At 43.6% G+C, this 144,179-nt stretch overlaps 1 protein-coding gene across 3 annotated transcripts; it reads right to left on the bottom strand.

Annotated features, from left to right (window-relative positions):
- Positions 1-30,098: 30,098 nt before the first annotated feature.
- PAPSS1 (3'-phosphoadenosine 5'-phosphosulfate synthase 1) lies at positions 30,099-112,004 on the bottom strand. 3 transcript variants are annotated; one of them, XM_060246954.1, is made up of 16 exons: positions 111,652-111,866; positions 111,491-111,562; positions 111,302-111,394; positions 110,483-110,653; positions 108,435-108,641; positions 98,688-98,802; positions 96,167-96,402; positions 92,809-92,947; positions 86,963-87,081; positions 78,155-78,268; positions 76,201-76,312; positions 73,944-74,149; positions 72,954-73,089; positions 62,529-62,797; positions 47,153-47,382; positions 30,099-30,778 (listed from the first exon to the last, which is right to left on the bottom strand). In XM_060246954.1, exons 5-16 carry the CDS (start codon positions 108,492-108,494, stop codon positions 30,640-30,642), a joined length of 1,875 nt encoding a protein of 624 aa, XP_060102937.1. In that variant the 5' UTR covers positions 108,495-108,641; positions 110,483-110,653; positions 111,302-111,394; positions 111,491-111,562; positions 111,652-111,866; the 3' UTR covers positions 30,099-30,639. The 3 variants fall into 3 exon arrangements, with proteins under 3 accessions (XP_060102937.1, XP_060102938.1, XP_060102936.1); XM_060246955.1 differs by lacking the exon at positions 111,491-111,562 and having other exon boundaries at positions 111,865-112,004; XM_060246953.1 differs by lacking the exon at positions 111,491-111,562 and having other exon boundaries at positions 111,630-111,866.
- Positions 112,005-144,179: the final 32,175 nt, after the last annotated feature.

The raw sequence follows: 144,179 nt of genomic DNA, 5'->3' as shown, positions 1-144,179 counted from the left end.
CCATTCCTTAAAAAAAGGAAACACTTCTGGAACATGGTAGAAAAAGAATGTGAAAGATCCTGTTATGGAAGTCTCCAATTGGCTGGAGTCTATGTATGTTATCATGAGATCATTTCCCTTGCTTTCTATAAAAACTTTTACAGTTCTTAATGTTTGCAGGACTTGTACTTTCATGATGCCAAGAATGAATAGGTAAATGGATGAATGTACATGCAATGCTGTAAAAGTAAAAAGAAATGGCAGATAAACTTCCTGCAATGTGATCCTGGCTGATTGGCTTGTTTGACTGGCTGGCAGGTCTGTCCTCCATCTTAAAAACCCAAAGGAGGTGGGGTTTCTGGACTCAGACCATGGGTGAAAAAACCCTCAGTGATTTCTCTTTTTATATTATACGTGTCTTATAGATCATCACATGATCCTACTCAATGAAGCCTACAGAAATTTTCACACTGCAAATCTATTAATAGTTCATTAAGAGTGTATGTCTTTGCATTTAAACTTCAGCTATAAAGAAATCCAAAAGAGCTCAAATTAGGTTTTACACTGGATTTTGGCACGGGGTTGCCATCTCTGGGTTGTGAAATACTTGGAGATTTGGGAGGTGGAGCCTGGGGAGGGTGGGGTTTAAGGAGGGACCTTAGCAGGGTATAATGCTATAAAATTAAAAGTCCACCTTCCGAAACATCCATTTGTTCTCCAGAGGAACTGATCTCTGTCATCTGGAGGCCAGTTGTAATTACGAGAACTCTCCACCACCGCCACTTGAGGTTGGCAGCCCATTTTGGCAAGACGTCAAATGTTATCCACATAACTGCAGGGCTACCTCTCCTGCTATGCTTTGTCAGGGGCAAGACTTTCTAAAGCTGCCTCTCTACAAACAGGTAACATTGAAAACTGCCTATACATGCACATTCTATTTGGTGGCTCATGAAATGGCCTGCCTGGAGATCAGGAAGCCTCCCACATACCTATAGTTCCACAGAATGTACAAAACAGAAATGTTCAGGATGACCCTTTTTCTAAAAGGGCTAGAGCTGCAAAGTATTGCAACAGGCTAGGAGGGTGGTTTTATGAGGGGATAGGTTTGTATGCAACTGTTGATTGTATGTATAACCTTGTTTTATTGCACTATCTTCTTATATGCACTTATATGCACTATTTTAATCCACTTTCTATATTATTTGTGGGAGGTCATGCCTAGGATTTTTGTTTGTTTGCATTGCTTTCTAATCCTGTAATACCATGCCATTGTTTATTTTGGATGGTTTATGCTGTATGATTCGATTCCTGTTTACATTTTGTAGTCTGCCTTGAATCTCAAGGTGAAGGGCGGATAACAAATGAAGTAAATAAATTAAATATTTAGGGATTGAACTGTGGAAGGTGTCCGAGAACAGCTGGTATTAAACTATTATGAACAAACTGGGTTTTTTAGAATTGTTTTTCTTTGCTGAGTATGGAATGGTTGGGCAATGTTGTTTCAACCCATATTTCAGCCTTGGTGTCTAGCAAACGGAACTAGTTAATCCTCAAATCTTTTTTCGAATTGAAAAATGCTGGCTTTGGCCCTGACAAAAGGGCCATGGAATGGAGTCCAGCTGGTTTTGCATACTGCTCCGCTGATCTACAATGCCAACAGAAGTAAACACTTGGGTTTTGACAAAAAGAAAACAGATGAGATTCAGAGACCCCATGAGAAGATGCCGCCTTCACATCATTTCTGGTTAAGCCCTCTGTTGTACTTTGAATTGCAAAATGAGAAACGACAAACTATCTGCTTGTCTCCTCACTGTTTTATTATGATTCAACCTCCTATCATCTCATGTCGTATGTGGTCCCAAAGCTACTTTTTAACACTTCTACCAGCAGCCTGGTGGGTAGATGAGGCTGATTCTCCTAGGAAGCAATAAACTTGTCCATGGCATTCCCAGAAGAGCAGTCGGTTTATGGCAGGCTCTGGAAACTGGGAGATTTTGGCATTCAACACAGAGACCTCAAAAGCAGGCAGAGACCCAGATATGGATCTCTCTCCCCTTCCATAGCTTTTGTGTCTTTCCTGGGTTTATGTTGAATTTTGGTCTTTGAAACTTTGATTCATTGTCATTTTCTTGTTGTGCTATTGTAATTTGAACATGTTGTTTAGTATCATCTGCTCTGAACAAATTTGGAAAGGTTTGATATATATGCATTTTTTAAAGAAACAAAACATGTGGTTGCCTGATCTCATGCAGGATAGCTTTTCACAATCAGCAACCTTCCTGATTTCTCCACCACTTTTCTACAAGCCAAGTAATGTTTACAATCTCCTTTATCTTCCTCCCCTACAACAGATACTCTGTGAGGTAGGTGGGGCCTAGAGGGCTCTCACAGCAGCTGCCCTTTCAAGGACAAGCTCTGCAAGACCCAAGGTTGACCCAAGGCTATTCCAGCAGCTGCAAGTGGAGGAGTCGGGAATCAAACCTGGTCCACACACTTAACCACTACACCAGACTGGCTCTCCAAGAAGAATATAAGCTGATTAATGCTATTTGCTTTATCATGATACCAAGAATATCACTTAATGTTAGTAAAAGAAATGGCACCTGTTCAAAACAATGCAATAGCACTAATTTAAAAAAAAAATTAATGAGCGAGAAATAGGGTTGCCAAGTCCAATTCAAGAAATATCTGGGGACTTTGGGGGTGGAGCCAGGAGACTTTGGGGGTGGAGCCAGGAGACATTAGGGGTGGAGCCAAGATCAAGGCTGTGACAAGCATAATTGAACTCCAAAGGGAGTTCTGGCCCTCACATTTAAAGGGACGGCACATCTTTTCAATTCCTTCCTTCCATAGGAAATAATGAAGGATAGGGGCACCTTCTTTTGGGGCTCATAGAATTGGACTCCCTGGTCCAATCTTTTTGAAACTTGGGGAGTATTTTGGGGAGAGGCACTAGATGCTATGCTGAAAATTGGGTGCCTCTATCCCCAAAAACAGCCCCCCCAGAGCCCCAGATACCCGCAGATCAATTCTCCATGATTTTCTATGGGAATAATAGAGTTTCCAGCAGACATTTCCCTCCCCTCCCCCCGCTTTCTGACGACCCTGAAGCGGGGGGAGGGTCTCCAAACCGGGGGATCCCCTGCCCCCACCTGGGGATTGGCAACCCTAGTGAGAAACAATAAGAGCAACTGGCAACTGCAACCATGTTTTTCAACATGCACCCAAATCCATGCAGTTATGGTGAAATAGTACAGGAAACCCCTTCCATCCATCCAGACGTTGGAGGTGGGGGGGTCCCCTATTGCCAGCCCCCACTGTCCTGCCACTGATGAGCTGGCTGGCAGGACGACTTATCCAGAAAAAGGAGGCCCAGTCAATGAGGCCCTGGCTCCTATGCTATCAGAATGAGCTGTCAGAAAAGACCAGGGCCCTGCGAGACTTGCTTCAGTTCCACAGGGCCTGTAAACCGAGCTCTTCCGGGATGGCTTTTAGCTGATAGCTCTGTGCCTCTGACAAGAGTGATTGGGCTCCCTGAAGATGCTGTGCCAATAAGAATTTATTGAGACTGACGTGCTACAAGGCCACTGTTATTATCAACTGTAGTTTGTTGAATACAATGCTTGTTTTTATAGTATGATTTTAAATGACATGTTATTGTTTTATTGTATTTATTGCTGTGATTTTAATTGTTGGAAGCCACTCTGAGCCGTTTTCGGGAGGAGCAGGATATAAATGTGCAGAAATAAAATTAATAAAAATAAATAAACATTGCAGCAATGCATCTGCATTACTTCCGATGTGACTTGGAAGTGATGCCATCATGTTGGCAATGTCAGGGTGATGCTCTGGTATTTGGGCAAAAACTACATAGAACTACATAGAAGCCAAATTTACCATAGAATTTTTGCCCAAATACCAGGAGGTCTTGCATGATGAAATAATTTCCAAGTCATGTCAGGAGTGATGGAGACACGTCGCTGCAACGTTGGCTGTGACTCCCTCCCTATCCCAGTAAGTCCTCCCATTCCCCACCAGTTTATTTATTTATTATTTATTTTATTTATTACTTTGCATTTATATCCCGCCCTCTCCGCAAGCGGACTCAGGGCGGCGTACAGTATCATAAAAACAATCATTCCATAAAACATATAAAACCATAATACATTTATCAGTTTAAAACTATTACGCTATCTCGATCCAGTCTGGCGGTATTGGGTTCTGACTATGACCATCAGCTTCTGTAGGATGTCCGGTGGCAGCTCATTTTCAGTCAACCAGAAATGCCTGTCTAAACAGTTCGGTCTTACAGGCCCTGCGGAACGCCGACAGATCCCGCAGGGCCCTTATAGCTTCTGGGAGGGTGTTCCAGAGTTCTGGTGCTGCCACCGAGAAGGCCCTAGATCTTGTTGCGCATAGCCTGGCTTCTTTTGGGCCAGGGGCAGACAGCAGATTTTTTGTCCCTGATCGCAGTGCTCTCTGGGGGATATATGGGGAAAGGCGGTCCCGTAGATAGGCAGGTCCCTGACCATAAAGGGCTTTAAAGGTTAATACCAACACCTTGAAGCGAACTCGGAACACAACAGGCAACCAGTGCAGCTCTCTCAGCACTGGCTGAATGTGCCCTGCAACTCTACACCCATCATAGAGATTGTGTGCCTGTTCTAAACCTTCCATTTCCTTTATTAGCTTCCATGACCAAAGGTCCTAAGCTCAACCAGGATATATCAGTTATCAAAGCTTATTTGGATATACAACATTACTCACAATATTCACCGAATTCAAAAATTACCGTCAAAATATTCAAATCTAAAGTGAATAAAATATTAAAACAGGAATTTCTAATAAAACCTATCTTTCAGTTAAGTAAACTTAAAATCATCATGTTAGCCAAATGTATACCAGATTCTGTTACAATCAGATCAATCCAGATTTTTGTCATTTTACAGATAAAATTATCGTTAGAAATTTTGTAACAAAATAGGTGGTTTCATAATTAATATCTGCCAACAAATAGGGGACTATCCAAAATTCAGTTGGCAATTGGTCTTTCGTAACATTTGTGATGGGCAGATGCCAAGGTCCACCTCTGCTGTGAAATAACTGTGGTGGGTTTTTTCCCTCTCACATTGCACACTTCACACCCCAGTAAAGTGGGGAATGACAGCTTTATTACTTTAGGGTGGCAGAGGCAAAGCTCTCAAAAGGGTGTCAAGGGAATCTGCCTACTCTAAGGATACACACTCCCCTCTGTTAGCAGCAAGTCAGTGGACAGCATGTCACAGATTCAGTAGAAAAAAGTGTTACAAGCATTGTGTTGGGCAGGCTGGCAGAAAAGTATGGACTGTTGGTGACTAATATTGTGACCAATACTGTGATAATAGTGCCCCAGGAATGTATGCCATTGCAGGATTGCCAGGTCCCTCTTGACTACTGGCAGGGATGGGAGGACTTACCAAGAGAAAGAGAAAGGACCAGACCATGTCACTGGTGTCTCATAGGAAGTGACATTCTCACACCCACACATGCCTGGGTAGCACTCTGGTATTTGGGCAGAAACTCTATGGCTAAAATGGCTTCTACCATAGAGTTTTGGCCCAAACACAAAAACATTGCTGGTGTGGTGATGTCACTGCCTGTGAAATGACCACAATGTGGCCTGGGCCTTTCTCCTTGTAAGTTGCCTGCCAGCCAGCTGATCAGCAGCTTTGGGAGGGGGCAGGGCCTGGCAGTGGGGGATCCACTTCCACCAGTGGGGGATGTCTGACAACCCTAAGGCATTGTTTGGAAAAAATATCCCTTTGTACCTTGTTCTTCCCACAACTGGAATCTTAGGTACATACATGCTGTAGGCAGTTCTGCCTAGGCATTTTTTTTTTTTGGGGGGGGGGGGGTAATATTACATCACATTTATTCATTTGTTTTCAGGAGCAACAAAACTCTGGGAAATGACCAGACATTATGATATATTTATTGTACATATGAATGTATGTAATGAATTGTTCTAAATAAAAAAAACACACACACCCCAAAAAATCAGCTCCTCGGGTAAAGAAAATCAGGATTGTAATAAGGAAAGAATCAGAGGACAGCAGCTTTGAATCACAAAGAAACACAGAATATAAATATTGAAACAAACTGGTGACAGCAACACTAGGAACCCCCACTGTACCCATGTGTTCAAATGACAGTGACCGTGCTGTGTGGAACCACCCACAGCAAAAGCCTGTTTGTTTGTTTCATTTCACTTTTCAAACAGAAAATGACCAAAAATTCCACCAAGACACTAATTTGAAATGGGGATTTGAACTGTTTAATTTGCAACATGCTTACTCTAAATAGAGACCCATGGAGTTCAATGGAATTCACCTTATAGCAACTTATTTAAGACTAGGAATAAGGCCTGTTGTGAAGGGAAATACAATGAGCTCTAGAAAGAGGCTCTGGGCGAGTGCCCTCCCCTTGCTATCTTCCCACCCACTCACCCAAGTGGAGGCATTCACTCTCCCCAGCATTGGTGTCTTCCGACCCACCCAAGGCAGCCATTTGCTATAGGAAAATTGATCTGACTTCAGCTTTCCATCTCCTCCCCCCTTTTTTCTTGGAAAAAGTCCAGAAAAGGGCAAATAGAATGATTAAAGGGTTGGAACACTTTCCTTATGAAGAAAGGTTAAAATGCTTGGGGCTCTTTAGCTTGGAGAAATGTCGACTGCGGGGTGACATGATAGAGGTTTACAAGATAATGCATGGGATGGAGAAAGTAGAGAAAGAAGTACTTTTCTCCCTTTCTCACAATACAAGAACTCATGGGCATTCGATGAAATTGCTGAGCAGTCAAGTTAAAACGGATAAAAGGAAGTACTTCTTCACCCAAAGGGTGATTAACATATGGAATTCACTGCCACAGGAGGTGGTGGCGGCTACAAGCACAGACAGCTTCAAGAGGAGTTAGATAAAAATATGGAGCAGAGATCCATCATAAGAACATAAGAGAGGCCATGTTGGATCAGGCCAATGGCCCATCCAGTCCAACACTGTGTCACACAGTGGCTAAAAAATTTGTGTGTGTGTGTGTGTGATTTTTTTGGCCACTGTGTGACACAGTGTTGGACTGGATGGGCCATTAGCCTGATCCAACATGGCTTCTCTTATGTTCTTATGTTCATCCTCTACCTAGGAAAAGTACATTCTTTCTCCACCAAAACAACTTACATCATTCTTCTCTTCCCCTTTAGATCTGTCCAACAACCCAGTGAGGTAGGTAAGGCTGAAAGTCTGTGACTGGTCCAAAATCACAGTGTGGACCAAAGCAGAAGGGAAGCGACCTCAGCAGGGTATAATGACAGAGTCCCGCCTGCAAAGCAGCCGTTTTCTCCAGGGGAGCTGATTCCTGCCATCTGGAGAGCAGTTGTAATTCCGAATGATCTCCAGCCCTAAGCAACAATGGTTCCCTAGGAGGAAATGACTAGTTTGGAGGGTGGAGACTATGGCATTTTACCATCTGAAGTCCAATCCCTCCTCAAACCCCACCCTCTCCGGGCTCCACCCTTCAAATCTACAGAAATTTCCCAATCTGGAGTGGGCAACCCTATCTCCTTCGCAGCAGCAGTAGCAAGAAGCCAGGCATAATGTAGGCAACCTCTAGGTGGAGCCTGAAGATCTCCTGGTATCACAACTGAATTCCAGACAACAGATCTGTCTCCCCCTGGAGAAAAAAAACTGCTTTGGAGGGTAGGATCTATGGCATTATATTCAGCTGAGGCCTTTCACCTCCCCCAAACTCTGGCTTCCTTAGACTCCACCATAAAATCTCCAGGAATTTATCACCAACTTGGAACTGACAGCCCTAGTCAGGACTATGCGCAATGAATTCTCCCTAAAAGGCCAAAAGAGGACTGGGAAGGGCCTCTCCTCACTGACTTTTACTGAGAGAACCAAGCTTGGTTGCCTTTTACTGACAGAAGCAAGATTGGTTGCTTAGCAACAGCTACTGCCTAGTAGCCTCCCCAGTGGCCAAGTCCTCTTGTCCTAGGTCCATCAGTGGGCAGGGAAAAAGAGCATAGATAGCAAACGGCACGGGAGAGCAACTGATGGGCAGTTCATGGGCCATTCAACTAATAGAGTGCACACCACAGCCAATGGGAAACCCAGACTGGGTAAATTCCATTAGGGAATTATTATTATCGATGATGACGATGGCAATGATGATGATTATAGCAAGAGAGTTGTATTTGAAAATGAGTTCATCTTTCGCATCTCCTCAAAAACTTTGAAACACATATCCTCATCCCTGTCTTCAGTGGAAACAGTCAGAAAACACAAACTGCCCTTTTATCTTGATGAAAGCAAAGCCACACAAATTTCTGGTTAGCTTACCACTCAAAATGTCTGTGGAGATGTTTAATACTCATGAGATGTAAAACTGAATTCCCCCCAACCTCTCTACCAAAAGAACAAAAAAAAAGAAACCCTCTCTTTTGCATATGACCCACACACACATCCCAAATTTTTCAAGACTGAAAAAAAGTGTTTTCTCCAAATAACCAACCCAGATGTTTTAGACAGCCTTTAAGAGGGAAAGCGGGTAAGAATAGGAAGCACACATTTCCCAGTCTGGGCCTGAGGGAAAATCTGGCAAACAGGTTAGCAGGCAGGCAGGGAAAATAGGGCTTGCCTTTACACTCACAGTTAGGTAAGAGAACAAACATGACAAAGAAGACTTTCAGCAGGTCAGAAGAAAGCCATAGTGAGCAAAGAGGAAGGGCTGAGCTCAGCACAGCAACTCATTACACAGGAAAGCACAGCACTGACCTAAAGTTTCCTTTGTCATTCTGGACATAAGTTAAAACCAAAACATGAGAAAAATGTCTAAAGTCCCAAGAAGTCATCTAGAAGCCATTAGTAATGCTAAATTTTCATGAAGCTTGATTTTTAACCCAGAAGTTGCCAAGAGAGGGAGGAAGTGAGGTGGGTGGGGTAAAGATCTTTGCATTTATTTTTGGTTCTGATTTGCAGTAATTGTTTTCCCCATATGCTACTGCTTTGATGCAAGGGTTGCCAACTCCAGGTTGGGAAATTCCTCAAGATTCTACCCAGCTTTTCTGCCAGTGAAAGAGGTGGGACTGCCCCCTTTTGACAACCTGGGGAGGATGGGAAATGTCACAGAATCCATCCTCCAAATAAGTCACTTTCTTCAGGTGAACTGATCAGGATCGGTCCTGCCACTAGGCAAACTAGGCAACTGCCTAGGGCACCAGCCTTTGGGGGGCGCTGAACATCCCATGTGACTTGCCTAGGGGGGCAGACAGCCTAGGGCTGGCCCTGGAACTGATCTGTGGCATCTGGTGATCAGTTGTAATTCTGGGAGAACTCCAAGACCCACTTGGAGGTTGGCAGCCCTATTTTGAAGGCCCTGTGTATTAGGAAAAATCTTCTTCAGAGCAGAATACCAGCCAGTCAGTGACCATGCAGGGAATATGATGACATCACAATATTGTGTAGGCAGCCAACCAGACAAGACTACATTATGATGTGATGTCTTTGAAGCTTTCCCCTGTCCTCCATCTGAATATGAGGAGATAAGAGAGAATAAATCACCATTGCAGGCAACTGGTCTGGAAGGTACAAGAAGCCACTCCCCACCACAATGTGCTAATAACTATGCTTTCCCATTCCCACACTGTAATTTGAAAAATAAGACACATTAGCCTTGTACACATGTTATAATCAGGGCTTTTTTGTAGAAAAAGCCCAGCAGGAACCTATTTGCATATTAGGTCACACCCCCTGATGACACCATTGTTTCACACAAGGCTTTTTTGTAGAAAAAGCCCAGCGGGGACTTATTTGCATATCAGGCCTCACCCTCTGATGCCAAGCTAGCTGGACCTGCGTTGCTGTATGTTTTTGCTCAAAAAAAGCCCTGTGTACATATACACCTGCTTGTAAAAAAAAAAAAATCATATTCAGTTTAAAAATAAAACTTGAGGCTAGTACAGAGAGGACACAAATGTGGGGCACAAATCATGTGTTGAGCCATATAAACATTGAGTGTAAGGTAAAAACTACTCAGTGTACAAAGAAAAATCATGTGTACATTGGTTCATTGTGATGTTGGAAGTGTTATTAGTAATATACAAGTACAAAACATAACACCCTAGGCTGGATTCTACCCAGCTTTTCTGCCAGTGAAAGAGGTGGGACTATCTCCTTTTGACAACCAGAAAGGCTATGCTAAGCTTTGTGGAAACCACATGGAGAAAAGCCACATGGAACAGAGGTGATGAGGAGGCGGCAAACTGGGCATGATTGCACATCTCACAGAGGTCTGGGAGAAGCAGAGCAGAGCAGCTCTGATAGCTGAGACAGCTGGAGAAATTGCTGAGAATTTCTGAGTTTTGAAGGACTACATTCTAAGGTTTGTGGGGCTGCCTAAAATTCTAAGGTGTGATAGCTGGGGAACTGCTCTTTGTTTGGTTGACTGCTCTTTGTTTGGTTGACTGCCTTAAGGGTGAAAGAGATTGAGAGTGATTGCTGCTGATTGAGAGTGATTGCTGAGGAGTGCCCTGCTCCACCTCTTTGCATTTTAAGCTGCGCCTTGCCAAAGGCGCGAGCCTTTGGCGCGAGCCGAAGGGCGGGAGCTAAAGGGCTCTTGGCCTGTGGCTCTTCGCCTAGGGGCTCTCTAAGGAGCAGGAACCCAGATCCCTGGCTTCCTTGTTCTCCAAATAAGGTAAGTTCCCAATAAGGTAAGTTTAGGTAAGTTGACCCGCCAGAAGGGGAGCCACTTAAACAGCATTTAAAGAGGACTGTATATTTTAATATATATATATATATATATACAATGAAGATAGAATGCCAGCAGGGGGTTGGGGGCTTTCCAGTGTTTTGCACTGAGTGTCACATGTATGACTATCTGCCCAAAGGACAGAAGTCTTGGGTGTGTGCTCGATGCAAGGAGCTCCTGGTCCTCAGGGAACAAGTTCGTACCCTTGAGGCCGAGGTGACTGCCCTGGAGAAGCAGAGACGGTCAGTTAGGCACTTGGGGAAGACTCTCGGGGGCGTATTAGATGAGCCCCGCTCTGAACGTAGCAGCCCCGTTGCTGCCAGAGAGCGTGAGGGTCGAGAGGGAACAGGGCACCGTGCTGAGGATAAGGGGAATGCGCCCTCAGAAGGGACCTCTTCTTCGGTTGGTGAGCGGGAATCCTTTCGCGCCAAGGAACCATCCCTGAGCAGGGGGAGAGGGGGGGTATTGGTAGTTGGTGATTCGATCATTAGGCAAGTAGACAGCCGGGTGGCGAAACCGCGTATTGACCGTATGGTGACTTGCCTGCCTGGTGCGAAGGTAGCGGACATTACGCGTGTAGTAGATAGACTGATAGACAGTGCTGGGGAGGAGCCTGTGGTCGTGGTGCATGTTGGCACCAACGATGTGGGGAAATGCAGTCGTGAGGTCCTGGAGGAAAAATTTAGGCTGCTAGGCAGGAGACTTAAGGCCAGGACCTCCAAGGTAGCCTTCTCGGAAGTGCTACCTGTTCCACGTGCAGGGCAGGAGAGACAGGCACAAATTAGAAGTCTCAATGTGTGGATGAGACGATGGTGTAAGGAGGAAGGGTTTAAGTTTGTTAGGCACTGGGATGCTTTCTGGAACAAGCGGGAGCTGTACAAAAGAGACGGTCTCCACTTGTCCCCGGATGGAACCAGGCTGCTGGCGCTTAAAATCAAAAAGGTGGCAGAGCAGTTTTTAAACTAAATCTTGGGGGAAAGCCGACAGGAGATGAAATGTCTCTGGTTCGGGAGGACTCGTCTCAAAGAGATGAAGGGCTAGCTGCTATTTTTCTACCGGGTAACGGACCGGAGTTGTCCACTGTGAAGGTGACAAACAATATGGACTGTCTGCCAGTGTCTCGAGGCGGCAGGAGGAAGGTGGCGGGCCTAGCTCGCCTGGGAAATTATAGATGTTTGTATGCAAATGCTAGAAGTGTTCAAAGTAAAATTGGTGAATTGGAATGTTTAGTGCTGGGAGAAAACATAGACATTGTGGGAATTTCAGAAACTTGGTGGAATGAGGAGAATCAGTGGGACACGGTGATTCCTGGATATAAGCTATATCGGAAGGATAGGGAGGGAAGGGTTGGAGGTGGGGTGGCTCTGTATGTCAGAGAGGATATACGGTCCAGTAAGGCTGAGATCAGAGAATTAGATTCACTTTTAGAAATGCTTTGGGTTGAAATAGAGGGCCCAAAAGGAAATTTAACTATGGGAGTTTGTTATCGCCCACCAAATCAAAAGAGAGAGGACGATTATAATATGATGGAAGGCTTAAAGATAGCGGCTAAACGTAAAAACTGTGTTGTAATAGGTGATTTTAACTACCCACAGATTGATTGGGTCAATATGTGTTCTGGTCGAGAGAAAGAGATTGAGTTTCTTGATGCTCTCAATGACTGTGCTATGGAGCAGATGGTCTCAGAACCTACCAGGGGTGGGGCGATCCTGGATTTGGTCCTAAGTAATGCCCAAGACTTGGTGAGAGATGTAAAAGTGATTGCGCCGCTTGGGAGCAGTGACCATAATGTTATTGATTTCACCGTTTGTATAAATAGGGAGTTGTCCAAAAAGACCACCACAACCACGTTTAACTTTAAAAGGGGTAAATACACTGAGATGAGGAGGCATGTGAGGAAGAAACTGAAAGGAAAGGTACATACGGTCAAAACCCTTGAGAAAGCTTGGACGCTATTTAAAACTATAATCCTAGAAGCTCAGATAAAATACATACCACAAGTTAGGAAAGGCACAAACAGGCATAAGAAAAGGCCTGCGTGGTTAACAAACAAAGTAATGGAAGCTGTAAAAGGTAAGAAGGACTCCTTTAAGCGATGGAAAACCAGTCCAAGTGAGATTAGTAAAAGGGAACACAGGCTGTGGCAAATCAAATGCAAGACTGTGATCAGGCAGGCAAAAAGGGACTATGAGGAGCATATTGCAAAAAACATAAAGACCAACAATAAAACTTTCTTCAAATATATTAGAAGTAGGAAACCAGCCAGGGAGGCAGTGGGGCCCTTGGATGACCATGGGGTAAAAGGATTACTGAAGGAGGATAGGGAAATGGCTGAAAAGCTAAATGAATTTTTTGCCTCCGTCTTCACTGTAGAAGACGAGAACTTTTTGCCCGCCCCAGAACCACTAATTTTGGAAGGGGTGTTGAAAGACCTGAGTCAGATTGAGGTGACAAATGAGGAGGTCCTACAACTGATAGACAAATTAAAAACTAATAAGTCACCGGGTCCGGATGGCATACATCCGAGAGTTCTGAAGGAACTCAAAGTTGAACTTGTGGATCTTCTAACAAAAATCTGTAATCTTTCATTGAAATCTGCCTCCATTCCTGAGGACTGGAAGGTAGCAAATGTCACCCCCATCTTTAAAAAAGGTTCCAGAGGAGATCCGGGAAACTACAGGCCAGTCAGTCTGACTTCAATACCGGGAAAGTTGGTAGAAACCATTATCAAGGACAGAATGAGTAGGCACATTGATGAACACGGGTTATTGAGGAAGACTCAGCATGGGTTCTGCAAGGGAAGATCTTGCCTCACTAACCTGTTGCATTTCTTTGAGGGGGTGAACAAACATGTGGACAAAGGAGACCCGATAGATGTTGTTTACCTTGACTTCCAGAAAGCTTTTGATAAAGTTCCTCATCAAAGGCTCCTTAGAAAGCTTGAGAATCATGGAGTAAAAGGACAGGTCCTCTTGTGGATCAAAAACTGGCTGAGTAATAGGAAGCAGAGAGTGAGTATAAATGGGCAGTCTTCGCAGTGGAGGACGGTAAGCAGTGGGGTGCCGCAGGGCTCGGTACTGGGTCCCATGCTTTTTAACTTGTTCATAAATGATTTAGAGTTCGGAGTGAGCAGTGAAGTGGCCAAGTTTGCGGATGACACTAAATTGTTCAGGGTGGTGAGAACCAGAGAGGATTGTGAGGAACTCCAAAGGGATCTGTTGAGGCTGGGTGAGTGGGCGTCAACGTGGCAGATGCGGTTCAATGTGGCCAAGTGCAAAGTAATGCACATTGGGGCTAAGAATCCCAGCTACAAATACAAGTTGATGGGGTGTGAACTGGCAGAGACTGATCAAGAGAGAGATCTTGGGGTCATGATAGATAACTCACTGAAAGTGTCAAGACAGTGTGCGTTTGCAATAAAAAAGGCCAATGCCATGCTGGGAATTATTAGGAAGGGAATTGAAAACAAATCAGCCAGTATCATAATGCCCCTGTATAAATCGATGGTGCGGTCTCATTTGGAGTACTGTGTGCAGTTCTGGTCGCCGCACCTCAAAAAGGATATTATAGCTTTAGAGAAGGTGCAGAGAAGGGCAACTAGAATGATTAAAGGGCTGGAGCACTTTCCCTATGAAGAAAGGTTGAAACGCTTGGGACTCTTTAGCTTGGAGAAACGTCGACTGCGGGGTGACATGATAGAGGTTTACAAGATAATGCATGGAATGGAGAAAGTAGAGAAAGAAGTACTTTTCTCCCTTTCTCACAATACAAGAACTCGTGGGCATTCGATGAAATTGCTGAGCAGACAGGTTAAGACGGATAAAAGGAAGTACTTCTTCACCCAAAGGGTGATTAACATGTGGAATTCACTGCCACAGGAGGTGGTGGCGGCCACAAGTATAGCCACCTTCAAGAGGGGTTTAGATAAAAATATGGAGCACAGGTCCATCAGTGGCTATTAGCCACAGTGTATGGAGCACAGGTCCATCAGTGGCTATTAGCCACAGTGTATGTGTGTATATAACATTTTTTGCCACTGTGTGACACAGAGTGTTGGACTTGATGGGCCGTTGGCCTGATCCAACATGGCTTCTCTTATGTTCTTATGTTCTTATTGAGCAAGAAAACTGGTAGGACCCAACCTGCTGTAAAAAGCAAATACATAAACTACATGTTGAACATCAGACAGGCTGATGTTCCTTGCCTTATCCCATTGTTCAGGAAATTTCATATTCTAGTAATGCTCTGAGGTAAAACTTTCACCCCAATGTGCTGAAAACGGAATATGGATTAAGATAGTCCTTTCACATCTAGTCAACTACATATAGATGACAGAAAGAAATATCAACCGTATTTCCTCTTCCTCCAATACATGCCCCTTTGCACTGGGGGGGGGGGGGGGGCAGGGTGCAACAATTGCCTTTCAGAGTGTATATTTCATGAACACAAACACACTCCATTTGAGCTCTATACTAGTGATCAAGCATGGTAGACCTGCTCTTCTGAATGATGATATGAAATAGTTATTGTTGGCCTTTTGAGAGCCTATTACTTATTTACCCAATCTTAGAAATAGCATCATTATTTTAAATGCTACAAATGGGAGCGTTCTAATAGCTGTATGCAGCTTTTTTTGTTCCCACAGAACAATTAGCAGTAGCAGCTGGTTATCTTTTCCAAAGCAAACAAGAGGATTGTAAAATAAAAAGAATGCACATTAACAAATGTTCTATAGCGCTGAGAAGGCAATCTAGAGCTGCCTTCTTAAAAGAAATCTCTAATCACCCCATAATCAATGCTCTTCAGCCCCTGCGTTGATTTGGGCAAGAGATCAGAGTGAAAGGAACGAAGTGTGTTGCGTATGAATAGCAGGTCTGGTTGGAGTTTGATTATGGGGGGGGGGGGAGAGAAGTATTACAATCCTGCTTGTTCAGCACAAATCCGTATAGAAGCGGGGGGGGGGCTAGTTTTTCATGTCATAGCATTTATTAGGAATTTTATAGCTCCAACACAGACACAAATCAAAAGCAGTATAAAAAAAAGAATCACCAAACCAAAAGATATTTTCTTAAGACATTTGGGCAACATTCCAGTCACCTAATCAAAAAAGAGTTTAAATCTGAAATAGACTGGGTGGGGGGAGGTTGTGTGCATTTCAACATGTCCAGTGATTAGCATCTAAATAGGTGGGTGTCCTTTAAAAATATTAAAATAGAATATGTGAGTAATGGGGGAGAAACACTAGTAGTATTGTTTCATTTTAAGGATCCCTGCTCCCCACACACACACACAATCTACAGCCAGTATCACAAGGGAGAGGTTTTCTCCGCAGTAGACTATTTATGTTTGGTGTAAATGGCAATATAATTGGAGTGATATATGAATTTGTGGACAACTTACCATTCCCTCCATGAGGAAGGTTGACTGAAATGTCCTGACCAGCTAGCAAGTGACGTTGGAGGCGGTTTTGGGTTGTCCATTATTCGGAATTTATAAACAGACAACACAGCACAAGCACTTTATTGGATTGGACAGGACATTTTTCAATATAGGAATTTATTATATTTTGAGAAATTGATATTTTGGAATTACTATATTATATGAAAGAATATTGTTCAATATAATTGTGAAGACTTGTTGGTTAATTGATCTCAGCTGTTTTTTGGATACTAAATATCACAAAGGGACAAGATTCAGGCATGGGGAGGAACACAGAAATGCTACAAAGTAAAAAAAGCCATGGCTAATCCTGTGTGGTTTAGTGGTTGCCATGTTGGACTAGCATCTCTTGTGGTGGCACAGAACCTCACTGGACGACCTTTGATCAGTTACACTCTCCCAGACTAACCTACCTTCCAGGATTGTTATGAGGATAAAATGGAGAGAACCAGGGCTTTTTTTGAGCAGGAATGCACAGGAATGCCGTTCTGGCTGGCTTGGCATCAGGGGGTATGGTCTAATATGCAAATGAGTGACTGCTGGGGTTTTTTTCAACAAAAAGCCCTATGTGAAACAATGGTGACATCAGGGGATCTGGCCTAATATGCAAATGAGTTCCTGCTGGGCTCTTCCTACAAAAAACGCCCTGGAGAGAACAATGTAAGCTACTTTGGATCCACACTGGGGAGAAAGGCAAGGTTTTGATTAATTAAATACATGCTTTACACTCTTATACTAAGAGCCCTGTAAGCTCTTGGAGGATTGGCTACATCAGGGGTGTGTGTCCTAACATGCAAAGGAGTTCCTGCTACAAAAAAAATCCTGATTAAATAAACTGTCCAATGGGTGTTTTTTATTTTAAAAAATAGCTCACACTTACCATATCAGACAGAACAGATGGACATAATGTAAACATACATAGATTTCTTACCCTTAAAGAAGAGCAAATGCAATGCTTGCCTCACTGACTTCGTAAAAAAAAAAAACCCAGCTATCTGTTGGTATCACCATATTGGGGACATAGACAAAAAAAGATAAATGGATAGACCATCTCTTCTATATGCTTATTCTAGCACCAAACCTTTAAACAGGTGTTACATCGATTCATACATTGAATAGTATTTTGTGTGTCTTGTGCTGAGACCATTTTTATTCTGGTGCTATAGCTTTTATTCTTTGCTGCAGTATTGTTTGAGTGATTTTATTGTATTCTTTACATGACCGGGACACTACATTCATTTTTGATAGTTCTGACGGATTTATTTATTACGTTTTATTTATAGGCTGCCCTTCTTTGCAAGCAGGGCTCAGGGCAGCTAACAATATAGTAAAATACAATATTTTAAGTTAAATGATAAAAAATATTCATTATATTGCAGATGGTGAGCATAATTTCTTCAGTGACTCCGGGGTTGGCTTATGGAAAATGGGGGGGGGGGGCGGGGGAGGATGAGGGTGCCAGACTGCTCAATGCACTGTTACTGCCTTAACCAAATGCCTAGCAGAACATCTCTACCTTACATGCCTGTGAAAAGGAAGTAAATCCTGCAGGACACACTTTTCATCCAGCAGTTCCACCAGGTAGGGGCCAAGGCCAAAAAGGCCCTGGTCTGGCTGAGGACAGCTATATCTCTCTTGGGCTGGGAACTTATTTTTAGAGCAAAGAGCTCTTCTTGGGGCGTATGTTAAAATATACCCAAACATATTAAGCAGAATTGGTAAGATTTAAAATCACAAAAACATTTTCTGAGACCTTTATAACAGGATATACTTGCAAATGAAAATTAGCAATATAATTCATCATAATTCACAAAATGTGAAACAATTATTCTTGCTATTCTTTTGAGTGTAATAAACGTGATTGATTGATTGATTGAACCAATTATTGGTGTTAAAATTGCAGGCAAAACATGCATATTATTTACAGTTTTGTTTTGGCACTTGTGTGTATGTCATGTGCAGAAATGAAAGCAGCTATTTTTGTTGTATAACTTTTAAAAAGAGAAAAATTACATGTTTTCCAGTTTCACATGCTTTCTTTGCCACAGCCCTCACCCTTCTCATAATTGGAAAATGATGTCTGCTGGGGAGGGGGAACCCTGAATTCTATGAAATAATAACTTAAAGTCTTAGAAAAACAACGTTATGACATTGGTGGTGGTGGTGGGAAACAAAGAGCGCCAGCCAAGGGTTCATATATGTATGAAGTTGTCCTTGAATGCTATCATATTAATCAAGAACCAGAATTAACATTCATTTAGCAATTTTCATTTTATTATTAATTTTCACTTAAAATAGTTTCAAATAGCTTTTAAGAAGTTGCTGCCAAAAATGTAGTATTTATATAGCCCCATCAGTGTGCTTTGCAGAACAACAAAAAAAGGTCCAGCCTTGCCAAGACCTTCGGGAGGAAGACCGCGTATCACCAGAGAGGGTGATGTGACTTGGTGACAGACAGAATATGGGAAGCAAAGGAGGAGGAGGAAGCTGACAAAGGCAAGATGGTGGTGATATCATCAGTTAGATTTGCCAACTTCCGCTCCTAGAATTACAACTGCTCTCCAGACCATGGAGATCAATCCCCCTGGAAAAAATGGCTACTTCAGAAGGTGTGACATTATACCCGGCAGAGGTCCCTCTCCCCCACCCCCCAAGACTTCATCCCTAAGTCTTCAAGGATTTCCCAACCCAGAATTGGCAACTCTCCTGTCAATAGATATAGATACTCTGTGAGATGGCTTAGAAGGAAGTTTGTTTTGACATGTTGAGATGGTAATGAAATATTGGACAGGCAGTGGAAGATGTGGAATTGGATGGAAGAGAACATTGGATGGAAGAGGATCGGTGTGGTGTACTGGTTAGAGTGTTGGAAGAGGATTTGGGAGACCCAGGTTTGAATCTCTAATCAGCCATGGAATCTTTCTGGTTGACCTCAGGACAGTTACATACTTTTAGGCTAAACTTTATTACAGGATTGTTGTGAGGGTAACATGGAAGAGCTGAACAAATTTTGAGTCCAGTGGCACCTTAAGACCAACGAAGTTTTATTCAAGGTGCGAGCTTTCATGTACATACAGACTTCCTCAGATACTTCCTTGTCTGCGGAAGTGTGTGTGCACATGAAAGCATATACCCAGAATTAGTTGGTCTTAAAGGTACCACTGGACTCAAAATTTGTTCCATTGCTTTAGACCAACACAGCTGCCCACCTGGATCTGTCGTCATGGAAGAGTTGAGAATGATGTAAGCCATTATGGGAACCCATTAGGAAAAAAGTTTCAGGTGGGTTGTCATTATAGTCTGTAGTAGCAAAACAAAATCTGACTCCAATTTTGAGATACCACCCTCCGGGTGGGATCTGGGGATTCCCCAGAATTACAGGTCATCTCCAGACTACAGAGATCAGTTACCCTGGCGAAAACTGATGCTTTGGAGGGTGGACTCCATGGCAGTGTACCCCACACTGAGGCCCCTATTTTCCCCAAGCTCCATCCTCAAACCTCCAGGAGTTTCCCAACCTGGATCTGGCCACCCTACCCGCCCTCCCCACCCCCCCATCCTCTGCCATTGACCAGAGAAGACCAGGCAACCCTCTCTCCTGTTGATGTTGAAATCCAGTCACACTGTAACTTTCACCAGCTCTTTGAGAAAGATACACATATGAGTCACAACCAAATATCTGCAAATATGGACTTTTGTCTAGGGAAAATAGAGCAACAAATCCTCAGAGACATTCCTGTTTTATCACATAATAGCATAAGTTAATGAGCTTCTTTCAGCAAGCCAAGATGACCCTATTTTCCTGGAAATTGGTGGGGAATACAAATTACAACAGGGAAACTCTGTCGGTTATGGGCTCCCCCACGCTGTAAAAAAGGGATATTGTGAGACACTAGCTAACAGATTGTAGTGCAAACTTCTGTGAGCTAGAGTCTACTTTACCAGCACCATACTGACTGAAGATACCCTTCACAGGAAAGTTTATGCCACAATAAATTTGTCAATCACAAGATTCCATGCTTTCCTCTGTTCTCATCCACTGGAGGCAGCTCTCTTCAACCAGAGATATGTGAGAATGATGGCTGGTTTTCATATTTTCAAATGGATTGTCTTTTTTTCTTTTTTCCAACCTGACCCCAGAACCATTTTAAGCCTACACTTAAACTTGTTCTGGATTTTACATATGATACTTACAAGGCCTTAAGACCAAGCCTAAGGCATCCTTCATTCTCCATACTCTCATAGTTTAGAAAGCCAGTTCGGTGTAGTGGTTAAGAGCACAGACTCTAATCTGGGAGACCCAGGTTTGATTCCCCACTCCTCCACATGCACCTGCTGGTGTAACCTTGAGTCAGTCACTAGGTCTCTTAGAGCTGTTCTGCTCAAGAACTGTTTCTGTCAGAGCTCTCTCAGCCACACCAACTTCACTTGGTGTCTGTTGTAAGGAGGGAAAGGGAAAGGAGATTGTAAACTGCTCTGAGAGTTCAAGTGAAGAGTAAATCCAATCTCCTCCTCCTCTTCTAATATTTGAGGGAAGCAAAGGACAGTGTTGGATAGTAATTATTACATATTTGTTGAAAATTAGCATAGGATGCATCTTTCTAAAAAAGCAAATCAACAAGCTGCCCATAAAACCAGATCTAGAAAGAAGCATACTGCTCTATAAAACAGATGCCAGATTCATATTCACTATTTTGACACTTGGAAGCTTCATAAGGACACATTACCTACCTTTTTCAAATAACATTGTTTTTACAGCGACTCCACTAGTAATTTAAGTGCTCACTTCTATAGTCTGAAATATAAATTTGGTAGAAAAATTAAGCTCTGAGTTAAGACCTTAATCTGCACCTTTGAACTGGTTGATGTCCCTAGCCCTAAGGAGATCCAATCTATTAGCACTAATTTATATTTTATGTTGGTAAACTGAAATTAGGCTCACTCAGAACTTTTATGCTAGTAGCAATTTTGGCTCACAAAGTAGAATTTCTACTTACAACATTCTACAGTTAAGAATATTGCTCTAGCATCCAGATAACTGGAAGGCACAGAGTGCTCTCCTAAGACTCACATGTGAATAAATAGGATGATGATATGGTCTGTGCAGAGTAAGGCAGGAATAATTTTATCAGCAAGCTTTGGAGAGTGGAAGCTTGGACTTCTTAGGTGTTGCACCAAAGAGTTGATACAGTAGTCAAAAAGTAGAGAGGTCAGGATACAGTCTTGCTTAACTCTTCTATCAAGCAGAATCTTATTGAAGAGATTGCCCTGAGGACTGCATCTTACTTTTAGGAAGTGTCTTCTATGAAATGAGCAAATAAGTAAATAGAACCATTGGTCTAGTCAAGAGTTCTGAAGCTTTACCCAGAGCCTATTCCTGGGGATGCTTGGGGGGGGGGGGGCTGTGAGGGAATAATTAGGTAAAATAACATATTGAGGAACTGTAAAAATGGGGGAAATAGTTGATTAGTCAAAACAATATTTGCATCAGCTTGGGGAGACTGCCCCCCATTAGACCAGCATTCCAAAGTACACTTCATGTGACATGGCCTGAAGAGCACAATCTGGCTAGAAGAGTTCCCTCTTCTAGGTTCAAGGGATAGTAGTTTCTTTGACCTTTTAGATCCCATGATCTTGATTCAAACTGAACCTTGCATGCTTGATAAATTGAAGTTCACTATGACAGGGATGTCATGGCATTGCAGGGATGTTTTGTGTATGAGGGTATACATGCCATTAGAAATCACAAGCTGATATATACTGAAAGTTGCTCCTCATTTACCCAGCCAGATCCACCCTTCAGACTCACATCAAAAGATACACTCCCATTTTGCCAGCAACGCATCAGCTCCAGTGTTATATTTGCTATTATATTTGCCTTTTTTAACCAGCAGGATTGACCTTAAGGCTTTGCAAGCCATCTCTTATGACAATCTAGGAACATAAAACTGGAACCCACAAAAAGTCATCTACTGTGGTTTCTCAGTACTGATTTTTATTGGCGGTACTTTGGGATGACTCCAAGCTTATGCTTTAATAGCTAAATGCAACAGTTTCACGTCTGCTAGTATTTATTGAGTGAGCTGAGGTTTAAGTTCTCTCAGTGAGTATCCCAGATCCAAGCCAGCATCCTTAATCTTCATTAGAAGGGCAGCTTCTCCATCCAAGTTCAGTACCTCAGATTTCGAACATGAATTTATATCGCCTTATAAACTACTTGGAGCCTCCATTCTGCAAAGAGGCATATACCTAGCCTATGCTCCCTTTTTTGACCCAAGAATGATTGATGTCACTTAAAGTAGGTTAGAGAAGAAAGCATCATCTGGAATAGATCTCCCATTGATGAACTGTAATGGCTTTATAGCACTTATTCAACTCCTCACCCCAAGATCTACTAAACTGCATCCACCTCATTAACTCTAGTTTTGGAAGGGGGGGCATTATCTCCCTTTTGCTGCTGCTTTGTTTTAAAAATCAGCAGGATGTTCTTTTATTACTCCCTTTTCTCTATGAAAAAAGTAACGTTCCATTTGTCAGAATGATTTCTGTTAGGGACAAATAAATGTTCCAAGGTTTCAGTCAGTTTAGAACAAGCATATGGTTCTCCTAAGAGGCCTTTTCCCTGAGTTGGTAAAAGGCATAGTTTGGGGGGGGTGGGGGGTGGAGAGAGATGTTGTAAGGGAGAAGAGAGCTAAAAGTGCAATGCTATGCAGAGTTTTTCCTAGTCTAAATCTGCCTGGAGCTGTACTTGGTGTTGTAAAGTGCTGTCAAGTTGCAACTGATTTATGGTGACCCCAATTCGGGAGACATTGAGGTAGTTTGCCATTGACTGCCTCCACATAGCAACCCTGGTTTTCCTTGGTGGTCTTCCATTCAAATACTAACCAGGGCTGGCTGTACTTAACTTCCAAGATTGGGCAAACCTGGGCCATCCAGATCAGGGCAACTGTAAGCCTCCACTTTGTTTAGAGACTGGCTAGGGGTTTCGAGAGACAAGGCTTAACTTGGGATGCCAGCTTGGCCACCTACACTGGACTACGAAGGGAAGTCCCTCTCTGCTCTCCTCTGCCTCCCATGCTGCATGGAAATCCTGTACAGGAGGAACAGAGAAGTGGCCAAGCATCCCTGAGTATTCTGGACTTCACCAACTTGCCTACAGCCCAGTGACACTGCTGTTCCATCCTTTCACGGAGGTCACAATGAGATCCTGTTGCTGGTTGGTCTCAAGGGAAACAGCCACTTTCCTTACTCTTTCTCCATGAAGTGACCTACAGCAGTGAAGGGAATTGCTTTCTGTATGCTTAGCAGTGTTCTTTTTATTACTATTTCCAAAGATTGAGAACTGAACCTTGCCAATTTAGGGTGCAACACAGCAAAGTAGTCATCAAAAAGGACCTAGTATTCCCTTGTATGTTTCCTCTCCACTTTCACCCAGTTCAGAACATCACTAAATGGAATTCCCTGACTATTCACACAGTAAATATCAGCAGGACAAGCCTTACTCAGCCTTGAACTCTGCTAGGGTTGCCAATCTCCAGGCATGCCCTGGAGATCTCCTGGCACTACCCTGATCTCCAGACTATAGAGATAAGTATGCCTGGAGAAAATGGCATCTTCAGAGATCAGACTCTATGGTATACCAAAGATTCTAGGTAGAATCCTTTCTCAAATCCCCGCCTCCACAGGCATCACCCCCAAATCTCAAGGCATTTCTCAGGCAAGAGTTAGTAACCCTATCTCTGGGCAGCCATTCTCAACTTAATCTACATTACAGGGATATTATGAGGCCACCATGCAGGAGGGGAGAATCCTTGGGGGAAGGTGCAGGATATAAGTAGTGCTGAGTGAATGAATGAATGAATGGACTTGGATGTTGCTTCGATGTTCTACGTCAGCCTTCTCTGACACTTGTTCTCCAATTTACAACAGTATATTCTGGAAGGCAAAGTGATAAGCAATAGCTAGTAGCAGACTTGCTTCCATTTGGTCTTGTCAACCTTTTCCCAAGAACTTTGTGGAAACTATCGGGGGAAAGGTACTATGTGATGTTCAGACAAATACTATTTTCACTCTGACCTGAATAGCCCAAGCAAAGCCCGATCTCATCAAATCTCAGAAGCTAAGCAGGGCCAACCCTGGCTAGTACTTGGAAGGGAGACCTCCAAGGAATACCAGGGCTGGAATGCAGAGGAAGGCAATACAAGACACTTCTCTGAAAACGGAAGATTTGTGTCACTTACCGTGAAGCTTCCTTCTCGGTGGACTGGCAGTGGGTCGGTCCGACTACTGGGTATAGGCTCCTCCTCCTCTTCACAGGGTCGGCCTATACCTCCCAGCTCCCGCCAGGTGTATCCAAGCCGCATCCCCTTAGGAATAAAAAATTTCCACAAACCTCCCCATTCACATACAGAGACAGATAAAAGAGGATAATAGTTTATTACGCTTCAATACACCACACAAAATGGGATATCGAAACAGAACATTGCCAATAAAGAAAAAGGCAACATTTTTAAGAGAGGAACAGAAGAGGCTCCAGGATCCATCTCCAAAACCCAGGAAGCCGCTCAACCGCCAACGGGCGGGCCGGACCAACCCACTGCCAGTCCACCGAGAAGGAAGCTTCACGGTAAGTGACACAAATCTTCCGTTCTCCGGTGGTCTGGACAGTGGGTCGGTCCGACTACTGGGACATAACAAAGCTGAACATCCCCGGGCGGGACCGGCTTCCCTGTTTAGAGTGCATGCTGCAGCACACGCCTCCCAAAGGCCGCCTCCGCTGAAGCCCATTTATCCACCTTATAGTGCCTGGTAAAGGTATGTACCGATTTCCAAGTTGCTGCCTTACACACAGCTTCTAATGATGGGAAGGACCGATACACAGCTGATGTTGCAGCACCCCTCAGAGAATGAGCCGTGATCCCATCTGGAGGGGTCTGACCTTGGGCCTTGTAGGCCAGAACAATACATTCCCATAGCCACCTGCTAAGAGAAGAAGTGGAAACCTGTCATCCCTGTGACTTCTTGCTGAACGAAACAAACAGGGAATCAGACTTTCTCCAATCTTTTGTAGGTTCAATATAAAAACGAAGTGCCCTCTTAACGTCTAGGCAGTGCAACTCCCTTTCCTTAGAAGACTGAGGATTGGGACAAAAATTCGGAAGAACCAACTCTTGGGACCTATGAAAGACAGAATTAACTTTAGGAATAAAAGATGGGTCTGGCCTCAGCACCACCTTTTCGTTATGAAAAACGCAAAGTTCCTTGTCAACCGATAGGGCCCTCAACTCAGACACTCTCCATGCCGTGGTGATGCCTACTAGAAAAAGCGTTTTAAGAGTTAATTCCTTGATCCCACAGGAAGCCAGAGGTTCGAAGGGACGCCCGCACAAGGCATGTAGGACTACATTCAATTTCCACGAGGGAAACCTGTGCATCTGTGGAGGTTTAAGAAGAGCAGCACCCCTCAAGAACCTTTTAATATGCGGATGCGCTGACAAGGCCTTACGCCCCCGCACCTCTTGTATGGACGATATGGAAGCCACCTGCCGCCGCAGTATGCTAGTGGAAAGCCCCTTATCTGCCCCTTCCTGTAGAAAACAAAGAATACCTTTAACCTTAACCGACATCGGGTCCCACCCCCGCTGGTTCGACCATGAGGAGAAGACCTTCCAGGTGGTATTATACACCCTATTAGTGGAACATTTACGTGATGCCAACATAGTGTCCACCACCCTCTTGTTATAACCTAGCTCCTCGAGCTGCAACCACTCAACCTCCAAACTGTCAACTGTAACAGGTCTGGTTGAGGATGAGACATGTTGCCCTGAGTCAGAAGGTCGTCCCTCCTCGGCAGCCGCCAAGGAGGCTGAATTGACAACCTCAGAAGCTCCTGGAACCACGACCGTCTTGGCCAGAAAGGAGCCACTAGCACCATCTCCGCTCTTAGCTCCACCACCCTCTGAACCACCCTGGGTAAAAGAGGAAGGGGCGGGAAGGCATACAGAAGTCCCACTGGCCACTCGGCGCTGAGAGCATCGGTGCCTTCTGCTCTTATGTCTCTGTTTTTGGCAAAGAACCTGTCCACCTGACAATTTTCCGCCGTGGCAAACAAGTCCACCGTCACCGGACCGTACCTGTCCACTATTAGACTGAAGGTGACTCTGTGCAACATCCATTCCGTCTGGTCCAGCCAGCGTCTGCTGAGCCAGTCCGCTAATAGATTGTCCTTTCCTGGAACATGCACCGCTTTGATCGATAGGAGGTTGGTTTCCGCCCACTCGAAGAGAACCTTCACCTCGGCATGGAGAGATCTCACCTTGGTTCCTCCCTGTCAATTCACATACACTTTGGCTGTCGAGTTGTCCGTTTTCACCAGGACATGACGACCCCTCAGGACCGCCTGCAAACCCTGCAATCCTAGTCGAATCGCTCTGAGCTCCAGGAAGTTGATACTCCGTTTCGTCTCGTGGGGCTCCCATTGACCCTGGATCATTTGATCCTGTGAGTGAGCCCCCCAACCCCATAGACTGGCATCTGTGGTCATGCAAACCCTCTGGGGCTCGTGTAGGGGATGACCTGGAAGGAAACGATTCGGGTCCAGCCACCACTGCAACTGGGTTTTTACTTCTGGTGGAAATGTCACCAGTTTGGGGATTTTGTTCCCTATAACCTCCTGGAACGGGCGGAGGAAGAACTGCAGGGGGTGAGTGTGGAACCTGGCCCAGGAGAGTAAATCCTGAAAGGAGACCATCATCCCTAACAACTGCGCTAACATCATAACCGACACCCTGCGTCGTTGTAGGATCCCTTGTAACAGGAGACAGAACTTCTCCCGTCTCTCCAGGGTTAAGAAGACTCTGTCCCTGGTTGTATCTATCTCCACTCCCAGGTGCACTAGCCTCTGAGAGGGAAGAAGATTGCTCTTCTCCAGATTCACTACGAAGCCGTGACCACACAACATGGTCACAGTCCAATGAATGCCCTCCTGGCATTGTTGGTATGACCCCGCCTTCACCAAAATGTCGTCCAGGTAAGGAAACAGGGCCACGCCCTGTAGTCTCAGCTCCGCCACCAGGGTTACCAGAACTTTTGTAAGCACCCGGGGCGAAGACTTCAGGCCGAACGGTAAGGCCCGATACTGGAAATGTTTCCCCCCGTAGGAGAAACGTAGAAACTTTCTGTGGGATTCCCGAATGGGAACATGTAAGTAGGCCTCTGATAGATCCAAGGAAGCCAGAAAATCCTGAGGCTGAATGGCTAACAGCACTGACCGAAGGGTCTCCATTTTGAAATGCTTTGTCACAACGAACTTGTTGAGCCATTTCAGATCCAGGATGGTTCTGAACTCCCCGTTCTTTTTTGGAACTAAAAATATTATTGAATAAACTCCTAAACCCTGTTGGGGTATTGGGACGGGCTCCACTGCCCCTATATCCACCAGGTGTTGAATGGCCATCAGCATTGCTTTGTGAGCAATCAAATCTCCTTTTTGCGGAACCCAACGAAAGTGGTTGGGAGGGGGGGGAGTGGAATTCTATGGCATAGCCCTGTTCCACTACCTCTAGAACCCATTTGTCCTGAATCGACTGGTTCCAGGTGCCTGCGAACAAGGAAAGGCGACCCCCTATTTTTCCTGCCATCTGGTGAGGAGCATAGTCATTGGGATCCCCCTTTTTTGGAACAGGGTTTGGAACTCCGATCTGACTTCCCAGAGTAATAGGGTTTGGAATCACGTCCTTTCTGTTGCCACTTTCCTCTGAAGGAACGAAAGGGACCTGATCTGGATGGCTTTTTGGAGTCTCGAAAGGAAGAAAAAGGCTTCCTCTGTTTTGTGTCTTTACCCTTGGAGGGTAGGACTTTCTTCTTATCCTTGTTTTCAATGAGAAACCTATCTAGGCCCTCCCCGAACAACAAGGATCCTTTAAATGGTACTGCTGTAACCCTGGCCTGGGCTGTAGTATCGACCTCCCAATTACGCAGCCAAATGTTGCGTCTAGCCGCAACGCCACATGCCATGGCTCTGACCGCTAGTTGCATGGCGTCCAATGAACTATCTGCCACAAAGGCTGCAGATAGGGCAATCTTTTTGAGTTCATCCTTGAACTCCTTGGGAGCTCCACTATCTGCTGCTGCTAAATTATTGGACCACGTGCACATTGCTCTGGCGAACAATGAGGAAGTTGTGGCTGCTTTGATAGCCCATGCTGTCGCTTCAAATTCCTTGCGTAAAGCCTGCTCAATCCTCCTATCACATGGATCCCTGGGTAAACCATCTGCATCCATGGGTAGGACCGAATTGGAGATCAGGCTAGTCACAGGGTCATCCACCGTTGGCAATTTTAGCCTCTCAGTGGCCTGTGGAATCAGGGAATAGAGTTTGGGGATGACCTGTTGGTTGGCCTTAGGTTTAGCCGGCCGTTCCCATTCCGCTTTAACCAGAGCAAAAAAGGCCGCCGGTAAGGGAACCCCCGTCTGAGCACTGCTCAGCTTTGGCATCATTTCCCCTGAGCCTGTGGGAAGGTCAGGATCCAACTCCTCATTTTCCTTAGGTGTGGCCACAAAATTAAGGGTCCTCAAAACCTTAGGAAGCAACTTAGAGTAGTATTCAAGGGGGAAAAGCCTAGACTGCACAGTGTCAGGTTTTTCCTCCTCCTCATCTGAAAGCTCGCCTTCCTCCTTATCAGACTGTAGATCAGAGTCCTCCGACTCTTCAGCCGAACTCAGGAGAGGGGAATCCAAGCCTAGGTGAGCCTTGCCCTTAGATCGTCCCAGGGCGTCACTAGGGCTGGGGTCTCTACACCTTTTCCTTCCCTCTTGTCTTTTTTGCTTCGTCAAGGGAGAAGGGGAATCTAGACTCTGACTGAGGTCCTGCCCCAACTCTTTTAACATTTCTCTTTTAAGCCATTGCAGCAAGTTTGTCTTGGCATTCTCCCCTGTCAGGTCGAGATTCTGAGCCTCTTGTTGAGGGGTCAGGGCTCCTGATAGCAGAGGCAAGTCGAATTTGCTTGGGAGTTGCTTTGGGAACTAGCCGCCATTTTGATGTACTCCAGATCCCTTAAGGAAAGTGAGAAAAAAGGCACTAGCAAAAAAGGGCGGGAAAAGCTCAAAATGGAGGGCAGCAATTTTTAAACTTCGCCCTCTGGCTGGTCTAACAGCACCTTATAGGCAAAAAACCTTTTAAAGTTGCCCTTATCCAAGGTCTCCCTCTCTGCCAAGCATGTAATGCTCGGCAGTTCAGGGTCCAGGCATGCGGTCAGCTTACAGTAGAAAGGAACCCCTTCCCAGGTTTTAGATCGCCCGCGCAGGCCCTTCCCGCCGCGGGACGACTTACCGCGCTGCCGCTTGAATCGCCGCCTGTTTTCTCCGCTCCGTTCCACTCGCGTCTGCGGGGAAACAGAGCTTCAAAGGGCCTCGTTGTGAGAGCTCGCCTTCAGACGCTCTCCGCCGCCGCAGGGTCTACTCCTGAGTAGCCCTGAACGTTCTGTGCCCTTCTGCTGGGTTTGTTGGGGCCAACCTCTACGCTCCCAGAATTTAAACAAAATTTTCTTTCTGCTGGATCTTCTGCGCTTCTTCAGGAGCGCTAAGGAAGAAACCGTCCTGCTCATGCAGGCCGGGAAGAAAAACTGGCGGGAGCTGGGAGGTATAGGCCACTCCCCCTCCGGATCGTTTGGAAGACCCGACCCTGTGAAGAGGAGGAGGAGCCTATACCCAGTAGTCGGACCGACCCACTGTCCAGACCACCGGAGAAAGTCCTAGCTCGAGTAGGGGTTGCCAGAAGTTATCATGATTTCCAGGCATGCAAACACACACACAAATACTTTTTTAAAAAGACAAATACTACTTTCCACCGCTCTTGTTACACTTGATTGCAAAGAGAATATATATAAGCACAACACAATTTCAATACAGAAAGTTTAATTTGCAATACAGTGAAGCCCATTCTGAGATTCTATGCAAGATTTTCAGAAGACCACTGACAGAAAAGTTTGATTTCATTATATATATATATATTTTAAAAAATCTTTTGATTGAATTTAGCACCTCTAATTTTTTTTAATTCAAGTGCTATATTCATCCTGTAAACTATAAAAAGCAAAACTGTAAACTACATTAAATAATGTGAAAGGACTAAAAGAAAGATGCAGCAGCAGTTAGAAATGCTGGACAGTGAAGGGCCTAAAAATATAAAAAAGATTTAAAAATTTTCCTGCAATAATATTAACTGTAATAAAAAGAGAAGATATTAAAACCAGCAATTTGTTAGGTGCCAATATGTAATAGAATCCATAAGACGAGCAAAAAAATGATGTTAAGAAGATTTGTTTTTAGGAAAGAACTTCCTGACCAACACTACAAAGTAGTGCAAATGGTAACTGTGTGGTCCCCCCTTCTTGCTAATAAATCAACTGTCAAAGGTTGATCTGCAAGTAATAAGCAGCCTAAGCCTTTTCCAAGGATTTGTAATACTCTGTCAGTACAGTCCATGCTTTAGGAGCCATGAAACCTTCTGGAGGATTTTGCCCTTCCCGAGCCAGTTTGCGCATGCGAGTTCCAGAAATAAATTCAAAATCTTCATGGCTGAAAAGAGAGAAAAAAAGGCTATATTAGAAAGAGGATTTAACAATCAACTTTATTCGTGGCTTTGTTCTAGAAGTGCTCCTGGCATGAAGTCACAAATCAGAACACAGAAATTTGGACAAGGGGATCATCCCCGTTCTCCCATGTAGTGTGGAGCCCCTTCTCCACTTATACACAGTGAAATATGTTCTCTACCACCACCACCTCTACTGATAACACACGAAGGCGCCTTATACTGAATCAGTCCATCAGGGTCAGTACTTTTCCATGTACACCAGCAAAAGTTCTTCAGAGTCTTGGGTAGAAGTCTTTTACATCACCTACCACACTTATAGGTTGTATCCATAAAAGCAGCCACAAAAGAAGAGTAGTGGAGAGTAGCCAATGAAGCACTGATTAGAATTTAGGAAGATCAAGGACTTTACAGGCCAATAATCCCAGTGTCTGCCCCAGGAAAACTGTTTGAAAGCATTATTAAAAAGTAGAATTATTACAGAACATGCCTCGCTGAGAAGTAATCAGCACACTTTCTGTAAAGTTAAGTTCTGCCTTGCCAATACATTCCAATTAAGAATATCAAACATGTACATAGGTTGACAGTAACATATGCTTTACATTTAGACTTTCAGAAACTTTGATTTTATAGTGTCAGGTGGGTAACTGTGTTGGTCTGAAGCAGCAGAGCAAAGTTTGAATCTAGTGGAATCTTTAAGACCAACAAAAATGTATTCAAGGTATAGGCTTTTGTGTGCAAACACACTTCTTCAGATATAGTTATTTTTTTTAAAAAAATGTATTCAGAAAGGAATAGGAAAGGTGGTTCATGAGAGTAGATCAGCATTGTGCCCATAGACAACATGGTGCCCGCCAAATGTTTTTATACAGTGTGTAGGGCCAGCAGAACTTTTAACTGGCTAGCTGTGCAGGTTTCAAAAAATCTTCAGCAGCAGCTGCTACCACAGCATTAGGCTCTTTATTATGCAACTGAAGGTAAGCTGTCTGCATGTAAGAAAAATATTTATAAGCTATGTGTTCATTTTAAAAGGCATTCTGTTAATGCTTCTGCCTCTTATCTTCAGGAGTTCCTATCAGAGTTATTAATGACCTTACTCCCTGGCTTTTTGTGGTTGGCTTTGCCTCCTACAGCAGCCATTTTGTAGTTGTGCCGCATCCATCTTCCCTCTATGCTGAGTTAGTGTGAGCTAGCTCACAAATTTTTAGTCTATGGCTTACATACTTTTGTCTTAGCTAAGGAAAAATGACCCCAGAGCAAACTAATTTATGCAATGGCTCACAACTTTAATACCACTAGCTCTCAAAGTAGAATTTTTGCTCACAAGACTCCACTGCTTTAAAGGGAGTATTGGTCCCATCCCCTGTGACAGAAGTTGAAAGATGCCTGCAGCCTCAAAACAGTGACACCCATGGACCAAACAAATATTACCACTGAAAAATTTGTCTGACTGAAGAATAGCTCATGAGGTAAATGTTTTATTGGTTATCTGATTTATTTTATATGATGTCATTGATCTAGTGTAATTTTGTATAAAAGTATACAAGGTATAAATATTAATTTTATTGTTATGAAAAATGACAATAAAAAGTTACCGAAATCCTCATGCAGACTTCTAGGTAAACTGAGCAGTTATAGGATAAAATCAAACGAGGAGTCTTCTTACATATCTGTAACTGGTTATGAAAGAGTAAGCACTTAGTGGAAACAAATGGGCTAGGAAGGAATGTAAGCAGCAAAGTCTCCCAAATACACATTTTTGGGACCAGCAGTATTTAACTTTCTCATAAGTGATCTGGAGTCAGTTGTGAACGGTTGTGTCCCAAACCTTCTGCTGCTCTGTAGAACCAAACCAGTTCAGAACATTAAGGATGCAGTCAAACAATCCCCAAAGAGAAGTGGGTTAGTGTGTGTGTGTGTGTGTGGGAGGGGGTTTCTAATGGAGAACTGGACAGTTCAGTCGTCACCCCAGTTAAACTGGTCTGGAACAATTTCCCCAAGGCAAGGTGGTCTAGAACAACTCCCCCATGTCAGGGTGGGTGGAGGAGGAAAGCAGGCAAGCGAACGAAGATAGATCACCCCCAAAGAGAAGCAGATCAGAGTGTGTGTGTGTGGGGGGGGGGGTTCTAATGGAGTTAGATAGTTCAGTGGTCATCCCAGTTACACTGGTCTGGAACAATTACCCCAAGGCAGAGTAAGTGGAGGAGGAAAGGAGGTGGACTAACAAAGACAAATCACCCCAAAGAGAAGTGTGTGTGTGTGTGTAGGGGGGTTTGTAATGGAGACCCAAGCAGACCCCAAATACAATTATCTGGAACAATTCTACCAAGGCAGGGTGGATGCAAGAGAAAAGGAGTCAGGCTGATAATCACCCCTAAGAAGAAATGGATCAGTGGGATGGGGTTTCTATTGGAGAGCTGGGCACTACAGTAGTCATCCCAGTTACACTCGAACAAGTCCCCTAAGGCAGAATGGGTACAAGGAGGCAGGCTGGCAGACACCCCCCAAGGAAAGGCAGGTCAGTACAGGAGGTTCAAATGGAGGGCTGGGAATAAAGGGAAGTCATTCCAGTAACTCTGGAATAAATCCCCCAAGGCAGAGTGGGCGCAGGGAGACAGGCTGAAAAACACAGATGGCCCCCCAAGAAGAACATCAGTGGAGGGGTTCAAATGGAGAACAGTGGGCAGTAAAGACAAGTCAGTGGGCAGTAAAGATGAACACCCATCACTCCAAAATGAAAAGCAGTCCACAGTGTGTGTGGGGAATAAAATGACAGAAAATTAATCGAAACCCACGCCTCAAAAAGCAATCCTTCATTTTACTAAAACCCAAAGGGGGGGAGGGGTTGAAATAAAATGAAAAGAAAAGAAGAGGAAGGGAAGGGAAGGGAAGGGAAGGGAAGGGAAACTACCAAGGAAGCAGACAACAGAAAAATCATGCTAAACAAATATACTATGTAAAAGAGGAATTCAATCCTGATTTTTCTACCCTTTGCAGCAAACAAATAAAAACTGAATTGCGACACAGAGTAAGCTAGCTAAGCAATCCTCCCACCATGTCCAGCATCAAAGCTCTTTATCCCATTGCAAGTACACCCTCTCTGTCCAAAACCACAACTCCAGCTAAGGGAACATGCATTCGTCATAACACTTATATAGATTTGAGTCCCATTGCAATGAATGTTGTTGGCAGGTAACTGTGCCTGCCAAGCTCTGGAGGGTCCTTACTTGAGTTTCCAGGGTTGGAAAACACCACCCCCACCAGTGCCTAACATTTTCACATAAGAATTTCTAAGTGGGTTTCATTTTCTGAGCTGCGACCAAAAGCTTGGAGATTTTTTAGGAAACCATGTGTGCGCTTAATGTCGCCTCCTGAGCACTGATCTGGACAGAATCCAGCATGAGTTTTGGCTCATCACACGATTCGTGCTTATCCTTACGCACAAGCACTAGGGTTTGTCCACGTTCCATATACCACATTTAGCCCATCTAACATAATTAACTTGCAGCACAACACCAACAACTAATCCTATATTTCTATATGTAGAGTGGAATATTTTCCACAGGAAAATATATCAGAAAATTTTTTGCCCTTAGGGCTGGAAACCAAAACTACTGTAAAAACACAGGAAAAAAAATGTTACTTCTATATGCAGCTAAAAATGTAATAGCAACTAACTGGAAAGCAGAAAACAGTCTTACTATTAACCTCTGGCGTAAGAACAACTGGAAAATATATATCATGGCTAAACTAAATGATATGATGAAACCAATAATTAATCTAGATTTCCAATCAGCCTTTGCAGCAATATAGTTCCCAATATTAGAACATTTACAATCTGAGACACTGGAAGTAATATATTACATTTATGGTAATAGTTTAAAGTAATATCTTTAATGGATTTCCTTAATTCTTTTATATTTTATAACACTATACATAACCTGTAAAATTATAACGTAACTTTCCAAATTGTAGTTTTAAATTATAGAAACACTAATAACATTTAAAAGAAAAAATTGCCCCATATCACTGCTACCTATGCTTGGGGCATGTAAGTCACCTTTAGCAACAGTAGTGAACTAGACACAATTTTGGGGTTCGATGGTTTTAAAAGCAATGCTTCAAGCCAAACTAAACATGACAGCAGCCATGAACCCATCCAGGTGGGCAGCCATGTTGGTCTGAAGCAGTAGAACAAAGCAGGAGTCAAGTTCTTTAAGACCAACTAAGTTTTATTCAGAATGTAAGCTTTGTTCAGATGAGGAATGATGTACAAGTAAGCAGAGCTACATATAGCTTGTGGGGTTTAGAATGCAAAGTGGTACAAAGTTAAAATCTTATCTTTTGTCTATTGAAAAACCAAATAAAATTGTTTTAAAAAACTGCTGTGAGACCCCAATCCAGATCAGGCATGTGGTATGCCAGCCCTGGGAGCTCTCACTCCCCCACCGTGCCTTTTCAAATGCTGAAACAGACAGGGGTGCTGGTTTTGTACTTGGAAAAAGTCAAGGGGGGGGGGAGGCAAACAAGAGCTCCTGGGGCCACCATGCACCCAATCCAGATTCGGGCTTCATGGAAATTTTTTTTTAAAGAACTGCAATTGCTTTGAAAACAACATCAGCAGCCATGGGATAAGTCTACGAGTGCAACCATGTTTAGTTTGGCTCTTAGTTTTACACATATTAAGGGCAGTTTTTACCAACAAGGAAAACTTCTTCATGCACTTATCAAAGCACCCAAGTGGTGAGAAAGAAGGGACAGAACCAAAAATCTAACAACCCACTGACAGGTAACTATGAGATAGAGCAATGTACTTAGCTTGAATTTTAATAAACTTAAGCATGGTATTTTTTCCTCCAAAGGGTATTAGCAGTGCAACAACATAAAGACACGATTAACTAAAAATTCTGATGCAACAAGTGATTTGTTTTATTAAATACAGCATTTTCACTTAATTTAATCAATTTGCAACATTTATTTGTTACTCATTGCCTGCTGGTTTGTTTGAAACATAAGCCAAAGGCTGACTTCAGCTGGATACAACTCAGGGGAGAAGGGGGGGGGGGGGAGAATGGAAGCCAAATGTAGGCAAAGCATATTTCCTTTTTTTTTTGCTTTACTGTTCTGCTCTTAGCAAATAAATAACTTTACTCTTTGTACATTATGTGCAATAGGTTAGCAGTGTAACACTGTGGTATAGTGGTTAAGAGCAGTGTACTCTAATCTGGATAACTGGGGGGTTGATACTCTGCACCTCCACATGAAGCTGGCTGGATGACCTTAGGCCAATCAAAGGTCTCTTGGAACTCTTTCAGCCCCACCTACCTCACAAGGTGTCTGTTGGAAGGGAAGGAGATTATAAACCACTTTGAGATTCCACAAGTTGAGAAAAGCAGGGCACAAAAAGCAACTCCTCTTCTACTTGGGTACATCATTTCAATGCTGAGTATCATTACCTTACATACAATCTAATTTGGATTATTCCTTTTTTGGGGGGGGACGGAATATGTTGGCTTTCCTAATCTTGTTTTAGCTTCCTTAATTTTTCTGCTTGTTTTAGTTTTTCAGCCATAAATTTAACTATGTTGCTTCTATATTGCTTTAACTATGCTTCTATATTGCTTTAACTAAGTTTAACTATGTTGCTTCTATATTGCTTTTTATTGGTTATCATAACCCTTCAGTCCCCAGATTTATTTTAAATGCATCCATTCCATGGTTCCATCATCTCTTTCTCCCCCTTCCCTCCTCCTCTTCCTGAGGTCTTTTTTTCTAGATCTCCATCTCATTCTCTTCATGAGCGGCCAGCCCTCCTAGTTATATCAAGGGAGGGCTGGCCCTTTAGCTTACTGGGAAAGCGCCCAAAATGCCCTCTGACCTAGCGGGCCTCTGAAGGCCAGTTAGCAGCTAACACAAGTGGCAGTTATGGTGCTGAGAGTTCTTCAGGGCCCACTCATATCAGATTATAGCAATGATGACAGTGATGGACAATAGGCTTCCCAATCCTCCCGCCCTGACGGGGGACACCAGAATTTCCACCCTCTTCCCCCGCTCCCCAAAAAAATGGAAGCGGGGGGAGGGGGGAAACGGGGAGCATGGCGAGCCGCCCGATCCTGGAGCAGGCGAGGCCGCCGCTGCCGCCCCCTCCCCGCCCACCGCAGCTGCTCCTCCGAGATGGGCCCAGGCTGAGCCCATCTTGGAGGAGCAACCAAGAGGCGGCAGCAGCGCAGGGGAGGGCGAGGCAGGCCAGGAGCATGGCGAGCCGCAAATCCGGGCCCTTCTAGGACCCGGACTTGCAGCTCACCACGCCCCCGGCCCACCTCCAGCCCCCTCCACTTCCACCCCAGAGGCGGAGCAGGTGAGGCCGCCGCGCCGCTGCCGCCTCTTCTCTGCTCGCCATGGCTGCTCCTCCGAGATGGGCTCAGCCTGAGCCCATCTCGGAGAAGCAGCCACGGCGAGCGGAGAAGAGGCGGCAGCTGTGGGGTGGCTCACCACGCTCCCCGGCGCCGTTTCCCCCCTAGCTCCACCCCAGTGTCTCCTGGCTCCACCCCCAAAGTCCCCAGATATTTCTGGGAGTGGACTTGGCAACCCTAATGGACAAGCTTATACTTGTCACTGCTGTGCTGAGCCGAGCAGCTCTTGCCACACAGAAAACAGCACAGGGGCCACCGGACTCAATTTGTTCCCAGTCCTTAGTTTTCCTCTAGGAATTTTCCAAGAAAGGCAGAGGGGCTACTCTGCTACTGCTGTCTATTGACATCCAGTCAATTCAATTTCTTACAACCATTATCAGACATCATAAAAAGCATTCGTTTCAGTTAGCATACAGGCAATTTTGCATTCAGTCTCCCTCTGCTGCTTTTATGTAGTATTATTTACTAGACTGTATAAGCTCTTGGGCAGGGCTGTCACGTCTAACATTGTTCTGTACAACAGCAAGTTGTTACAATGGTGGTGGAAAGTGCCATCAAGTCACAGCGGACTTATGGCAACCCTTTGAAGTTTTCAAGGTCAGAGATGTTAAGAGGTGGTCTGTCATTGCCTGCTTCAGCATAGTGACCTTGCTGGTCTCCCGTCCAACAGCTTAACAGGAGTGACCCTGCTTAGCTTCCAAGCTCAGGCAAGGGCCATCCAGGTCACAGCTGGTAAGCTGTTAGAGGTGATTTATATTAATAAGTTTACAACTGTGTCAGTATTAAAACCTGTCGGGAAAATCAACAAAGGATGCATTTCTTTTTGACAGCACAAGCACTACTTAAACAGAAGCACTACTTAATTATTTTTAATAAAAATTAGGCCAATCTGAATAAAAGTTGTTTTATTCAGTGAGTGTAGAAAAACAGCTTACACATGAATTTTTCATCTGCTGAATGACAGAATCACACATTGCCTGTTTCAGTCAATTAAGACACAGAATTCTCCAAAATGGCCCTGGGAAGAATAAACATTACTATGTCTTTTCAGAAACATCCAAAAGAATCTAATAATTTGTAGTAATAAGAGAATTTGCTTGTCACTCGCTTCTCGGCCTTTTGGCTAAGATCAAGTGAGAATTTGCTTGTCACTTACTCTGTGATTTATAATGTATTTATTTTTTTTAGCAGAGACTATATTAAGCAAATGACAAAAGGACATTGTCCATTCAGTCTGAACTAAGATTAAGCAGCATTTAAAAACAAATGCACGCACCAGAACTTAATCAAGCAGCACAAACTACTGCTGAACTACTGCTTTTCTCAAATGTTTCAAAAGAGTAGTAGTTCCCATTAGCACCAGTAGTTGGATCAGTAACTTGTTTTACAGCACAAACTATTTTCAGCTATCCCAAGCTACAATTGAATACAGGTAGCCATACTGTAAATTCACAAGTCACAAACAAGCTGGGGTAAGTTAGGACAACTTGCTATGGTGGGTATCTCTGGTGTCGGATCCCACTAGCTTTCTGTTGGCAAAAGAGGGCAGGGGGTCCTAACTACCTGAAAAGGCAATGCCAAGGACTGTAAGAGCCATATGGACAAAAAGTCAAGCAGAACAGGATGCAATGTGATCTGGAATTGGGAAGGCCATTTGCCTTCCCTTATGCAAGTGGACAAAGCAGTAGGATCTAACCTGCTGTTACTTCACAACAGAAATAAAAGTACAGGGCAACCCCTTATTTTCAGCTTTATGCAGGATGGTTTATTTAAAAGGCAGTTCAGATATCAACATGTCAAAGAAAGGCTACATAAGATGAGGGGAATCTGTACCATCATGACCAAGATATGCAACTTGTCCTATTTTGTTGAGTTTCTGGGCCCATGTAGAGACTATTCTTCTCAGTGGGCATTTGAAGAGGCTTGATGATGGGAACCCACTGGCTATCTAGAGGCTGCTTTGGGTTTTGATCTTGGTTTTAAAAGCTGGATATTAGATACATAAGTTTTTCTTGGTGCTGCTCCTGAAGTTTGTAGAGTTAGGGAGGGGATTAAAACACGTTTGTTATAAATGGTTGGCTTGCAATGAAATCCTTAAAATATTTTGACAGGATCCCTGAAAGGCAGAGTTTTTTTAAAAAATAGAAATGGAACTGTAACTTTTTGAATCACAAATCAAATTGATTAACCGAAGACTTGATTCTAAAGTGATTTCAACAATCTATAACCTTGTGCTGGTCAATGATATTGTGTGCTAAGTGTTTTTGTGATTAATTCACTAAAATATTTGTATTTGTAACTGGCTTGGCATCTTTCTCCTGAGAAAGTAGTTTTTCATCCTACTAGATGAAGAGTTCTATGGAACTCAAGAACCCTGAGTTCTAATTGGACTGGAGTCAATAAAAAACAATTTCTTGCAGATGACACACGAGTTCATCACTTGCTATCTCACCGCTGAGCTTTTGAAATGCTTCATCAAACTGTACTGTGAGGTGATATAAAAATTCTGTCCATGTCACATAATCATAACATAATACATAATCATACATAATAATAGCTGACTCACACATGCAAGTCATTACTTTTCAATGTAGCCATCATGTAAGAAGAATGCACATGCTAACCAGCTTTATTATCTGGTACCAACAAGACAACAATTGTCTATACTCCAGATGAACATACGGCAGACAAATACTTGCTACTAGTAGACAGACATTGTGTGGTATGAAAATACATCAGATTCTGTCAAGATGCAGAATTATTAGCTTTCACAAAAACTTTTCTAGTCTTTTACAAGACATATTTCCTTTCTTAACAATGTTCATTCTCAGAAACACCCTGTGGCTAAGTGTTACAGTAGCCTTCAAATAAAGACTTAAGAATGTGTACAATTCCAAAGCAATATGGCAGTACAACATGCCAAGTCCTGCCTTGCAAGCACTGTACACCCCCCACATGGTTAGATACACATTTTTCCCTTCTCTCCACCCCCCCCACACACACATTAAAGGCCAAATGAAACAGATGGTATTTTATTATGGATGAGTGGCCAAGCTTCATGCATGTGCTGGCAGATTTTCATTACAATTAACATTTCAAGACTTCTATACCCATCCCACTGTATTTTTTTTTTAAAGTTCAATTGTCTGGAATATTAGGCTAGAGTACTTTCTACAAAAAAAAAGAGAGAGAGAAAAGGAAAAAAAGAATAATTCATATAAAATCTAAGAAGAGCTGGCCAACGCATTGAACGGCATCCCACGACTGGTACAGAAGGCTTTTTTTTTTTTAAGTCTTCATGTAATTCATAAAAATATGTTGCTATTCATAAAAATACAGCAGGTGGATCCTTTTAAGAATTGAAACCTTGATAGGGAGTGTAAGAGTTTGAAACACTGGATCGGCTGGAAGTGTACTGACATGTATTTAAGCTTGGATAAAGCCCTTTTGGGCGAAAACAAGGTCTAAAAGTCCCTGGAGGCCTGCTTAGCTTGCACAGCCTGTACGGAGAATATTGGAAATTATTGCACACTGAAGAACCTTCTTTCGGACTGCAGCATATTTTTCTGCATCCTGAAGTTCATCTTAATATCTACATAAAGTGGGAGAAGTAAACAGTCAACCTGGAAAGAAAAGGAACTGGACTTACCTGTTGAATTGTGAACTGTATGAGAATTGACTGTTGCTTTCCCTTTAAAATGTACTGTTCTGTTGATATTTTTGTATGAATGCATACTGTGATTTAATAACAGGTATTGAAAATTTTTCTATTTCTATTGTCTGTACTTGATTAAGAAATTTTTATTAGTAGTATCTAGACAGTATACACGGAAGCTTCTCTCCTTGCCCATTCATAAAAATACAGCAGGTGGATTCACTGAAGACTCTCAGGACAGGAAAAATCCCATCTCTTCCATCAGCCCACACTTCCCTGCTCCCTTGTTCACTCCAACCTTCCCACAGCTACTTTCATTTCCTTCTGCTTTCTCATTCTTCTCCTCTATTCTCTCATCACATTGCACTCATCTGTCCCACTCCACCACAGCCTTTTTGTTCACTTCCACCCTGCAGCTACTCTTTGCATTTTCCTTAGCTATTTCTGACCATGATCTTGCAAACTGTGATGTGTCTGCAGATACAAACTTCACTTTTGCTTCCCCAGGCTTGTAGAAATATCCCTCCTTCCTACACCAGCCCCCATTCTATGGATCTTTTAATATTTATACCATTGCCAACTTCATAATTAGACTTCTGATGAAGTGGACATATAACATAAGAACACAAGAGAAGACATGCTGGATCAGGCCAATGACCCATCCAGTCCAACACTCTGTCACACAGTGGCCAAAAACAAAACAAAAAAAGAACCCAAGTGCCATCCAGAGGTTCACAAGTGGGGCTAGAAGCCCTTCCACTTTGCCCCCCCCCCCTCCTGATCCTGGAACACATGATAAAGCATGTAAAAAGCCAATGTGGAAACAGGAGGAGTATGAGCTGGCCCCCTGGCTTTACTGAGAGTCAGGAGGGATGAAGGGGACTGTAGCTGCAGCTGATGTAGTCTTGCCTGGAGCTGGCCCATTCAGAGGCACTAGGAGCTGTGCAGAGGGCCAAGGCTCTCCGGTGCAGCTGCCACTGCCACTCTGTGTCCCTTTAAGAGTGACTGGGGAATCGCAAAAATAGACAACCCTGCCTGTGGAGAGAGGAACTACAATCCCAGAAATGAAGACTGCCCCACCCCGGACTACTAGAGAATATCAGGTCACCATGTGAAATTCGTGGTTTGGAGAGGATTTGAACTAAATTGCCCAGACCTAGTCCTATATTTTGTCACTAAAGCACCCTGGTTCATTTAGACTAAGGGTGCTGTATAAATCAACAACAATGTAATTCGCTGTTCCTTTGGCTGTCAGTAGTTCAACTAATCTGCATTCAGATTTAGAAACTGAGTATTAGAACGTGTACAAGTTTTTTTTTAATAGCTTGGGGAGATGGCTCTTGTCTTCTCATGCAATAGAAGTAAACTTTGCCAGACATCAGTACACACACAGAGTCCATCTTCTAATGCTCCTTCAGGCCCATAAGTAATGTTGACACCTGCCAAGGTTTTAATTTTTTCTTTCGATTTAGTTACAATGCGGGGATCCATAAAACTTTCCTCTTCTTGCCTTCAGTTACCCCCCACCCGTTGTTCTGGGCTTCAATGCTCCTTCCCTGTTATCCTACTCTCCAGTTCCCCCTCTTTGCCCAACTACTTATTCCTTCCTTCATCTCCACTTGCTGGCTCTCCTTCCCCAGTTTCACAATCCTCTGTCAACATCCTCTTTCCATTACTGCTTTCCCTCCAAATTTGCCAGCTCTTGTTTTTTGCCACTGCCTGTCAAGGACCATTTTGTGTTGCTCTGGAAGCCCAACATACCACCCAAATTCTATTTTTTTTTTCATGTAACATTTACAAGCTGGTGTGGTGAGATCAGGCTTCCATTTGTGGGAGGACCTTTTCATATCATTCTATACATCTGAGATTTCTTCCCTGGGTTTGCAGCCACCTATATCCTATCAGTGATGGCCCCGTTGTGTACATTTTTTAATTTGCAAGGTGGGGCATTCATGGATGTTAGATATACATATGTTAGATATACATATGGTATTTTTAGAAGGAATGGTAACCATATCACAGGATGGTTGCAAGGAAGAGACAATTCATCTAACGTATTCTAGGACATTCTTTATCCTGTCTTTCTTCCAAGGATCTCCCTTCCCCATTTTATTCTCAGAACAACCCCTGTAAACAAGCTGAAAATGGGTGACTGGTCCTTGATCATCCAGCACACTTCACGGTTGAGTGGGGATTTGAACCTTGGTCTCCCAGGTCCCAGGTACTCGATCATAAAGTCTCTACATGCAATACATTGCTCAAATTGTGCTTTATCAAACATTCCCTGTGTGACTAAGTTCAAATTTTCTATAGAAATATGGACATAACCAGCTTTTTGTAGAGACACATGGAATAATGAACAAATTTATGCTGTTCTGACATTTAACTAAGTGGGGCGAAAGGACAGACCAATTAAAATCTCATATCCTCACAAAGTGCTAAGTTGAGCGAAGCTCAGACGAGCTGGTGTGCAGTCCCTTTGAAGGGAGGATTTAAAGCGCGGTTCCTTAAGCACCTTTTTTTCCCCTGAGAATGTTTCTCCCAACATCTGTGCTGCATGCTGCAGATGCCACACCAAATGGGAGTTCTGCTTTTACATGCAGCCAACCATCTTCCTTCCACCCCAGCAACAGTAAACACGTCTCTACAGCATAATTAATAATTGCCTGTTTTCCCACCGCTGTCTCAGCAACAAATTCCAGAGTGTAAGCAAAATAATATTACTCTGCTGAACTGACAAATCAGGCTAGATAGACTTATAAAGTTACACACCAGAGTAGGGCTTCCAGGTCCCCTCTGGCCATCAGTGGGGGGTACGGTTTCCAGATGCAGGTTGGGAAAGTCTTGGAGATCTGGGAATGGAGCCTGGAGAGGACAGGGATCACACTGGGGTGCAAAGCCACAGTGGGGTAAAATGCTATAGAGTCCAAATCATCCATTTTCTCTGGGGGAACTGATTACAGTCTTCAGTCTAGGGATAAACTGTAATTCCAAGGGATATCCAGGTCACACCCAGAGACTGGCACCCCTACTAGAGGGGCATTCCACTGGTCCCAGCAGGTTTTGAACCTGAATCAATAATAAAAGCTTGCCAGAGTACAAAAGCTCCTGAGCATGACTCAAAGGCTTTTTGACATGCAGATCTTCACAGGTGACCAGTCCCTTTCATCAGGTGCACAAGCTATAGTCACATCTCATACATTCAGGGTGCTGATCTGTGTTCCAAATACTATAAGCTAGCTGTTGAGCAAGAGTAGCACAGCTGCACAATACCTGAATCCCAGAAGTTACTTTCTGCTATGGTTTCTGACAGGATGGCTACCAGAAGTAGGCAGGGTTCAACTCCCCAAAAGGAATGTGAAATATACTGGCCTAGTCTATACCTGCTCTGACCTGGATGGCCCAAGCTACCCTGATTTCATCCATACTCAGAAGTTAAGCAGAGTTGGCCCTGATTAGTACTTGGAATGCAAAATCACCAGGGTGTCCAGGACTGCTATGCAGAACCAAACCATGGAACCTCTGAACATCTCTTGCCTTGAAAACTCTGCTTGGCTGCTATACGACAGGTGTGACTAGACAGCACTTTCCACCACCAGTCCTTTGCTACTTGCTGCTGGAGAACAAAAGAATAGTTGAGGTCCAAAAGTGTTCAAAAGAAATCCATGCCTTCAGGGTGCACTCCTTCAGTCTCACTGTGCGCTCACCTAGGAAGAGAACCGTGTGCATTGTGTACTCCCCCCCCCTCTCATTTTCTTATGCAGCATATATTACATTTTTAGTATAGCTGTTGCAACCATGAAAACTAGATTAAGCTGTTCATTTGAAAGGGAAAGAACAGATTCTCAAAAAAGATGAATTATATGCCAATACAGTGTTCTATGATGTTTTTGAACATTCACAGAAACCTGGCATATAAATAACTTGATTGTAGCTTTAATGCAGTGGACTGCAGAATTCTGTTAACCTGCAGGCAACTGAAGCAGTTGCCAACTCTTTCATCACTCCCTCCATCCTTACTAGAATAGTCAATCTAAAGCAGTTTTGCTTTGTGCTCTTTCCCTGGAAGCTAGGAATTTTTTCCCTCTTTTACCATAGCCTTCTGATTGTAACACTGTCCCCACATTTTCCTGAACTAGGCACCTTGGCACTGCCTGTCCTTGTTATCTGGCTTCCCCACTAAATGTCATAAGACCTTCCTTCTTTAAGCATAATTGCAGCAGAATGGTATTTTCAGTAAGGGTTTCAGAACATCTACCTATCAGAGACCACCTATCAGAGCTGCTTGTCATTTAGAAAGGCCTTAGGCTCAGTTCTGAATCAGAAATGGAACAAAAATACCAGGCTGCCAATAGGCTCCAGTAATCCTCCCCCCACATCTCTCACGTTTCCAAGGTGACTGACTAGGCAAGAAAAATCCAGGTGGATAGCCGTTTTGGTCTGAAGCAACAGAACAAAGTAGGAGTCCAGTAGCACCTTTAAGACCAACAAGATTTTATTCAGAATGTAAGCTTTCATATGCATGGTGATAGCATAACCTTCAAACTAACCACTCAGCTGAAATCTTGTGGTGGCCTGAATTATAGCAATCACACTAAAGAGCAATCTTCTGACTCCTGTTTCGCTGTCTCAACTACCACCTCAAATGAAATGCAGTCTTGTGGGATGCCTGAAACCACACTAGTATATAATTGTAACATGCCAAGGAGTCAAGGAAGGTGGGTAAGGACTTGTGCAGACTACAAGAAGCAGATATATGTGCACTAAGTAAAATAAATAAAAGTTACTATGTATTGATAATCCATGTTACATCTGGCCTCTGTTAGCTGCGGGAGGCCCCCGTACTTGGTGCAACTGCAACTCTCTTTGTCATCATTTCCCTCTTTCATGGCAAACAGAAAGCAAAGTGTGCTCCAAACACACATCACTCAAACATACTCAGCATCAGACTCTCAGACAATGGAACAGCTCCCCTTTTCAGATCCCATCCTACATGTGCTTCAATCAATCTGGGTGCCAGCTCTTTGGCTCAAGCCCACCAGCCCTGCCCCTTCCAATGAAGCAGTCAAAGAGTTAGCGTGTTTCCCTGTACGCTGGGAGAGGATGCTTTCTATCAAGCTGCAAAAAGAACTTTCTTCCCAGCTACAGACACACCAGGGTCCCTTTCCATCACCATAACTGCTACAATGTCTCTTGTCCCCTCGCCTCTCAGTCCATCAGTGTCAAGTCATGCAATGTTATTTAATATTCCAGAAGCCTAGCAGCCTTGAACTGCTAGTCAAACTAACCTTCCTTTACAACCTACATAAAAACAAGTGTATAAGACCACTCATATGAATGGCCAACGGTCTGTTTTGCAGATTTTGAAACTGTGTTGTATCATGTAGACCTTGGGTGGGTCAGATGAACAACATCCTCACTCCCAAGATCCATGAAAGCTGTGCTCCACTTATAAACCCCAAAGGAGGAGGACAAGGAGGACAAGAAGAAGAGTTGGTTTTTTACCCTGCCCTTCACTATCCAAAGGAGTCTTGGAGCAGCTTACAGTCACCTTCCCTTCCTCTCCCCACAACAAGACACCCTCTGTGGGAGGTGGGGTGGTGAGAATTCTGAGAAAGCTGTGACTGACCCAAGGCCACCCTACTGGCTTTAAGTGGATGAGTGGGGAATCAAGCTGCTTCTCCAGATTAGAGTCTGCCACTATTAACTACTACGCCAGGCTGGCTCCCTGCATGAGAAGATCAGTTATACCAGGTTATAATGTAAGATATTTTTATGGAAGGCCTACAGAAAGGTATGTGTTTGTTACAGATGGAAAAATTTCTATAATCAAAGCACACTTAGCATTCAGAAACTTGTCAGACCACATGATGGTATCAAATGTAGCCTGTCAAATTAAATCTTCATATGAAGAAGCTGAAAACAAAAATTCCAAAATGATCTACATTAACATGGCAAGCAATGCCGTAATAATTTTGTGCTAGATGCAGGAACAGTCTTTGGTGACATTCCAAGGCCACCCAAGTTGGCAAAGTAACTCAAGAGATGTAGTGATCCAAGTTTGGGATTTTTATTTAAGTTGTAAAGGCACACTTTTAAAAAAAATACCTTACTAAATGGTAAATCAGGCACTGCAGGTTCCCAGATTAGAATTTACCATGGGCCTGAGGAGTAGGAACATACTTGAAAGTGAAATAATAAAAGCAGAGACATACTGGCATAGAAATCCAAACCCCATACCCAAAATATTATGTCAGACGTTCATCAGTTTTTAAAACTGAAAAACAACTTACTGTTCCGAGTCATAGTAATCCATGCATTTCTTTTTCTTGTTATAAGCTGCCACTCTGAAGGGTACAATTTCCAACGTTATCAGGCCTGGCGCCATAGTCAGTACTTTGGCACCATGGGTTGGATCATAGAGATCTTTTCCAGTCTCGGGATGAGGCATGCCGGCAGGATCTCGGCCCACAATGTAGAAGTTTGCTCCAGCTACCATTCGTGATCTACAATGCCACTGAACCTAGAATGAGATTCAAGAAGTGATGTTACCAGAAGAGAGTAAGGAGCAGTTGGGGGTGGGGAGTCATAATTCCGTTGTTACTGCTAAACAAATGACAAATTTTCTACAACCCAGGGTCATATAACCATCAGAAGCAGAGCTACCATGATCATCAACTTGTTTAACAATAAATCCATGACCCAAACACATGTGGCTTGAACCTGCAGTTTCATGAAGATAATTCTGCAAAGCACCTGGAAGAGTAAGCTCACCAAAACATCAGGATGCCACTTAACATTCAGATAGTTCTTGCCAGCAGTCTGAAGGCTCTCAGAACCATGATCCCCAATATAGTGCCCATGGAGCCCACTTGCTTCTTTCTCAAAGGATATCATCCAGTTCACTAGAGTGGTAGGAAGTGCTTCAGAAACCCCATCATAATGACTGAATTCAGCCATTCAAAGTGGCAGCCATTTTGCTGTGATGCCCATTACATGTTCTCAAAATTTCAAAAGTTGAACAATGCTGAGGACCCCTCCCTTAGTAGAAACTCTTAGCTCGCATTAAAGAAACCACCCTGTAAACATGAAGACATTACCCCAGACAAGATGAGGACTCAAGATACAAGCAGCCCAAATAAAAACACTGGTGCTTTCACTCGGTTTAGCTTCAATGTCAAGCTACCTGATAAAGGGGAAAACAGAACTCAAAGTGAAATAGATATAAAAAGAGCAAAGGAGCAGGAGATAAGAAATGTGTGAACTGACTTAAATTATCATTAGGCTGAAATCTCTTGGCCAGGAATCCAGCAGGCAACTTTTCCTGGGCAGGGGTTTTGGAAAACATTCCTTCCTTCTGTGGTAATAGGAAAGTCTTGGCAATTAGAACCATATAAAAGATCTTGATTTTATTCAATCCCATGTCCCCTGAGCACATTTTTAAAAAAATAGTATAGAATTTGTGTTTTAGAGATAATTTGTAATCAGAATATCTATTAGATCTACGCAAAACCAACAGCTCTCCTCTCTCTATTGGCTTGCAAACAGCATTCAAAGACCACAGAAATTTCAGTAAGTGACAGCACAAAACAAAAATAAAAGCACTAACCAATAAACCTTGAAGAGATGGCCTATTTATTAAGTACTGAATACCCACAATTAGGGTCACATCATATTTTTCCTGCCCAGAATTTCTGTGGCTTCATCTGGCATATAACACTGTCTATCCAAATGGCAAACATCCTGCATGGCTGGATTTTGTCTAAACGAGGAAAGCTAAAAGCAGTGTTCTAGAACACTAAAAAGGTGAACACCGAATCCTGTGCAACACTTCTCAGCTGTGCAGCCCTCCATTCTGACACTTGGGCTAGAATAGAGGTCATCACAGTTCTTGTTGGGTACCAATATACAAAATTAGCGTGTTTAAGATTCAAGCATCCTTTAAAAGCATCTTAAGTGTGAACTCTACTTTCCCCTTATAGCGACCAGATAATACATTTTCACCCAGGCAAAAGGGTGAAATACATTTTCACCTGGGCTCTTATTTTCACGAGAGCCAGTCTGGTATAGTGGTTAAGTGTATGGACTCTTATCTGGGAGAACCGGATTTGATTCCCCACTCCTCCACTTGTACCTGCTGGAATGGGCCTTGGGTTAGCCATAGCTCTGGCAGAGGTTGTCCTTGAAAGGGCAGCTGCTGTGAGAGCCCTCTCAGCCCCACCCACCTCACAGAGTGTCTGTTGTCAGGGAGAAGACATGGAAAATTGTAAGCCGCTCTGAGTCTCTCATTCAGAGAGAAGGGCGGGGTATAAATCTGCAATTCTTCTTCAAAATGCTGCTATCCTCTATGGAATCCTTGGTCAGAGACAACTATTAAGATCTGCATTGTGCACAACCCTTTACAAAAACATAATGACCATTTTACTTTCAAGACTTTTCCTTGTAATCCCTCATACAGAATATTCTTTTGGCACCATTGCTACACATCTAATCAACATTTCCATCAAAAAATCTAACACAACCCCCAGATACCTCTTATGATCACTTACTCAATTTAGATTACCCCCCATCAGTGTGCAGTTAAAACAAGGATTTTTTCCCTCAAAGGCAATGCACATTACTTACACTGAATCGCCACATTTATAGCCCACCTTTCTTGCTAAAACTCAAGACAGATTCCAAAAAGAAGCTGTGATCACACACAATAAATAATGCGCTTTCAATGCACTTTCCAACTAGATTCTAATGTGCAAACTAGCAAAATCCAGTTGGAAAGCGCATTGAAAGTGTATTATTTAGTTTGCGTGATCACAACCATAGAAAACAATTCAGACGGCTCAAGAAACCCAGTAACAAGAGCCGGTTTGGTGTAGTGGTTAAGTATGCGGACTCTTATCTGGGAGAACCGGGTTTGATTCCCCACTCCTCCACTTGCACCTGCTGCAATGGCCTTGGGTCAGCCATAGCTCTGGCAGAGGTTGTCCTTGAAAGGGCAGCTGCTGTGAGAGCCCTCTCCAGCCCCACCCACCTCACAGGGTGACTGTTGTGGGGGAGGAAGGTAAAGGAGATTGTGAGCCGCTCTGAGACTCTTCGGCGTGGAGGGCGGGATATAAATCCAATATCTTCTTCTTCTTCTTCACAATGAAAAAGGATTAAGATTGAGAATTTAAAACATGAAAACAGAAAATTGTCTAAAGCACGATGAACCATAACCAGCACAAGATTACAAAGGTAAGATTTAGTGCAGTAAAAGCAAGATGAAACTTACACGTTGCAATAGACTACAATTCTATTCTTATAAGAATACCATTCTGGACCTGCTCAATTATAGTGCAATTCTGATCCCTTAATAAAAATGCCCTCCTGAACATTTCTGTTTCCCAGCATTCTGACGAAGTGCAGTGGCCTTCTGGAGTTCCACAGGCAGGCAATTCTACAAGGTGGTAGCCAGGACAGGAAATGCATGAGGATAGGCAGCTGGACCAGGGCTATCAAGGACTTTGTAGGTGATCACTGTGATGACCTAATAAGACTCCAAAAGTTTATAAGCTTCACCAGGTTGTTGGTCGGGTCCCCAGAAAACAAACAGAAAGCGGGGGGGGGGGCATTTCTTTAAACAACTGCAAATCATATATTTATGCCATGCAGTCCCTCATTAAAGGACTGTAGCCAAGATGAGGCTCTAACAGTCACTCTCCCTACTAAAATAAGACCAGATTTCCATGTTCCTTCACACGAGGCAATATTTCATAAGCTTAGTGCTGGAGAATGTTTTGATTGACCTGGCAGCTTCCTCTTGATGCTGGAATGTCATGGGTGCTGGGGACCCTTCAGAGGAAGTTGAGTCTGATGAGGAAACTGTGCCCCTGCCACCTGCACCAGTGCCCCTGCCTCCTGCTGGAGAAGATCCCAGCCCCCCTGCCTCGCCCTCTCGGGTGGCTCGTGTGCGTGACCGCCTCCGGCAGGACCTCAGGGATCGGAGGAGGGCGGCACGCTCACAAGCAAGACGCTCCCTGAGCCCTGAGTTCTGAGAGGATACTGGCCCTTCTAAGAGCAAGGATGCTTGAGTGGTAACAGGATCCTGGCTGCCTCCCTGAGCCAGCAATTAGCCCAAACGGGCAACAGCCAGCAGAGGGCTATATAGCTGTGGGCTTTGGGAGGAAGCTTTGTGGAAGCAACTAGTCATCTCCCTGACATTCTAGCATCCACTCCGGCTTGACTTTGGTTCCTGACTCCCTGACTTTGGCTTTGGACTTCTGGACTCCCTGACCTCGGCTTCTGGACCTCAGACCTGCGATACTTCTACAGTGATTCGGATTTGGCGCCTCGGACCCTCCTGCTTACTGGCTACAGACCTCGGACTGCCTCTGGACTTTGCCTGACCCGGCCCCAGCCGTGACAGATTGCTTCCACCGACAAACACCCACTCCACAGGATGGATGCTGAAGCAAGTGAAACCACAGAACTACTGGCTGCGCTCCAAGACCAGGTACAGCAGCTAACACAGGCAGTAGTGCACTTGCAGCAACAACCTGCGGCCAGTGCTCCAGCCAAGTGCCCAGTTCCCCCACCTGACAGATTTGGGGGTGCCGTGGAAGAATTTCCTGCCTTCCTAGCACAGTGTCGGCTGTACTTTGAACTGAGAGCACGGGACTTCCTCAATGACAAAACCAAGGTGTGTTTCGTCATCAGTCTGTTAAAGGGGCAGGCGGCCAAATGGGCCACACCCTTGCTGGTCGCGTCCTCTCCCCTACTGACTGATTACCAGGGGTTTGAGGCCCACCTGTCTGCTGCTTTCTCAAACCCAGTCCAAGCAGCCACAGCCAACCGGAAGATCAGGGCACTGAAACAAGGCAACTCCTCGGTGGCTCAATATGCCACTGAATTCAAGCTCCTGACCCAGGACTTGGCGTGGAATGAGGCTGCCCAGATGGACCAGTTTACTGAGGGGTTGGCAGAGGAGGTCCTGGACGAACTGGCCAGGGTGGAGCAGCCACCCACGCTCCAAGAACTTATCACCCTCTGCCTCCGCATCGATGGCCGCCTGGAAAGTCGCCGCCAAGCCAAGACCAGAGGGCGCCAGCTCCCTGCGCCGTGCTACCTGGCTCCTCGCCCGTCCCCAGCTAGTACCAGCACCAAGGATGAGCCTATGCAGCTTGGAGCTGCTCGACCCCGCCTGACCCCAGAGGAAAAGACCAGACGCCGCACGCAGAATCTGTGCCTCTGCTGCGGCACGGCAGGCCACTATGCCTCTGGCTGCCCTGCTAAGCATCGGATACCTGGACCTTCGCTGCCACCGCCGCCAAAAGGGCAGCCCCAGGCGTAAGTGGACCCCCCAGCCTGGGGCGACTAGCTGGGTCCTCCGAACAGCGGGCTGATACCCCAGGGCCATTCCTGCTACCAGTCAAACTCCGTCTGCCTGACGAACGCTGGCTGTTCGTGTATGCCATGCTGGACTCGGGAGCGGCCCACTGTTTTATAGATGCCGCCTTTGTGAAGCAGCACCAGATCCCTGTGCAGACAAAAGGGATTCCGTCGCTGGTGGAGGCTATTGACGGGCGCCTCCTCCGTTCTGGCCCCGTCACCCAGGAGACCTGTCCCATCACCTTCCACGTCCAGCAGCACCAAGAACAGCTGTGGTTTGATGTCGCCCGCATGCCTCGCTTCCCGCTGATTCTAGGCCTTTCCTGGCTGAAGCTGCACAACCCCATCGTGGACTGGGCCCAGCAGGAACTACGCTTCCGAGACCCATGCCCCCATCTGACTCCTCCCACCACTCTAGCAGCTGGCATCCCGAGTGGTGGTCCTCAGCTCCCTCAGAAGTATGTGGACTTTGCTGATGTCTTCGAAGAGACAGGAGCTGATCAGCTTCCCCCTCACCGGCCCTACGACTGTGCCATTGATTTGGTACCTGGGGCACCACTCCCGGTGGGGCGTCTGTACCCAATGTCGGAGCCGGAGTTGGCAGCTCTGCGAGACTTCCTGGACAAGAACCTGAAACGCGGATTCATCCGACCCTCAACCTCTCCCCTATCTGCTCCAGTGCTCTTTGTGAAGAAGAAAAGTGGGGAGCTCCGGCTGTGCAATGACTACCGGGCCCTGAACAGGATCACCATCCGCGACCGGTACCCTCTACCACTGATCCCTGAACTCTTGGATCGCCTAAAGGGGGCCCAAATCTACACCAAGCTGGACCTCCGTGGAGCGTACAATTTGGTGCGCATACGGCCCGGAGACGAATGGAAGACCGCGTTTGGGACCCGATACGGGCAGTACGAGCACCTGGTAATGCCCTTCGGACTGACCAACGCCCCCGCTGTCTTCCAGAGGTTCATGAATGACATATTCCGGGACCTGCTCGACCGCTTCGCGGTCATATACCTGGATGACATCCTAATTTACTCCCGCAATCCTGCCCAGCACGCCGAGCACGTCCGCCAGGTCCTGCAGCGCCTACGAGCCCATGGTCTCTACGCCAAGCTGGAGAAGTGCGACTTCGACCTGCGCTCCGTCGAGTTCCTTGGGCACATTGTGTCACCGCAGGGGATCCTCATGGACCCGAAAAAAGTAGAAGCGGTCCTGACCTGGCAGGCTCCTCAGAATCGCAAAGACCTGCAGCGGTTCCTCGGTTTTGCCAACTACTATCGGCAATTCATCCCGGCCTACGCATCCCTGACCACACCCCTGACTCAACTACTCCGCCCCAAAGAACCCTTCCACTGGTCCCCAGAGGCCGATAACGCCTTCTCCACCCTGAAGACTCGCTTTGCCACCGGGCCACTCCTGAGATACCCCGACCCCCAGCTTCCCTTTACGGTGGAAGCTGATGCCTCCAACGTGGCCCTGGGAGCAGTGCTGTCCCAGCGCGAGGAGCCGTCCCAGCCACTCCAGCCCTGCGCCTATTACTCGCGGCAGCTCACTGCTGCAGAGAGGAACTATACCATCTGGGAGAGGGAGTTGCTCGCGATCAAGGCGGCGTTTGAGGTTTGGCGACATTACCTCGAAGGGGCTCACCACCCTGTTCAAGTGCTCACCGATCACCGGAACTTGGAACACCTCCAGACCACCCGCCGTCTCAACCAGCGCCAGATCCGGTGGTCCCTATTCTTCTCTCGCTTCGACTTCCGGATCTCCTACATCCCCCATACCCAGAACCGGAAAGCAGACGCGCTCTCCCGGAAACCGGAATACGCCCCTGCCTCAACTGAGACCGCGCCCGCTGCTCCAATCCTGCCGCCCTCAGTATTTGCAGCCACCTCCACTTCACCAGCACTCGTGGAGGACATTCGGGCTAGCCAGGCCAATGATCCCTGGGTCCAGCAACACCTCCAGGCTCTCCAAGATGACCCAACAGGGGAGTTCATGACTCGAGGCGGCCTCTTGCTACACCGCGAACGCCTCTATGTGCCGCCCGGGCCCTTGCGGGCAGAAGTGCTACGCCTGACCCACGACTCGTTACCCGCCGGGCACTTTGGACAGCATAAGACCACCCACTTGCTGACAAGGGAATTCTGGTGGCCACGAGTTCGCGCTGATGTTGCCCGCTATGTCAGCTCCTGTGACGTCTGCCGACGGGCCAAAGACATCCCAGCCAAACCCTCAGGGTTGCTGCAGCCCTTGCCCACATCTTCAGGACCCTGGGATACCATCTCGATGGACTTCATCACGGAACTTCCACGCTCCAAGGGTCAGACTTGTATCTGGGTGGTCGTCGACCTATTTACCAAGATGGCCCACTTCGTTCCATGCCCGAAACTCCCCACAGCTCAGGAGACGGCCCAGCTTTACCTGCAACACATCTTTCGTCTGCATGGACTCCCAGCCCATCTGATCTCCGATCGGGGCCCTCAGTTCTCCTCTCGGTTCTGGCAAGCCCTCCATTCCAGCCTGGGTACTCGAGTGCACCTGTCCTCAGCCTACCACCCACAGACAGATGGCCAGACAGAGCGCACCAATGCCACGCTAGAGCAATATCTCCGCTGTTACACCTGTTACCAGCAGGATGACTGGACCACTCTATTGCCCCTAGCGGAGTTTGCATACAACAACGCGGTCCATTCATCCACCCAAATGACCCCGTTTGCTGCAACCTACGGGTACCACCCTCGGTTCTTCCCAGCGATCCTACCACCCACGAATGTCCCCGCCGTCGATGCCTACCTGCAAGAACTCCGTGCCAGCCAAGACTTGCTCCGAGAGCAGCTACAGCAAGCCAAGGAGGCATATAAACGGGCTGCGGACCGAAAGAGGCAAGAAGGCCCTCCAGTGCAGCCGGGGGATCAGGTGTGGCTCTCAACTCGCTACCTGCGCCGGCCTGGTCGGTCTCACAAGCTGGATGCACGGTTCATTGGACCCTACCCCGTCGTTGAACAAATAAACCCCGTCGCCTTCAGGCTCCAGTTGCCACCCCACCTCCGCATTCACCCCGTGTTTCATCGCTCCCTCCTTGTTCCGGCTGCACCCCCTGACCCAGCTCGGACTCCTTCCCCACCGCCGCCACCACCAGTGTTGGTGGATGACGAGGAAGAATATGAGGTGCGCCAGATCCTGGACTCCCGGTACCATCGTGGAGGCCTCCAGTACCTGGTGGACTGGGAGGGATACGGCCCAGAAGACCGGTCTTGGGAGCCCGAGGACAATCTTCATGCCCCGGACTTGGTGCACCAGTTCCACAACGACCACCCCGACCTTCCAGGTCCCTCGACGGAGGGGGGCCCTGGGGGGGGGGATAGTGTCATGGGTGCTGGGGACCCTTCAGAGGAAGTTGAGTCTGATGAGGAAACTGTGCCCCTGCCACCTGCACCAGTGCCCCTGCCTCCTGCTGGAGAAGTTCCCAGCCCCCCTGCCTCGCCCTCTCGGGTGGCTCGTGTGCGTGACCGCCTCCGGCAGGACCTCAGGGATCGGAGGAGGGCGGCACGCTCACAAGCAAGACGCTCCCTGAGCCCTGAGTTCTGAGAGGATACTGGCCCTTCTAAGAGCAAGGATGCTTGAGTGGTAACAGGATCCTGGCTGCCTCCCTGAGCCAGCAATTAGCCCAAACGGGCAACAGCCAGCAGAGGGCTATATAGCTGTGGGCTTTGGGAGGAAGCTTTGTGGAAGCAACTAGTCATCTCCCTGACATTCTAGCATCCACTCCGGCTTGACTTTGGTTCCTGACTCCCTGACTTTGGCTTTGGACTTCTGGACTCCCTGACCTCGGCTTCTGGACCTCAGACCTGCGATACTTCTACAGTGATTCGGATTTGGCGCCTCGGACCCTCCTGCTTACTGGCTACAGACCTCGGACTGCCTCTGGACTTTGCCTGACCCGGCCCCAGCCGTGACATGGAATAGGACTGCCTCAGGCTCCTTTGCAGTCTTTGCTTTGGTCCAGCTGAGGTACTCTTCCCTTCTCATCAGGCAGACGCATCACAGATCTTGCCTCTTCCAAGGCTTATGTGCACTTTTTGTCTCCTGCCTTCTCCTCAACAGTAAATCCTCCTTGCCTTCAGCCTCTAACTCCCCCAGCTTATCAGAAGGCCTTGGCCAGTAACTTTCTTCTTTGAGATCTTCAGCCTCCCAACCACCTTCTCGCTGCTTCTCTTTGACTCACCTGCTCTCAACTGCAACTTCTCTACCTTCTCCCAAAGGTTTCATCCAATCTGCTGCTAACTCTTGGTCAAGCCTTATTCATATTGGCTCCAGAGCCTGGACTTTAGGAGCCCCGTTCAAAGCATCCCTCCTAATTGAAAACCTATTCTGAGCTTTAAAGCTCTTTTAACCTTCCCTTAGTAACAGTCACTAGCCTGTGGTGCAGAGTGGTAAGCTTCAGTACTACAGTCCAAGCTCTGCTCACGACCTGAGTTCAATCCCAGCAGAAGCTGGGTTCAGGTAGCCGTATCAAGACTGACTCAGCCTTCCATCCTTCCAAGATTGGTAAAATGAGTACCCAGCTTCCTGGTGGGGTAAAGTGTAGATGACTGGGGAAGGCAATGGCAAACCACCCTGTAAAAAGTCTGCCAAGAAAACGTCGTGATGTGATGTCACCCCACAGGTTGTAATGACTCGGTGCTTGCACAGGGAACTTACCTTTACCTTTTACTTAGTAACTGTCACTTGCTTCATCACTGGAAAATACACTATAGCACTTTGAAACCTCCTGATATCCCTTCACAGTCTCTCCATGCCAGGGTTCCAAATTTTTAGAGCCTGTGGGCACCTTTGGATTACTGAGATAACAGATGGGCCCAGGCACAAAATGGCTGCCACAGTCACACAGTAAAGATCCTTGTGCTGTGGTAGCAGCTGCTGCTGAAGCAACCTTTTTAAAGATCTGCAATCAATCAACTCTCCACTGGCCAAACAGAAGGCTTGCTGAGCAAAAGCACCACCTGTCTGTGCCCACTAACTTGACTATCAGACAAGCACCAAGAAAGGTGTTGGTGGGTAGCATAGTGCCATGGGCACCATGTTGGGGGCCTCTAAATGGCAATAACATCATATTTTGAAAAATTATTACAAAGTATTTGTTGGGAGAGGTAACTCATTTCTCCAAAATAACCAATACCTTGAATTGAATCCAGTAGCTGGCCAATGGAATGACTGTGGAATAGGTGTGATTATGCATGATCTGGAAGCTCCAAACAGTAATTGAGCTGCATCATGGAACACTTCACCATTCCCTTCACTTTTCACTAACCTGAATTATTTGGGAGTACATTGGAGAAATTGACCACTTCACCATTCACTTCCAATTTCCGTAAATTAGGAATCATCAATCCTAATGCAGATCCTTAGGGGATCCACTGCTTACTTCCTTTCATTGTGAGAACAGGCCATTTACTCCTGTCCTTTGTGTCCTGTTTGACTATTTACTCATCCACAAGAGAATCTCATTCTCTTAACTTATGCCTCACTGAAAATAGCAGCCCCAGCATGTTACATGACGGGCTTCTCGTCGTCACGCCAGCCAGTGGAGCTCAGGGGGCCCAACTGTGCTTGCGCAGGGGCTTCCAGACGTTGCGCCAGCCAGCGGAGGTCTATAAAACCAACCATGTGGTGCAGAGTCAGCAGTTTTTAAAGTAAGTTGCTCCCATCCCCTTTCCGTTCTTTCCCGTTCTTTCTTCCTTCCTTCCTTTTCCCTCCTCTCCTCCATTTTCCTTCCTTCCTTTTCCAACTCTCTCCCCAACCCCTTTCATTCATTTTTTCTTTGTCAGTCTCTTTTTCTCTGTCTATTTGCTTTATTTTCCACTCCCCCACTCTTTCTTTCTTTCTGTCAGTCTTTTTGTAAATATTTCTTTTTCCCTTATTTCCCAACCCCTCTCTCTCCCTCCCCCACTCCCTCCCCCTCTTTCAGTCAGTCTTTTTCCCTGTTTATTTGCTTTATTTCTCTTTCTTTCTTTAAGCACTATACCTTGCTGACTCTTGTGATCAAGTAGTGTGTTGGAATTTGATTTTTTTTTTTGAATGGCTATATATTTGTGGACTTTTTCCAATGCTAGAATATCTTTTTTGAGGTGTGGTGACCAGAATTGTACACAGGACAATTCTGGTTACCACAGCTCAAAAAAGATATTATTGCACTTTTGGTGATGTCAGAGGTGTGGCCTAGTATGCAAATGATGGTATGTCAGAGGTGTAGCCTTGCATACTAATGAGTTCCTGCTGGGCTTTTCTACAAAAAAAGCCCTGATTAAAAGTAACCTGCAACAGCCATTTTGTGGTGGGCTTTGCCTCTTGCAAGATTTTGTGGCAGCCATCTTGTGGCTGTGCCCTGACACTGTGTCAGAATTCCAGATAGGCTCAAAAGACAGCAGATCCCTACTCTAGTTACAGAGGGAAAAAAGGAAAGCAAGAGAAAATTTGTGGGGGGGAGGGTAGGGGAATGTGGCCTCTTCCATTATTTCCAAAGTACCCAACTATAGTTTGGGCTCAATTCAATAAGCATTAGGAGTGGTGCATACCTAATGCCAACCTCAGTTTTAAAACAAATGGGAAGAGAGAATTTCTGCCTATACAAGAGGAATATGAGCCCATGATTTCTATCCATTTCTGGGTTAGGCAAACTGGGCAGAGGCACATCAGTAGCAGGCCACAGACCCCCTACAGCTAGGTATTTTAAGGGGAAAGTGTCAATTTGTGTGTGCCCCCTCTTCAACTGATAGCATGTACTTTGTGTTGTAAAAGAAGGTACTTATCCAAGAAGCTGCCTTCGTTTTCTGCTGCTACAGACTTCTTTTGAAGACTGGTTTTCAGATGCTGCAGCATCACCCATAAAAGAAAAAAAATATTTCAAAAGGCAATTGCTATTTGCAAAATAGTCAGCAATGTTTGAAAACTCCAAGTCAAATTCCTGCATGCTATAAATGAATATCAGGATTGCTGTGGACACAGCTATGTACCTATGTCCTCCTTTTTAAATATTCAGTTACAAGTCAGATATAGAGCATGATGTTCCACATCTAAAACCCCTGAAATTTTTCACTCTATAAAGATTATAACTTCCTTTTTAAATCCATAAGAACAGCAAAAGAAAGGTTCAACAACAACAACAACAAAACCTCTGTACACCAGCTTTTAGATTTTGCAGCCAGGAGCTAACTGAACAGTTGCCAGAGCGAACAAGTGGTAAACATTTTCACCTTGACCACAGAGAGAAATGACATGCACCAGATTATGGAGAGAGGTGTGGTGCAGACACATGTGGTTTCCCACTTAGCACTGCAGGTTTACAGATGTTTGCACTGCAGTCGTATAAATCCATTTAAACAAGGATCGACAGCTCTGCCACTCCACTCCAGCCAGGTATTTTACTTAGTGTGTGTGTGTATGAATAATATCTGTTCTAAATTGCCACAAAGCAAACAATTCTACAACTATTATGAATTAAGAATTTTTCTGATAAATATTAGTTCCAAGAAGCTTAAAGATGGTTAACAAATTTGATGCACAATTATATTATTCATCTTTCCCAGGGATTTCAGCAATCAGGGTGCTTACTTCCCCTCTACAAACAAAAGTTTACTCTTTTTAGGGACACCTTTTTGCCATCATCTAGGTTACAACCTGGCCGAAAACATAGTTTCCTATCATGTTAGGCAACACCCCATAAAAACTGTATTTCTGAAAAACTGTTTTTTTTAAAAAAAAAAGTTATTGAGATCTACAAAACATGCCCGTTAAATATTTACTGACTGAAAAACCATGTTCAGACCGCTGATAACCATAATGGCTTAGCAGCTTTCTATTGTTCTGCAAGTCATTTGCACTACAGAAACAAATCTGGTACCAATGTCTTCTAAATGACCTACAGAAAATGATTAAAGAGAAGAGTTGCCTTTTATTAGTCGGCTAAAACACACAATTGGCAAGTGGTTTTCTGAGGTCATTGGAAAACACAGCATAAATTAAGGGATGTTTCTTATTTTATTTTCATTCACAGCTGAAGACTGTAGAAAGAGTATCTAATCAAATCTCTGTTTTCATGTTCTCCAAATTCAAGTCCCAAGGACATAAGGGGAAAGCATGTCCATATATTCAACTTCATTTATTTATGTATAATATTCAGAGACTACATTAATGATGTAAAGTAGCCAATGGATGCAATTTGACACATGGTTCAGCAGCTTAATATAAAGATAAACTGAGCAGGCTGGTGTTCTGAATTGCACCCAAAGTATCTCTTAGGAGGACCATTTAAATGCGCAATTTTGCATGCCATGCTTGCTGTCTTCATACTTTGTGGGGTCTTCCTGCATGGAGTCAGTTTTAAATGTCAGTAAGTTTTCTGGCACCCACTATCTCTTTGAGTTCTCCTCTCACTTTGTCCATCATTCCCAGATGGAGAAAGCTCACCCCCCCCCTCCCAAAAAAACAATACTTGGCACTAGAGAAGTATGAAGACTTCACCACTGTTTATGCTTCAAGCATTAGCCCTTTGGTAGACAGAAAATTAACCACTCCTAATAAACTGACCCCACCCACGTAAAGGAATGATCAAAAGGAGAAACAAAGGTATTTCCTTTTAAAATGCTCCTTATCTTGGGTTTGTTTTGAATTTCTAATATGCATCAAAGAAGATTAAGAGAAACTAAATTGACTGTTGCATGTAAGTGCAAGTGGGGTAGTTGAACCGTGCTGCTTTCAGGATCGTGAGCTATTCCAAAAGTATAAACTATGCATCTTTAAAGACACAAAAGCAATGAAATTATTTCAGATCAAACCCTCTGTCACGCAGTGTCATTGGAACTGCAAACACTCCTGATAATTCCAGCAGGCAAACATTGACCTGTATACCACCACACACTTCCAAAGATTATAAGGGCAATTCAGCTTCTCCACTACAACTCACTGAGACACATTGCTGAGTCTCACTCAGTTTCCCTCACTATAATTCACTATAATTTTGTACATACAGGTCCCATGATCGCCAGCGTAACCTTTTGGGGGGACCAAAGGGGACCTTCTCCCTTTGTCACCAGTAGAAAAGATTTATTAGATTCAAACTACTAACTCCCCCTGAAATTTGCCATCTCCATAAACAAATGGGCATTTTTATTTCTTTTACCAGTTTAATTTGCAAAAGAAGACTGCTTGTATTCTCTGTGACTGCTGATTGTAATGAGGGCCTTAATCTAGCAGTTTTTATTCTTCAAGCCATTTTCAAAAAACTGATAAATTTGATGAACTGATAACAGATATTGTTTATTATGTTCTGCAATGTGCAAATTAGTAAGATTTCCCCCATTGGCCTTTTATGATTCATTCTAGATTATTCTGCTTCTTGTGTATTAATCTTCTCTTTCCTCTCCCCTTTTGTGTGGATATATATTTTTTCCTTTTTTCTACGCGTACATAATTATCAACAACAAAAAACAACAATTCCTTTAGTCAATTCTTTTCAGTATCTTTCTGACAAATGGCTAGCAAGAAACACAGTCCATTTTTCTTTAATTGCATGAATAAGACCAAAAGATTAGAAGAGAAGAGTTTTTCTCGAAGTGTTTGGATCAGGATTGGGTCACCTTCAGCAAAACTTTTATCTATACCACAAAACTAGATGAACTGAAGAAAATTGTATATGTTTCTAAAAGGACCAGAAAACTGAAAAGTTCTGGGGAAACACACGTTCACATAGTATAAAAGTTATGATCTGAACTACACAGCCCATCCAGAAATGATCACTTAATTATTTTCCAATTCCCACCAATGTTCCAAGCAAAAATTTTGTGTGTGGTGGGAGACATTTTATGACACTATGTCATGCTTTGAAAACAACTTGCCCAGACAGAGGGACTGCCAAAAGCATGTTTCCTTTTCAGCTGTTTGCTCACACTTGTCTCAATCCGAGAACACCAAAAGACACGCTGAAATAAGAAAACCAAAAAAATCCCAAATCTTTCACATATTGAAATATATCAAACTTATAATACCAAACTTATAAAGCACCCTGTAAATCAAAAGACAGAGATGGCGCAACAAGTATCTTGAAGCGTAAACAAGAAGCATCTTAGATACCTTTCTTTTAAGACTTCTAAAACTAAGTGTAAATAGCTCATGGTAGGAGCCTTAGATGCCCGTGAGTCTTGCAATAAAGCTGTTTACTCCCAAGATGGTCATATTGCTAACAATAGAAACTCAGTAAGACAAAGCAAGATGAGACAATCATAGCTATCTTAATGAACTTCCCACCTCTGTTGGCCCAGCATACATCATGGGAGAGGGAAATATGGCCACCACAGTGGTTTCTGGATTCAATATTCCTTCCTCCAACACAGCCGCATGTTGCTTCATCCGCCACATCAGAGGAACATCATCATCCTTTGTCCAACCACCCAGAGGATGCAATAGCAGAACTGGCCTCCTGTAGCCCCGTCCCAGCAGCTGCTTGTGAGTATCCTGCATTAACAGGGCATGCCCATTGTGCACAGGGTTGCGCAGCTGGAAAGCGAAGACGGCATCTAAGGAACAATAAGAGATATTCAGAAGTATTAACAAAGGCAGAAGCAATCAATGATGAACAGCCTGTCAATTCCACAGCCCATTATCTTGTAATCTGCAGAAAGGCTCTGCCTATAATAGAGCTATATGGACGATAGGGAGAGAATTTCAGAAAGTTGCAGAAAAAACGGAAGATTGGAAGCTCTTACCGTGAAGCTTCCTTCTCGGTGGTCCTGGAGTGGGACGGTCCTGAACTGTTGGGAGTAGGCTCCTCCTCCGGAACAGGGTCGTTGATCGCTTGATCCGGCCTGGGGGAGGGGCCGCTCCCTTAGGACCTCGTCAGTCCATAGAACAGCCATGCTCCCCCTACTGCATAAATCTACAAAACAAACTCTGCATCATAGGAACAAACCACTCAGAGACCATAATGATGCAACTCCATTTTAATAGCTGCAACCAGCCGAAGTAACGGCAAACAGCCAGATAACAAACTTTCGCCCCCCGTGCCCCAGTACCCCCCGCGACTAATTCGCATTGCTATCTGCCTAGAGGAAGGTACCACACCGGGTGGGGTGGACCGTCCCACTCCAGGACCACCGAGAAGGAAGCTTCACGGTAAGAGCTTCCAATCTTCCGTTCTCCGGTGGTCCGTGGTAGTGGGACGGTCCTGAACTGTTGGGACATACAAAAGCAATATGTACCCTGGGCGGGCCTGTACCTTCAATGTATGACCTGCTGCAACACTCTGCGACCAAAGGCCGCCTCAGCCGCTGCCCACCTATCCACCCTATAATGCCTGGTGAATGAATGGACAGAACTCCAGGTAGCTGCCCTACAGATGCCTTCTAAAGATGAGAAGGACTTGTATACTGCAGAAGTAGCCGCCCCCCGTAAGGAGTGAGCCGTGACGCCTCCTGGAGGCTCCAACCCTGACGCTGCATAAGCGGCCGAAATACACTGCCCCAACCACCTGCTTAAAGTTGAGGGAGAAACTGGTTTCCCCAGCGAGGGGGAGGAAAAGGAAACAAACAAGGACTCGGACCTCCGAAAATCCTTGGTTCTATTAATATAAAAACTCAAGGCACGTCGTACATCCAGTCGGTGCCATTCCGCTTCCCTCTCGTGCTTGGGATTAGGGCAGAATGCGGGTAACACCACCTCCTGAGACCGGTGGAAAACTGAATTCACCTTGGGAACAAACGTCGGATCAGGTCTCAACACCACCCTGTCGTTGTGAAAGGTACAGAGGTCTTTATCCACTGAAAGGGCCCGTAACTCGGAAACCCTGCGGGCCGAAGTTATCCCCACCAAAAACAATGTTTTAAGGGTAAGATCCTTCAGGTTACAGGTGGCCATGGGCTCGAAAGGTGCATGGCACAACGCCTTCAGCACCACGTTTAACCTCCAGGTAGGAAACCTATGTGCTGTAGGAGGATTTAACAAGGACACCCCCCTTAAAAAACGCTTAACATGTGGGTGCCGTGTCAAAGAACCCCCTCTTTTAGTTCCACGCACAGCCGCAATAGCTGCCACCTGTCTACGAAGGGTATTAGTGGCCAACCCCTTATCCAAGCCCTCTTGTAGGAAGAGCAACAGCTTCCGGACAGGTAACCTCAAGGGATCCCAACCCCTTTCGTCACACCAACGAGAGAACACCCGCCAAGTGTTATTATACACCCGAGTGGTAGAACCCTTCCTAGAGGCCAGCATAGTGTCAATCACTGTGGAGTCAAACCCCAACTTAGCTAACTGCGCCCGCTCAACCTCCACGCAGTTAACTGCAGCATGCCCGGTTGAGGGTGAAGCACCGTCCCTTGCTTCAGCAACGTTTCGGACACTGGCAGACGCCAAGGCTTTTCCGTCGACAGCCGCAATAGATCCTGAAACCACCCCCGTCTCGGCCAGAAGGGGGCTATCAATACCAGCTCCGCAGACTGTTGAAGAACTTTGTTCACCAACCGGGGAATCAACTGCAGTGGCGGAAAGGCATACAACAGGCCGTCCGGCCAGTCGCAGTTGAGAGCGTCTACGCCCTCCGCCTGATCGCAGTTCTGTTTGGCAAAAAACCGCCGCACTTGACGATTGACCGGGGTTGCAAACAAGTCCACCGCCACTCTGCCGTATTTGTCCTGAAGCGCCTGGAAGACCCTCGTGTCCAGAGACCACTCCGACTGATCCAGCCGTTGCCGGCTGAGCCAGTCCGCCAGTCCGTTGTCTTTTCCGGCTACGTGCACCGCCTTTATGGACAAGAGATACCTCTCCGCCCAATTTAGCAGACTGTTGGCCTCGCAGCACAGTTTCTTGATTCTGGTCCCGCCTTGTCGATTGACATAGGCTTTTGCTGTCACATTGTCCGTCTTTACCAACACGTGACGCCCCTGTAGCGAAGTCTGGAAGCGTAACAACCCTAGACGGATCGCCCGCAGCTCCAACAGATTGATGCTCTGCCGAGACTCCAGTAGAGACCACTGACCTTGACACATCGCCCCTTGAGAATGCGCTCCCCATCCGGAGAGACTGGAATCCGTCGTCACTACTATCCTCTGTGGCTCCGCCATCGCAACCCCCTGTTGAAACCGGGATGGTTCCAACCACCACTGGAGTTGCCGCCGTAGCTCCGGTGGAAGAGTCACTAGTTTGTGTAGCTTGCGAGCTATCACGTGCTGAAAGGGAATCAGAAAACATTGCAGAGGCCGTAGATGGAAACGCGCCCAAGCCAGCACATCCTGGCAAGAAACCAGAACCCCTAACAGCTTCGCTAGAGTCATTACAGGAACCTGAGTCAAAGCCAGCACCTCCTCCATCAAGGACCTGAGCTTCACCTGTCGGCCTTCCGACAGAAACACTCTGTGCCTCTGAGTATCGATCAGGACCCCCAGATGCACTATCGCTTGCGTAGGAACAAGGTTGCTTTTTTCTCTGTTGACCACAAACCCGTGGTCCAGCAGCACCTGCACTGTCCGTTCGGTGTCCTCCAGACTCTGCTGATGCGAAGCGGCCCTGACCAACAAATCGTCCAGGTACGGATGAAGAGCCACGCCCCCCATCCGTAAATGAGCCACCAACGCCACCATGATCTTCGTGAACACTCGCGGGGAAGACTTGAGCCCGAAAGGCAGGGCCCGGTATTGGAAGTGCTTCCCATCGTAGGCGAACCTGAGGAACCGACGGTGACTTGGTCGAATGGGTACATGCAAATAAGCCTCGGACAGATCGATTGACGTCAGATACTCTCGTTCCTGCACTGCCAAGAGAATGGAACGCAAAGTCTCCATCCGGAACTTTTTGGTCTTGACAAAGCGGTTGACCCACTTCAGGTCCAGAATGGCCCGGGTATCGCCATTCTGCTTCGGAACCAGGAACAAAATGGAGTACACCCCGAGACCCCTCTGAGTTGGGGGTACCAGTTCTATGGCCCTGATGTCCAGAAGATGCTGAATAGCACCCAGCATTCCCAGGTGCTTGATTGGATCCTGCTTCCTCAGGACTGGACGAAACCTCTGACGTGGGAAGAATTCCAGTTCCAAGGCGTAGCCCTTGGAAACCGTGTCGATCACCCATTGGTCTGCCACCGAAGCCTTCCATTGAGCTGCAAAAAACTGAAGCCGCCCTCCGATAGGAACCAGATCTGGCCTTGTGGCATAGTCATTGTGACCCTCCCTTTTTGGAGTCACTCTTATTTCCTTTGTCACTACGGTTGGCAAAGGGTTTGGTATCCCTACTGCGAGACTGCCACTTCCCTCGAAAGGGCTTGAACGACGCAGGCCGTGAGAACTTTTTAGAGTCCCGAAAGGGCTGAAAGGGCTTCTTAGACTTAAAGTCCTTCCTCTTAGAAGGCAAAACCTTCTTCTTGTCCTTCCCCTCAATCAGGAAGCGCTCCAATTCGTCCCCGAAGAGACTCACACCCTTAAATGGAACAGCTGCTAATCGGGCCTGAGCCGCTGCATCGGCCTCCCAAGTTCGAAGCCAGACATTTCTACGTGCTGCTACACTGCATGCCACTGCCCTAGCAGACAACTGCATAGCGTCCAAGGTTGCATCTGCAATAAATGCTGTGCCCAGGGCTATTTTCTTGAGCTCATCTTTGAACTCTTTTGGCGCATCACTATCAGCTGACGCCAAATTAGAAGCCCAGGTATAAACTGCACGCGCAAACAGGGAGCCCGCTGAAGAAGCCCGGATGGACCAAGCCGAAGCTTCAAAGTTTTTTCGTAGGGCCTGTTCCATCCGCCTGTCACAAGCATCCTTAGGTAGGCCATCTGCATCCATAGGCAGCACCGATGTGGACAACAAACTATTTACAGGATCGTCCACTAGAGGCAATTTCAGACGCTTAGTAGCCTCTGGGCTCAACCCATACAGCTTGGAAAATAAATGTGGATTAGATTTTGGCTTGGCCGGATGCTCCCACTCCGCTTTAATCAGACTAAAGAAGGGAGCGGGCAAGGGTACACCGGTCTGAGACACCCCCACCTTGGGCATCATTTTTCCCGAGCCTGAAGGTAGGTCCGGGTCTAGATCTGCCTTCTCTTTGGGTGTGGTCGTGAAGTCCAGTTCCCTCAGGACCTTAGGAAGGAGCTTAGAATAATACTCCACTGGGAACACCCTAGACTGTACAGAGGGAGTATCATCTTCCTCCTCAGAGAGTTCTCCCTCCTCTCTAGCAGAAGAGTCCACCGAGGAAGCAACCTCCTCTTCCTCCTGCGAGCTATCACTAGGAGACTCTAAGTTCTTACTCAATCTTGCCTTCTTAGGGTCTGTAGGGGCCATGGCAAAATCTGAAACCGCTTGCCTCTTCCTCTTCCGAGGGTGAGCATGCGCAGCGGCGTCCTGAGCCGGGGCAAATTCCTTGCTAAGTTCCCTTTTTAACCAAGCAAGTAAATTCAGTTTGGCATTCTCTCCGGATAAGTCCGGGTCAGAATCCTCACGATCCCTTTCAGGAGCTGAGCCAGAATACTTAGGCATGGAGAAGTCGCTGTTTGAACCTGTCCCCTGCTCCTGTTCGTCAGCCATCTCCACTGCGCAGGAGGCTGAAACGAAAGTGAACACAAAAAAGGGAAAGGAAACTGCCATTCCCAGGTTAAAAGCCTGCTAAGGCGACCCCTACAGGGCGACAACAAGCCAACCCCGACCTCCCCCCTCCCTTCCTGACCACGCGGCGCGTGTCTGGAAAAGGAGAGGCTGAATTAACTAACGTTCTACCCGCTCCCCACAGGGAGGCGGGAAAAAAAAGGGGGGGGCAGCTGCAAGCTCCTGGGTGGGCTGTCCTCCTTACAGCAGAGCCCGTCCCAAGAAAAAGGGCAGAGCGAAACCAGAAAGGTTTCCCGCTCTTTCTCCCAGACGGCTTACCTACACACGAGTAAACCGCTGCCTGGAGCCCTCGCCAAGGTCTTCCGCCGGGTAAAAACCGGGCCCTGGTCGTCTGCACTACGCCAGCCGGCGCTGCGTGGGACCAGACTGTCGGCTTTGCCGCTCACACCAACGCCTCCTGCGCAGGCTAGAAAGAGGCGACCTTCGTTTCCCTCTCTCCGCGGCAGCCGATGCACGAGCCGTTTTTGTTAGGCAAAGCCTAACGCTGACGGCGACTTCCCTGCCCGCCGCCGATTGCGGCTGAAGTAAACGGCAGGGGCCTTCAAAGAGAAAATTCTTCCGTCTGATCAACGTGCCTCGCAGGCACCGCGAACACGTCCTGTTCTTCCAACAGGGCCGTTTGGACTGACGAGGTCCTAAGGGAGCGGCCCCTCCCCCAGGCCGGATCAAGTGATCAACGACCCTGTTCCGGAGGAGGAGCCTACTCCCAACAGTTCAGGACCGTCCCACTACCACGGACCACCGGAGAATGTAGATATTAATGGACTGCATGCCCAGTTCTGAGATGAGAGAACAGTGAAATGCAGACAGCCCTGTTACACTGAGCTGCACTGGGAATATTTAATGTATGGTCAACACTGGTTGCTTGACAAGGGTCAATCAAGGGTCCTTCCACCTGCAGTCCATCCACTAGTGCTGCCACCTTCTCTTACATCACTGTTTCCCAATTTATGGCTTGGGACCCCAAAACTGTTGTGAAGCCTCTGCAATTGGGTTGTGGGCCAGCCCTTTCTAACAGCCACCCTTGCTCTTTCCATTGCTCTCTTTTGTATTTTGGAAACCAGAATCTGGCTTTGGAAACAGTATCTCCCATATTATAGATTAATTGCTATTTTTTTTTCTTCACTGAATTTACTTGTTGATCAAGGAAAACACATCCTGATGGTTAATAGAGTAAGCTTCTTAGAATGTCACGTTTGGGGTTCATATTGGGGCAGCTTAGCCCTTTGTAAGATGCTTGTTGGTTCCCCAAAAACATCTAGTTGGGCACTACAGAACATAAAATGATGAACTAGATAGGTGCCAAGGTCATAGTTTGCTTAGGGTGCCAAAATACCTTGGGGCAGCCTTGGATAGGTCACTGTAGCAAGTAAATCTGGACTTGCAGGCTACCATATCAAAAAAGTTGGGAACATCATACAATGTCTTAGTATTGACTGCTTAAAGTAAAACATGGAGTCATTACTGACCCAGGGGTTGACATCACATCATGACGTTTCCATGGCAGACTTTTTACGGGGTGGTTTGCCATTGCCTTCCCCAGTCATCTACACTTTCCCCACAGCAAGCTGGGTACTCATTTTACTGACCTCAGAAGGATAGAAGGCTGAATCAACCTTGAGCTGGCTATCTGAACCCAGCTTCCACCAGGATCGAACTCAGATCGTGAGCAGAGAGCTTGGACTGCAGTACTGCAGCTTTACCACTCTGCCTGTTTAGATCACTCTAAATTAGGAAATGGCTGTAAACACCACACCCTATAAAGACAGCATCACAAAGGTGAGCAACCATTGAGGCCACAAGAAACAAAATGTACTGATTCTGAAACTGGTATCCCAGCTCTGAGGACAATAAAAAGAGTAACATGCAGAGGTGGCCAACAGTAGCTCTCTAGATATTTTTTTTTTTGCCTACAACTCCCGTCAGCCCCAGCCAGCATGGCCAATGGCTGGGGCTGATGGGAGTTGTAGGCAAATGGAGAGCTACCGTTGGCCAACCCTGATCTAGAGTAATTTTGATAATAACCCCCAAAAAGTAAAACTAGACTAATTCCTGCAGTATTCATTTTGTATTTCTGAATCAAAGAAGCTATCCTCTTCATCTGCAGGAATTCTCACCTCTTTCTGTTATGAATGCAACAAATCAACCAGCACTAAGTGTACAAAAGGCCCCTTGGCCATTCAATGCATTTGTTTTAATCAAGCAAACTTCCATATACAGCCATTTATTTATTTAAAAAATAAATTGCATGTGTACACACACGCACATGACCTTTAGAAGTTTTCAAAGCTAGCACAGATAGAGTATCAGTTTCCTGTTAGACAGGCGGCAGTAGGGAGGACAAAGAAAAAGAAAAGACAATTTGATTCCCGTGCACTAACTGCACTCTGCATGAGAATGGAGTATGGTGTGGGAAACGCTGCATCTAGCTACTGCCCTTACTGTCATACATACTTCTCCCATTAGACAGACTGAATAACTCCCCTCTAACCTAAATGGGAGAGAGAGAGCATATTGCTAGAACATAGTGAGAACAACATAATCAAAAGCCAGTTGATGCATGCAGAAACCACGCAGAAGACACCCTATACACAACAGTGCATTTCTACGCATGGATTACTATAATCGGAGCAAGGCCGTTGCCTCTCATAAAATTACAACTCCGCTGGCAGCCTGTGTTCATTCATAAAATAAGGTTCTACTGCTGCCCATTTTTACTTGAGTTTTCAGTTATAGGCTTAGCTTTCTCATTCTCAAGGCTTACAAGAGCCAACGTTCTTCTTAAGTCTGTTCACAATGGGGGGAAATTGCTGCTGATTAACACTGCAATCCTAGCCAGTGAAGTCTAAGTTTACTGATTTCAGTGGGCTTAGGCTGCAGTAGCTCTGCCTACGACTGCACTATCTACCCTTCACCGTATTTAAATCACACAACTCAATGCAAATAAAATTGTAACCCTCAAGAATGCACTGGTACTAAAGTCTAGGTATTTGTTTGCAACGAAAAGGGAGACTGCAACCAAGAAATCAGAAGGAGAGAAACTGGGAAGGGCAGCCATGAAGGATAGAAAAGATTCATAAGTGTAAGGATGTGTAACTGGCAACCAAGATCAAGATAGTTCATACTAAAGTATTCCCCATTATTATGTATCGGTGTGAAAGTTGGATAATGAGAGCAGACAAGAAGAAAGTCTATTCATTTGAAACATGGCGCTGGAGGGCAGTTTTACAGATACTGTGGACAGCCAAATGGAAAAATGTGGGTTCTAGATCAAATCAAGCCTGAAATCTCCCTTGAAAGCTAAAATGACTAAACTGTAGCTGTTGTACTTTATGAGAAGACAGGAGTCAATGGAAAAGACAATACTGCTGGGAAAAGTTGAAGGCAGCAGAAGAAGACCCAACATGAGATGGATTGACTATCAAAGAATCCACAGCCTTCAATTTGCAAAACTCAAGCAAAAGGAGTTTGCAAAACTGTGGTAAAACTCGTCACAGGAGGTGGTGGCAGCTACAAGCATAGACAGCTTCAAGTGGGGAAAGGATAAAAATATGGAGCAGAGGTCCATCAGTGGCTATTAGTCACAGTATATTATTGGAACTGTCTGGGGCAGTGATGCTCTGTATTCTTGGTGCTGGGGCAGGAGCAAAGGGGAAGGGCTTCTAGACCTGCTTGTGAACCTTCTGATGGCACTGGGGGGGGGGGGGGGTTGGCCCCTGTGTGACACAGAGGGTTGGACTGGATGGGCCATTGGCCTGATCCAACATGGCTTCTCTTATGTTCTTATGTTAAGACAGTTAACAATAGGATATTTTAGAGGTTATGAAGTCATGGGGTCACCATAAATCAGAAGCAACTTGATGGCATTTGCAAAATCTCCAAAAAAGCTGCAATTAATTGTTAACAGAGAAGTTTATGGGATTTCACAGTAAATTTTGGCTAATGGAAAGAGGGAGAACAGATTTTACATATTCCTGCCTCCTCACATGGACTTTAAATTCAATCATACCCCACCTGAAGGCTCCTGAACCCAGGAAGAGTATTTTGGGCTTGCAGCAGGAAGAAAAGAGGCAAGGAGTCTTGTCCCATCAACATAAATGTCTTTTGTGGCAGGAATCAAACTCATTCCCCCTCACCCACATCACAGGAACACAAGAGCCAAAACTGGTTTAGACACAAAGTGCATCCTTATATCTCAAAGGACATCCTTTGATCTTGGCTTATCAATCAAGATTCACACTCAGTGATCCAAGGAACTGAAGCAAATGGCACTCAGTGATCCAAGGAACTGAAGCAAAAGCTGAAACTCCTAAAAAGAGTTTCAGCTTTCCTTTCACCTCTGCTTGGAACTCCCCCACACCTTATCAGTGTTAAGTGGCTGGGCTGCTCCTGCTGTCCCAGCTAGAAAGTCACAGAACAAACACACACGCTGCCGGACTGTCGCCTGCTTGGTCTGTTCTTTATTGTTTTAACATGAAAACATTAAAATGCAAAACAAATAAACTAATGCATCCATGGCTTTCTCTACTCTGCTGTGAAGCTAGCAAAACAACTTTTTCCCCCAGATGAACTGGATATATTTTTAAGCATAGTAAAAATTCTTTGGAAGGCTCATGTGTTTTGTTCCAATTATGGAGAATTCATGGTGTGCAACAGTGTGTATGCACTAAAAGACTTGTCTGACAGTGAAACAGAGAACATAGCAATAGTTATAGACCTGGCTGGCTTAAAGAAGACATATCAGAATCCTGTACAGTGACAGGATGGCAGGGCAAAAGTTCTCCTGTAGCCAAAGGTATTTCACAAGTTTTCACCACAGCTGACCATACCTTCAAAAGACACAAATGTCCCACCACTCTGGCTTCCCATACATACTTCTTCTCTGTGGAACATTGCCATTATTTAGGACTGCAGCCATTGCAATTTCATTTTGATAGAAAATGATAATCTGTTTACATTGATGTTTTGTCTTTAGTCATTTGAGGCAGTGGTGCTGGGGTTTTGGGCAATAGAGATCTGGATTCTTCTCTTGCCTTCCAGCAGGTACTATCCAGTCACATACACACACCGCAAGCAAGAACTCACCAGCATTCATGTCTTTGAACTTCTGTTTGAGCTCAGCAGGTGTGAGACGGTACTGATCAAGGCCGTCGTTCCAGTAAATTCGATCAAGCACTTGTAGATCACCGCCCACAAGCCAGTCCCCTTGTTCCATGACCATCTAGGAAATGTTACAGGAAAGAACCAGTTCATTAGCACACCTACAGGGAAGAAGACATTCAGCTCAGCTACACAGAAGGAAAATCAGCAGTTGCTTTGGACATCTCAGACGTATCACATTTAAGAGTTCTTGACTTGAAACTTTATAAGATGAAAACTCAGACTCTAATATACATCTACACTGACTGAAACTGTCAACAGCCAGGGCTATGGCTCCCAAGTCTTGTCTTTCCTGATGTACCCCTAACAGAAGTTCTTTTTGCCCCCGTTACCCTTGACATCTCACCAGACAGAACGTGTCAGGAGCAGAAACCAGTATTCAACTACATCTTTAGAACCTTCAGTCTGATAAATCAACTCTTAGTGGCAATTAAGAAGTTGCATCAACGTATCATTAAAAATTGTTTGTTGGAATGAAAGGAGGATAAACTGAAAACTGAACACAAATACTCTGATCAGACTAAGCCAGGCCCTACGGCAGAAAGGCCAGCTGTTTTCCCTGTCATCGCTGCTGAATAATTCATTTTGCTGCATTCTTCTCTAGGTCTTTTGCACACAGTGCTGTTTTTATAAACCACAAAGGAGGACAAACTTCTCTCTGATCTTTACTGGCAGGCTACAGGACTTGTCCTGAACCTCTCTATCACATCCACGCACACATAGTCATGGAAATCAAAGTTTCACAGCCTGAACAAAACAGTACATGAACACAAGAAATAGATAAAACAAATCTGCAAAAGGGAATTATCAAGGAAATCTGGATCAGGCTTTTCATTGGCTCTTCACCAACATGGAATGTTATTACGGTTTTTAAAAGGGTGTTGTATTAAGTCCAAAGCAGCTTGTAAAGACTACCTTGATGTAAGGATGTTCCTTGCACGTTGTCCCCCACTGTCTGGCACAACGCTCTTCTTTGCGATGTTCATAAAACTCTGGATTTCGGAGAATAGCCACACGCCGACCTCCGTACACGAGAGCAAAAGCTGTGCAGCCATCTAGTCTCTCCTTGTCTTCTTTTGTAGCTGTCAATACTATAGGCACTGAGAGATTAATAACTCCCCCTGTAGGGCAAAAGGGAATGATAAAATTGGTACCAGTTGTCCTGGAGCAACTAATCTCCTTCTAAGTCTTTCAGATGCCTTGAAGGGGGGAAAAGTCTGTTCTAAAAACCCGTGTTAGAGCACAGCCTTTCCATAAGGTTCTCTGCTTTTCATTTTCTTGGGACACAAATATACTTCAGCAGATCTTTCAACTTTTCACTCCTTCCCATTGCCACCTAGGCAAACACAGAGAACCTGCCTATCCTCCATGATTCCCCTCCATGGCTGTTTCAGCTCTTAAAAAGGCACCTGGATTGGGGATAGGGTGGAGATGAGCTCCTGGAGCCACAGCATGCAGACTCTGTCTGAACCAGGGCCTTGCAGCTATTTTAAAGACTATAAATACTTAAAAAATGGTGTCACTTGTCGTTTGGGCCACGTTTTTGTAGCAACACATGGAAATCACTTTGCCTCCAAGCTGGAAGACTAACCGCGCTATATGCAAATTGTTTACACCAGCATTGGGGAACACATGAAAGCAAGCACCTCCACGCTAAAGAAATGTTAGGCATTATCATATCACGGTTCACTGATTGCTGAATTTGACTGGATGCTTAGAGAACACTTGTACAGAAAGTGCTTGGAATGATTTTCTGTCAAAACAAACACATTGTAACCCAAAGGTTTTGCAGGACTCATTTTGTAGCAGGAGCTCCTTTGCATATTAGACCACGCTCCACTGATGTAGTCAATCCTCCAAGAGTTTACAGGGCTCTTAGTACTGGGCCTACTGTAAACTTTTGGAGAACTGGTTACATCTGGGGTGTGTGGCCTAATATGCAAAGGAGCTCCTGCTGCAAAATGAGCCCTGGTTTTAGGCATTTATGGAACAGACATATTCTGGGGTTGCCCCCCACACTTTTAACATAGCCTCGGTTTCCTTGCAACTCCACATCTTTCCTGCCGGTAACCATGACCTGCTGAGCTCTCAGAGCTTCAAAAAAGGATGCTGAGCTGCAAGGAAGTAACATCCAGCTACTCATTTAGGTGGCAGCGTTGCTTTCTCATGAAAGAAGTGAGCACTTGGGCTCACATTCCTCTCTGTGGCAGCTTTCTATGTAAGTCCAGATACTTTCAAGAATGTTACTGGCTTGACTGCCCATATGAAAAATCCCAGCTGTTGTGTCCCTAAAAATCAATATTAATGCTTAGAAACATAAAGAGGAATAACACAGAAAATATACTGGAAAACTGCCATTCATTTTTCAATACATTTGATATTGTTTCCTCTGCTTGAGATTGATTCCAGTCTACGCAAGATGTATTTTTCAAGTCTGCAACTTTGAAATGAAATAGGAAGTTAAAAAAAGAAAGAAAGAAAAACCAGAAAGGGGAGGATGGAATCTGAGCATTGAGCCTGAAACAATTTCAAGGCGGCAATCTTCTTTTCCACAACAAAAGAGGGGAGGAGAGAAGCAGGGTTTAATTTGGAACCGGTTTTAACCCCCAGTTTTTCCAACTCGAATGCAAGGCTCAGTCTGGGACATAAAAAGAAAGTTACTGACAGATTTACATTTGAGTATACTGAGAGTGCCTTAAAGGAAGAAAAGGATAACTGGCATTTACCCAATGGGGTAAGAAGTAAGGTAGATATAATCAGAATGTAGTGCAGGGAAGCAGCTGGTAAATGCGCAGTGTAATATTCAATAGCTAAGCACAGTTTATCATTTTAAAAGTCAATTCAAAACCTTCCACAACATTTTTAAATGAAGTAGAAACTATTTAAATGGCAGAAAGGATATTCAATCTAATATCAAACCTGGAATGTTGTATTTTTTCATCCACTTGGTACTAGATAGAGTTCATCACTACCTATATTTATTTGTTTTCTAGTCATGGCTGCACCATGGTTTTTTTCCATGTCAGAACAGGAGCTGGGGATACAACCATGCTTACTGTGCCCCAAAGGAAGAACTGGTCTTTAATATTCCAGTGGAACAATCATGTGCTGCCATCTTTCTTAAATGGCCAGTAATACTAGGTGCCTGCCCATTATACTTAAACTGTCTTACCATCCAGCAGACAATCAAAATGAAGGCACTGCAAGTATTCTCTCTCTCTCATAAAGCCGTTAAGTGGAGTTGCCCAGCCCTCTGCCAGAACTTGCACCCACTGCATGTCCACCTGAAAACAGAAATATGTTTAATGTTCAGTCAGCTCTAAAGTTGTACAATTGTTTCAAATATAGACCATTATGTAACCCTAGCCAAACCATTTGGTCAGGGTCACATATGGTCTTATGTTTGAGACTATTATACAATTTTAACCTGAACTGAGGCTACATTTGGGCCTGCAATTGTTTTTAACTCATTTTGTAATAAACACATGTACTTTTGTATGTTTGAAACATTTTGATGTCCTACATTTAGTTATTTAAACACTGAGCCCTTTAATTAGGATTCATTTAACCTTCTAGGTTCTTAAGTAATTTCTTTGGGTTAAGTTTTCTTCTCTCTCCCCACCCCTCCCTTTTTGTTCTCTTTAAAAAGATGACACCAGTGAACTACAGCTAATTGATAGCACATATTACTAATTCTGACAATAGGTTAAAAGCTCCATTAAGGACATGGACATGAAACATTTGCCACTTATTTTCCAGGAACAATGAACTTCAGCACCAGATCAAGCTTAATGTTCTTTTAGCAGACAATTAAACTGTGGATTTTTTTTTCTTCCAATACTTTGTATTTATTTAATTTTTAATTTTATTTGATTTATATCCTGCCCTCGCCTTAACGGGCTCAGTTATTCATTGCATGGCATTTAACAACTGTGTTATTCATTGCTTGATATTCCTGTTATATATAGATCAAGTTTATTCTTAAATGTTTTACTGAATAGTGCTTGCTTTTGACTTGTACTGGTCATTGGCTGAATAAATTGATTGATTGATATTCATTGCTTGGCATTCAGCAACTGATGAACAAGCCTGGGATCTTCCACTTACGTAGCTTTAGAAATGTTTATAAGAGAAACCCAGCAATTTACAAGTAGTTGCTTTAACTCAGCAAAGCAATAGACAAATTATAGAAAGGCAATCACATAAAAGGAAAACAATCAGGTCAATTGGAGAATTAAAGAGCACTGGACAAATTCTTCAATACTGCAATAGGACAACATCAAAAAGGGTTCTCTTTTCTCTGATGGTTTTATAGAGAATGTTAACAGAGAATTAAGATGTACCAGTCATAGATGAAAATCAAAATATATTTTCCTTTTTTCTCCTTTTTTCTATAATTTTTCTTAATTCCTTTCTCTGTGTATTCTCATTTATGTATTTTGATTAAAACTTCAATAAAATCCATTTTTAATGATTACTAGCAAGGCAAATTTCCTGAAGAAATGAAATCATGCCTTTATGATAGGAAAGTAGAATTGTACATTGCTCTTTATCCTTAGAAAAGGAGTCATGCAGGCATTACTCAACAGCTCTGGTACCTGAAGCCAGTACATTGCTGCTTGCTCAGTCACGGTAGGCAAGTAAGAAGAAACCTGGCTGAAAAGTTCCTATAAAACTTACAAGCTATTATCTTTTTCTTCAAGTCCAGAAGTCCCTAATGTAGGCCTTCTGGGCACTATGGCACCACTAACACCTTTCCTGGCACCAGCCACAAGTTTTTAGAAAGTGGGTGGGGCCAGGCAGGGCTTTTGCCCAGTAAGGTTTCTGATTGGCCACTGGATGGCTATACAGATTCTTTAAAAGTGTTATCTAGCAGCAGCTGTCCCCAGAGCACAAGGATCTCACTGCATAACTGGTAAATTGCAGCAGTCATTCTGTGGCTGCCTCTGCTTCCAGCAGTAGCCATTTTGTGGCTGCACCCAGCATATTATGTCCAAATTCCAAATGTGCCATCAAACTCGAAAAGGTTGTGGCCCCCCCTGCTGTTGTCTATCTGTGACTCAATACAAAGCCCCTGCAGGCATGTAGTTTAGTAACTTTGAGATTAATATGCAAATCAGTTTTACCTTATTTATTTCCAGGGCTGGCAAAGTTTCAGCATCCGTTTTGGCCAACTTAAGCTTGTTTTCAGGAACGTACAGCTCTTTAACCTCATAAGAGGCATCCACTGGCACAATGTCCTATGAAAAAGACAAACGTTGTTAACAGTTAAAACAACTGTTTTAGTAGTCTGAAACTACCACACTGTAGTTGGGTTGCATGTTGTTTTTAAATTTATTTTAAAAGCCAACTTAATTTTTCTCCAACTAAGATTGCACCTGTATTAAAATTCTCAATAGAAACAATCTTAGCTGCTCAAGGTCACGATTACTAGAAAATCCAGTGGTAACTGAGATATATGAAGAAATAATTCAGTCTTTCCCAACGCTGTGAGCTGACGTGATCTTTCATCAAAGAAAACTTCATTCCATAATGAACAGCTCATGCCTCCTTTGTCACTGCCTCTGAGTCTCACATGCAGGGATATGTGTGTGTGACATGTGCATATTTATATGTTCTCCCAATGCACAGGTAGAACATACATCTCAGCTGTGGAAGATACAGGTTATCTCCATGCCTCCATCTCCATCAGAACCTCTTCAGTGGTTCCACAGCAAGTGTGAATCACCCATGCTTCCTCCTGTCTGACCTGACTCTACCACCACCATTTTGCCTTGGAACCATGCAGGACAACTGCACCGTCTGCTTTGGAAGAAACATTTTGGACAACAGTCTAACACAGTACTTGCCAAACAGTACAAGCCGTACACAGACAACCCGATCAACATTCAAGTGGGAAAAGAATGTGACGGAGTTACCACAAAGTTAATTTTTCGCCAATGATGTATCCAAACATTATTACTAAGTAAAAACAGTTTGCATTTTGATGCCTAAGTAGGCTAATTTTTCTTTCTTTCTTTGGGGGGGGGGGCAATGTCAATCACACTTTTGATTGTGAAATTGGAAAAAGACACACTGCACACATTCTTCAAATAAGCCAGTCGTTCATAACATAAGCCTAAGTTCTTCCATTCCTCATGCAGACTGGAACATCTTCTGAAATGTGCTAGAAAGCTGCTAAGAGGTACAAAATCTGTATGCCCTGGGAACCTTCATGCCAAACATAATTAGTGTAATTTGGATAAACAGCTGAATAGGATGCACATCACACCAAAATTAAGTGTGGGAAAGAATTAATCAAGGAAATAACACTGCCGTGTGAAGATGATGGGTTGCCTAGGCAGTGAATGAGCATCAGTCAAAACACTAAAAATTGATTCAGCACACAAAGATCTTGCCCCAGATAAAGAAAAATACACTTCCATAACTTGCCCCAGATAAAGAAAAATACACACTTTCATAACAGGTATAAAGATCCAAATAGGCAGCCATGTTGGCCTGAAGTAGTAGAACAAAATAGGAGTCAAGTGCACCTTTAAGACCAACTTAGTTTTATTCAGAACGAAAGCTTACGTTCTGAATAAAACTAAGTTGGTCTTAAAGGTGCAATTGACTCCTAACAGGTATAAAGGCAGATTATTTTAATTGTGGTGGTATCTTCCTTTCCATCTTGTTGCAAAAAGAAGTTTAATGAGAATCACTGGCTACAACAATCTGGGAAATAAGCAGAGCTGAGGTCATAGTCAGCATCTAAGGGCTCAACTTCAACAGCATTTGGTCAAATGAAATCTCATCAACTAACATGCTTACTTGACGCGGCCTCTATTGATTTCAAAAAGGCCTTCCACCCAAATAACTGGATTCTAAGGGTTTGTAACATCACTGCAATAAGGAAAGCTCCCCACCCTTCCATTATTCCGCAAACTGTGTAAAACGGAGTTGCCCAAGAAGGAATTTCTATTAAGGGAATAAGGTTGTAGAACAATGAAATGGAGGGTGCTTTTATGAAGGGAACAAGATTGAAGTCCATGACACCGTTTATTGTCTTATCTTTCTCTTGCAGCATCATTTTCTATTTCTGAAATCCATGTTTTGCACTTTTTATAACATACCATTTCTGATACTTAACATTTCTAACTTTGTGATCCTAGTTCTATTGCATTGTTTGCTGGATGGGTTATACTATTTGCATTGTCTTACACTGTGTCATCTGCCTTACACTGAGAATAAATAAGTAGGATTACAACAGTTTTAAGAAAGCAAGTGCAATTTAGGGTAAAAAAAACTAAGATTAACAATTAATCTTTATTTATATAAATAAACAATTAATCTTTATTTATATAAATAAACAATTAATCTTTATTTATATAAATATAAATAAAAAGTTATTATTAATCTTAAGGTCACTTCAGGCAACTGGGTTTTCTAATCCCTTCACACCTGCAAAAATGAAACATGAATGCCTCTGATGGGGTCAAAATGACCTCCGGATATACATCATAACAGCCAAGGTCATGTATTAGTATTTCAAACATTACACAATGACTGCATGCAACAGGGTTAAGTGGTTCTTCCTTCTACCATACCAGCCCCCCAAAAGAAAAAAAACACATCACGGTTGGAAGACAAACTTATCCAATTCAATAGTTACATTTGATAGACTAGTGATCGTTTCCATTAAGGGCCATTAGCTCTTATACTCCTGTGAAGTTCAAAGCCTATTTTGGAATTTTACCGCAACTTTCTTTACTTTCTTTCTTTCTTTCTTTACGTTTCCAGTTGCAGAAACCTATAAGCAAGTTCTTTCTCGTAAACTTGCTAAGAAAGATTACTTTTTCAAAAATAGAAGTATTTGGTTGGGGAAACAGCTTCAGAAAAAGTAACACTTCAATCACATCTTTTATATGAAAAGGTTTCGTTGGAATAATTTTCAGTGGGTAAGGGGTCTGCTTAAGAATTACAACCAAATATAAGTGGCTTATTCTTATTTATGAACTGTTCTGTATTAAACTTGGCGACTGATACAGAGGCAGCATCTAATACGTTGTGAGCTTTCTTCCGAAAAGGAAAGAAAATAGCTTCAGCTAAGGAATTTTTCTCATTATACCAGCAGGAATAAAATTCTTCTCAAACAATAAAGAGAGATATAGAATATATAATACTCCTGCCTGTATTCTGCTCTGAAAGTAGAATGGACAAGTCATTATTATATGAAATATTTTATTAAAGCATTCTACTTTCACAAATTATGACTCATGTTTCTCCATTTCAGACTTGTTTGTCTTTAGGAAAAGTTTACTTCAAATGTGCACCATGCAATACACCCAACACACAATCCATGCACATACCTGCATTCAACCACTACCTCAGACTGGCAAACACAAAAGGCATCTCAAGAGTACTTTAAAATTGGGCCAAGATGCCCAACTCATGCACAGTATGCAATTTATTTTGGAACATTAAACTATGGCTTCATGAAAAGAAGAAACATTTGAATAAATTTATAGCGCTAGTAAATCTAGCGTTCCTGGTACATATAAAAGACAACTTTTAAAAGCATCGCTTTAGATTAAAAACAGAGGCAAGAAAAATCTTGGTTCTTTGAGGCACATGAGACTGAATGAAAAGACTGTGTTAGCAGGCCATCTAGTGACCACGTGAAGGTTGTGCTTTACTTGAGGATCCATGACGTTTCTCAACACTTTTGACTTTGCTACAGTTCCTTAAGATGTAAATGTTATATAACTAATGGTTAATAAATTATCTTAAAAGTCCACAATATCAAGAGGGCGAGTGAAAATTCTCTTAATGTATATAGTTGCAATATCTTGCACAATGTCATTTTAATGAGATATAAAGATGACTATTAAATGATTGAGTACTTAAGAGCAGCGATTTAAGTGTGAAATTTACAATTATTGCATATATTAAAAATTAACACTGCACTGTTAATATAGGAACAATTGCAAGTACATTTTAATTACTCACGTAATTTGCAGGGCATGTTAACATGAGTCATGTAGAAAGGACACAACTAGACCAACTGCACAGACCTCATACTCTTATCTGAACATGCAATGACCTTCACGATGGAAATATATTTTGAACGTCATTAGGATCTGGAGAATATCCTACCAACAACACAGCTCACCAATTTCAACATTAGAGGCCCAATCATAGTTAAGTTAACATAAGGATGTGTTTCCAAACCAAAAGAATAGAGCATTTATCCCTTACAAAAAAGCTATGCACATGTTACTTATACAAGTCAGCAAACTGTGGAAGCCAGAGGACATGTCAGCTTTCTGTTAGGTGCATTTAAATCTATGGATTTTGGTAAGCTTAAGCATGGATTTGCTTGATAGTAACTAGAACAATCTGGTTCTGTTTTATCACATGATTAAACAAATTTAAATAAATTTCAAGCCCTTCTGCACAACGATGCTTTGAAGAAAGAGCATATAAACAGAAGATAACAGAGGAAACAATGCTATGCAAGGTGTAGTTTTTTGATAAAGAGAAGTGTGTTCCTTCACCAACACATTTAGGAATCAAGGTACCAGGAGGCCATTTGCAAAGCTTCCACATGCTAGCTCCTTACCAGAAGAATACATAATGCATAATAGTCAATCAACCTGTACTTATTCATGTCATAAATCTGTACTTATTCATGCCATAAATAAGAAATTAAAAACAAATTTGTTTTCTCCAAGTTTACAGATTTTTTTTTTAAGTCCAAAACATACTAACACAAAGAAATCAGGCTGTTTATCAATACTGGGTGCAACTGATGTAGATTTTCCCACCCATTGAAAAATAATAAGCAAAAGTCAACAAAGCCCTGACCGTGTAAATAAGTCAGTGCTGGCAGGGAAAATTATCCATTTATACTATTCAGTTCAGCTCCTAAGTGGGTAATAGAGTAAATAACCCGTGAAGGTACATTCTGTGCCTTGCACCAGCCAAGTGTACTGCCCCAAGGAGATATACAGTGCCTAAAACCAGAACTACATTAAAGGCAAACACTAGAAGAATATGCAGTTTTACACACCGATATTTGACTCACATTTGGTCTTAAAGGAAAGGAAAGGTCCCCTGTGCAAGCACCAGTCGTTTCCGACTCTGGGGTGACGTTGCTTTCACGTTTTCACGGCAGACTTTTTACGGGGTGGTTTGCCATTGCCTTCCCCAGTCTTTTACACTTTCCCCCCAGCAAGCTGGGTACTCATTTTAAAAGCTGTGTACAAGAAAGGATTTTTGCTCATGGATCATGATGATAAAGAAGGAAGACATCAGCATCAGGTATTGCAATTTGACTAACATGTAAAATATTTATGCAACTAGTATAAAATAGTGTGTGTGTATTGCATAATATTAGTTGGATCCAAAGGATCATGAACAAAAGATGGCAGATTGGAACTTTCCTGCCTCCTTTTTCATTTCACTACCCACCCACCCCTAAATTCTGATTCCAGACAACACAGGACCCCCATTAACACCATGGGAAGCAGTGTGTGTGTGGGGGGGGGGTGGGGTGCACAGTGGGAAGAGAAGTTGACAAATGTCACCCTCATCCACCATCAACAGAACCACCATCACAGTAGCATAAGCATCATAACAGTGGCAGAAGAGCACCTTTGGTTCCAACCCTATATTTCTAATATGCCTCCACTAAGTATATTAAAAGTCTGTTCAGTTTACAATATTCTTCTGAGTACAGTCTCACTTGCCATATATACTGTATTTTCATCTCTGCTGTGGAACACAATACAAACACATGAAGAAATCAACCCAGAATTGATTCCTCAGAGTGAGACTATACATAATAGCAGAAAAGAAGAAAAAATGGCAACTAAACTTTATGTTATTTTAATATCCAGAGATTCTATGGGGAGTCGGGAATTTTTTTTTTTTAATTATGCCCTTGTAGTAGCAAAGAATAGCCCTTTTGGGGTCACAGAGTATCTGATAATAGCTATGGACTCGATCTGAGAAAAAAATGTCATAGCATGATGATGATGATTGTACATTTTTCCTGAACATGTGTAATAGCATCCCATGCCCTCCTACATTTGTTTGGAGTGAAACATCACTGTAATAATTAAGAATGTTTTTTTCACAAAGACATATTTAAAAAAAAAAACAGGAAGGAAATGAGAGAAAAAAATAATTCTTGCGCCTGGTTCAGGGACCCCCTGAGGCCCATCCATGGACCCCCCCCCCAAGGTCTGTGGGCCCCTGGAGCCTTCACTATCAATGGAGGCCCAGATAGCAGCCACTGCCAAGTCAGCATTCTTCCATCTGAAGCGGGCAAGGCAGCTGGCCCCTTTCCTCGAGCGCCGGGACCTCGCAACAGTGATCCACGCAACGGTCACCTCAAGACTAGACTACTGTAATGCCCTCTACTTGGGGCTACCTCTGTGCCGGACTCGGAGACTGCAGCTAGTGCAGAACGCGGCAGCCAGGCTGTTGTTGGGACTCCCAAAATGGGAGCATATACAGCCGGGGCTGCGTGAACTGCACTGGCTGCCGATTGTATACCGAGTCCAGTACAAAGTGTTGGTCGTTACCTTTAAAGCCTTATATGGCCGAGGACCAGCCTACCTGAGGGACCGTCTTTCCCCAGAGAGCACTGAGGTCAGTCGGGAAAAATCTAATGACCATCCCCGGGCCGAAGGAGATTAAACATCAGAGCACCAGAGCACGGGCATTCTCGATTGCGGCTCCTACTCTGTGGAACCGACTCCCCGAGGAGGTGCGGGCCCTGCGGAACCTTGAGCAGTTCCGCAGGGCCTGCAAGACCGTCCTTTTCAAATTTGCACACCCGGACTGTTAGGAAGATCAGAAATTAAGGAGCCGCCAACGCGGTTGAAGAACTATACCGCAGAATAATTGTATTTATTGAACTGGTTTTTAATGTTATTAAGTTTATTGCTGATGTTTTATATTGCTAAACTTAAAAGTTTTATTATTATTGTATGTTTTTATAAAATGTTGTTAGCCGCCCTGAGCCTGCTGAGGTGGGGAGGGCGGGATAGAAATAAAATTTATTATTATTATATTATTATTATTATGGTTAAGAACCCCTGTTCTAAGCCCAAATTTATCTCAGAGGAAGCAAAGATATAAAGCAATTTAAGCCTTTTATTTCTGTAGATGCAATAAACCAACACGCTATAAAACATCAAATTACAATGCTTGCCTTGCAAAACTCTGTCCCCAGAAAAGTACGTAACACCAAGGGGCACCAAATGGATTTTTTTAGACCCCGCATTTTGCAACAATTTTCCCTGAGAATCTCTCTTACATTTTCCACTAAACTGTTCCATAAAAACAAGAACACAAATAGGGCAGAGAGGCCTTCCCTAGAGTTGCTTCCTAGCATTGGTGTTCAAAGGTTTGCTGCCCTATATGCCACCATTGTATATGCTAATGTGATACCACTGTCCACACCTGCATACGGGAAGGATGGACAGCAGATACCATTCAGAAGGGCAGACAGGTCCACATAACAAAGTTCTGCCTATAAATGGCACCTAGGTCACAAAGCAGTGTAAAAGCAAGTCCAACCACCACGAACTGAACTTGGACAGAGAGAGACAGCCAGTGCAAAGATCAGTGTTGGCATAATACAGACAGAGCGCCTCACTTCTGAATAGTAATCTGGATGCTGAATTCTAAACTAATTAATGCTTCTGGATCTTCTACTAGGGCAGCCATGCATACACCTTGTCATATTAGTCAAGGCTCAAACTTACCAAAGCATGGATCAGTATTGGAGACAAAATAAGAGTCACAGCATACCTCTCAATTTCATTCATTTTTAGTGTAACAAGCAAGTATCCACTTTTCATTTTAGAAAGGGAGTAGTTTTCCAAATACTTAAGAGGATCACCACAGCATTTCTTCTTTGGTCATACTCCACCTTTCAGTTCTTCCAGATCTACAAAGTACGTATCTTTTCTACAAGTACTCACTCCTCCCAGCACAGGAATTCACATTAGCACTTCCTTTGGGAGATGCAGTTTTGGAACACAATTAACTTTTCCTATTATAAAGCCTTTTACTATGCAAATATTTAAAAGACTTCAATATACATTCTCCCCCCCCACCCCCCATAAGTTATTCAAGTTGTTTCAAAAATGACAGCCAGAATTATAAACAATATCATCAATCCACTGTGTGCAGTTCATGTACTATTTGATTCAGAAAGCAATGGCAGTTTTCTTTTCATAATCCAAATACGCAAGAACATAACATCATGTCATGGCAGCTGAACAATGGCTTTTATGTACCTCAATATATTTAAAGAGAACTCAATTTATCTTATTTATGATCCATTTTCCTGTCAGATTTTGAATGCTGAAACAATGACATGCCGCAGGGGAATATTCAACAACTGCCGCTTTTAAAATTGCATTTTTAAAAAGGATTGTCACCCAGTGAAAATTAATCTTAGCGGAACAATGATGCGCGTTTTAACCAGTTCAATGATTCAATTTACTAAGTCTGTACATGAATAAACTACTATTTTTGAGAGAATACTGCCCGTACTTTTAGAGGAAGCATGCATTACTGTACCAGGCACCTTCTTGAAAGAGGCAGTCCCTTAGGCTTCAGACGACAGACAACAGTAAAAGTTTGGCCAATATTTTGATACTCCATGCGAAGAAAAAAATTGCCCTTATTGGCTCTGGAGAAGACTTTTGCCATCATAAAAAGTGATTGCTAGCCATAGTCTTGCATTCAAAAAATAATAGCTGTTCAGTTAACTGGACATGGGGAGAGCTTTTTAATTGATTAATCAATTAACTGGCTGGATTAACTGGATTAAAATAGCACAGCTCTAATCTAAATGATCCATTATTCATGCATCCACATCCCACCAAAGATTTTACAAGCTGCATAGAAATCACCACCACATGACTCCATACCCTCTCTTGCAGAAGTTCCACAACTTGCTGAATGCAATCATTGACGTCACAGGAATCTGTTTTCAGTACCAGCTCAGGGACTTCAGGCTTTTCATACTCTGAGTCAATGCCAGTAAAACCTGCATGAAAGAAAGAACTTTAAATTCTACCACTTTTCAGACCAGGTTCTTCTATTGCCTCTCTAACTAAGCTCTCTAACTACCTAAAATGAAAGGTTGCTTTGGCAAATGTATCTAATATTGCTGGTCCTTACTGTTTCATTCAAGAGTAACATCCAACCAGTCAATTAAAATTATCTTCACGAGCTCTGCTGGTACCCTGCCTACAGGAGCAAATGGCAACAACAGCCATGATTTTTCACTGGTGGCATGTTCTCTATGGAATACCTTCCCCTTCAAGGATCATCCAGCACCTATATTACTTTCTTTTAGGCACCAGACCTATCTATCTATCTATCTATTTCGATTTATATCCCGCCCTTCCCACCGAGGTGGCTCAGGGCGGCTTACAACATATAAAACTTACATAGGTTTGGCTTAAAACAGTTAAATAACAACAGTTAAAACAATAATTTAGTAAAACGTAAAACATAAAAAGCAGCGGTCTATCAAAATGCATTCTAGCTCCATCCAAAAATTCTCAGTGTCAGTTGTTGTAGGCCAGCCAGAAGAGCACCGTCTTGCAGGCCCTGCGGAACTGCCCTAGGTCCCGCAGGGCCCTTACCTCTTCCGGCAGCTGGTTCCACCAGTAAGGCGCCGTTACCGAGAAGGCCCGATCCCTGGTGGATTTTAGACGGGCCTCCTTTGGCCCGGGGATTACTAGCAGATTTTGCGAGCCCGATCTTAGTACTCTCTGGGGAACATGTGGGGAGAGACGGTCCCTAAGGTAGGCAGGTCCTAGGCCATATAGGACTTTAAAGGTAATGACCAGCACCTTGTACCGGACTTGGAATATTATTGGCAGCCAGTGCAGATCCCGAAGCCCCGGCTGAACGTGCTCCCATCTAGGGAGCCCTAGTAGCAGCCGGGCGGCGGCATTCTGCACTAACTGCAATTTCCGAGTTCGGCACACTGTATTATGGACAAATGCTTCCACACAGCCAATAATGTAATGTCTCCCCTCTATGCCTGCTGCCAAAGGAAAAGGTCTTTCCTGTTGTGAATTACTCTACATTAGAGATAGGAAGGCCTGGGGGAAAAATGGGGGGAAGAGAGAAAATTTTCAGTTTTCCCAAAGCCATTTTTTCCCCAGGTAAATTGAAAAAAATGGATTATGGTTTTTTTTACCATGATAACATGTTTACGATAAAGTGTTCATATACTTAACCATGATAAATCACGTGTTTATGACAAGATGTTCATATACTTAATTCTACAGTCCACATAACATGACTTTTACTTAAGACTACGTAAAGTATCAAATCATTCTCAGAATATGCTGTAATCTGAGAATAATCAAATGCTGGAATATTGAGAGGGCAGTGGCGATGCAGTTACAGACTTTCCTGGAGGACGCTTCCGTCCTTGACCCATTTCAGTCTGGCTGGGACGGAGAGGTGTTGGTTGCCCTAGTGAATGACCTTCAACGGCATCTGGATCGGGGTGGCTCGGCGGTGCTGATGTTGTTAGACCTGTCGGCTGCGTTCGACAAGGTCGACCATCAGCTACTGACGTGCCGCCTCGCCGACGCGGGGATTCAGGGGTTGGCCTTACAGTGGCTTTCCTCTTTCCTGGAAGGTCGGGGACAAAGGGTCGCAATTGGGGGAGAGCTATCCCGGAGGTGCACACTATATGCGGCCTCTTGCCCAGATTCCCCGAAAGTATGGGCTGGGGTGTCACCAGTACGCTGATGACACCCAGCTCTATTTACTGATGGACGGCCAGCCGGTCTGCGCCCCGGAAAATCTTGATCGGGCACTACAGGCCGTGGCTGAGTGGCTCAGACTGAGTGGACTGAGACTAAATCCTGTGAAAACAGAGGTCCTTTGCTTGGGTCGCCGGGGGCCGGGAGGGGGAATCCCCCTACCAGTTTTTGACGGTGCGCCGCTGACGGCAGCGGACAGGGTCAAGAGCTTGGGGGTACAATTGGAACCTTCTCTAAAGATGGAGGCTCAGATAGCAGCCGCTGCCAAGTCCGCGTTCTTTCACCTTAGGCGGGCAAGGCAGTTGGCAGTTGGCCCCCTTCCTGGAGCGCGATGACCTAGTAACAGTGATCCATGCTACGGTCACCTCGAGGTTAGACTACTGCAATGCCCTCTACATGGGGCTGCCCTTGTCCCGAACTCGGAAATTGCAGCTGGTGCAGAATGCCGCGGCCCGGCTGTTACTGGGTCTTCCAAAATGGGGACACATTCGGCTGGGTCTTCGGACCCTGCACTGGCTTCCAGTGATATACCGAGTTCGGTACAAGGTGCTGGTTATTACCTTTAAAGCCCTATATGGCCTGGGACCTGCCTACCTGAAGGACCGTCTCTCCCCACATGTTCCCCAGAGAGTACTGAGGTCGGGAACTCAAAATCTTCTCACTATCCCTGGGCCAAAAGAATAATAATAATAATAAAATTTTATTTATACCCCGCCCTCCCTGCCAAGGCAGGCTCAGGGCGGCTTACAGAATGTGGCAAAAGCCATATTGAACAATAAAACAGTTATACAGTTATACATTTCAATACATTAAAAATTTAGCATTAAGTTTACATAATGTAAAAATCTAAAATCAATCTAAAATAATCTCATCTTATCTTATTGCATTCTCGGTTATGTTGATGTTAGTGATGGCATGGTGTTTGTTTCAGGTTCCATCTTGGAAGGCTAGCCGGAAGAGGGCGGTTTTGCACGCCCCACGGAATTGGCTAATGTCCCGTAGGGCCCGCACCTCTTCTGGCAGCTGCTTCCACCATTGGGGTGCTTTTATAGAGAAGGCCTGCTCTCTCGTAATTTTTAGTTTGGCCTCCTTTGGCCCAGGTATTTCCAGCAGGTTTTGCGAGCTGGATCGCAGTGCTCTCTGGGGAACATATGGAGAGAGGCGGTCCCTAAGGTAAACAGGTCCTCGGCCATTTAGGGCTTTAAAGGTAATAACCAGCACCTTGTAACGAACTCGGTAAATAACTGGCAGTAACTGGCAGAACTCGGTAATAACTGGCACTAGGGGGCACTACACTTGTCACAAAAAAGGAGAAAGGTTTCAGCTTCCTTTTTGCTTGTGTGCTTCATCTCATTGGTATAGTTGATGGATCTATTTCTCTCCTCTCAGCTGTTTGTACTATGGAGGAATAGGAGGATCAGAGGAGCTAAATACTGTCCTTATTTTTGTTATGTTGATGGTTTCTTCATTTTTTATTGGTTTGGGTTGGGGGTTTTTTGCTTGCTCTCATAAACTAGCTAAAGAAGTTTCTTATAGTTCAGTTGTTCTTTACATTTCAGAACCTTATAGTTTCATTTGTAACAAAAAATAAAACTTTAAAAAGCAAATTCAAATTTTTTATTATTTTCTGAATAAGCTGTACTTTTAATATATCAAACATGATATTTTTATGCCAAGCCAATTTATGCATATTGCATTTTATGTTCCCAAAGTGACTTTCAATCTGTAAAGAGTATTAATATTGCATTTTTAAACATTTTCCAAAAATTTCCTTTTTCTCAGAGGGGGGGGGGGGGAGGGGAAGACAGGTTTTTTCCATGGCTTCAAAATTTCCAGAAATTTTATATCTCTACACTGAAATGAAAGAGTGAACCAGGGAAGTGACCCAAGCACTCAATTAATTTTGCCACTGAATTATCTGACAAATTGCTATTTGCAACAATATATTCAAACTTGAGAGCCATTTTTGCATAGTGGTTAGAAGCATAGACTCTAATCTGGAGAACTGGGTTTGATTCCCCACTCTTCCACCTGCAGCTGCTGGGTGACCTTGGGCCAGCCACACTTCTCTCAGAGCTATTCTCCCACGAGCAGTTCTCTTAGAGCTCTCTCAGCTCCACATACTTCACAGGAGGTCTGTTGTGCGGAGAGGAATGGAAAGAGATTGTAAGCCACTCTGAGATGCCACGTGAAGGGTGGGATATAAATCTAAACCTCCTTCTCCTTCAGTTTAAGGCTATTTTATATCTACATGAAGCCATTGAGAGCAAGCAGGAGGAGGTATGAACTCTGATGTCCCCAATATGCAGATGACACCCAGCTCTACCTTTCATTCCCACCTAATTCCAAGTATGCTATTTATGTGTGGCCATATGTGGTTGCAAACTGCAGAGATTTAAATCTACTGACTGGGGTCACACAGAGGCTAAAGAGATTTTTCTGCAATCTTGGGGGACTGAACAGGGATATTGGTTTTTTATCTCATTACAGATGCTAAACCCACTCTCAGAACTTCAAGAACAGAATGGAGAGGGGAATTGCTGAATTACAAACTATTATGAAACTTGGAACAAACACCTCCCCAGGACTGAACAGAGATGTTGTTGTTTTTTTTTTATCTCATTACAGATGCTAAACCCACTTTCACCAAGTAGAGCTATATATCCACAGTATTCCAGTGTATTTCTCTTTTAGGATAGTGTATCAGAATGTTTTTGTAGTGACATACTCAAACAAGGGATATTGGCTGTTTATCTCATTACATATACTAAACCCATCTTCCACTATATTTTAATGTATTTTTCCTAATGGCAAACTAGAATGATGTATATATTTATGTTACATGTTAAAAGTAAATTAGTTAGGAAAAACTTCTGGGAAAGAAATGCCCTCATTTTGACCCAGGTTTATTAGCAATAGAATAATTAACAGGCATTCTCACATTCTGACATGTTACTGTTTTATGGTTTCTCAAGCTAATGCAACTCAGATCAAAGGTTTTCTGAATTCATTAATTTTACTATTCTGCAGGAAATTGTGGGATATGTACATGTTAGCTAAAGTTACTGATAACATCAAATATTTAGAAAACTGCAATGTTCAAACCAATTTCACTTCAGTGTGGTTACCTATCTTAGAATACCTAACTGAAGTTGGAGACATTCCTAAACAAGTAAATGATTTAGGTCTTTGTTGAATGGTGCTTATTACATGGATATGATGCATAATTATTGTTGTAACTGTTCAGAGTGACTATACTTGAAATAATAAAAAAAAATTTACTATTCTGCTATTGGATTTTAACTTTGTACCACCTTGCATTCCAAACCCCACCAGCTATATGTGGCTCTGCTTACTGTACCTCATTCCTCGTCTGAAGAAGTATGCACACAAAAACTTACATTCTGAATAAAACCAAGTTGGTCTTAAAGGTGCAATCAACTCCTATTTTGTTCTACTACTTCAAACCAACACAGCTGCTCACTTGGATCTATTTACTTGGGGGACACCCTAAGTGTGCAGAGAAATTTTGAATTAAAAATACATAGGAGGATTTAAATCCCACCCCAAATATGCAGACAACGCACCTGAGAACAGTGGTTACAGTTGGGCGCCATGGCAGAGCAGGACATCAGCTGCTGTTCTGGGCCCAGCAGCAGCTAACATCAGCAACCACTGAGGGGCTGGTGATGAAGGACACTGGCACCCACTGTAGGGCCATCTGCAGGAGAGGACACCAGCAGCTGCTGCAGGTCCATTCACCATGGCAGTGGACACAAGTAGCCTCTGCGAGCCTGGGCACCACCACAATGGACAACATCAGCTGCTGTGGGCCCAAGATTGACAGGTGAGGATGCCAGCAGCTGCTCTGGATGCTGGCTGAAACACCAAATCATTTTTTTTCCATTGCAGTTTTGTTTCAGTTGTGTAATCCATTCAATCAAGTCATTACTATAAATGCATTTTGACTGCACCAGACTCACCTTTAATTTCTCCGGCACGAGCCTTTTTGTAAAGGCCTTTCACATCTCTCTGCTCACAAACATGCAGTGGAGCATCCACAAATACTTCAAAGAAAGGCAGACTTGATGCTTCGTGAATTTGCCGGGCATTGTTACGATCCTGAGAAACAATGAAGGGGATAATAACACCTCTGTTACTTAACACATTTAGATAGCTGTACATGTACCTATGCAACCCATGGCTAATATAAACCAGAGGCCTTTACAAACCAGAAACTGAAAACATGCTTTGAAGCAGGTTTGCTAGGTATGGTAACAAAGGAACCAGGTTTGTATTTAATCATGCTTTATGTTAGTTCACACATCAAGTGAAACTACTGGTTAATACCACACAGCGAAAGGAAGGGAGAAACAGCTCCACAGAAAGACTGGCTCTTGACCAACAAACCACAATTTGAAGGGGTATTTAGGTCAGATATATGGGGAAAGCAACCAACAATAAAAGTAAAGAAGTTCAGTAGCCACTACTGTTCTCAACCTATAGCTAAATTTTGTTATTGGAAACCTAACTGGATATTAACATCTGCGTGTTCATTTGATTTGAACACAACAGATTCAAGTTATTAGTTTATACTTTCACTGTAACGTTGAAGCATGTATACAATGCATTCACGTAGCCTGAAACACCCATCACACAGAAATTAAAAATGTTCAATTTTCAGAAACAGATTGTCGATATTATGAAGGCAATTCAAGCTCTTGCTGAACCAGTGCAGGAGATGGTTTGTAAAGCAGCCAAGTCATTTTAAAATTCTATTTGAACAGATGCTTGATCTTATCTTTTGTCATAAAGGTAGGAAAAGTTCTTCAGTATGCATTTAAATGCATACCAGTATTGCTAACTTATGTGAATTTTCAAACAAGCATTCGAATTAAATATCTCTATAGTAGGTCTTTGTGCACTCTTGCAAAAAAAAATTCAGGACTAGCCAGTGAAAATATTATTTGGGGCATCAATCGTAGAGTGACCAGCCAAGCTTCATGAGTATAAATTACAAAAAAATTACTGGCTTTACCGATGGTTTTGCATCAGAATTCCAAAAGGGCCCACAAGGACCCTTGTCTTAGAGAGTATTTCTCCTGTTCCAGAAACAGAATATGCATACTGAATGATCTCTAGCCAATATGATATAGACTGAAGCAATACCAAACTGTAAGGAGGCATAAGAGTTACAGCATCTACAGAGAGATACTTCCATTTATTGCGGACACAGAAATGTCACTTTGAATATCCACATCATGCCTAGACACCAAGTTACCTATAAAATCTGTTCGCCTTGAAGATGAAGCATTTGAAATCAGTCAACAGACTACCCTTCCTTTCATGCATTAAGATACATATCTTTGAAGTAGCTGAAAGTTACATTCAGAGAGACTTTGACCTTGCTTGAACTAGTGATCATTACACTTTTAAAAAAACAGTTTTCTTGTTTTGTGAACCAGAAACACTGAAGATTTTGAAATCATATTCATATATTAATGGTGCTAAATACATGACTGTGTAATTTTTTTAAAAAATTATTTTGTTATGACTATTTCAATGCTGCCTCTTTAGAGTCCTAGTTCGAATCAGGTTACAATTTAAAACAGCAGTACAAAACAAGCCATTAAAAATATAGTTTTAATCTCCCCCCCCCACCCCTTTAACCACTACCATTGTGGGTGCACGCTGGCTTACTGTTCTATTCTCTGCACAGCTCATCCCCCTTCACCTTGTTTATGTTCTTTAGCAACTTTTATAAATCTCTCTCATTTCCATGCACATGATATTTTACTTCAACCTTTAAAAGCTGAGTTCTAAAGTGTTATCAATGAACACTTCCTCCAGATGTAACCACTCGCAACCTTAGAGCCAGTTTGGTGTAGTGGTTAAGTGTGCGGACTCTTATCTGGGAGAACCGGGTTTGATTCCACACTCCTCCACCTGCAGCTGCTGGAATGGCCTTGGGTTAGCCATAGCTATCGCAGGAGTTGTCCTTGAAAGGGCAGCTACTGGGAGACCCATCTCACAGGGTGTCTGTTCTGAGGGGAGAATATATAGGAGATTGTAAGCCGCTCTGAGTCTCTGATTCAGAAAGAAGGGCGAGGTATAAATCTGCAGTCGTCTTCTTCTTATGCAAGACTTTTCTGACTATCATTTCCATCTACAGGTACACATACCTGCATAGCCTTGGTTAACTTTAAATCTATCCACACTCAGTATACAATGAAACATGCCAAAGAGTGTGCTATGAATCACTTGGCTGCAAGCCATTTGAGACAGCTGCACAAAGCAGCAAGTGATTCTCGTTCTCACACAGAGATATGCATTGCTTGTTTGCTTGCTCACTCTCTATCCCTATTTCTGGTTTATTTAACGTTAAACTAATGAACTTTCACAACACTTCTAGTTCCTACTCATGAACTCCCAAGTATTAGGACCTCTGATGTAAATCATGCTGTTCTGCTAAACGACAAAGGGAAAGACTTTCTGTCAACCTTGGAACAGCACAATACTACACGGTTAAGAACAGAGTCACTGGTTCAATGAGCAATTTAGCTGCTATTTATATTGTTACCATCAAATGTGCGTTCAGCTGTACCTATCTGCCAAGATGAAAGCAGAAACCATTTTTACCCAAGGATAATAAGATAAAAAGTTGGGGAAGTTGCTCTTTTTTGCTATGCAGATTACACCACTCTAAAAGGTCATCAGTGACAAGGTGTTCCCTTTGTCTCTTAACCCCAAAATTTGCACCAGGCCTGTTTTCAAAAAAAAACTTAGCCCAATGGTTAAATTTGCTCTGTTTCAATCTAAACACACGTCCAAAAGTCTGAGTTGGATTTACAGGGCTCAGTTCTTTCCATCACGGGACCTCGTACACCTCTTGAAAGCTGCTTCTAAACACAATAGAACCATAAAAAGCAGCATCACAAGCAATGAAAATGCAAGAGGCTCTTTGGTTCCTAACTGATGTAAATATTCACTTTAACACTTAACATCTATTCTAATGAAGGAGGTTGTAAGGAGGAGGAGAAGGAGAAGTTTATACCCCACCCTTCACGCAAAGTCTCAGAACTACTTACAACCTCCTTTCCCTTCCCCTCCCCACAATGGACACCCTGTGAGATAAGTGGGGCTGAGAGAGCTCTGAGAACTGTGGCTTGCCCAAGATCACTCAGCAGGTGCATGTGGAGAAGTGTGGAATCAAACCTGGTTCTGCCAGATTAGAGTCCACTACACCAAACTGGCTCATAAAATTATTATAACTGCACTTTCTGAAACTACCACATTTCAGTACAATTCCAGTACTGCAGAATGAGGTTGTCAGGTGCTCACCTGGGCATAAGGAGAAATAAAGCTAGTGATGCACACTAGGCCAGCATCTGCAAACAGCTTAGCAACCTCAGCAATCCGGCGGACGTTTTCTTCCCTGTCTTCCGGTGAGAAACCCAGGTTCTTATTGAGGCCCTGCCTGATGTTGTCGCCATCCAAGGTATAGCAAGGGATGCCATGACACACCAGATACTCTTCCAATGCCATGCTAACTGTGGTCTTCCCAGCTCCGGACAGTCCTACATTATTACAGGTTTTTAAACAAAAAAAGAGTGACATTCATTCAGCATAGGTAATTAACTCCTTTTTCTAAAACTCTGCAGATGTAATTATGAAAAAAGTAGTCTTCTTTTTCAAAAAAGAAATAAAAAAAGAGCAGCTGCGCCACTTTCTCAGCAGCTGGCTCATTGCTGCTGCCCTGGCTCTGATCTTGAGCACGCCGGAGGGGTGGCATAGCAGCCACCAGCCCCCCGCATGGTTTTACCCATCCATCAGCTGATCAGAGGGGAGCGGGGGGAATCAGTCTTTAAAGAGTCCGGGAGTGCGGTGCTTCACCGCCCATTCCCGGGAATTAAAATTTTGAAAAGGGACGAGGGAGGAGGAGGCGGCAAATACGGATTTGCCTAAGGGGCAGGGTGGGAGGCTGAATTTGGTGCACCTGCTCTGCCGGCACCCTAGGCAAATGCCTAGTTTACCTAGTGGCCGGGCTTGCCCTGCTCACAAATTAGAATTTTTGCTCACAAAACTCCACAGCTTAGAGGAAGCATTGGTCAAAGGACTGCCAAGCAATGGAAAAGTGGTGCACAAATGGGAATAATACTTGAGATCTAGCCCACCTTTGTTATAGCCCTACTACAAATATACAGATGTTTAAAAATGTTGAAATTTGACATTCATGTGTCATTCAATCAAGAGAAAGACAGACCAGAAGTGAGATTTACCTTGATTCCTAAGATTTTTTAGCACAGTTTCCATTTATTTGTATAAGGTTGGATCCTGTACACCATGCTGACAGATGTGCATTTTCCCCATCTTCCCCCTTTCACTGTGAGTACCAGAGAGATGAATTCTGGGAGCTGGGGAAGCACATGGACAAAAAGCCATGCGACATGTACAGCTGCAGCAAAGAGGGGGAAGCAGAAGAAATTGCACCTTCTGATTGTGATGCAGCCAGACCTCTTATTTAAGGCTCTCTGGAACAGATTCACAGAATCCTGCCCACGGGATATCTGTATCCCACCTTTCCACTAAGCAAATAGTGTAAGCTTGGTCACAAAGATATACATTAAAAAAATGCACGCTACTAATCAAAATGCATACAAGCTTAAGGCAGCATGAAAACATCAACTAAAAAAGGATGAGATCAAGAATGTCTTAACCTGACATCAGAAAGTGAGGACACCAAACAAATTTACTGATGAAGGGTATTTTGCAACCTAGACTCAACCACTGGAAAGCCCCTATAACCATATGCCTGTTTTCCAAGCTTCAGTTACACAGTACGGCACCAACCCACTATCCAGGGTCTTTAGATTTCCAGACCCTCAGCTATTTTACCCTTTGAAGATCTACCAACACCTTGAAGTCTGACTGGAAGCTGATTTGCATAGTATAAGTACATCATCGCAGGTCCCCATTAGGGCTCTCACCACTATGCAGCACTAGAGCTTATTAAGAGCAGTAATATTAACTGAATACACATTGTCATTTTGCAAGTCATTCTGAGAACTTTTCCATTTGAAAGCACTTGATCATAGCAAAAAAAATTAATTTGTTCACATTCAGACATTCACCGACTCCAGATGTTGGCTGAAGGTTGCATGTGCTTCCCTGAAACCTGATGCAAAGGCTGAGTTCAGTGTCATTTGCACACTGATGACACCAGACTCCAAATCTCTGGCTTATTTCACCTGCCATTTTCCAATACAAGACTGATCAAAGCCACTAAGTAATACACCATCTTTCCATTTGCAAAAATATATTGCAAGGATCGTGTACAACACATAATAAACAATACAATAATGATAGAGGCCAGCGATGCGAGGGCCTTTTAAAGTAACAGAAACTACAAGGGGGCCAAAAAACCCTGTCTCTAAATGAATAGATATAAGTCCAAACTTGGAAACAGTCCAACTGACATTCACAAGATGGGTGTTCTGGAGGAACGTAGCTTCAACACTGCACTTTTCCAGCTCATGTACATGCAGAAAAACTTGAGACATGTAATGTAAGTATTTTCCCATTCTCCGGAATGCTCCCTGTATAGCAAATTCATAATGTTTAAGGCGGTCCTGTTCCTGACCATTCTCTTTTCACAAGTTCCTATTGCTTAGCAGATAGCAAAGTGAAAAACCCCCCAGCCTTTCCTAAAGATAAAATTTAGTAATTCAGGAGCAGATGTGCTGCAAGAGTAAAAGAATGAGATCAAGAGGAAAATCTTTAACTGGTGCCCTCTGCTATTGGCCTCATTCTAAAACGGTCAGCAGCAAAACAAATACTGTACATGTAGGCAGCAATACTGTACCTGTTAACCAGACTGTGCAGCCCCGAAAACCACTTCTGGTCCCTACCACCTGCCCCCTCTTATTCCGACTGACATGGTGAGCTTGATAGGTGACATTGGTAGCTCTCTGCATTCCCTGAAGGAAAAAGAGCACATAAAGTTTTCTTAGTAAGAATGATTTCAGAGGGCAGCTGTGTTGGTCTGCAGTAGAACAATTTGATTCTCCAGTAGCACCTTAAAGACTAGTAAGAATTTCAGGGTATAAGAAATCATTAAACACTGATTAATTGCATGATAGGAAAGCGTGCAAGTACACACAAATGTTGCAAATAGGAGCACTTTGCTAATGAAGGTTTACAGCCTTAGGCTGTGAAATAGTGCAGAAATAAGCAAGTTATGGTTTTATGTTATATTCTTATTTCTGATCTGACCCACAATATTAGCTTACTTCCTGCTGCCAGGTAATGGGTCATCATTGCTTCGTTATTCAAATGGCCCCCAAGAGTTCAAAGACATGGCAGGAACTAGGCATAAATATGCCAGGAGTTAAGAAAATGAGAATTCTGAATGGTAGCAATGGGTGCTCGCCTAACAGCACAATCATCTGTTTAGACTAAGATGAGCACCCATAGCATTTTATCCCACCCACAGCAGTGCACACAGTTGTCTCCTCTTGCAGCCCTGTGATGAAGGTTAGGACAAGAGAAAACAACTAGTCTGAAGTTATTCATTGAGATTCAGAAGTAAGCAGCCATTAGTCCCATCTGAAATCCAGTATTCCCCTAGCAGACTCTTTAACACTTTCACATTCAGAAATTCAGGGACTGCTGGTAGCTGTGCTGATCCACTGGGGGGAGGGAACATTTCTGTAACACCTGTTATTAGGACCAATCAAAATATCACAAAATAGTGTGCAATTTTTTAGACTGGTCTGAAATCTATAGAAAGAAGCACAGGACAAGTGGTAGAGGTAACCAGATTAGATGGTCTGGACATAGCTAGACTCAGACTGTACCCCCACCTCTTGGGATAAGGAAAAAGCAGTCTCCATTTGCAAACAATCATCAGCTGCTCATTAAATGCATACCACCAAACAGACCACACAGCAAAAAAATTCCAGAAATGCCAAGTTCCCAAATGGACAATCCCAAACCAAGTCAGGCACTTAATAAAATTCAGCTTTAAAAAATCATTAACAAGGAAAAGGCTGTAGAGTATTTGTGCATTATATTGTTTTCAGATAGCATTTTTAGTCTTCAGAAATTAATTTCAATTTTAAAAACAAATCTCATTAAAAAAAAAACTTCAGTGTGGCAACATCTAATAAGAACATAAAAACTAGAGCACAGTGTGTTATGTGCGGGGGGGGGGGGGGGAATTCAGTTTAGATATTTTGCAGGATTTCTCAAGACCCTGAAGTGTTGGCAAAATTTTACACTTCCTCAATTGCCAGTATTTAAGTAGGTACTTCATTTTGAAGCTGCAGTCAAAAGTAAAATGTAAATTAACTATAGATGAAGGCTTGGATCTCCAGTAAAAGTTTCATGGAAGGTTTCCTGTTACACAGTTTTCTCAGTCCTGATGTTTGAGGCCCATGTGGGAGGGGCAATCTAAAAAAACAGAATATCCCACTCTCCTGCCCCCATCTCCATGGTTTAGACAGAACCTTTGCAAATTATGGAACAGACAACCAGACATGTGCAGGAAACATCAACTTTCTGAGAAACCACAAGGCTTTTTTTGACCTTGAATACTACCAACTTTGGTAACACTACCACCCATCTTGGTTTTATTGAAAAGGCCCAGCAGTAAGTCATTTGCATATTAGACCATACACCCTGATGTCACCCCATTCAGTAGGTTACTTTCCACATACAGACACAGAACAGTACAGTGCTGTCAGCTGCATTTCATGGATGTGTGTTCTCACACAGACCAATGAGAGACTTTGTTTTGCCCCCTCCCAGTGGAGAGCCATGTGCAGTGGAGCGGGCAATGGCAGGCCCAGCTTCTACTGGATGGGGGCACTTGTGGGCGGCTCCACGTCTCTTCACTCTCTTCATAAGCCCATTGGAGACTGAAGGCAGCAGAGAAGACAGAGCATGCAGTCTGGGAGTGCATGACTGCCTAATGCCTTCCCTCAGCCAGAGGCCCTTTTTTGAGCTGGAGCTCTGACCAAGTGTTCCTGTATGCTACTCAAAAAAGGAGCCCTGATTGTAATCATGTTCACTTTGGAGTCTCATGTCAAGATTTTGAGTGTTAGAGCAAAGTCACAAGGTTGTCACCTGCACTTCAAATGGCTCAATGACAAACTTATGCTTTGATTGCTTAAGAGCAATCAAACCTGGCCAACCTATCCAAAGATAAGGAGGCCACATATATTGAAGCACCATGAATTTGGTTAGGGCCAAGCTACACTTCCTCTTCCCCACCAAGCCTGAAACTCAGTGACGAAGAACAGCAAGCAGAAAGGTTCTAACCAATACTCAGGTACTGCTTCGCTGCTCCTTTCCAATGAAAATGGAAGCAGAGGCCTTCAAGGGTTGCCACATCTCCTCAGAAAGATTAATAGGAGGTAAAAAAATAATAATGCAAATAGATCAATCATTCGCTAGATCACTCACACTTGCTGAACAAATAGAATTTACTATTTAAGCTGGACACAAACCATTTACAGTGCTTTCCGGTTCTTCTCACACTGGAGCTATGCATGTGTGAAAAACTGAAAGGCAATGGAAAAGTCTTCTGAACACAGGGTTTCTGAACGTGCTGATGGCCAGGCAGCAAGGATCACTGCATTTCAGCATCCTTGAACTTCAAAATGCATACGTGATTTAAATAATCTCAGAAGAAAACTAACCAAGCCGTCTTCCTTTCTCCCATGGCCCATAGCAAATATGAGATCAGGCACTGACTCCACAATAGCAAATATGAGATCAGGCACTGACTCCACAATAGAATTGTTGTTGTTGTTTTTCAGTTTTACGCTCCGGTTTTCTGCCTAATGGAGCCCCAAGGCAGCTTACATTGGTGTCCTTTTCTAATTCTCGCAACAAGCCTGTGCAGTAGATTAGGCTGAGAGTGTCTGACTGGCCCTAAGCCATCAAGCCAGCAAATTTCTACGGCAGACCAGGGATTCAAACTTGGGCCTCTAAGGTCTTCCTCTTGCTTCAGGACTAACAGGAATATTGCAAAAAGCATTGCAGTTTTCTTGTATTAACAATTTGCGTCTCTTCTTGTATTAATAATCAAATGCAGATTTTTCATCAAGGCATTAAGTGCAGTTTAACATCTTTTTACATATGGCAGACACAGAAATCTACAGCATAAGTTTTGATATTGGGTACATAGGAATTCTTCTCTCCCTCTGAAAATATCAGAATTTGAGGGCATCCAATGAAGCAGATAGGTCCTTGATTCAGGGCAAACAAAAGGAAATAGTTATTTATACAGTGAGCAATGTTCCCTCTAAGCTGAGTCAGCGTGAGCTAGCTCACAGATTTCTAGCCTCCAGCTCACACATTTTTGCCTTGGATCAGGAAGGAGGACTCCAGAGCACAATAATTTATGCAGCAGTTCACAACTTTAATGCCAGCAGCTCACAACTTTAATACCAGTAGCTCACAAAGTAGAATTTTTGCTCACAAGACTCTGCAGCTTAGAGAGAACATTAACAGTGAGTGGTTCAAATGTGGAATTTGCTGCCAGAGGATGCAGTGATGGCCATATGCACAGACAATTCTGAAAGGGGATTAGACAGATCCATGGACAATAGGTCTACAAGTGGCTACTAGTCATAGTGACTAAAGGGAACCTCCACAGTCAGAGGCAGTAAATGTCTGGATCCCAGAGCCAGGAGGCAACATCAGTGGAAGGCCTTGGCTTCTATGTCCTGTTGTTCCTCCAAAAGAACTGGCTGGCCACTAGGTGAGACAGGATGCTAGACAATAAAGACCACTGGCGTGATCCAGAAGGGCTCTTCGTATGTTTTTAACTTTTGCTGCTCAAACTCTTACTGAAATGGCATCATTATGATTTCCTTGTCTCTTGCTTCACCATCACTTCAGGGAGGAAAGTCCATTGTATTCTAGATTTAGGAAGTATTTGCGTAGTCTTGTATTTGGTTACTGTAGTTATGCAGTTATGCAATGTGTTTCTAGTAGCAACTTTTAAGCTCTATTGGTCAGCCTCTGTCTCTCCACCTCCTTCCTCACAATGCCTGGAGGGAGTGAAGGCAAGTTTCTAGCTCTGAGAAACCAGTTTTTTCCAACTTCTCAAAATATAAATTATCTTCTATTCAAGATTGTATCAGCTCTAGCCCTCACATTATCACTATTAAAGTGCTGCACCACTGCACAACTTGAATGCCTTATAGCTTTCATTATTTATCTACAGAAGCCTTACCTTCTGAGCACCAAGCATTACCAAAAATGCCATTTACTCCATGACGTATCAGTCTAACCAATCAGGCAGGGAAGATATTACCACAATAAAATTCATCGAGTTCTTTAAGTTTTTAAAGCCCTTTGAATTGGTCCTCTCAGACTATGCAGAATACCTTACACATTTCATCATGGACCCTTTACCAAGAAACATGTCATACTGGTTTTATTTTTTAAAAAAATTAAAAAGAAAGCAAAAGTATAAAATAACCACACAATTCCATTTTTTCATATACCAAGATAAACATGAAAAAAATATTACTGTGGCAACTACTGAAATACCTCTTTTGGAGACATATAGTTTCTCAGAATCCTGTATTTTTAAACAAGGTTACTCTGATTAGTTGAGCAGAAAATATCCCAGTCATTACCCTGTAATGCCTAACTGCAGGGAAACATGGGATCTACTCCAAAGCACACACTCAGTTTGCACAAAGGTGATGAGACAGTGATTGATGTCATTGCCTACATAATTGTTCTAATTTATTTTCTTTTGGCATTTGTATTGAATTGGAGGGATCTACTCCAAAGAACACATTCAGTTTGCACAAGGGTGACTACTGACTAGCCAGTGGTTGACGTCATTGGCTACCTAGTTGTTTTGATTTCTTTTTTGATATCTTTATTGAATTGGAGCTAAACCCATCCTGATGCCATATTTAATTAATATGGCTTATTGGCTTAATTAATATCCCACCTTTCTTCCCAACGGGGACTCAAAGTAGCTGACATCATACTCCTCCATTTTATCCTCCCAATAACCCTATAAGGTGTGACTGGACCAAGGTCATCCAGCAAGCTTCCATGGCAAAGTGGAGATTCAAATCTGGGAAAGAACCCTTGAGCCACTTCTGGAATTTTATCCTAGGGTAGCCTTAGGTCTGGGAAAATATGCTTTGACCAACCCAACCTTTCTTCAGGTATGAGGTTGATTCTCAAGCGTCAGTCCAATTCCCTTCAAAAACTATGTGCTAAACAATACAGAGTCCCCAGCTCAGCATCTACAGATAGCCCATTCTAAATATAGGCACTGGGTTTATCTTATGTGGTTGCTGTCAGACCTCCACCTATCTCTGTTGGGGCTTGCTGCTGTCTTCTTGCTCACCCTGGGGAGCAGCAAGAGGTCTCAGAATGGGAGGAAAGGGGGGGGGGGAGGTTAAAACATCCTTCTCCTCCTCTTCCCTGCCAGTTTGCCTCCGCAGTCACTTCTGGAGTCCGGCTCACTCTCTTTCATAACCTCTGCCTCTTGGCTCCCTTTTATCCTCCCCTTCTACTCTATTTCCTGCCTGTCATCCTTCTTCCCTGAATAACTATAGGATCACAGAGTTAGAAGGGGCCTTACAGGCCATCTAGTCCAACCTCCTGCTCAAAGTAGGATCAGCCTAGAGCATCCCTGACAAGTATTTATCCAGCCAGTGCTTAAAGACCGCCAGTGGGGAGGAGCTCACCACCTCCCTAGGCAGCTTATTCTACTGTTGAACAACTCTGACTGTAAAAAAGGTTTCCTTAATATCCACTTTTCCACCCTTAGTTTAAACCAATCATTGCAAGTTCCAACAGGAACAGCTCCCTGCCCTCCTCTAAGTGACAGCCCTTCAAATACTTCAAGAGAGCAATCATGTTCCCCCCTCAGCCTCCTCTCCTCCAGACAAAACATTCCCTCTGGAATCATCAGCCTTTCCCACATTCAGGCTGGCTGTATCTGGCCTCCTGCCTTGTCCCTGACTCCTGGTTCTCCCTGACATGGGGTGGGTCAGCTTGAAGGCGTCCAGGTCATGGGCCAGAAGTATCCAACTCAATCTCCGAAGGTGCACCATTCTTTGGAACTGAGCCAGTCAATGGCTGCTGCCAGGGTATAGGCTCCACGACTAGCCGCACTGGGATACCAGTCCCAGCTGTCTTTGGGCCACAGCTGGCCTTGTCAGCTCCCTAGCCTCCCTGCCCCTTTCCCAATCAGATGCTGCCAGTGGTGCCCTCTGCATGGGGCATGTCAGCTCTGTTGCACTCCTCTCTGCCCTAAGACCCAGGACTGGTGAGTGGAGTCCTTCTCCTGTTGACGTCTGGGCTTGGACCTGAAGAGGCCCTGCCAGTGCTTTCCAGAGTCTCAGGGAGGCCAAGTGCCCCCAAGCTTGAACAGTTGCGTACTAACACAAGAATTTCTTACTGCTAAATCTACTAGAATTCATTCACTCAGATAATCAAAATTGTATTTAAGAAGCTAAAGCAGAAAATGCTAAAAGAGGATTACAGCTAAACATCAAGAAGAGAAAAGTAATGACTACTGGGGAATTATACCAATAATAAAGAAACTGAAATCGTTCAATATACTTTATTCCTTGGCTCTATAGTCAACCAAAAAGGAGAATGAAACCAAGAAATCAGAAGGAGATTGAGAGTGGGAAGTGAAGCTATGAAGGAGCTAGAAAAGATCCTTACATGTAAGGACGTTTTGCTGGTAACCAAGATAAAAATAATTTGTGCCACAGCATTCCCCATTATTATGCATGGGCATGAAAGCTGGATAATGAAAAAGGTGACTGAAGAAAGTTGATTCATTTGAAAAGCTGCGTTGGATAAGACCCTGTCAGATACTGAGGACCACCAAAAAGACCAATGAGTGGGTTCTAGATAAAAATCAAGCCTAAATTCTCCCAAAGAACTAAAATTACTAAATGTTATAGAGCAAGGGCATCAAACCCATTTACTATGAGGGCCGGATCTGACATAAATGAGACCTTGTTGGGCCAGGCCATATGCGTCATAAAATGTAATGTCAGGTAGCAGAGATATAAACTTTAAAAAGGACACAAACACAAATAAAGATTTCTTAAAAACTTAAAATAAAATATGCTTAAAATATTTGCACTCTTGCAATATTTTGTTTATTTAACAGTCTCTGGTAACTGACACCTCTTGCTCTGAATTACTGCATCAAAATCTGGAGACAATGTCTCTGCTGTAACAAACTTAAGTATGCTGTTCAGGTATTGCTTAGATGTGTGTAAGTTGTAAACCTACTTTTGATTTCTTGACATACATGACAGAAATTTCATGGTCATTGCTTTGAGCCTAAGACCCAAGGGGAAACATGAAATGGCTGGGCATTGCAAGTTTTTGTACATAAGTTGCTTCATGTGCTGGTCAGCCACAGAGAAAATAGAGGCTTTGCTCTGTAACTCCTGTGTGATTGAGCAAGCCTAGAAAAGTAAGAGAGAGAGAGAAGGAAGCAGATGACAGTGAATTGCTTGCAAGCCTGATAGGAGCCCTCCAGGGTCCTGATCCAGCCCTTGGGTCACACGTTTGACATCACTGTTATAGAGGCTATCGTACTTTGGTCATGTTTTGCGAAAACAAGAGTCACTGGTAGGAAAAGTTAAAGGCAGCAGGAAGGGAAAGACTCAACATGACTTAATCAAGAAAGCCACGGCCCTCAGTTTGAATGACCAGGACATTATGGAAATCATTAATTTATAGGACTGCCATGGATCAAAAGCAACTTGATGGCATTTAACACACATTTAAAAAGGAAAAGAATATTACATCGTAGTGCTTCAAAGTTGCTTAACCCCATATGTTACCTTTACTGACCTTTGCATCCTGTTTTCAGTCACCATGTCTACTCACATTTCAGAATGGTTTTCTACGACCCAGTCTTGTAGGCTAAAAAACCTCCAAGGCTGTGGCAATGAATAAACAAGATGAGAACTTATTGTAATTCAAAGTGGACCCTTGAAAAAAAGTAGGGGGGAAATTAAACCAGATTACAGAAGGAATAATTGTGCCAGAATCCTATCAGTACCAGGTAAACAGGAGATTTTGACTACTAAGGGGGGATTTTATTTATTGAGTTATATATGTTTCATTAAAAATGCTGGCCAGGAACATCTTCCATTTTCAGAAAAGTTGTAAATCACTGAACTTCACAAGGAACCCCAAACAGCACTTACATGGCTTACCAAAGGCACAACCTAAATTCTTTTACCTCATCAGGCCATCTCCCCACACCCCAAACAACATGACTAGACTTGCTGTACTTTACCTTCACTTGCACCTGCTGAGACGGCCTTGGGTCAGCCACAGCTTTCATAGAAGCTGTCCTTGAAAGGGCAGCTGCTGTAAAAGCACTCTCAGCCCCACCTACCTCACAGATTCAGAGCATAGGGCGAGATATAAATCCAAAATCATCATCTTCTACACTGAAAACAATACCACAAAACAAGATTCATACCTGGCATTTTTAAAAGAAACAGAAAAAGCAGAAACATTTTTATCTCACTAACAGAGAACTAGAAATTCACTTTGCTGGCTCAGTTTGCACTTTGCTTCTGAGTTTCTAACACTCAGGTCTTTTTCCCCCACCTGATCTGCCTCAAAACAAAATGATTCCTCACCGACATGCATTTATTTTCAGCTCATTGGAATTCTTCATTATTCAAATCACTGCATTATAAGACCAGCCCCTCTGGATCAGACCAAAACCATTCAGTTAGGCCAGCATCCCACTTGCCAACAGAGGCCAAGCTTCATTCCTGGTAAAGGCCTCTTTCCCTCCCCACCCCTAGCCATTTCCTAGTCTATGGCTGGTGCTGTAAATCGACCTGTTGGCACCTTGGCAAGGGAAAAAAAAAACCCAAACTGTGTTCATTCCTGCTTCAACAGTGCTCTCATTCAAGGAGCCGTCCACAAAGAACCTCAGTCTCTCGCCACCCAAGATTTATGAATGGTGACATTGTACACTGGAAATTCCAAGCCTTTTCCTCCGCCAATAGACACCAAGAAAAACGAGAGCGTTCCTCTGCATTGTCGTCTTTTTACCACCCACAACTTTTAAAGCAGACGATAATCGGAGACGTGACATTAAGCAGCACGGAATCGCATTTTTTTTTTAAAAGCAAGCTTTCTTTTAAAAATATAAATCTAAAGAGAAATTACAAAAGAAAAAAAAAGACGGATTACCTCCTTTTTGTTGTTATTTCCCCCTCAAAGCAAGGGCGTCAGGAGCATCTACTTCAATGTGTTCCTCCTGCAGCGCAAGGGGAAACCTCGGGCATCCCAAGAAGCCCCGCATGACTCACCAGACACCGCCCCTTGTTCCAAACTAGGCACATTTTGTGCGACAGGGATGGAGACGGCAACAAACGGGGCACTCGGCTTGCTGTCCCAGCTGAGTTGCCCTCCCCCTCAAAGCACCAAGTATTCCCCTCAAGGTCCTTCAAGCAAAAGCGCATCATTCTGCACAAGCAAGGTCGGGCAGGCTTTCCCCTCCTGCTTCTCTCCTCCCACCCCCGACCCCCATCCTCGTCTGCAGCTGCGAATTCGGACTTACCCAGTTCTGCACTTTGTTGCTCAGCTTGACTTTTTTGCACTGGCTGGCAGGCAGCTCCATTGGAAGGAAGGATCAGAAGAACAAAAAGGGAAGGAATGCAGGCGAGGGCGCGCTGGCGGAGGAGACGACTGGCTGGCCCGGAGAGGGGGAAAGATGCTCTCGCAAGAGAAGATTCCGGCGGTGCTGCAGCGCGCGAGCCCGGCTCGGCTGGAGGAGGCAGATAAGAGGAAAGTGGGTGGGGCGAGAGAGGGGGGGCAAGAGTGAGGCGGGGACAGCGGCCGGGCGCTCCAATTACCCTCCCCGTCGCTTCTAAGAGCGCGCATGCGCACGGCTCCCATCGCCACGCAACCCGGCGCGCTCCTCTATAGGTTTGCTTCAGAAAATGACGTTGATGCCCAGAGGTGGGAGATGACAAAAAGGGTGAGCAGCACTTCCGGGTTTGCCGCTCTAGCAGCCTCCTTTTGGCGGGCGGGGGAAGAGGTAGAGTTGCTGGGTTTAGGGCCGTAGGGAAAGAAACGGCGCTTTATCGGATTAGGGTAAAAATAGCCATCTTGGCGTTTACAGAAGTGCGGGGTTGGAAACTGTAGGCTTCCCCGTCACGTGCCTGCACCCGAAAGCTTATGCCTTGAATCAACCTTTGCTGGTCTTAAAGGTGCCCTGGACTCAAACATTGTTCACTCTCGTATTGTTGTTTCCACACGCCTGGCAAATGAAAGCCAGAGATTTTGGGAAGTTCTGTTTTATTGTCGATTTCCAGGGGCGGCCAAACTGTGGCTCTTTCACACAAATTGTGTGGCTCTTGAAGCCCCCACCACCCCGTCGGCTGGATTGGAGAAGGCATTTATCTCTTCAAATCACTTCTCCGAGCCAGCCAGTGGCTTGGGAGACTGCATTTAAAGTTAAAATTGCTTTCTTTCCACCTCCCACCCTCCCTCATCTGTTTGCTGCGTTCCTTCCTGTCTTGCAGCTCTCAAACATCTGACATTTATTCTATGTGGCTCCTGCGTTAAGCAAGTTTGGCCACCCCTGGGCTAGCCCGATATCAACAGATCTTGGCAGCTAATCAGGGTCAGCTCTGGTTAGTGCTTGGTAGGGTTGCCAAGTCCAATTCAAGAAATATCTGGGGACTTTGGGGGTGGAGCCAAGATTAAGGCTATGACAAGCATAATTGAACTCCAAGGGGAGTTCTGGCCATCACATTTAAAGGGACGGCACACCTTTTCAATTCCTTCCTTTCATAGGAAATAATGAAGGATAGGGGCACCTTCTTTTGGGGCTCATAGAATTGGACCCCCTCGTCCAATCTTTTTGAAACTTGGGTATTTTGGGGAGAGGCACTAGATGCTATACTGAAAATTCGGTGTCTCTACCCCAAAAAACAGCCCCCCCAGATACCCACAGATCAATTCTCCATGATTTTCTATGGGAATAAATCTCCATAGGGAATAACAGAGTTCCCAGAAGACATTTCCCTCCCCTTGCTTTCTGACGACCCTGAAGCGGGGGGGGGGGCTCCAAACCGGGGGATCCCCTGCCTCTAGCTGGAGATTGGCAACCCTAGTGCTTGGATAGGAAGCCACCCAGAAAGCCCAGGGTCACTATGCAGAGGTAGGCAATGGCAAACCACCTCTGAATGTCTCTTGCCTTGAAAAGCGTAGGGGTTACTATAAATCAGTTATGACTTGACAGCACTTTCCCCCACCAACAACTGTTTTGCTCTGGGCATATTCTGTGCACGCAATTGATATACATTTCTTGTTACATCCACCACAAAATGGTCCCCTGTCCACTTTAAATGTTATTTATTTAGGGGGGTTGATTATTTTGTTTTTGCTTTGTAATAAGGGTCTGGGCACACAACTCAAAGAATGCAGTGGTAGAATGTTGATATGGTAGGATGGAATGCACCACTCTGGACTGTGGGGGACAGGAACCTTCACTAATTTCCAGTATCCTGCAACCAGATTCATTACATGCAATAAATCAGTGTTGATATGATTGGCATTCACACTTTACATTGCTTACAGAGAAAGATAATAAATGTATACCTTGGCTGTAGTATTGCTGGTGGGTACAGTCCTAATATGGATCTTCCAAGGTTTTTTCATGCTCTTCAGATGCAATTGTGATTTCAGTGGTATCCTGCTCAACTGGAATACTTCATTTTACATATGCAAATTCTGGAACAGTATCATGAGTTTTTAAATCTTGCATGATATCTGGAAATTATCAATCCAATGGGGAGAAATTTGTTCAGTTACAGGTGCTTTCATCTGGATTATTTCCTGACTGGTACCCCTACTCCCTTAATTACTTGCATACCTGCTCAACTAAACCAGCAATCAAGCACTGGTATGTCTAGCTATCCTCTTTATCATCATCATTCCTAAACTGCAATAGTGAAGACTAAGCATATCTTTTGCTGCAAGGCAAGACCTTGATTCATTCTTTGAAATAACTACTTCAAAGAATTCCTGAAAATCAGTGATAACAGCAACACCTGTCTGGCTGTATGATGGGACATGGGTAAAGTGTTTCTTTTTAAAAGAAAATGCAACACAAAGAACTTGTAAAGTTGAAGGCACAGTTGTTGACCTGTTGTACAGACAGTGTCCCTGCCGAGTATCAGTAATTGACTAAATTGAAATTTAAGATGATTAAACTAGCTTGCTTCAGACAGTCATTCTGGGAAACAGGTGAAGAGACCAGAAAACTTTTAACCTGCTGGTTGAAAGAGATACAAAATAAGAAAGTCATCCCTGGGATTTTAGAAGCTAAGAGCATAGTGAACGCACACATGAAGCTTCTTTATACTGAAGCAGACCATCAGTCCATCAAGGTCAGGTTTGTCTACTCAGTCACATCACCTGAAGCCCAGCCTTTTTAACTGGAGATGCTGGAGATTGAACCTGGGACCTTCTGCATGCAAAACGGGCTTTTCCACTGCTACAACCCCTCACCTGGCACCAAAAAAGATACCATACATTAATAAAATATTTCAGCATTTTTATCTGAACTTATTAAAAGGAAATATTAAGCTAGGAAATTTCAGTCACTTTCTAGATAACATGCAGCTTCCAACAGTCTTTGCAAATCAAAAACTCCATGTAGCAACTTCTATATCCATCCTGAAAGTAAAGCAATAAAACCATAAAGTGATCATCCAGGATCAATACCTCTCCCTCCCACCCTTACCTCAGAGGACTGCAAGCCCTACCAAAGGCATGCTATGCCAATAAGCCCCAAGGTTGGGGAAATTGTGAGGTTGCCACAGGGCATGGCCTTGTTGAAATCAATGCCAACAAGCTTGAGGGAGCTTAGCTGGCTCTCAGCTGCATGCTCAGTAGCAAAAGCAAATCCACCTGAGTTCTTGCAGGAAATGACCCAAGGGGACTCTGACAAAGGGGCAAGGAAAACAAGCAGTACTGACCTGAGCAGGGTAGGGCAGCCAGCTCTTTAAAACAATCCAGGGGGAAGGGCCAGTGAGTTCACCAACCCAAAGCAAGGATCTATTGGCCCAGGGTCCTGTCAGTCTCCAGGACTAGGTTGGGCAGGAAAGATTGGCTGAGCCCAGGGTTGGCCCACCCTTAGAGAAGCATTTAAATGGCATGCTCAGGAGCAACCTGGGAGGAAGAGCTAAATGTATTCCTCTGTGAGTAGGAATAGGTAATTTTCAGAGGTGAGTATAGGAATTGGGTGAAGGAAAAAACACACCTTTTTGCTATATTCTGAAGCTCTGCCCTGGGTGCTTGCCCAAATAAAGCAACCCTGGAGGGTGTGACAGCCCCAGACTCAGATCTGACCCTAGCAGAGCTGATAGACAAAACCCATAACTTCTGGGGCCAGTAAAATTATCTTTCCCAGGGCCTTTTTTCTGGAAAAAGGGGTATCAGAACTCTCAATAGAGAAATGAAGAAGAAACAAATGGGTGCCCCTCATGAATTTTTAAACATCTCTTTGAAAATTTCGTTTCTACAAAGTAGTTCGGGAACTCTGTTCCACCACATTCCCCCAGGAAAAAAGCTCTGATCTTACCTTGGAGTTTATGTATGAAGCTGACATCTCTTTAATTCTGTAACTAAGCATAGACCAACAGCACCATGGCAACTATAGGCTATTCCCATATTAGTATTTGCCTCAATTTTAGATTGCAGCTAAGATGTACAAGCTCCACCCTGAACCTGTCTCGGAAAGACTTTATTCCTGGAAGGCAAGATGTAAATCATCTTGGCTTGGCAATTAATCTAATGACTCTTTGGCAGGCTGTGCCCTTGGCCATATGGATTAATTTCCTTCCTAAGCAATGGTTTTATGTTTTGTGTGTATTTAAACTCTGTTTTTAAACTCTTTCTAAATTTTTTTGTTGACAAGAGTTTGAATATGCAAAGAAATGGAGGCAGTGACTGGTTAAAGAAAATATTGGTTTATTACAGAAGAATAAACTTGGTTAGAATAGAGGAAAAAAGAGTGAGTCAACTGTCCGACTAACTAAAGTGCAGAAAGGAACTTTGAGGGTGAGCTCAGGAAGAGCGGGAGGTCTCCAAAAAGCCAATCAGGAGACAGGAAGAACGTAATTTAAATTGAGGGAAGCCCTTAATCTAGCTATACTAACAGCCCTAGGGTATTTTTCTGATCTTCAAATAGCTGGGTAGTCTAACACTTTTAATGATGTATGTTTCTTTTTGGAGTTTGTTTGTTTTTTTGCTGTCAAGTTGCATCTGACTTATGGTGATCCGGTAGGTGTAGGGTTTTTAAGGCAAGAGACATTTGGGAGTGATTTGCTGTTGCCTGCCTCCGTATAGCAACCCTGGTGGTCTCCCATCCCAATACTGACCAGGGCCTACCTTGCTTCTGAGATCTGACAAATTTAGGCTAGCCAGGGCCAATTCTGTTTATTTTGAAAGCAGTGGAGATATTTGCAAAAATGAAAATTTGTTTCTGCTTATATTGATCCAGACTCAAAGTTTCCCAACTCCACCTTGGGAAATTTCTCACTTTTTTTGGGGGGGGGAGTTATCCTGCATATCCAGGGAGGCCATTTTCTCCCACCAAAATTCAAATTGACTCACATGGACTTTATTTAAATATATTACAATACAAACAAGTTGGAATGAAAATGTGTTAATGGATATTGAGAAACCTGCTGTGGACCTGGAACAATAGCCAAGGTTCCAGGTTCGACTCAAGAATGTTTAATGCAATTTATACCCCACCCTCCCCAACCAGAAATATCTGAGGACTTTGGGGGTGGAGCCAGATGATTTTGGGGGTGGGGCCAGGAACAAGGTTGTGACAAGCATAATTGAACTCCAAAGGGAATTCCGGCCATCACATTTAAAGGCTCCTTTTAAATGACTTCCCTTCATTTGAAAATAATGAAGGATAGGGTCACCTTTTGGGGCTCATAGAATTGGACCCCCTGGTTCAATCTTTTTTAAACTTGAGTGTTTTGAGAAGAGGCAGCAGACACTATGCTAAAAATTTGGTGCCTCTGGAAAACCCAAAAGTCAGTGGGTAATGTATTGCAGTTTGACCTTTGGCCACCAGAGGCCTCTACAATACCAGTGAATAGGTTCAGCTACTTGTCTCTTTATCCAGCTTCTCTGATCATCATAACTGAATTAGGAAAGGGCAACCTAAACAGTGTTACAAGGCAAGTTTGCCATGACTTATAATTTGTATGCTGTCTCTCTAGGTCAAATTGCCCCGGGCCTTCCATTAGCAGCTGAAACATCATGGTTTAATGGACAGAAAGATGGACCGGCACTGGAGAGACCTGGATGCAAATCCCAAATACGTAATCCCATCAGATAGGTACAGCTCTATAGCAAGGCAACCCTATCTCATACTGTTTAGTGTGTCTCCAAATTGTATGATCCAAATAAATACAGCAAAGCCCATCTTATTTCACGTAACATGCCACCTTTATTAGATAGTTCCAGGGAGATCAAAACTGTGATGCCATCTTGCAAAAGATCTAGACTTAATTCAAAATTATAAACTAAAAATGAACTGGAGACAGTGCAGTGGTAAAACACAGTATGAGATTAAGACAATTAAAGAGGCAAAAACAAGAGAATACAAAGTTTGTGTCCTCAGCTGCTAGCTTGCTAGCTTAAATCTTGTGCTGAGGCAATAGCTGGTGAATAATTATAGTGACCCCTAAATACCATTCATTAATTAGGCACCATATTTAAGGGTTCAAGGAAAATTTTAATCTCAGAAGTATAAATGGTTCAAAATGTAACATTTCATTGCCAGTGCTTTTAATCCTCAAAATGGAAGGTGCAAGAAATTTAGCGTCTTTACTTATACTTGTAACATTGATGTGTCATATGGATGTTGGGCAGATGCAATTTAAAGTAGTCTTAACTGACTGGGGGGAAAGTGTAGATGACTGGAGAAGGCAATGGCAAACCATTCCATAAAAAGTCTGCCGTGAAAACATGGTGAAAGCAACGTCACCCCAGAGTCGGAAACAACTGGTGCTTGCACAGGGGACCTTTCCTTTCCTAACTAACATTGCAGCAGAGCAGATTTCATCACTTTGATATCTGTAATGACATCTCTTCTCCACGAGAGGTCACACTTTCAATTGAAACAGTGCTGATTTCTTGAGCATATACGGTACATTTTTTTGTCACAGATTTTGTTAGTGCAGAACATGAATGTAGAACAATACCAAGCCACTAGGGATAACAACCTCCAGGAGTTTCCCCAGAATTACAACTAATCTCCATATCAGTGCCCCTGAAGGAGATTGCAGCCTTGAAGGGCAAACACTATGATATATCACACAGTTTAGGACGGCGTTTCCCATTCGCAGGATCGGGACCTGGGACCCAGACCTCCGCCCACCGGTCCGTGAGGAGACTAACACAGCACCCAGGCTCCCCCTCCCCATTTAAACACCAGTCGGGTGTTTAAATGTGGGGAAAGGCAACTCACCCACCTTTGCTGCCTCCCCACGAGGCAGGAAAATGGCAAAGGCAGTTCCCAGGCTCCCCCACCCAATTAAACACCCGCCAGGTGTTGAAATGGGGGTGGGGGGAGAGGAGATTGCCTGCCTTTCCCATCTCCCTGACGGGCAGGAAGATGGCAAAGGGAGCTCCGGGCTTCCCCTCCCCGTTTTAAACACCCGAGCGGGGTGTTTAAATGGAGGGGAAGAAATCGCCTGCCTTTGCCATCTCCCTGCCAGGCAGGGAGATGGCAAAGGGAGGTCCGGGCTTCCCCCCGCTTTAAACACCCTGACGGGGTGTTTAAAAGTGGGGGGGAGATCGCCTGCCTTTGCTGCCTCCCTACAATTCAGGGAGATGGAAAAGGGAGCTCCGGACTTCCCCCCACCTCCTTTTAAACACCCGAGCGGGGTGTTTAAATGGGGGGGGGGGGTGGGTGGGAGGAGATCACCTGCCTTTCTCCCTGCCAGGCAGGGAGATGGCAAAGGGAGCTCTGGGATTCCCCCCCCCCTCTTTTAAACATCCCGCCGGGTTTTTAAAAGGGGGGGGAAGAGGAGATCACCTGCCTTTGCTGTCTCCCCACTGGGCAGGGAGATAACAAAGGGAACTCCAAGTTCCCCCCCCTTTTAAACACCCCCGGCAAGGTGTTTAAATGGGGGGGGTGGCAGATCGTCTGCCTTTGCAGTATCCCCAGCGGATGGGGAGATAACATTTCTTGTCTCCCGGCTCCACCCCCAAAGTCTCCTGGTTCCACCCCCAAATTTTACTGGACCAGGAAGGAGCAGTATAAAAATAACTGGGCCAGGAAGGGGAAAAGTTTGGGAAACCCTGCTCTAGGAGAATTGGAAGTCCCTATCTAGGTACCACACCCAAATCTGCAAGAATTTCCTAAGTCAGAGTTGACAGTCCTACAGACCACCTACATTACATCTGTCATATCCCAAGAACATTTTAAAATATCTGTCAGGCCAACAGGAGAAGCTCCAGGAGTTGCATCAGTCCTCTCTAGGAATCACTGAAAACTCCATGGTTTTATCCTGGAAGTGACACCACACCATTAGCAATGATGTTCTCATGTCCTGGCCCCCAGTCTCTCATGCCCTGTAACCCTGTCCCACACACAAAGTATGGGCTTCTACATACATATTGCAGCATTCCCACTACATTCCAAAAAGTCTTTAAAGGACTGGGCATGCTTCAGAAGGCATGAAATGCTGACAGCAATTTACAATCAGGTTTGCCATTCGCAACCAGCAGCTCCCTAATCCCCAACTCCTGTTGATGCAATAATATTTACTTCAGATTTATTTATTCATGCCAATCAGTTATCTATCCAGGCTGGGGTGGGTCTACATGCAGGCTCTGATTGTATCCCTTCAAAAGTTGCTTTGATATCCCACTGGGAATCATGGTCATTGGGGTAGGAACATACATTTCATGAACTTGGGTGCTGTTTGTTGTGGTTCGTGAAAGTACACTTGTGTAAGTAGACTGCGTCTGTGTTTACAAAACTCCAAGGCACCAGGGGAGGGGCAGAATTCTCCAGTTTTGGAAACACCAATAGGAGCCCTGTAAAGCTTAAAAGGCACTGCTGGCTGATGCTAGCAGTTCCCTTTCTGCTTTATGACATAGATATGGAAAGCTGTAACTATATGCTCAGCTCAGCTTTACATTCTTTTGTAAGTTGGTTGTTCAACAGGGAACTTGCTAAAAGCTTACTGGTAGAGGACAATCATTTATGCCCTCCTGACTGTGAATGCCCCTTCCTTGCTAGGGTGTTAGTGGATGTCACGGGTTTCCTGAAGTCTACCAATCTTTGTTGTCAGTGTGTAAAACACTTTACACACGCAATTATTTCTGGACAGTCCTTGCCTCACAATCAAATCCATCCAAACTTACTGGATGTACATGCTGAAAAATAGATCTGAGAAAGATATTGTGTGTCACTGTGCATGTGTTGATGTGTGTGCATGCAGAGAAAGCAATGACTGGAGTAAGTGTGGGGAATCTAATGAAAGAGAGGTGAACAAGATAACAGAAATGGGGGGCCACAGGCAAAAGGTGGTGTTTCTATCCCCTGAAAACATTTGCGGTTCCCCCACTTGTAAGTACATGATTGCAAAATATATGAAATGTCTGCACTGAACTTTTAATGTTCTTGCAGAAACACAACAGTGTCGTCCTCATTCACCACCACCGTCAAATACCCTTAGCATTTTACCTAGGAACAGACAGGTCACAATTCAGTCAAAGTGAATGTCCCACTAACTGACCTTGACAATAATGGTCCATTGATTTCCCCTAAAAGATAATTAAAATTTGATGGATTGAAATTAAGCCAACAGTAATAACCTGTAACTTTCTACGTCTGTGTGCAGATAATGGAAGTCTGTGAATCAAGGAGATGAAAAAAGTGAGAAAGATTATCTTACCCATGGTGAAGGAAGCCTCTACTCATTCACAGTAAACTAAGGACTTTTCTACATTCTTATTTTACTCACTTGTAAGTTCCTTTTTCTTGGGCATGGGGGTGGTGTCTGTTCCATGCATGTTTTGCTCCCTCTAGTGGTTGATTCAATATTGCAGTGGTTTATTTCCTGCAGAAAACCCTGCAGATTAAATCTAAGGGGAGATAACGCTGTAAATAAACCAGAGTAATAGCAAATGTTATATCAAATCAACCACTAGAGCAGGGGTTTCAAACATGCAGCCTGGGGGCCAAATTAGGCCCCCAAGCAACTGGCTGTCATCTGCTTCCTTCTCCCTCTCTCTTGCTTCCTTCTGCATCACAGCGTGCTTTGCAAGGCTTGCTCAATTGCACAGGATCTACAGAGCAAAACCTCCATTTTCTCCATTGACTGAGGCTCCTTCCTTGGGGAGGAGGTTTGCTTTGCTTTGTCAGGCTCTGTCAATTGCACAGCAGAGCTGCTGAGCCAAGCCTCTCTTCCTGCTATTGGCTGAGGCTCCTCCCCGTCCTGGTCTCCTGGGGAAGGAAGGAAAGAGCCAGAGCTTCCTTTGCCCACTACCCTGGATCCCATGGGAAAAATGCAAAGAAAGCACCTTTAAGACCAATGAGTGCTAATGTTTTAAGCATGTTTTGTTTTATGTATTTTTTAAAAAAAACTTTAATTGTGTTTGTCTGTGTCCTTTATAAAGTTTATATCTCTGCTACCTAATCTTAAATAGGTACACATATGGCCCAGCCCAACATGGCCCGGCCTGACAAGGTCTCATTTATATCAGATCCGGCCCTCATAACAAATGAGTTCGACACCCGTGCACTAGTGGGAGAAAAATGCATGTGGAACAGACCTCCCCCCGCCCCAAGAAACAGGAACTTACAAGCAAGGAAAATGAGAATGCAGAAAGCCTAAAACAAGATCCATAAATGCCCCAGAATATTCCCCATTAGCCTTGTCTTTAGATATTGCGTTGGTTCAGGCTAAGCAAGCATAATTTTTTTTTACTTTCAGCCACTTTACCCAGCTGTCCTTTTCCCCCACTGGCTCCACAGAGGGACTGGTCAAGAAACCGCTCTGCTAGACAGCAGTATATCCTAAACTCTCAAGGCATGAATGTCTCCTCCTGAGATTTCTTGCTTGCCAGCTGAGTAGAACCAACCAAAAGAACAGATTGGGGAAGGGGGGAGGTGGAATTAAGGATCAAAGCAGAATGGAAGGTTGGAAGTGGGGGGAGTTAGATCAAGAGGTGGGTGAATAAGTGGAAATAAAGAGCAAATGGTAGATCTGTTGTGTGTGAGGCGGGGAAGTAAGGAAGGTGGCAGTGGGTGTTGTGGATGTAATGTCTATCAGGTATACTATATAGAATGTCTTTCTAAAATTACCAACATTCTGTATAGCACATGTGGTAGGCAATGTTCCCTCTAAGCTGCAGTCTTGTGAGCAAAAATCCTACTTTGTGAGCTACTTGTATTAAAGTTGCGAGCTACTGCATAAATTAGTGTGCTCTGCGCTCATCCTTACTGAGCCAAGACAAAAATGTGTGAGCTGGAGGCTAAAAACCTGTGAGCTAGCTCACACTAACTCAGAGGGAACAGTGGTGTTAGGTGCAATTTTATTTGGCATTAGTAGAACTTAAATTTTAGTAATTAATCAAATCCATTTATGAAACTTTCTGAAAAGTTACAGTCAGGCATTTTTCTTCTCAGTGTCTGGGGACATGGTTATTCATTGAGAGTTACTCAGCCAAGTGGGATCATTTTTGGTTGTTGTTGTAGTAGTTTCTTATGAACAGCCGAACTTCTGCCAGCATAAACCCCCAGACAATGAACAATGATGCCACAAATAGTTACTAGTGCTGAGTTTGTATACGCAGAGAAACATAGTGTTTTAGATGGTGATAATCAGGGAATTCATAATGCAAGTATACCCTGTATGAACTGTCAGTGCACTACGACCTAAAAATTTCTCAGATCTGGATTTCAGTGAGGCTATTTCTTTTTTTTCCCTGTATATGCTTTGGGCAAGAAACTTAATTTTTAAAAAAAATGTCTTCTTAAATTCAGTTTCAGTAGAACAGGAACATCATATATGTTCAGTTGTTCTTAATTGCTTTTATGTATACCAGTGTAGCTTCTGAATCTTTAATAATGTTTATCTAACCATTTCACAAAATATTGGATTACTTTTAAATAAAAGTTTTTAACTAAAACATCAAATGATTACTGGCTTTTACACTGAACCTGGAACCAATAAATAAACTTCTGGTCTTCCCTTTAAGTCAGAAGCAGAGCTTTGTCAATGATGGATGTCAGAGGGAACGTCTGCTTGTGACAAAGAACTGTAGCTTACTGGGTAATGTATTGCTTTAATTCAGCTAAAGAATCGTTTTGTTTCCATTGGTTTTCTAACACCTAGGTTTTCTAAGACCACCTCTGGGCAGAGGACTCTTCATCACCTTATTTCACTTTTCTCATTTTAGCAGATTGTTGAGGGAGTCCACTTGTTAATACAAAAACTTATCACTACAATACTTACAAAATGCATTCACAGTTTATTCCTGCCACCCTGCCAACTTTGTTAAAAAGTCATTTTAAAATATTATTTTGTCAATCTTATTCTGCAAAGTTGTAGATAAGAACTTTCAAATATATATACTTCTACAAAGAGTTGAAAAATGAGAATACTGGCACAATGAAAGCCAAAGGAATGCTGCTTGCTCTTTCACTCCCATGTCAAGATCTAATGTCAGCACCTTTGATGGTATTTTCCATTTTAGAGATACATAAATAAACGTGCAGAGCTTTCCAAGATTAGATTATTTAACTGAATAAGTACAGCATGTGCTGCTAGATGAGATGTAGAAAAATATCTTTCAATTCCTTATGGAGTTGAACATTTGTGTTTGTCAGCGCACAGATCCTTAAGTTTGAAAATGAAGTGGAATAGGAAGGGGGAAAGCCAGGTTCAGTGCTTCTGAACACTGCCAGTGCAACAGATTGCAGCGCACGAGTTACTGCAGTGTGAAAGATAAACCACAGTAACAGCATGAATTGCAGCTAATCACTCCATTCAAGTCTGCCACTCATAGCGCTTGTGATAGTTATTTATACAGCCATAGGGTGTTTTTACATTAAGTTTGATCCAGAGTTTTAAGAGTCTTCAAATTGCCTGCCACCATTCCACTTTAATTGTTTTCCTTTTACATTGGTGGACTCACTCTGCTCATTTTGTGTAGCCAAACTTTTATATTGCCTGCTGAAAGCGTTTCAAATGGGGAGGGGTGTCTCTGATCAGAGGGCAGCCGGAATACCAGTGCTTAGTTAAATGTATATGATTGTTTGGAAATCGTGTCAACAATGCAAGAACAACACAAATTTAAATTACAAGATGAGGCAAGCAATGATATGTAAAAATTTCAAGTGCTGTCAGTTCTCATGCAAATTACTGCATCTTGTGGCTTTTGGAGGAGTCTTTTAAAATGCATGAAAACTTCTGCAATACAAGTTTGAAAGGTCTGTAGAGAAACGACCAGATCAAAACTATTTTTGAGAAAAACATTGCAGCAGCAGCACCAGAACTCATCTCACCGAAACAAATGTAGATGCTTCAGGCAGCAATGATGCAAAACAGTTGTGAGAACATTAGGTAATGTAAAAGGTGAGTTTCCAATAAGGTGATAGTCACAAACTGTCAGTGTAAAAACACCCATAGCCGAAACCACAAGAAAATCAGGAAATATTGCCGTAATTCGACACAGGACGAAGCTTGCATAAGCCTGTTGGAATCAATGAATTTAAGGATGCTTAACTCTGTGTTGCATTGTGGCCTACATATTTGAGAGGTCAAGTAAAAGAGGGAAAAAAAGAAGGAAGTTAATTATATTTGTCCTGTGATCTGTGGGTGTTCTGGGCTGTCCTGGTGGGTCCTTTCAATGGCAGGAGTAGGGTTGCCATCCTCTAAAAGGGACTCAGAGATCACCTGGAATTACAGCTGATCTCCAGATGAAAGAAAATGGCTGCTTTGGAGGGTAGACTCTATGGCATTATACTCTCTTCTTCCTCACCAAACCCCACCCTATCCCAGGCTCCAACCCACCCCCCAAAAAATCTCCAGGAATTTCCCAGCCTGGAACTGGCAGTGTTAGAAGCAGACCAGCAAGCACATAGATAAGTATTGGTAACTGACTTTTTTGGTTAATAATCCATAAAGCTTCAACAGCCCAAGCACTGGTTGTTTTGAGTCTTTTGCATTAAAATATTTTTCTCCCATTCCCCTTCTCATGCTGATTATTTAAGGAGATATATTTGGGTTGCTGGCCCTTGTTCTAGCTGTTGTCTGTCTTTATTAGGGTAAAAAAAAGTAAAGGTAACCCCGTATGCAAGCGCCGGTCATTTCCAGCTCTGGGGTGACGTCACATCACAACATTTCCACTGCAAACTTTTTAACGGGGTGGTTTGCCGTTGCCTTCCCCAGTTATCAACACTTTACCTCCAGCAAGCTGGATACTCATTTTACCAATCTTGGAAGGATGGAAGGCTGAGTCAATCTTGAGCCAGCTACCTGAACCCAGCTTCTGCTGGGATCGAACTCAGGTCGTGAGCAGAGGTTGGACTGCAATACTGCAGCCTGTTTCCTGGACCCTATACCTGATTGTTGCCTTGAAGGAATCAGTTGCTAGAGTTGTCATTTTTCAGAGTCCAGGATCCCTGTTGTGCTACATGCAGATATCATTGGATATTGCACTATTGTGCTATTGCAATAGTTTACAATTGCATTTTCCTGCATGTACAAGACAATCCAGTTGCTAATGGTTGCTATAATGCAATCATAAGTTATTTTTTGAGAACTGTAGATACATCTCATCTCTAACTCACACATATGGGAACACATGAACATCCAAGTGCAATGTAGTGTGTGGTTTTTTTGCCATTTTGAACTGTTGACAGTTTTTTCTAGAATATCTTTAATTTGAAGAATAAACATCATCTTGCCTTTTACACAGAACATCACAGGCTATTGCAAATTAAATATAGCATACCAAGTAGAGACTAGATAAGTTTATAAAGCTTGAGCAATAATCCTTGGAATGAGACTGAAGGCTTTGCAAGCATGGTTCTGCTTTTGACTTGGAAGATATTGAGGTCTGCTGGTGTTCTCTGCAGAAATTGCTGTACTGGATTAAAGAACCTGAGTAAATCAATGGATTGGATTAGCCAGCTTTTTCACTCACCCACCCTTTCCTCTCCATACTACAGCAGTGACTCTTGCACCCTGGAGCCTCAAACTGAGGGTCGTCCACATCTTATTCTCTCTCTGGGTGCCCAGGTGAGCCTTTGTGGTGTAGTGGTTTACAGTGGTGGACTTTAATCTGAAGAACCTTATTTCATTTCCCACTCCACATAAAACTAGCTGGTTGACCTTGGGCCAATCAGTTGTCTCAGAACTCTCAGCCACCTACCTCATGAGGTGACCATTGTGGGGAGAGGAAGGGAAGGTGATTGTAAGCTACTTAAAGACTCCTTAGGGTAGAGAAAAGTGGGGTAAAAAATCCAACTCTTCTTCATTTCCTTTTACAGGTTGCCCTCACCTCCCAAAATCACATGATGCTTCTTGGCCCACAGCCTCCATCTGTCGCTTCCTCAAATAGTCATCCCTTCCAGCAGGACCAAGACGTGTATCCTCACCATAGAGCTTCTCTTCCTTCAACCCACACTGCCTCTAGGCCTTTCCAAGCAGCATTGCCTCATCCCTGCTGACGTATCTGGGGGCTTCTCTCACCCCTCCAGCTTCCTCCTGAGACTCCTTTTGGACTGTCCTGTGTTAGGGGGATTGTTCCCATTTTGCAGGCAGCACATCATTTTTGGCCTGACTGTATTTACAACCTGACCAGGCCGATGGAGGTGTGAGCCTGGCACCTGCAGAGCTGTTCCCCATTCACAAGGACATTTTGTGGATACTGGTCCCATGACTCTCAGCATGAGGGTGACCCAATGCAACATTTCTGTCCTTGTTTTTCAGCGGAAAGGTGGTTAGATCCAGCCATCTTGGCTTGTACGTCAGGAGCTTCTAAGGTTAAAATCAGAAATCTTCACGTGTGTGCCCCTTGCAGTTGAACCACTTATGACTGAAGATCAAAAAGTTCCTTTGGCCATGATGTCCATCTGAGCTTCAAAGAGATATCACCTACCCCGTTAATCCCATCAGTTTCACCTGTCTCAGCTTCACCTGTCTTTAATAAACTATTAAAGCCTTGATTGCTAGGTTTGGGCTTTGCCTAGGCAACAGGTAGTACTGCATGCCAACAACTTTTCTTGCTCCTAAGGTTGCCAGCTGCTGTAGAGGAAAATGTCCTATCCCATTAATAAAGGGATGTTATATGCCAGGTAATGCTATATACTTCGATGTCATGAAAAGTTTCCACGTATTAAGTCTATTAAATTGACAGGACATTTTTCTCCAGGTCTGTTGGCAACACTACTTGCCCTCCACCAGCTGGAGTCTCCCAAGGCCAAATGCCTCCTGCTATTTTTAGGTTACCTGCAGCCCAGAGTACCAACAACTCGACCACCATTAGGGTTCATCAATTGTTAAATCTATCCATAAAGACTCATTAGTAGTAGAAAATATTTTTAAAATGCTTCAGAGAGTTTGTAGCCCTGCAAGGACTAAGAGATCTATGACGAATTGTGAATCAATTGATTTTTAATGTGTCACAAGACCCCTATTTGTTTTTGCTGCAAATTTCCCCTGTGTGTGTGTGAGCGGCCGTTCATTAACACAGGAAGCCCCTCACAGCAGCAGTTTGAAGTTGCACAGGATCTTGCACTGCCCGTTGCCTATTTTAAGATTACTGCTGGTAAATTCTGCTCAGGATGTGAACTGCTCTACGTGGAGGGTGGGGATTAGAAGGGACATTGTGTCTACCCCATCTGAATTTAGGAGTGTTGTGTTTAATTTCATAGCAAGATAGTAGTTCTTCTGCATAAGCCCCATTGAAATATATGGGAGCTGCCCCAGAGTACCCCCATGTATTATGCTAATCCCATTCATTTTGGAGAATGCCAGGTGGATTGAGGCCTAGAACTATAAAGCCTTAGATTCTGACTTTTGGAATCTGTATAAGATAATTTGGGGGGCCCCAATGAAATGTGATGAAGGGGAAATTGAAAGGCATGGCAAAAAGATGGGTGTTTCTTCATCATCATCCCAGCCTCTCACACCCTGCCCAATTCTTTCCAGATAGATGGCCTTCTCTGAGAAGAACTGTCTTATTCAGTCATCTCTCTGACAGCCAAACCACCTGGCCTGGACAGAAAAGCTGCAGTGATCACTAGTCGGTCTCTAAGAGTGAGCTAAATCGTGTTTTTGGCTTTTTCCCTCCCTTTGTCCACCAACTTTTGTGGCGATTTGGTTTAGGAGATGAACATAGCAAGAGCTGTTTGGGGTCATGCTACAACAAACAATAAAGAATAGCTAGATGAATCCATTGCTTCCTTCAGAACAGAATTAGTTGAGTTTCTGATTGGCACTGGAATGCATTAAAGGAAGGTGATGGATTGCTTAAAAAGTGATCTTTAGGCACTGTCTCCAAATGGCAGACAAAATTGGCTTGGCAGGCCATAACACTTTCCCCTAAAACATTAATAAAAATTCCAGGCAGATTATACAAACATACAACATTCAAAACAATCAGTGTCACAGAACTTTAAAATTACAATAAATAAGACATGGTAAAATTTTATTATCCAGTTCAGGTTCTCTTATTTATCAAATTATTGTTCTCCAAAAAAGATTCACATTCTGTAATGTAAACGAAGTCTTTCTGGAGGATATCCATTTAACTAATTTTGTTATCTTCCAAATCATTCTCTTTTTTAAAAAGAAGGTTCAGAATAAAATTACAATAAATAAGACTTTTGCAAACATTTAGTATCTAGTTTATATTTTTTAACATTAATTAGTATCACTGTTTAAGGCAGGGTAGAAAGGTGGGGAAGGGATGGAAAACAGATGGGAAATGACATGGAAAGCGTGAGGAGTGGTAGGAAAGAGGAATTACAGTATCAGGGAAGAACGGAAGGGATGAGAGGAGCAGGGGAAACAGAGGCAAGAGTCTGGAGCAGGATGCAGGGAGAGATGGGGAAAGGAGAGAGGGAGAAATAAGTCACTCCGTCCAGTTTGTGCTGTCTGACAAAAGGAACACTTAGAATTTTTACAGTGCTTTCAGAAAGCAGCATCACCCACCAGAGGATGGGGAGTGTACAGGCATACACTTCCTCTGGACCTAGGCTCCATATTCATGACCTGACCTGACAATCACAAGGAGGGAGAGTAGGGCCAGCTCACTCATAACTACTCTCCTTCTCCTCAGCTAGAATGGATGCGGGGTAGAGGTCACAGGCAGAGGGTTTCTCTAGATCAGGGGTCCCCAACCCCCGGTTCGTGGACCGGTACCAGTCCGCGGCCTATTAGCAACTGGGCCGTGAGCTGTATAATTATTTCATTATATATTACAATGTAAGAAGAAGAAGACAACAGTGGATTTATAGCCCACCCTCCACTCCGAATCTCAGAGGCTCACAATCTCCTTTATCTTCCTCCCCCATAACTAACAGACACCCTGTGAGATAGGTGAGGCTGAGAGAGAGCTCTCCCAGAAGCTGCCCTTTCAAGGATAACTCCGCAAGAACTATGGCTAACCTAAGGCCATTCCAGCAGCTGCAAGTGGAGGAGTGGGGAATCAAACCCGGTTCTCCCAGATAAGAGTTCACACACTTAACCACTATACCAAACTAATAGAAATAAAGTGCATAATTGTATCATCCTGAAACCATCACACCCTCCCACCCCCGTCTGTAGAAAAATTGTCTTCCACAAACCCAGTCCCTGGTGCCAAAAAGGTTGGGGACCGCTGCTCTAGATGATCCGCCACTGTGCTTCTGTAAGCTTAACTAAGCAGCTGATCTCCTCTGCCAAATGTTTGTTGGCCTCGAACTCAAAATGAATGCAGAAGAATAATCAATTCCTGGCTGAGCTTTAAGTGTTCCACCAATACATCTTCAAGAAGTGCCTGTTTTGATCTTCTGTGAAGAGCTCCTGAATCACCTGAAATCAACAACTGTGCCATTCCTTACTTATCTTAAAGATTTATACTCTGCCTTTCAGTCAGATGATCCTCAAAGTAGCTAACAAACAACAGATCTATGCTTGAAGGGGAAAAAACAATAACTCAGCAGCTTTGGACTTCTGGCTGTTGGTGAAGGTGAGAGCATTTTTCCCCCTCACATCTACCATCCCAGAGAAATTAGCAGCTGAACATAGAATCCTTTCTCAAAAGGAGTGGGGAGAATAATAGGGAAAATTCCAAAATGCAGTTGTTTGATAATGATATCATTTAGATTTTCTACCATAGAGCACCCCCAGTTTTATATATGAGGACTCATGTATGTATATATGTATGTATGTATGTATGTATGTGAACTGAATTGGGTGTCCTGCCTGGCTCATTGGAGCCATACGAACAGAGCTTGGGGAACTGGAAACAATGGGCAGCAGGATCCAAATATCTGCTGCCCTGCACCAATCACAGGGCCCCGGCTGGTTTGAATGATCCAATAACGTGCTTGCATGGGAACCCAGAGTTGTATATAGTTTAGGTGCCCCGTTGGCTGGCTCTTCAGTCTTGTTAGTGCAGCCACCTACCATGCTGTACTCAATAAAGAGCTTGTTGTCACTACAACCATGCCTCATCAATGCATAGAACCTACTATATTATACCCAGTGTATTGAGCCTGTGGGCACTTTTGGAATTCTGAAAAATGATAGTGGGCACCCATGTTCCCTCTAAGCTAAGCATGAGCTAGTTCACAGATTTGTAGCCTCCAGCTCACACATTTTTGTCTTAGCTCAGGAAGGATGATCCCAAAGCACACTAATTTATGTAGTATCTCACAATTTTAATGCCATCTCATAACTTTAATGCCAGTAGCTCACAAAGTAGAATTGTTACTCGCAAGGCTCTGCAGCTTAAAGGGAACATTGGGGCACCACCACAAAATGGCTGCCAAGGAGAGGCAAACACAAAAGGTTAGGTGGTGGTTCCAAGATAAACATCCTGTTATGATAGGAGCAACTATTTCCAAATTGTAATGTACTGAGTGATGAGATGTGTTGAAGGCAACATGCTTTATTAGCAAGTACATCACAAGGCAAGCAATGCGGGCCGGGTCCTGATTATATACATACCCCGGAACAACCCTCAGCCTGGCCAGGTCCAATCCTGGCCAGTTAAACTTCCCGCCACAGATCTTGATTGGTGGAGCATATTTGTGGAGCTACATCTGGGTACCAGTGGACTTCCACTGGTCACCTCCATAGTGTCCGCTGTGTTGTAATTTCGGGACTGAAATGCAAGACACAACACAAATGATTCCCTGCAGACTCAACGATGATATCTCCTGAGGTCTTTTGCTCCAATGAGGTGAAAGGAAAGGTCGGACTGGCCCTTCTCTTTAAGGAACAGACACGTTGGAGAACAAGCAGGTAGGCACCAGAAATAACAATGGGGGTGGGGTGGCACCGCACTGGGGGTCACTACTCTATTAAAACTGAGCAGATCTGTATTCTATGCTATATCAAGTGTGCTAAGGACACCTAATATGTTGAACCTTTCTTGTAATCCAGAGCAGGAAAGTTTACCAAACACAAGAGTTAGTGGTTTGCAGTGCAATCCTACAGAGAGTTAAACCAATCTAAGCCCATTCATTTCAATGGGTTTAGACTGGAGTAACTCTCCTTTGGATTGCATTTTAGTCTATTAAAATTGAGTCTTACTAAAATCATACCTTACTCATCAATTCAGACTGTTGGAGTGTGAAGGAGTCATTTCATGTCCCCCTCAGTCCTGACAGAAAGACCTCAGGAGCTAAAATTCCATACGTCATCTCTTAGTTTCTTTATGTTCAGTTAATGAACTTGGGACTCTGGCACCCACACGTTATTCACTTTCAGCTAAGTTGCCAACTCTTTTTTTTTTTTAAATTGGACTTTTAGCTAGATTGAAGATAAGGGCAGGCCTGGAGTAATGTAGCTGGTTAAGAGCACAAACAGGATTCAGTTTTGCAGATTGGGACCAACCCAGAAGTGTTTATGGGCAGATTCTAGCAAAATCTAGTTTTTACTTGATTTCCAGCCTCCAATGTCTGTTTCATAACAGGACATAAGCTTACTTGTCAGACTTAAAATCAATTGGCAAACCTACTTCCAGCATATTCCTAAAAAAGGAACTTATCCGTGGTATTTGTTGTCCTTTGATTCTCTTCCCTTTCTTCTTCAAGAATTGTGCTCTAGGAGGAGGGTAGAGGTTGAAGCAGGGGTCTGGAGTCTGGCCTCACTCACTGGTTCCTATGACAGTTCAGTACGGCCTCAGATAGATGCAACAGAACTGTCAACACTATCGCTTCCTTCTTGACCCCTCCTCAGAGCAGCGCTGCAGGGTAGCTCCTTCTCACCCATTCCCTTCTTAGCAGACTTGCAAGCCACGCCTACCTCTCATTTAATTTCCATGCTTGTGAGGATCTGTACATACATATAAAATATAACAAAAGCATTACAAAAAAGAGCAAAATAAAAGATAATTCACTGCATTTCTGAGTGCACATTTCACTTTTCTAGGACTTTACTAAGACACGATGGACTAAATGCTTAACACTCTTCTCTTTATTTCCCAAATATTTTCTCTGACTATCATAAGACATGCATATTGAACCACCACTAATTACAGTTTCTGGAATATTTGTCTTCAGCTCTCTGTCTGGCTTTGTAGAGGCTTTCATTAAACCACTGGAGCCTTGGTGCATAGAAGTACACTGAGTCCCAGAGAAGATATTTGCTGCTTTTGTTGAAGACAAAACAATCTCTTGAGAATGTTCTTTAGTGAGTAGAAGACCTGGAATTACCTCCTCTACCAGCTATTGCATTTCAGTTAACAAATGAATAAATACAATACATATATTCATTACTGAGCTTTGACAAATAATCTCCCCACACAGCGAGAGGATATTTTACTGACCTACACGTTATATTCTCAATATTGTTTCATGCTTCCAAGCTCCAAACCGTGATAAATTCCAGAAGCAAGGCAGCCAGGAGATTTATCAATATATTGCCAGCCATGAAGTTCCTCCCACAGAATGCCATTTCCATTGGCAGGCCAGCAATTTCTGTTGATTCCTTCTTCTACTGCAGTCCCCACTATACCTCCTGCTGTTTCTGAAGGTCTTAAGAACAAAATGGGGGGCTCTATGGGCTGTAACAGAAGGGAGAAGTGGGAAAGTCCCGCTCTGCAAAGTCCATGGAAGTACAGGTGCCTGACATTGTGTCTTTGCAGTTCACAAATCTATAAGCAGAACCTATTGGAAGCAAGCAGACATGGCTACCTTGGTCCATGTCATTGCAACCCCCTCCCCCCATATCTTGCTATCATATCCAAACAACAAACTATAGTCCTTCAAGCCAGAATTGCAAACCATGATCAAATGTGACTTGGAATCCTGGCTCAGAGACCAAGAACAAATCACAGCTTGCAAGTTGGAATGTAAGGAGAAAGTATTTTTTAATGAAAAAGAAAGGGAATTGCACCATATGATGGGAGGAAAGAGTGTGACAATTTAGTCCACAAGCCAAAGGGTCACTCATGTAGTACCAAATTTAAACTCAACCCCTTGTCTCTCCAAATTTAAACTGAACTTTCTGATTTATTATTTATAGTCTGCCTTTCTCACTGAAACTCAGGGCAGATTTTAAAATTTTAATTTTGTTCTATTATTTATAGTCTTTTTCACTTGGACTCAAGGTGGATTACACCGAGGGAGTCAACACAATCAATAGAATGTGGCATTTAGTAAGCAATACAATAAGATTAAGGTTGCAGAACCAATAAAAAATCTGAAAATAAAAGTGAAATGAAGTATAATGACACATTAAACAATACAAAAATTACATCATAGGATCCTTGTTTCAGGAAGCTAAACACCGTGGTATAGACTATGGTCCCTACTAATTTATCTCTAACTCTGTTTATCATTTAATTTAATTTAATTTTTATTTATTTATACTCTGCCCTATCCCGCAAGCAAGCTCAGAGCAGCTTACAACTGTAAAAACTAACATCAAAATTAAAACATCATATCAGTACATCAGAACAGCATATACAGAAGAAACAGGCACTATTTCAGGCATAAGCACCAAGTGCGAGATTCCTGGATTTAGCAATAAAATAGGAATAGCATAAGAAGGCATATAATAAAAAGGGTAATAAGACTGGAATACAAAATTAGAAAACAATGCAATAGAAACAGTACAAGACATTATTTATTTAGTACATTTCTATGCTGTCTCTCCAGGAACCAGTCCGTGGTGGTGGTGGAAAGTAGCAGTTGACTTATGGTGATTCCATAGGGTTTTCAAGGTAAGAGATGATTTACCATTGCCTGCCTCTGTTTAGTAACCCAGGAAATCCTTAGTGGTCTCCCAACTAAACACTAACCAAGGCCAACCCTTGTTAATTCACAGAACAAAAATGATTTTAATGAAACATTAAAAGATACTGGGCTTTTCCACATTTTCATTTTATTCTGTTAAGTTTTTATTTCTATGGGGGCTTTTTTGCTGTTCTTCAGGTTCAGGTAACCTGCAGGTTAAGATTAGCTGAAAATAAAGTTGTTTGATCAAACGGTATGAAGATAAATAAAGCTGTTTGATATTGAATTTACCAGTAGAGGGAGCAAAACACATGCAGAACGGGAACTTAACAGTGAGCTAAATGAGAATGCAGAAAAGCCAACTGATGAAAATCCAGCCTTTAAAAAGCCCCAGCCCGAAATAAAAACATAGATAATAAAAACAGGTCACAGACAGTTTAAAGCAACAGTTTCCAGGCTAAAATAATGTTTTAAAAATCAACCCCTAAATTAAAAACCTGGGTGAACAGAAACGTTTTGGCCTGGCACCTATAAGAAAGCAATGTAGTCACCACACAAGCCTCAAGGGGAAGGGCATTCCATAAGCAAGATACCACTACTGAAATGCCCTGTCTCTGGATGCCACCTGCCCTGTCTCTGAAGGTGGGGACACAGAGGCAGATCTCAACTGGTGCCTGAGCAATGTGGGGAGTGGTCCTTCAGGTCCCCTTGTCCCCAGACATTTAGGGCTATAAGACCACAGCATAAGAATAGATTGCAGGACTTAGAAAACAATGCAACAAAAACAAGGCATATAGTAAACTCCTCTGCTGCCAACAGAAACAGCTCCCTGACCTCCTCTAAGTGACAGCTCTTCAAATACTTCAAGAGAGCAATCATGCTACACATTCTGTTGGCCTTCTCAGGCAGGCCATTCCACAAAATGGGAGACAGCAAGCTCAAATTCAGGCAGCTGCTGATCTTATTCATTTGCAAGATGGGACCTTCAAGAGACTTGAGAGGTGTTCCACAGAACTAATCCTGCAGCAGCATCTTCAATGTCATATCTCACAGGACTGGAGAGAAAACACTCAAAAGTTGAGTGTCTTCAGTCACTCATCTTATGTATCACCATTCTCAGATGGGTGCTTTCGGAAACAAATGTGACTTGTGAACCTTTCAGATTTGTTATGATTAAAAACTGACCTATGGCCAAGGAAAGTGGGTTTGGCATGAGGTAAGATCCATATGGAATGCAAAATTAAACAAAGAAGGCTGTTTACATGCAGCATCACAGATACAGCTCCTACATGGGCATATTTTACTTTGTGAGGGTTTGCTAATGAGACAACTTTGTGTAAATTGCTGTTCACCTGTATAGGATTAAGAGGAACATGTTAGTAGTTCCATGTAGGGCAGAAAAAGGGCTGGTGAGTTTAGGCATGAAAAAGCTTGTGGCAGCTGTGGCCTTCCCTAGCTTAAAGTTAACATGAGCGAACACAGCTGTACTTTAATTCAGCCTTTTGAAGTCCTGTCAGAATTGATCCATTGTCAGGAAATGGGCTCTGATACCAGGATAAATGTAGGGTTGAGACTTAGATCTTTGAATTCAGAAATTTCCAGAGTCTGACATATTGGGATTGTGCAAGTTGTCTGCCATAACAAAATCTGCCATTGCCTGGAGAAATGTTTTGTTAGTCCCCAAATGTATGACCCTTACATTATGTGCTGTTCTGGTTAATCTGTTTTCACTTCTGGGGCCTGTGAAGTTTTCTCCTGTTCTCCCACCACCCAAACCCATACTTCCTTTATCATTTGAATCAGCAAAGAAAATGTTGACAGTTCTTCCTAAACTACAGAGACTATAACATGTTTGGGTTCGGACTTTAAGTACCAACTCTCAGGGGTAAATGCCTGGCTGCAGAACAGGAACTGCCTGGTGGACAAGACCCTGGAGAGAGAGAGAGCCTGTTTGTTTGTTTTCGGAGGAGCTCTGCAGACAACAACCATCAGCAGGTGTTGGCCTATAATGAGTCCCCACAGAATCAGGTAGCAGGAGAGGGTGACTGAATTCACTGTCCCTTCAAAAACACAACTTATCCACAATACATTTAGGAATTTGTAAGCTGGTTATTTATAGTGCATAAATGCCTTCTTTTAAATACTTTTCCATCTCTTTCTTTTTCAAATTCTCCATTGTGAAAATTTGAAAGGTAGAAGAATTTCCTATTTCTAGTTAGAATCCCCCCAACATACACCTTCATTTTCCCTCTGTCCTCTTCAGGTTGTTTTCCCCTTTCCATCTGTCTTCACTCTTTAGAACATCATGAGTCTGGCTTCACGCCTGTTTACATAACACAGAACACTTCTGGAACACTTGGTTATCTCAGAAGGATGAACAGTTTATTTCATATCCCTTTTAAAAAAGATTGCACACATCCATATCTCTAAGAACAGAGATAACAGTGAGGGCAGGAGAATAAATGCAGACACACCTTGAATTCTAGGAAGATGAAACTGGAAAAGGTCTGAATGCCTCTCAAGAGAGATCTATCATGCCTACATATTCCTATAATGTAGTTTGGATCCAGGGCCATTCACACCTAACAGCCACTGTATTCAAGACCAAGCATCTTTTCTCTGGGATCAGTACAAACCTGCAACCCAGCTCTTGTATGCGCACACACACAAACAGGTTGCCAATCCCCAGGTGATAGCTGGTGATCACTCATTATTACAACCCATCTCCAGGTCACATAGGGCTGCCAATCCCCAGGTTGGTACCTCGGAAGAAGGGGTTTCAGAGTGAATGCAAGCAAACAAATACTGCTACAAACAGTACCGCTGCAAACAACAACAATAGAGCCAGTTTGGTGTAGTGGTTAAGTGTGCGGACTCTTATCTGGAAAAACAGGATTTGATTCCCCACTCCTCCACTTGTACCTGCTGGAATGGCCTTGAGTCAGCCATAGTTCTGGCAGAGGTTGTCCTTGAAAAGGCAGCTGCTGTGAGAGTCCTCTCAGCCCCACCTATCTCACAGAGTGCCTGTTGTGGGGGAGGAAGATAAAGGAGATTGTGAGCTGCTCTGAAACTCTGAGATTTGGAGTGGAGGGCAGGATAGAAATCCAGTATCTTCTTCTTCTAAAATTAATACATATGCTTCAATCCTTATATAATTTAAACCAGTGTATACAATGTCATCATACCTTCCTCCAATGAAATTACAATTCATAATAAATCAATTGCTTCCACAGTTTCCAATAGAGGGATTAGTAATCTTCAACACTTCCTTCCTTCAATAAATAAAGTTCATAATACAGTCCATGAAAAGTTCTGAAATTCTTTCAAGTAGGAAGGACCAGGATATCCTTACAGCCTTCATAAAACGTCCCCTCTAGATTTCAAGATGTTTCAATACTGGTCTTCTTCAGTTATCAGGCTGTCAAACTGAAACCCGATTTCAGTGACTTCTAACACAAACTCAAGGTTCATAGCTTACAATAGAATCAATAGGTTCTCTTGAAATCTAGAATTTCAGAACTTTTAATGGACTGTATTATTATTATAATCCCCAGGTGGGGCCAGAGGATCCACTGGTTTGGAGTCCCTTCCCCTGCTTCAGGGTTATCAGAAAGTGAGGGGGGGATGTCTGCTGAGGACTGTATTATACCCTATGGAGACTGGTCCCCATAGGGTATAATGGAGAATCAATCTATGAATATCTGGGGCTCGGGGGGAAGAGGTTGAGGTAGAGGCACCAGATTTTCAACATAGCATCTAGTGCCTCTCTTCAAACCCCCTCCCCCCAAGTTTCAAAAAGATTGGACCAGGGAGACCAATATTATGAGCCCCAAAAGAAAATGCCTCTATCCTCCATAATTTCCAATGGGAAGGCATTAGAAGGAATGTGATCCCTTTAAATGTGATGGCCAGAACTCCCTTTGGAGTTCAGTTGTGCTTTTCAAAACCTTGCTCCTGGCTCCACCCCCAAAGCCCCCAGATATTTCCTAAATCAGACCTAGCAATCCTAAAGCCACAAAGTTCTCCAGTTCACCTGGAGAAAATGGCTGCTTTGGAAGGTGGACTCTATGGCATTATACCCCACTGAAGTCTCTCCCATCCCCAAACCCCATCATCCTCAAGCTTTATGCCGCCAAATCTCTGGGTGTTTCCCAACCCAGAACAGGCAACCCAAAAATCTTGTTTTTCTGCAGCAGCGTTAAGAAATCATCCTCCAAAAGAAGATATTGGATATATACCCCACGCTTCATCAGAGTCTCAGCAGCTTACAATTTCCTTGCCCTTCTCCGCCCCACAACATATACCCTGTGAGGTAGGTAGGACTGAGAGAGCTCTTTCCGGAACTGCTTTTGAGAAAGCAGCTCATTTGAAACCTGTGGCTGACCCAAGGTCACTCAGCAGTTGCATGTGGAGGAGTGGGGAATCAAACCCAGTTCTCCCAGATTAGAGTCCACATACTTTACATCAAACTGGAGAGAAGGAGGTGTGAAAACTCCAATCCTTTGGGGGGGGTTTTTTTTATTATAAATGGAAATGTTTTGCATCTGGCACCTGATTAATGTGGCTGTTTCGTTTTGAAACTGGCCCTTGACTTATACTGATATTATTGCATTGATTGTTTCTGGAGTGTTTTGTGGATTTTGTAAAACCACAATGGACTTTGCAGAAAATAGCACATACACTGTAAAATAATCACATACATACAATTTCATGAGTCATAAAAGAAACCAAGGGTCTGATTCAGTATAAGGCAGCTTCATATATTCATATGTTCAAACATTTCTGAAGTTCTGTAGGAAAAATATGTCATCATGAAAATGGGCTTGCAAATTGGGCAAGGGTCCCTGGACCTCTGAGTCTTGATAAAGCATGCCCATTTCTCTCCCATGCTTGAGCTATCATTATATTCTAAGGGCAGCTGTTACCCTGGCTACGCTACCTACACGTTTTTAGTATTTCTCATTTCTGCTTTTTCTTGCGCCCCCTTTAGGAATCCATATTCTCTGGTCTGGATTCTCGATAGGGTTGTCAGGTCCAACTCTGGAAATATCTGGAGGCTTTGGGGGTGGAGCGAGGAGCAAGGTTATGACAAGCACAACTGAACTCTAAAGAGAGTTCTGGCCATCACATTTAAAGGAACCACACTCATTTTAAATGCCTTCCTTCCATTGGAAATAATGAAGGATGGGGGCATCTTCTTTTTGGGGCTCATAGAATTGGACCACCTGGTCCAATATATTTGAAATTTGGAGGGAGGTGAGGAGAGGCACCAGATACTATGCTGAAAATTTGGTGCCTCTACTTCAAAAAACAGCCATCCAAGAGCCCCAGATACCCTTGGATCAATTCTCTATTATACCCTATGGGGACCAGTCTCCATCTGCCCCATCGGGGGATTGGCAATCCTAATTCTCAAACTACAGTGCTTAATATGAGGTGGCATAATGTCACTTCAGAGAGCATTCAGAATTTGGGGAGAATGGGTGACATTTGGGGTTTTAGGTGGCTCTTTCTTCCACTTGTAATGGTTTCTAACAGCAAGTACAAGTGAGCTGTTTTTATACAGGGCTCCCCCCAACCCCAACAGTGGGGCTAAAATTCCCAATCCTAGATTTCTCCCCCACATCTTTATAAAAGTGACACACAGCCAATAGGAATCAAGGTTCATCGAAGTGTTGACTGATGCCCATCAAACTGTCATTGAATGTGTGGCTGAGATCTCTGTACTGTGGGCATATATCATAAATACTTACTCAACTTGAAAAAAGTTGTCTTGTTGGAAAGTTGCTTTTATGTCCTAAGTTTTTGCTGGGTTACTTATTTTAAATTCTGTTTGAACCACAAGAACTTCCCAAGCCTCATCCTGGTTGCACTCTCCCTTCAAGCTATCTATTCATCAGCATGGTTCTGCTGTTATTTGGTGGTGGCCCCTGCAGAATGGAATTCTCAGGGAGGCAGAGGGCCCTCATGCCATCTGTCTGCCTTCTGTACAAAATGCAAGCCCATTCATTTTAGACATGTATATTGCAGTTTATTTCATAAGAAGAATATTATTTTGAGGCACACTTGTCTAGCCAAGTTTTTCTTCTCTCTTTTCTTATTTAAATTTCTTCTTATCTGAAGGTCAGGTTTTTCTGTGAGCCAACTTGAGACACTATGATCAATGTTCCCTCTAAGCTGAGTAAGTAGCTCACAGTTTTTAGCCTCCAGCTCACACATTTTAGAGGGAACATTGACTGTGATCACTGTGAGAAGCGTCGTGTAAACCTTTAAATAAATAAATTGAGGAGCATTTGATGATAATATATATTTGGGGAGAGATAGATGATTAAATGCTAAGAACCACTGTTTTAGGCAGTTCTTGAAGTGGCTAATACAAATGCATACAACAGAAGTTTATACATTATTGGGATCTCTCTCTCTCTCTCTGTCCTATATTTGCCAAGATTGCAGTCCTGCACTAAAAGGGAAATTTTGCGAAGGAACATTTTAATAGAGAGCTTTTGTTTTCTAGGAAGTTATAATGTGTTATTACATTTCAAAATGCTGGGGCAGCATGAAAAATAATTCTGCCAGTAGTTTGTAAGAAGAGAGGGCAAAGAGGTATTAAAGAAGCTGTTAAAAAAAATGAAAGAACAAAGCAAGCTTTGAATCTGAAAGCCAAATGTTATTCTGGCAGAATCTCTGGTATGAGTGTACCCAAACATTTGCCCTCAATTCCCCTTCTTCCTCAACCTACTGTTGATCTGCACATTCGAGGAGAGCTCATCTGGTGGCTGCCGATGAAAAACTCCCATAACCTGGCCTTTCCTATTCATTTTAAACATTGGTCATTCATCTTGGCGCAGGATTTATTTGAGCAGTTTCTAATATACATGCAACCTATACAGCCCAAACCTTAACATTATTTGGGCCACAATCCAGCTATGCAATCCTTCAAGGGCATATGATGCTTCCTCATTGCCAGCTGTGGAAATTTCATATGGAGCTCCATTTTGCTTACTTCTAAAAGCCCCATGCCTTCTCAACTATGCAGAAGACAACCTGGACATGAGTCTGTGCACATTGAAAACATACAGAAATCAGTGTAGTTCCACACTAATAGGCTATGTTATATTGAAGTGGGGTGAATTTTCCCACATCTATTGTGGCACTATAACAGCAACCCTATGAATCAAAATTATCATCTTTGGCCCCATCACCTGGTTCCAACAGCAAGATTTTTGTGTGAGTACACACTTTTTTATCATGCTTCATGCAGTTGTATTTGATTTTATTCTTCCTATCTGTAATATGTAGTAGTTCTGTTTCTTCTCTCATAATATTAGAACTTTAAGACAGCCAATGAAGTTGAATAAAGTTTTCTTTCAAGAAAACATGGGATACAAAAAAGGGGGGGGTGACAGAAGATAAAAATTCATCAAAAGACTTTCAGATATCATGAATCATTATATGCCACAAAGGAAGTCAGCTATATTAATAAAAATACATTTTTCAAATATAGGAGCAAATAAGGGAACATAATTACAATATTCAAGGATAATTACAATAATCAAGGATGTTTTCTCTCTTAAAAAATTAAACAGGGTGTTTCAAAATATTCAAATAAAATCTAACATTATGTTATAAAGCTTTAATTTGCCCCATCATTCAATATTGTGTTTTGATTCTAATGTCTTAGCTGATAGTTTAATCTGCTGTGTTTTTAGTGTTTCAGGGGGAGAAGAAATAAAGGTGAGGCACCTTTACAAGTATTAAAGACAATATAAAGGCACTCAATGAAGCTGATGGACAATAGATCCAGGATGTACAAAAGAAAGTACTTTATTCAACAAATAACTAAATTGTGGAAATCACCACCAATAGACATCGTGATGCCCACTTGGCAGATGGGTTTAAAGCTGAATTTGATAGATTCCTGGAGGATAGGTCCATCAATTACTACTAGCCACAAACTAGGAGGAACCTCCACATTCAGAGGCAGTAGACCTTGAAGCCAACATTGGCCTCTATGCCCTGTTTGTTGGCCATTGAAGGCAACTGGTTGGTCACTGTATGAAAGAGAATACTTGCCTGGATAAACCACTAGCCTGATTCAGCAGGGCTCTTGTTATGTTCCTACAGTACTGTATATGAGAATTTCTGAATTTGTGTGGTTGCTGGGGAACTGCTGTTTGTTTGTTTTGAGGGGGCTCTAGGTGATTGTTGCTGATTGACTGGGAGTGGCTGTGTTCCTGGGGTAGACTGAGGCCCCACCCTCTTTGCATTATTAAGCTACACCTTGCCAGAGGTGCGAGCCTCTGGCAAGAGCTAAAGGGTTCTTGACCTGTGGCTCTTAGCCTGGGGGCTCTGTAAGGACCAGGAACCTGGATCCCTATTTTCCTTGTGTTCCCAATAAGGTAAGTAGACCCTCCAGAAGGAGAGCCACATAAACACAACAAGATTTAAAAGGGGACTGTATATTTTAAAAAGCTATCATGAAGGTAGAATGCCAGCAGGGGGATGGAGGCTTTCCATTGTTTTGCACTGAGTGTCACATGTATGACTATCTGTCCACAGGACAGAAGTCTTGGGTGTGTGCTCGATGCAAGGAGCTCCTGGTCTTCGGGGGACAAGTTCATACCCTTGAGGCTGAGGTGGCAGACCTGGAGAAGCACAGACAGTCAGTTAGGCACTCGGAGAAGACTCTCGGGGACGTGTTATATGAGCCCCACTCTGAACATGACAGCCCCGTTGCTGCCAGGGAGCTTTGAGGGTCGAGAGGGAAAGGCACCATGCTGAGGACAAGGAGAATGCGCCCTCAGAAGGGACCTTTCACGCCAAGGAACCATCCCTGGGCAGGGAGGGGGCGGTCTTGGTAGTTGGTGATTCAATCCTTAGACAAGTAGACAGCTGGGTGGCAAAACCGCGTACTGACTGTGTGGTGACTTGCCTGCCTGGTGCGAAGATAGCGGACATTACGCGTGTTGTAGATAGGCTGATAGACAGTGCTGGGGAGGAGCCAGTGGTTGTGGTGCATGTTGGCACCAATGATGTGGGGAAATGCAGTCGTGAAGTCCTGGAGGAAAATTTTAGGCTGCTAGGCAAGAGACTTAAGGCCAGGACCTCCAAGGTAGCCTTCTCAGAAGTGCTACCTGTTCCACGAGCAGGGCTGGAGAGGCTGGCACAAATTAGACTCTCAATGTGTGGATGAGACGATAGTGTAGGGAGGAAGGGTTTAAGTTTGTTAGGCACTGGGATGCTTACTGGAACAAGCGGGAACTGTACAAAAGAGATGGTCTCTACTTGTCCCCAGAAGGAAACAGGCTGCTGGCACTTAAAATCAAAAAGGTTGCAGAGCAGTTTTTAAACTAAATCTTGAGGGAAAGCCGATGGGAGATGAAATGCCTCTGGTTCAGGAGGACTCATCTCAAAGAGATGAAGGGTTAGCTATTACTTTTCTACTGGGTAATGGAGCAGAGTTGTCCACTGAGATGGTGACAAACAGTGTGGAGTGTCTGCCAAAGTCTCGAGGCAGCAGGAGGAAGGTTGCAGGGAAATTATAGATGTTTGTCTGCAAAAGCTAGAAGTGTTTGAAGTAAAATTAGGGAGTTGGAATGTTTAGTGTTGGAAGAAAACATAGACATTGTGGGAATTTCAAAAACTTGGTGGAATGAGGAGAATCAGTGGGACACGGTGATTCCTGGATATAAGTTATATCAGAAGGATAGGGAGGGAAGGGTTGGAGGTGGGGTGGCTCTGTATGTTAGGGTATACAGCCCAGTAAGACTGAGGTCAGAGAATTAGATTCCCTTCTAGAAATGCTTTGGGTTGAAATAGAGGGCCCAAAAGGAAATTTAACTATGGGAGTTTGTTATCACCCCCCAAATCAAAATATAGAGGACGATTATAATATGATGGAAGGATTAAAGATAGTGACTAAATGTAAAATCTGTGTCATAATAGGTGATTTTAACTACCCGCAGATTGATTGGGTCAATATGTGTTCTGCTCCAGAGAAAGAGATTGAGTTTCTAGACACTCTCAATGACCGTGCTATGGAGCAGATGGTCACAGAACCTACCAAGGGTGGGGCGATCCTGTATTTGGTCCTAAATAATGCCCAAGACCTGGTGAGAGATGTAAAAGCGATTGCACCGATTGGGAGCAGCGACCATAATGTTATTGATTTCACCATTTGTATAAATAGGGAATTGCCCCAAAAGACCAGCACAACTACTTTTAACTTTAAAAGGGGTAAATGCTCTGAGATGAGGAGGCATGTGAAGAGGAAACTGAAAGGAAAGGTAAATGCAGTCAAAACCCTTGAGGAAGCTTGGAGGCTATTTAAAACTACAATCCTAGAAGCACAGATAAAATATATACCACAAGTTAGGAAAGGCACAAACAGGTATAAGAAAACGCCTGCATGGTTGACAAACAAAGTAATGGAAGCTGTAAAAGGTAAGAAGGACTCCTTTAAGCGGTGGAAAGGTAGCCCAAGTGAGGGAAATGGCTGAGGGAAATGGCTGAGAAGCTGAATGCATTTTTGCCTCCGTCTTCACTGTGGAAGATGGGAAGTGTTTGCCCGCTCCAGAACCACTAATTTTGGAAGGGGTGTTAAAAGACCTGAGTCATATTGAGGTGACGAGAGAGGAAGTCCTACAACTGAAAGAAGAATTAAAAACTAATAAGTCACCAGGTCCGGATGGCATACATCCAAGAGTTCTGAAAGAACTCAAAGGTGAACTTGTGGATCCCCTGACAAAAATATGTAATCTTTCATTGAAATCTGCCTCCGTTCCTGAGGACTGAAAGGTAGCAAATGTCACCCCCATCTTTAAAAAGGGTTCCAGAGGAGATCCGGGAAATTACAGGCCAGTCAGTCTGACTTCAATACCGGGAAAGTTGGTAGAAACCATTATCAAGGACAGAATGAGTAGGCACATTGATGAACACAAGTTATTGAGGAAGACTCAGCATGGGTTCTCTAAGGGAAGATCTTGCCTCACTAACCTGTTACAGTTCTTTGAGGGGGTGAACAAACATGTGGACAAAGGGGACCTAATAGATCTGGTTCAGTATAAGGTAGTTTCATGTTTTCATGAATCCCATAGCAATTTTAATTGCACAGAATACTTGGAAATATTTATATTTTTCTTCACAGCAAGTAAAAAAATGCTAACCAGATTCATGTGTTCACTGCATATGATTCATCTGGGGTTCTCTTTCCTGGGCTAGCATCCTCTGAATCACACTTTGTAAGAGTACAGATGGGTTGTATATAATTTATCTGTGCAGCCAAGTTTCAATTGCTAGTTTTACTGCTTTTAGCAGTTTTACAGTAGGCAAGAAATAGGACTTTCAACACAAGGTGACCTTATGAAACAGTTCTTCATATTGGATTAAACAACCCTTGTTAAAATTAGAACTTTGCTTAAATATTTGTACAGCCCACAATGAAACAAATTTTGAGAGCTTGGTCCAATGTTGATTTTCGCCATCAGGACTGCATGTAACTTGCAAAGAGGGTGTCTGCTCCATTGCCTGGACACCTATATGACATTTGCATCCTACCCTCCCCTGGGGCCCAATACATGAGGTGATCCTATTACCCTTCACAGGAATTTGTCAGGTAGGTTAGAATGAAAAATAATGACTCACAACCCTTTGAGCTTCTTGGTTGTGCAGATATTTGAGACCAAATCTCTCCAGTCCCTTTTCTACTGAAAAGATCTGCTTTTCAAGTACTATTGAATGGCTGTTATGCAGTAAGTGAGCAGCAGTCCTGCAGATGTCCCATTCATTCATTCCATGGGACACCATGGAAATTAAGAACATAAGAAGTACCTGTGGTTCATCGAGTTCAGCATCCTAGGTCTGGATGACAAGTCATATTTAGGGATAGGAACAAACTGGGAAAATGTGGTTTGTTTCGGTTCATGGTTTGTGGCACACCCAGCTTGTGAGCCATGAACCATCACAAACTTTTGGACACCATATGAACCATTTCAGTTTGTGACAAGGTAAAATGGCCCCTCAGCATGCTAGGGACACAAAACCCACCGGGGATCTCTGGCTAACTTTCTTCTACCTACCCTCAAAGTTTGGTGAGGATTGAATTTATGAGGTCTGAGTTATGGCCCTCCAAAGGAAGTGAAGGTTCAGGAGTGTACAGAATGGACCCTGTGCAAATTAGAGATATCAAACTCACAGGGGACCTCCCCCTGATACTTTTTTACATACCCTCTAAGTTATGTGCCTGTGTTACGCTCCCCCAAGAAGATGCCCACAGGAAAGTGCTTTTGGGGAAAATGTCAGGCACAGGTTCAAAAATGTGTACAATGGACTCCCACCAAGCTACATACACCTCATCCTGCCACTCACACTCCTACAATCTTTCCAAGTTGGGTCGGATTACATTCATTCATTCATTTATTTAAATTTCTATCCCGCCCTCTCCACAAGAGGACTTATTATTTATTATTTCTGGCATCCCAGTTACAGACACCACCACCACCACCCCCCCCCAAAAAAAGAGGCGTCTATGGAATGGCTTAGGAACAAACTAGTGACACAAATCTCACAGATAAACTTGGCAGACCTCCCCCCCCCCCCCAGAAAAACACTGGAAACAAGGTATGCAGCTACCCAGCTTCCAAAGGCAGGTTCTGAAGAACAGAAAGACATTTCCAGTTTTTACAATTCCCATTCCACTCATTCTAGCTCCTGAAAATTTCTGCTAGTCCCAGGGTCTGTCATTCCACTTGAGGGCTGTTATTCCAGTCCCAGAGTACTAATTCTATCCCATGGGACCACCATTCCACTCTGCGGCCTATTCCAGTCCTAGAACAGTTCATCTGGGCC

This window comes from Heteronotia binoei, chromosome 9 (assembly GCF_032191835.1).
Source record: "Heteronotia binoei isolate CCM8104 ecotype False Entrance Well chromosome 9, APGP_CSIRO_Hbin_v1, whole genome shotgun sequence".
NCBI lineage: Eukaryota > Metazoa > Chordata > Lepidosauria > Squamata > Gekkonidae > Heteronotia > Heteronotia binoei.
The sequence above is the reverse complement of the archived record's forward strand: the minus strand, read 5'-3'. Positions and strand labels throughout refer to the sequence as shown.

Coding starts and splice junctions, on each gene's coding strand:
- PAPSS1 (XM_060246955.1), bottom strand. CDS start 108,494: ATGGAGCTGCCTGCCAGCCAGTGCAAAAAAGTCAAGCTGAGCAACAAA. Junction 87,082..92,808: donor TCGTGCCGGAGAAATTAAAG/GTGAGTCTGGTG, acceptor TCTTTCATGCAG/GTTTTACTGGCATTGACTCA. Junction 30,779..47,152: donor GATTACTATGACTCGGAACA/GTAAGTTGTTTT, acceptor CTCTCTTTTCAG/CCATGAAGATTTTGAATTTA.